Consider the following 121896-nt stretch of genomic DNA (forward strand, 5'->3'; position numbering starts at 1 on the left):
CCTGTAGGGGGAAAAACAACTCCTGGCTTATTCTATATATGCTTATTTTAGATTGCCATATATAAAATAAATTCAGATATTCTCACAGAGTTTCACTGAATTACTCTCATGAATTTTTATTACCTCTTCAATATTTAAAGACTGCATTCCTGTCTGTGGCATTCCTGATGTATTTAGGCAGTAGAAAAGAGCTTTCATCCACTGGCTTATAGCATATAGTTGTGAGAGCAGGTGGTCACTCATGCAACCAGTTTTCTCCAGGACCTCCTCAGCCCCCTGGGCTCCCAGAAAGTCTCTCTGGAGGCTTGGGGTGGTGCTTTCCTGAACATTATGGGCTGGAGGCAATAGTGGAAATGCAGAATTGCCGGGAATCGTGCAGAGGCACCTTCTGCAACTTGAGATACATGAAATGCTTGTAGGGACCCTGGCAGCCAAAGATGAGGTATACTGACAGCTCCATCAGCTGCATCTTTCGCTCCCAAATTCCCCACGAGAAGAACCAAACATTAGCCAGCCAGGGAAACCATTAATTCTTCACTGGGCCAGATTTTAATCCAAACAAGAGAAGAATTCAAGCATTTGTAAACTTTGTCCCTCGTTTGAAGAAAAGAGTTTTTTGCTAGAAATTCACTGATCTGTAGGGTATCTGCCCATGTTTATCATTCAGGACGTTAAGTGCTGCAAACTAACACATTGCAAAAGTGGGGAAAGATGTGATCTGTGGAATTACTTTGGTGGATTTGCTAGATGTGACTGCTAACGCATTTTTGGGATATTATAACATATGACGTTTTGAAAGCCATTATCTTCATTAATTAGGCTGAATAAAAACACCTTTGGGAGGGGGGCTCTGTAAAGCTTCCACACAATCAGCTAAGGCAGGCAGCATAGAAACAGGTCTTCCCATGGCCCTCCTGCTTTAAAACAGTCTGCTGCATGATCCCTGACCAGAGGAGGACTCCAACCTGCCTTCCAGGATCTTTCCTCAGATCCAAGAACCATCAGAAGCTGCTGTCCTCCTTTCCCTGAAGTTTATTGTGTTCCTTCAAACAGCTAGTGTTCTACACATATCTATAAACTGTTCTAAAGTTCTTGACTCAGCATTCCCCATCTATTGACCAACATGACAAAATCAGCTGAGGGCCAAAATAAATGTGGGTAGACTTCCTATGTTTCTAACTTTAATGAAGCTGTGGGGAACTGGATTTGAGTACAGGAACAGTGCTGGGAGGTGAGGTGCTTATCACCGGTATTTATTTTGCCCCCCCCCCCCCCGGCTGTGATTTGCCTTTGCTGAGAGAAATGCAGTGAGGTGAATATCAGCTTTGGGGAGGAGAAACAACTTCATTGGGGACATTCTGTGAGGGGAAACCAGAGTAAAACGCTCCTCTCCCAGCACCGCCGTTCCAAGAAAATGATTGAAAGAAATACCTGGAAAGATGCTGAACTCGACAGAACTCTCTCGTTCTATAAATGCACGAAGCAACAACACGGAGTCCCTGTAGTTCTCAGAAATCAAAAGGCCCACTTTGCAAAAGTATTCCTTTTAAAAATGAGCAACATAAGCCAATATCATTTCCCCTCCCACCTGACATGCTTTTGAACATATGAGGTTGCTACTTTCTGGGCCTGTACCTCTCAGACCTGCCACTTTGTGAGACATTAATTTTACAAAATGCGCTTTGGAAATTTGTTTAAGGGTAAGTCACTAAGCTTAGGACAAAACTCTATGTGATGGCAAGAAGTCAGTGATGGGGCAGTAGAGCAACTCTAGACATGTAGAATAAAACTCAGGTAATTCAAAACTTAGGGGTACCATTCAGATTTTAAGGTGGAAAGAAGGTTCAAAAGCCTGCCCTTGGTTTGTTAAACCAGGCCTTGGTTTGTTAATGTTTTTGTATTATATTGTTAAATCAACAAAGGACATAGGGCTTAATTTGCCATTGAACATACGCTTGGAGCTATAGAGTCTGAACCAATCCTCATTCCCTAATGAGCGTCTGTGTATGAGAAATGTGGGGCATAATTATTGTTCATACTTTTCAAGCGTAACCTTAAAGGATCCAGGGGGGATCCTTTAAAATTATGGGTGCCATTCAGATTATTATTATTATTATTATTATTATTATTATTATTATTATTATTATTTATATACTGTCCTATACCCGGAAGTGTCAGGGTGGAAAGAAGGTCCAAAATCCTGCCTTTGGCTCCATTAACAGTCAATGAGTTTGACAAGCTTTGGATTGTTAATTTTTTGTACTATATTGTTAAATAAACAAAGGACACAGGGCTTTATTATATATTATGCAGAACAAAGCTTAGTTTGCCAAAGGCCTGGTTATAGAGAAACATTTTTACCTTGCTCCTAAAGATATGTAACGAAGGTGCCAGGTGGGTCTCTCTGGGGAGAGCATTTCACCACAGAAAAGGCCCGTTCTCATGCTGTCCTCCTCTTGTGGAAGAGGCACATAATGTAGGACCTCAGATTATTATCACAGGGTCCAGGCTGGTTCATATGAGGAGAGGTGGTCCTTGAGGTATTGTGGTCCTGAGCTGTTTATCTCTTGGAAGGCTCCTAGCTGAAGAAAGCTGCTGTCAGGGCCGGCCCACCCTGAGGCAAGTTGAGGCAGCTGCCTTAGGCAGCAGGAACCACAAGGACAGCAGATCCCAGTGTAGATGTTTATTCCCTCTTTGTTCCTGATGTAGATCTTCATTCACCCCTTATTTCCTGGTGGAGAGGGGGGTCACCATTTTGTTGTTCACATCAGGTGCTAAAATATCTTGGACCAGCTGCTGTACAGACAATGCTTTCAGTCCTGCTATGGAAGCTACCATGGAAGCTAACCTCAATGATTTTTCCGCACATAAGCCTCAGCAGTGAAACAAGAAGAGTATTGAATGTATAGATGCCATTGTTATATGCTGAGGTGATATTTAGGAAAACATGGGTTGGAGGAGGTTATGCTTGGTTGTGGGGGGAGAAATCGCTTTCCCTTATAGATGAGAGGCCTGATTGTGGAGTTGAAATATGGGGCTAATTTACTAATCAGAAGAATTAGTTGAGGGGTGTCACTGGGGAGAGGGAGGGATGCTGCTAAGGGGGAGACAGCTCAATCCCTCACCCTGAATAGACGTCACCCTGAAGTCAGGCAATAAATAGACCAGGGACAGGCAAACCTTCTCTTGTCATTGTCCTTTTCATTCTCCCCAAAGTGCTACTGAGGGGGTGACTCCCAAAAAAATTTATGATGTTATTAATGTGAACCCTATGTTTAACATGTTGCAGTTCTATCCATACCCTGGAAAAGAACTACGATTCTTAAACTTTACGCTGCTTATGTTTATGTAACAGATAAGAGAGAAAGTCTTGCTTTGAACCAGCATTTTATTTTTTCACTTCCTGCAACAGCAGAATAGCACTGCAATACATAAAATGCAGAATTGGGAACTGCTGAAAATGCTACCAGTAATCCTACCAGTAATACTTAGCCTTCATAAATCAACGTAGCCTAAATAAGTCTCTCTCTCTCTCTCGCATATACACACCACACACACACACAAACATACACACAGTGCAGCTGGTCTTTCTGTTTCTCAAATTTTTCTATCTCCCACAGATGCTTTCCTGAAGGTCAACAAATAAATATGGCAGAAGCCATTTTCTCCAAAGCTTTTGATATCATTCATCAATGCCTATTGATTTAGGGAAACTGTTACACTTGGTGCTTTGTTCTTTCTGACAAGCAGCGCTGATCATTATTTGCACCCAGACTTGTGAAGCCTGCCAACACACCAGATTTTCCTTTCACCTTCTGTGTGTTTTCTGTAGGAAGCTGTCGAAAGGCAGCCAAAGCAGCAGAATGCAAGCAGTTGCGCGGGGGGGGGGGGGGACGGACTCTGCTGAGTGGTGCAGGGGGCCTGCCTCGCCTTCGATTTTTTAAAATAAAAAATCTTTAAAAAGCATACGCAGGCTACAAGTCGGAGCAAATAAAGAGCAAGTAGAGAAAGGCTGCCCAACCCTTTCCCCACTGATCACAAGATTCTGTTTAACACGTAATTTGAGTCTACGAAACTCTAAAGTGTGCATTCCCAGCTTTGTGTCTCATTTCAGTTTCTCCTTTTCCGTCCCAGTTCCTTCTCTGAAGCTCCCGTTTACACAGATTCACCCTTCTGCACCTGACACTACCTGTACAGCAATTTTTATTTTATTTTATTTTATTTTTGAAATGTGAATTCACTCAACAAAGAAACCAGAAGAAGTCCTGAAGATCCAGAATGCAGGATTCTGGATGACACAGAACTGGTGCAACAATTCTGGCTTAATAAACCATGGTTTATTCCTGATTTATTAAGCTAGGGATGAGTGTTCAGGCCCAGACACTCTCTCTTCCCCAACCATTAGGGTTACAACTATATGACTGCAATCTCAGTCCCTTTAAACCAGTTTCCTGTTACATGAAAAATAGTGGGCTGGGGTGTAGTTTCAATTGAATAACCAGGATCTGAAACGAGACTCAAATCACACTTTCAGATCCTGCTTAGTGAAACAACATTAAGCCACAGTTCCACATTTCAGACAGAACAGTGCCAGGAAGCAAAGTGAGGCAACTACCTCAGGGGGAGCAGGAGGGGAGAGAATCCCCCTAGACTAATGGGTGTTATCCCATTGCCAGTTACATTCAGCTGCTGGTCCAGTCGGCTACTGTGTATGGAAATGGACAGGCCTTGGGTAGACCTTGTATGCATATTTTGAAAATGCTTTTCTTAAAGCCTGTTTTTCAAAGCTAAAGGGCTGTGCTTTAAAAACGACTTTATCCCATTTTTGAATTCTCAGGGCAGCTGCTTTGGTTTGAACTCTATTTGCACATTTTACCTCAAAATGCTTTCAATTAAAAAATAATTGAGCAGAATTCTTCTGCATATTATTTTCCACCCATGTGGAATAATCTACCTTTAGTTATTCTGAGATGTGCTTAACAAGCACAAGGCTCTTAAAATAGCTGGGCTGGCTATGTATTGTAGGTGATTTGTGAGAACACAGGACATAGCGAAAGCTCTATTTTCATTTAATGCCATCTGTATTTAAAACAAGCTTCGTTACTACCCTTATTAAAAGAGTCAGGTTTTATCTTCGGATTATGCCATTGCAGTGAAATTATTTTTTCCTCCCAAAGATCATTGGTGAGTCACAATTCAAAGAAATGCCACACACCTCAAGTCCATCCAAAGAGGCCTCCATACACATCATTTCACACATGCACAACAGTTTATGTGTACATCTAAAATAGCAATATTTGCACACAACGAAGTGCTTGCCACTGCATATACCATACATGTGCACATGCAAGGAAGCTGGAGAGGAGAGGGGAGAGAAATCCATTGGAAATGAAGTGTCTTAGGTACTGATTGATCTGGAAGGTAAGAAAAGAGAAAAATTGTCTGCATAGTAATTAATGGTGCTTAGGAGATTGCAGTAAAAGTCCATGTCTGTGCCTCTAGAAACAAACTGTAGTGGAATATTAATCAGCAGAGGGCAAGGGACTGAAGAAACTCATTGTGGTTAATTGAATTAGTTATGCTTATCCATCTGACACCAAGGGATCTGGAGGTTTGCAAGCATCTAGCCATCAGTTGGTCCAGAAATGAGCTGAGACAGCTCCCTTTTTTCCTTTTCTTTTTGAAAATGCCTCTGCTTTTTCCAGTCCATAAGTGAATCATCCATATTGAGAAAAAACTGGATCCTGGGACTTATTAACAGTCCAGATTAACAAGCCACCAGGTCTGGGTGCTGCCTACTTGAGAACCCTTAAAGAATTCCAGTGATAATTGTTGATAATCTAGCAAAATGATACCACAGCACCAAAGACAGCCTCCATCCTGGAAGACAGGAAATCAGCCAACAGAATCCAAAGTTCCTGAAAAGGGCAGACCATGTTCCTGGCAATGCAGTAGAAATCACTCTTCAAGGGGAAATTGTTAAGCAGATTGCAGAACAAGCAACACAGAGGAAAAAGCCAGCCTACTCCCAAAAAGGGAACGGCTGCCTCACCAGCCTCTGGAGTTCTTTGAAAGCGTCAGTGGGTGATCTACCGGGCAGGGGTGATCTATTGGGCCTTCCAAATATTTTGCTTTTGCTTTTTATATATATAAACATTTCTGCTATGTACTACTCAGGGCAACTTACAGCCATTCACAATCACACCATCACGCCATTTGTCTTGCGGGTCCAGCCTCCACAGCATCTGGAGGACAACAAAGTGGCTTCTCCCATCTCTGTCTCGTTGCTAAGGCCTTCTCTCAGAAGACCCAGTTTTTCCATGGGAGGCCATGGCTCTCAGTTAACTCCCTTGGGCGTACAGGTGCATCACCACGTGCCAACATGCACCTGTCGAGAAGGACATATGGGAGATAACTCTCCCATGGAAATATGTAAAATCCATTCAAAGGCCCTCAGCACCATTATTTTCTCAATGGAAGAATGGAATAGCACACCCTCCAACTGTCACTGTTCATTAGGGACTGCCCCACCCTTGAGCAGCTGCCCCTATCCAAAGTAAGGTTCTCTCCTTGTCTCAAGTCTTGCCTTGGCTGGATGTCTTGGTTGTTCTAAAAGAGCGTGACTGGATTTATCAATCTATAGGATTCAACTCCCTCCACAAAGAGTACAAAGCACGTACTTCTGAGACATGTTTTTAACACTTGGGAACACATTGTAGGTTAGTTAGTTTTTTTAACATCCCTTTAACTGAAAGGTCCCTTGCCCTCTTGGCTTTTTAGCCAGTGGGAGGGTAACTACTATAAAAGGGAACACAGCATGGAGAAGGTAGGTGGAAAACTTCAACCAGTAATTGGGAGTGGGACTTAGTCAGTGATCAATGGTAAGATAATTGGGGTATTACAAGCATATGTTGGTGAATAGGGCATGTTTATTAGCTACTATCTAGACTTCTGACTTGGACAACACCTGCATGGCTTCAGCAATGTTGCAGTCTGTATGTTCCCCAAGTTACACAGCGAGCCATGATTCTGTGATGTATCCAGCAGAAAAGATGGAAAGCAAAGCTTCTAGATACAATGGCTACGTGCTCCCTCCAGTCAGAGCCAGCAGACCTCTGAATATCTGTGCCAAGAAAATCATGATGCTCTTGTGTTTGGCTTGTGTTTGCTGGTGCCCTGCAGGCATCTGCTTGGCCACTGGGAAACATGCTGGACTTCACTGGCCAGCAAGACTCTTCCTGCAGCCTTAGCCCAGCCCTGTTATACCAAGACTCATGCAGGGACCTGCCCAGGGTGCAGTCACATTTCTCTGGGGAAACCAACAGCCTCCTCTGCAGAAAGGGAGCCAGCAACCTTATCTCTCTCCCCAATCTCTTGCTGATCAGCTGTAAAGCGGCAGCCTTTCAACACCCCCCTTCTCTCTTTGTAAAAGAAAAAGCTCGATCTTCTTTTGGCCCCTGGGCAACGCAGCTCCAGGGACCATGCATTCGCTCCATAAGACGCACAGGCATTTCCCCATACTTTTTAGGAGGAAAAAAGTGTGTCTTATGGAGCAAAAATATGGTATATCCTGCACCTCAACTACTTAGAGCAGTGTTTTTTAAAAAAGGAAAGAAAACTCTTTTCTGAATCAAGTAAGGAATGAAAATTTAAAAGACAGTTAAACTGAAAATACAGTACTGCATAAATAGTTACACACTTTAAGGCCTTGATCCTAGTCACCTTTACTTGAGAGTAAGTTCCATTGAAATCAATAGGATCTACTTCTGAGTAGACAAGTATGGATTGCACTGTCACCATGAATTCAGTCCAGCTGATTACCATATAAGCAGATATACAACTGTAGTATTGATGACTTAAATTTCTGTGCCACTTTAAGGCTTGACAGATTCACAAGACTATTATTCCTGCAACAGTATTTGGTTCCCCCACTTAATTTTCTCAAAACAACTTGCTAGTATCTGGTACTAAACTATAAATATTGTGCTGCAGACACAAAAGGTTTGTGACCTTTAGATATTCTCCAGAATATGGCTTCTACCTATTTGTCATTGCTGCCTATTTGAACACTGTTTGGTTAATCTTATTTATAATCAGTCTTAACGCACATTAACACACAGCACAACTTCCAGTGGCAAATGAACAGTGGGCATTGTGCTTTTATTTTGTTTTTTTAAAAAAAAAAATATATACAGCATTCATGCTATTTTGGAATACCCCTTACGGGCCAACAGCCACCTCACTCAGAAGGACGCAACTCTTTATTTCTGTTAGAGTCACTTCTGAGTACCTGTAACTGTGATCCTACAGTGAAACTTACTTCTGAGTAAACATGTATCTGATTGCAGCTCAGTCGTGTGAATGCTCATTTAATCCTTCACTCACTTGTTTTAAATATTTTGAACACATTCTCCATTAGAAACAATTCCAGGGTGGCTTACAATAAAACACGATTCACATACACAAAACAGCACCATGAAACTTGACAGTGAATAAGAGTCACTCCCACAGAGGTACAGAAAAAAACCTGTGCCTTAATTCAGGGTCTTTAGACCAATTATATTCCATGTAATGCTGGAATTGTTTATAATGGGTCTGACACAGCTAAAGTTAATAACTGCTAATTCCCATATATCTTAATAAGAAAATTAAATACATGCCCAACAGCACAACCCCTATACGTACTTACTTACAACAACTTTCAAGGGAGTTTGGGGCGGCTGCTTCAATCTCTCAGTGGGGCTTAGAAGTGCTTTATATTGGCTGATATGTGTCCAACATTTACATCAATAGGATACATTTTAAAAAAAACCTCTGAAATAATGTTTCTCAAACATGAATATAAGCCCCTCCTAAAACCAGAAGTTCATCTAAGAGCTCTCCTAAGGGCTAAATGTAAAATGAAAATGCCAATCAAGTCTGTTCATTTAAAAACAAAACAAAAAGGCTATAGACTTTCATGTCTTTAGATAGTTCTGAGAGAAATATTAATGCAGCAGTAATATACACTACCAATCTAAAAATGACTGTGCAATTGCTACAGCATTTGAAAGTTACTCTTATTATAAATATTGAAACTTGACGTTGTATGAATATTGAAACGAGTAGGTCAGATTTTCCTCAGTAGTATTCTTATTTCCTTAATGGACAACTGACCTTTTTTAAAAAATATAAAAAGGTTGTATACTTTATTCCTGGACATGTGTGCTAGTTCACATAGAGGAGAACATTCCTGGGCTCAAAGTGATGGAGGTGATGTTTAAGTATCCTGTTCCTTGCATACTTACTTGTAAGTCCTGTCACATTCAACAGGAATTATTCCCAGGTAAGTGTGCATAATAAGATTGTCCTAATAAGCTCAGAAGTAAGCCCCATTGAATTTGATGGGCCTTACTCCCAGGAAAGCAGGTATAGGATTGCCGCCTTAATGAAGTGCACCACCTCCATTGAAATGAATGGAGGCTGCTCCAGAATACTCCTGAGCTCAATACCTCCTTCGTGTCAGTGGGGCTTTCTCAGGACCAGCATTGTGTCAAACTCTTTTCCTCCCTGATTCAATCTAAGGTATAACAGCTGGACAATTAACTATCAATGATTCAACTCTGCAAGTTTAAAATCCGGTTGTCAATATAATTTAGATGTTTTTGGTTCTCAGGCGACGATAATGTGAGCAAGAAAATCCATTTCCCAAAACAGAAAACCACCAAACTGTGACTTGCAGGAACAGAAACACAACAGAAAAACAGTAGCTTGAGACACCTTCCGACTTTGGTCATAGTAAAATCCAAACTGTGGCCAAACAGCAGTCTTCTGAGAGGACAGTTGTCCTTTTAATGCGCTCATGTCAGTTTCCCTTGGCACTTCTGGGCAGGCCTTGTAAGCCCAGCCTTTCACCCCACGGTCCACTGGACTGGAATGCCCCCTCTTCTCTCTGTTCCCAGTTCACTGCTGGTTTATGAACTTCTTGCAGGTTAGGATTAAATAATGGCAATAGGAATAATCGACAGCCACAACTAGTGTCTGTCCCAAGCCCAAGGCTTCCTTTTTAAAAGGCTCTTCCCAGGTGGGGTGAAGTCTAAAGTAGACAAGTGGGGGTGAGGGGGGAAATTCTGCCCAGCGAAATGTCCCCCTCGCAGTCGCCAGACTCGGTGGCGCCCTCTTGGTCGGGAGAGATCTGGGACGCACCGTCGAAAGGGCCTCCCCTGCCGCCGCCCCCCACGTTGGGGATCCTGTTCGCGTCGGTGTCGACGCCTTCCCTGCGGAAGAAGAAAGTGTCTTGGTTGCAAGAGATGAGCTCGTGGCTGAGGTTGGCCGTCTCCACCGGGGAGGCCGAGCACGGCCGGCTGCAGCCCAGGAGGCGGGAGAAGACCTTCCTGAAGTCGGCGTTGAAGGCGTAGATGATGGGGTTGAGGGAGGAGTTGGCCCAGCCGAACCAGACGAAGACGTCGAAGGTGGTGTCGCTGACGCAGGGCAGGCCGGCGCCGGGGTCGCCGGGGGGCCTGTCGCAGAAGGGCACCAAGCAGTTGAGGACGAAGAAAGGCAGCCAGCAGCAGACGAAAACCCCCATGATGACCGAGAGCGTCTTGAGGACCTTGGTCTCCTTGCGCAGCGACGACTTGAGGCCCGAATGGTGGTGCTGCTGGTGCAAAGGGTGCGCGCAGTCCAGGCGCCCGCCGCCGCCGCCGCTGCGGCAGCTCTCGGCGTGCTCGGCCGCCCTCTCCAGAGACGAGATCCGACGGATCTGCACCTGGGCAATCCGGTAGATCCGCGTGTAGGTGACGATCATGATGGCCACGGGAATGTAGAAGCTGATCAGCGAGGAGGAGATGGCGTAGGTCCGGTTCAGGCTGGAGTCGCACTGCTCCGACGGCGCCGCCGTGCCGTTGCTGCTGCCCAAGCCCTCGGCCCACGAGGAGACGCTCTCCAGGTCGGGGCTGGCGGTCCAGGGGGCGGCGGCAGGGGCGCGCGGGTCGTGGCCTTTGTGCCAGTTGAGCTGGACGGGGAGGAAGGAGATGAGGATGGAGAGCGCCCAGGCCACGCCGACCATGGCCAGAGCCACGCGGGGGGTCATCTTCCTCTCGTACCTGAAGGGGCTGGAGATGGCCCAGTACCTGTCGACGCTGATGACGCACAGGTTGAGGATGGAGGCGGTCGAGCACATGATGTCGAAGGCCACCCAGACGCTGCAGAAGGCGCCGAAGGGCCAGTAGCCCACCACCTCGGCCGCCGCCTTCCAGGGCATGACCAGCAGCGCCACCAGCAGATCCGAGACGGCTAAGGAGACTATGAAGATGTGCGTGACCTTGGCGCGCAGGTGCCGCGAGCCCACGATGGCGGCGCACACCAGCATGTTCCCCAGGAGGGTCCACACCACCAGCAGCGACAGCAGGCTGCCCGCCGCCACCATGTGCGCGCCGCCGGGACTGCCGGGAGGAGCTCCGGCCGCAGCGGGCTCCGTGGCGGCGGGAAGCAGCCCGCGCGTCCGCGGCGTCGTGGGGGCGCCTCCTTGCCCGCGCAGCGTGGCGTTCTTGCTCCAGGGCGCCTGCAGCATGGCCGGCGCCGCCGCTCTCCTCCTGCTCCTCCTCCGGGCGAAGGCGCCGCTTGGGTCTTCCAGCGCGCTCCGCTCGGCCCCATCGGTTCCCCCGGGCCGGCCCGTCCGTCAGCGCCGTCGAGCGCGCCGCCCGCCTGCCCGTGCCCCTTTCCGCCGGCGCGCCTGCTTGCCGCTGCCCGCTTCCCTCGCAGGTGCCCGGCGCTCCTCCTCTGCCGCTCGCATGCCGACGCCCTCGCGGAGCCTCCCCTTGGCCCGCCCTCGCCGGGCCCCGAGGCTCTTCGCACCGACGGCCGAGCGGGAGGGCTGGGCTGGGGTCGAGAGAGGCCGGCAACCCCTTCCCGGGCGCCGTCGGCGGCGCTGGGGCTGCTTCGGGGCTGGGAGACGAGCTGCCTCCCCACTCTCCCGGCCCCACGAGGCTCTCCCCTGCCGCGCGCTCTCCTGCCGGACGGCGCCTCCTCGGCCGGTCGGGGTTGCCGCGGTCGCCTCGCCCCCTCCCTACACGTCTTCGGAGTTCGCGGTGCGGTTCCGCCCGTCCACGGGCGAGCATGCGCAATCCTGGCGGGGGCGCTCGGGGGAAGACCAAAGACCCGAGGTTGGGGTGTGGGGTCGGGACTCGGAGTGAGAGGAACGCGGGCTGGACCCGGACTGCCTCCGCTCCAACTGGCTCAGTTCGACATCATCATCAATCCTTCAGTCTCTCTTTCTCTCTGCCAGAAGCATCTTTCACCTGACCGGGGGAAATGGGAGGCATCCCCCATTAAAGTCAACCGATTAAAGTCAGCTTGCACCGCCGCCGCCCCCGCCCCATACAGAAAATTGAAACACAGCACCATCTCAGTGCTAAAGAGAAGTTGCCTGGAATAACGCATCTCATGAAAACTCTCTGCACATGCCTTCTAGAAAGCTTAGCTGGCTGCCTGCCTGCCTGCTTGCTTGCTAGGATTATTATTTTTAATGATGCAGAAATAATAGGTTTGTTAGTACCTATTTAAGGAGCCATGAGATCCTTACCTGTTTTTGCTGCTAGAGACTAACAGGGCTATCTCTTGGGGTGGGGGGAATTGCCCACCATGCTCTGATCTACCTTATTCAGCCTAGGAAAGAGGTCTTGCTATAGCAAACATGTGCCCTAGAGTCTACTAAACCTTCTGCCTTCCATTCTCCATTCCCCGCTGACCCATCCTGTCCTTGGTCTGAGTCTGGGGGGAGGAGAGTACAAACTCCCCATGGCCAGCCTGAGCCTGTCATTGCAAGGTCAGGAGGGTTCTCTCTTTCAGCACATTGCGCTGCGCATCTGGCACTGAGAAAGGGTTCCAGGGCTGACCCATGGCCCGGATTAAGGCCACCCTCTCATGGCACGGAGGCAGTGACAGTCAATGTGGAAATGGGCTCTGACAAGTGCAAGTTCCTCTTGTGGTGACCACAGCATGGAGCAGACATATTTTGAGCTTTCTAAGGCTGCCAACAGTGGGCAGGAATCGAGAGACCAGCACAGAGGGGAAGCCATGGACTGGAGAAGCCGAGAAGGCACTGCAGAACTATTTCACATTTACCGTACTTTTTAAAAATCATCATGTCAAGGCAGAGCAGTCCTTTGATCCCAGATACACCAGTGGCCACTTATGCAATGTCACTATTATGCATGGAATATGATGCACATATACTCAGAATACAAGTGGCGTTCATTAAAGATTTCCCCTGACATACTTCCCGTGTACTGAAATAAACGAAACTTCTCCCATCACTCTATGCAGCTATGGAGAATTTGTCTGCAGAAGTTGGCAGGTTGTGTCCGAAGCCACAACTTGACCTCAGAAATCAGCATTTCATTAAAAAAAAAAGCTTGCCCTTTGAAAATAACTTCATGGTTGGAAAGATGTGGAGTCCAATGATGCAAGGTCGGGAGGATTTCATAGCCACAGGACCATGCTTCCGTCTGAGCAACATGTGAGTTGTGAAGCGGGGCATTATCCTGCAGAAGGCGGACCTTTGGTCAGTATACCACGCCTCTCGATTTTGATGACCTTCCACAATTTCTGCAGCAGTATGTCCCTGTATTGTGGTACCCTTTGCAGGAAATCCATCATCACTACTCCACACTGGTCCCAAAAGACCATGAGCATGACCTTGCCCACTGATGGTTGGACACGTGCCTTCTTTGGAGGTGGTGTGAGGCAGAGTGCTTCCATTGTTTGGGATTTAGTCTCTGGGTCATAATGATGGGACCCATGTTTCCTCTGAGTCTGGTGAAGAAGTCATCATGGTTTTCATGACACATGGCCAAAAGAACCCGTGAGCAAGTGACTCGTTCCTGCTTCTGGAAAGGCATCAGCAGCTGGGGAACTACTGTGCAAATGGTCATGGGTGATTTTTTATACAGAGCACACACTAATCTTGACATCTGCAGCTAGTTGGTGAACGGTTATGTGGTGATCCTCCAAAATGGCAGCCTCCACTTGCCAGATGGTGTCTTCATCAATGACGAACTGTGGTCGCCCAGGAATGGGAGCCATTCCACTGAAGTCTGACCACACTTGAAATGACGATGCCAGTGCTTGACTATGCAATGGGGCATCCTCTCCATAAGCCCCTTTCATTCATTGAATGTCTACTTTGGTGTGCTCCCTTTCAAGTACAGGAACTGGTTCCATTATCAGATGTTACTCCACATTAGCACCAGTAACAGAGAAACTGTTAGGAGTTAACTTCAGAGCTACAAATTACCATATTTTCTATGGAGAGATGTATACAGGTGCAATTTCATCCTCCTACGATAACCGGAAGTGGGTCAGGGGAAATCCTTAATGAGTGACCCTCGTAAAAGGAGTTCCATTACTCCAAGGTAAAGCTAAAGGGACCCCTGACCGTTAGGTCCAGTTGGGGACGACTCTGGGGTTGTGGCGCTCATCTCACTTTATTGGCCAAGGGAGCCGGTGTACAGCTTCCGGGTCAGGTGGCCAGCATGACTAAGACGCTTCTGGCGAACCAGAGCAGCGCACGGAAACGCCGTTTACCTTCCCGCCAGAGTGGTACCTATTTATCTACTTGCAATTTGACGTGCTTTCGAACTGCTAGGTTGGCAGGAGCAGAGATCAAGCAATGGGAGCTAACTCCGTTGCGGGGATTTGAACCGCCGACCTTCTGATTGGCAAGCCCTAGGCTCTGTGGTTTAGACCACAGCGCAAAATTGCAGCCTTAGTCAAGATCCTACGTGCTTCCAATGACAGCATTACAGACTACAGGGGACATAGCAGGCACACTTCAAGTCCGCTCCCAGCATCTATGGTAACATTGCCAACACATGCCAATCACAGAGTAGAAAGCTCATTTTGTCCCCACATTAACAATGCATGAACTGAACCAATCCATGCATGGTGACAGGGAACTCCCTCTGTTATGCCATCCCGTGCCAATACACACACACACACACACACACACACACACACACACACACAATAGCACCCTCTGCTTGAAGTACCCAACATGGTGGCCTCCATCCCCAACCATTGGTCCTAATGGCTGGCGTGTGTCAGGCTGTTGCATATCTACAAAGTCACCTTGCCCTTGTGCATCAGTATCAGACCTACAGTCTTCTTTCCAACCTCCCCAGGTGTGTAATTCATATATATGAATTACTTCATGCTCTGCCATGTTGCTGTCTGTTACAGGTATGAGTTACAGGTAGGTAGCCGTGTTGGTCTGCCATAGTCAAAACAAAATACAGTAAAATAAAAAATTCTTTCCAGTAGCACCTTAGAGACCAACTGAGTTTGTTCTTGGTATGAGCTTTCGTGTGCATGCACACTTCTTCAGATACACTAAAACAGAAGTCACCAGACCATTATATATAGTGAGAGAATGGGGAGGGGTATTACTCAGAAGGGTGGTGGGAATGGGTGATTGGCTGATAGGTGTGGAAAACCTGCTAAAGACTGTTAACGACTGCAATTGGTCTTGCAGGAAAAGGCAAGGGGTGAGATGGCTAAAGATAGCTTTGTCATGTATAATGAGATAAGAATCCAATGTCTTTGTTCAGACCAGGTTTCTCCATGGTTTTAAATTTGGTACATTAGTTGCAATTCAGCCACTTCTCTTTCCAGTCTATTTCTGAAATTTCTTTGTATTAAGACAGCTACTTTGAGATCTTGTATAGAATGTCCTGGGAGATTGAAGTGTTCTCCTACTGGTTTCTCTGTCTTGTGATTCTTGATATCAGATTTATGTCCATTTATCCTTTGGCGTAGGGTTTGGCCTATTTGTCCAGTATAGAGAACTGAAGGGCACTGTTGGCATTTGATGGCATACACAATGTTAGAAGATGAGCAATTAAATAGTCCTGAGATGGTACGTTTGATGTTGTTGGGGCCAGTAATGGTGTTTTCCGGGTGTATGTGGCAGCAAAGTTGGCATCTGGGTTTATTGCAGGCTCTGGTACCAGTGTCCATGTTGAGTCCTGTTGTTGTATTATTGTGGGTGAGGAGTTGTTTAAGATTGGGTGGCTGTTTGTAGGCGATGAAGGGTCTTCCTCCCAGAGCTTGAGAAAGAGAACTGTCATTGTCCAGGAGAGGTTGTAGATCTCTGATGATGTGTTGTACTGTTTTAACTTGGGAGCTGTATGTGATTACTGGTGGTGTTCTGTTATTTTCTTTTTGGGGTCTGTCTTGCAGCAAGTTCTCTCTGGGTATCAGTCTGGCTCTGTTGATCTGCTGTTACGTTATGGACACTGATGATCAGTGGTGCCAACTTGAATAAAACATTGGGGGGGGGCACCTTTCCCCCTGCCAGAAGGTTGCCAGAAGGACAGGTGAATGGATTGAAGCTGGAGCCGAGTAGGCACAGCCCAGGGTAAGGACCAGCAGAAAGACCACTCTGTGGCAGGGGGCTCATGGGGCACTGGGTCCAGGCTGAGGCCTCCAGAGGGGAGGGGAGGCGGGAGGACAACCTGGGAGAGAGGGAGGCAGGTGGGCAATTGGGTGTCTTATTTGCGCTGTCATGTGGCAGTGGGAAAGGAAGCTGGGGTGGTCGGGCACGGTCAGTTGGGGGGGGCAAAGGGATCGGGGCCCCTTAGTGTTGGTGCCTATGCTGAAGATGAAAACAAACCATTTTTATTTACACATACTGTCACAAGGGTGCCGTCAACAGCTCACTGGGCTAACTGCCTAGTGAAATCACAGACGCAGAGAGCTTCTTTCAGTTCTTTTGTTTAAATCAACAGAAATACACGGCCATGGGATTTTCTCCCTCAATCTTGAGCAGTTGCTCAGAGTGCCCGCACATCCTCCCCTGGGCCCTGGCAGTTCCTTCCTCGCTTCCAGACCCCTCCTGCTGTCTATGATGGCCAGAAATGGAAGCTTTCTGTCTCTCTTTGGCTCTCTGCTCTGAGACACAAAGGGGGAGCCTGGTTCTCAGAGAAGGAGGTGGCTCTAACAGGTTTTCAAGTGACATGGTGTCCTGTTTCTACCACTTCTGACTCCCGTCTCTGTTCAGCACCAGGGCATCTGCTAGCTTGTTCCTGTTCCTCAACCTCCATTATTTCCCAGCTCTTTTCTTCTTCTTCTTCTTCTTCTTCTTCTTCTTCTTCTTCTTCTTCTTCTTCTTCTTCTTCTTCTTCTTCTTCTTCTTCTTCTTCTTCTTCTTCTTGTGTGCCCTGTTTGCCACCACCACAAACCTGGGCCCATGCTATCTTCATCTGCCTCCTGTCCAGAAACCTCCTGGGGTGGCAGTCTCTACCCCTCCTCCTACTTTGGTCAGTCCCTGACACATACTGTACATTAGAAACACACACACACACACACACACACACACACACACGTACGAACCCTTCAGCTTTCAGGGCTCAGACACAGGACACGTGCATGAAATGCAGGAATATTAACAACCAGCAAGTTCTCTTTCTGCTCTCTTACCAGTTCAGCAGCCTCTTCTAAATTCTTAGCAGGAGGAAGAAGAAGAAGAAAGAGGAGGAGGAGGAAGAAGGAGGAGGAGGAGGAGGAGTTTGGATTTGATCTCCCGCTTTATCACTACCCGAAGGAGTCTCAAAGCGGCTCACATTCTCCTTTCCCTTCCTCCCCCACAACAAACACTCTGTGAGGTGAGCGGGGCTGAGAGACCAAGGTCACCCAGCAGCTGCATGTGGAGGAGAGGAGACCCAAACCCAGTTCCCCAGATTACGAGTCTACCACTCTTAACCACTACACCACACTGGAACCAGAATATCATTCAGACTGACCCTGCAAACTCCACCAATTCATTTCATGAGAAACTAGCATTTAATTAATGTCAGTCGTTTTATAAAAACCACATTGAACTGAATAACTGAATCAAGGGACTGTGCCATGGATTTCTTCTAGGGAAAATTATTCCTCCATCTCAAACTTCATATGAATGGATTAGTGCAGACAGGAAGGGTGTGGCTGCTTGGAGGATTTTCTCACTGGAGCATGAAGGAAGGTAACAGCGAAGGTGGAAATTGGCTCTGACGGGCAGGTGCAAGTGCCTGTATCCCAATATGCTTTAGGCTTTGAGGTAGGGCAACTGCTGGAAGAATAATTTCAACAATCTAATAAGCATGACAACAAATGACAGAACAGGGTTGGTCTGCTACTATTTTTCTTAAGACCATGAAACTGCATATCTCTGCATAGGTTTGAGACGTGGTGGTATGTCAGTATTATGAAGGAATTATTTAATTCTTATTCATGTTTAAGATAGGGGAACTGTATTTTGAAATCTTGTGCAGGGAATGGAGTTACCAATTCTAAAAAAAAACTGGGAAACACTGTTGCCCCGGGCACATGTTATTTATGGAAGAAAGCGACAGAAAGCACCAGAAACTGACATTTTATAATTAAGCTGCAGGCAAGACACAATCTCTCAGTGAAGTTAAAATTTTCATTCTGTTGTTTCAATACAACTGTACGTGTGCCTGGTGCTTTGCAGAGTATAAGATTATAAAAAGTTGCAAACTAAAATCTAATGCTTAGAAACAGTAAAAGAAGTGAAGGGGGGAGGTAAAAAAAAAAAGAACCATTTCACTGGAGAAAGTCATCACCTCACGAGGATGCAAGATTTGGGGTGGTTCAAAACCAATTTTGGAAAAGAGGTAACATCTCTTGATTATTTTGGTCAAACAGTACTGACTACGTAGAACTTGTGGCTAAGGGGTGCATGAGAGCAGCGGGGGGGGGCTTAACCCCCCCCAAAAAATATTTTATTCAAGTTGGCACTCCTGGGTGCAACCCCAGTGTCAAATAAGGACTGGCGCAGCTACTGTTGTGTAATTGTATCGGGACATCAATAATGATTTTGAGATGGTTGTAAAAAAATAAAAATGCCCAGATGGAATAAATGTTTTTAAAAGTTGGAATGGATGTTTACAGGTAAGGGCTTAAAAAAACAAGAAAGAGAGGAAACATTGGGTGGTTTCCATGCAGAAAACTTGAAGTCTGAAGTCATGCTGTTAATGAAGCAATATTGTTACTCCTGCTGTGTTAGTTAGTGATACTGGCAGCAGATTAAAAGAAAACACAGGAGAATATGCCTCTATTTGCAGCCCCTCGGGGATATCACTAGAATTAACAGCTACTTTTTTTTCACTTCTTGAAGCATAATTACGACTCTTCGGAAAGAATAATTCTGTTTTCTCCACTACATGGTTCTTTCTCAAGGGCAACTAATGCACCCCATTTTTTTCCAGAAAATTGAGACAACAATATATTATGGTGAGGCAGTAAAAGGCTGTAGATAGGGCTGGGGTTTTGTCTTTAGCTGTGGGGGTTACCGGGTGGCCTTTGACAAGTCAGAGTATTTCACTGCAAGCTACTATTTTTAACAGAGTTGTTTTCAAGGGTACTTAAATGAGGCAAGAGACATTAAAAGTTTGTGTACCTGAAAATGTACTGGTGGTGCATAAGCCATTTTCACAGCAAGGTATGACAATCTGATTCATAGTTTCACCTTCACAGATGGACAGGGGGAGGTTTCTTTCCCTCCCCCACCCCCAAATCATATGTTTCTTTCCTTTTATCTGCAAATTAGTATCCAGCACCGCTGGTTTTCGTATCATTGTAGCAAAGTTTCTATTCCTTATAACCTTTCCAGCACAGTCATTCACACCTGATTCTTAGCTCTTTCAAAAACTGTATTTGTTAAAGTAATACATAGGGAATTGGCATCGTCTATGGACTGTTTAAGGTTTCATTCCCATTTGTTCATATGTATGGTTTAAGTTATTGCAGGCATTTAAGGAGATAACTATATACAGGAAGATTCAATATTATATACAGTGGTACCTTGGTTCTCAAACTTAATCCGTTCCAGAAGTCCATTCCAAAACCAAAGCGTTCCAAAACCAAGGTGCGTTTTCCCATAGAAACTAATGCAAAATGGATTAATCCATTCCAGGCAATTAAAAACCCCGCCAATCCGGGTGGGTTTCCCCAGCCACTCTGGGTGGCTTCCAACAAGGATTAAAATACTTATATACTTGAGTATAAGCCTAGTTTTTCAGCACATTTTTTGTGCTGAAAAAGCTGCCCTCGGCTTATACTTGAGTGAGGCGGGCGGTGGGGGCCGCGATAAAGAAGCCCTTTCTCTCCGCTCGTGCCGCCACCCGCTCTCCCCAGTCAACCACTCCTTAAGAAGCGTACAAGAACGGTGGTTCTTTACTCTCCCCAGGCAGCTTGTTCCATTCCTGAACTGCTCACATAAATGCAAACTTGGCAAAGGAGGAAGAGGAAGGAGCAGCCCAAAGGGCTGCTTTCAGGCTGCTCGTTCCTCCTCCTCCTCCACAGCGGCAAAGGTGAACCGGCTTGTACTTGAGTCAATAAGCTTTCCCAGGTTTTTGTAGGAAAATTAGGTGCCTCAGTTTATATTCAGGTCGGCTTATACTTGGGTATATACAGTACATTAAAATGTCCCACATTAAAAACTTCTCTAAACAGGGCTGCCTTCAGATGTTTTCTAATTGTCAGGTAGTTCCAGTTACAGGTAGGTAGCTGTGTTGGTCTGCCATAGTCAAAACAATAAAATAAAATAAATAAAATAAAATAAAATAAAATAAAATAAAATATTCCTTCCAGTAGCACCTTAGAGACCAACTAAGTTTGTTCTTGGTATGAGCTTTCATGTGCATGCACACTTCTTCAGATACACTGAAACAGAAGTCACCATATATAAGAGTCTGGTGACTTCTGTTTCAGTGTATCTGAAGAAGTGTGCATGCACACAAAAGCTCATACCAAGAACAAACTTAGTTGGTCTCTAAGGTGCTACTGGAAGGAATTTTTTTTTTTGTCAGGTAGTTGTTTATCTCTTTGACATCTGATGGGAGGGTGTTCCACAGGGCAGGCGCCACTACCGAGAAGGCCCTCTGCCTGGTTCCCTGTAAATTGGCTTCTCACAGCGAGGGAACTGCCAGAAGGCCCTCGGCACTGGACCTCAGTGTCCGGGCAGAACGATGGGGGTGGAGACGCTCCTTCAGGTATACTGGGCCGAGGCCGTTTAGGGCTTTAAAGGTCAGCACCAACACTTTGAATTGTGCTCAGAAACGTACTGGAGGCCAATGTAGGTCTTTCAGGACCGGTGTTATGTGGTCTCAGCAGCTGCTCCCAGTCACCACTCTAGCTGCCGCATTCTGGATTAGTTGTAGTTTCCGGGTCACCTTCAAAGGTAGCCCCACGTAGAGCGCATTGCAGTAGTCCAAGCGGGAACTTAGGAAACAGCAATTTAACATGAATTTTACTATCTAACGAGACCATTGATCCATAAAATGAAAGCAATAAACAATGTACTGCAGTCACACAATCAATCAATCAATCAATCAATCAGTAGCTGAACTGGGTTCCACGCAATCATAAAAACAAAACAAAAAAGCAAAATAAATAGCATAAACAGACAGACCTCAGCGTAACACTCAAATTGGAAGTGTGGCACTCAAAACGGAGCACATTCGGCTTCCAAAAAAAGTTCGCAAATCGGAACACTTACCGGTTTGCAGTGTTTGGGTTCCAAGTTGTTGGGCTACCAAGGTGTTTGAGAACCAAGGTACCACTGTATATGGAGATGTTTCCTCGTTTGCTCTCTAATCAAATACGGTAGGTAGTATAGGCAGCCCCCCCCCCCGTCTGTGTGGGGGTTATGTTCCAAGGCACAACGTGTGTTGGTCAAATTGCGTATAATTGAAACCCACTGAAAGAGCTTGCAAGCACCCCGTTCATCCTCTGGTTCCACCCCACCTCCATTTTGCCCTTTTAGTGATGTTTCAGCGACATATTTATGACGTTTCTGGGTTGACACTATGCACAATCGTGCATGGTTGCGCACATATTGAATGCATGTAAACAGGGGCTGCCTGTAATGAGGAGTGTGTTTGTTTGGTTGGTTTCTTTTGGGGTAGCAGGGGTGGAGATGGGTTTGGGGAATGGAGGAAGGTGGCAGAAATATGCGAGGGGAATCTGGCAATTACTCTCTAGCTCAGATAGTAACCTGAGCTGAATAATTTTGGTGTCTGTCAAGCTTGCCTCTCATTCTGAGAGGGCATGCTATGGCTCAGAGTCATGTATGAGTCCAGGATCAAAAAACTCTTAATTTCTACATACTTGGGAGACTCTTTGTGCATGCAAGACTGCAGTGCATGCAAAACCGCAGTGGTTTGTAAACTAAAATAAATGTCCTCTCCAAAACGGTCCTGTGAGCTTCTAAAATGTTGAGGACTTAGAGATACGTAAGAACATTGTAGAACAACTCCTCTCCATCTCTGAACACTGGAGAACTTGGAAAGGAGGGGCATGAATTGGCACCTTAGGCATTGCCTAGGTAACATGTGAAGCCGCCCTTCAGCTTATATAATGTGGAGGGGGGGGGGTGCAGCGAATTGGAAAGCAACCTGTGAGGAGGAGGTGGGAGGTGTACCCAGCTGTAAATAAAGATGAGGAAGAGCAGCTGTCCCTCAGATGGGATATGAAGATGAAATCGGGGTTGGGTGGGTCTCACTCATGGGAATTACAGGGTCACTCAGAGCTGTAGCAAGTATATAAAGTCACCCAGAATACAATCATCAACTTGAGATACCCCTCCCATGTAGGATTCTTTCTCTCATGTTGCACAGCAGCCAGTATTCCTGCCCCCTCTTCCGAGAGAAGGAAACCTGCTTTTGAGAAACCAACCTCTCTCACTTCCCACAGCAGTTTCTTTGAATGCCAGCCTCACCTGACCCACACGTGACATAAGGTGGGGGTGGGGGGCTTCCCCAAGATGACTTCATAGGCAAAACAGGGAGCCCTAGCAGGCCAAGTCTGGCCTGTGGGGCAACAGGTTCCCTACCCCTGAGCTTTGCAATCTTATGGCATCTTAGCAAACTACACTTTTCTTTGGATAATATCTCTAATTTATCCACTCATTCTGTGTGTGTGTCTCTTTGCTCTTCACGAGCAGTTCCTCAGCAGATGAAGAGGATAAGACCTTCCAAGCAGAAATCGATCGAGGAGGTCCATGGTGACCAGAACACTAGCAGCTGTTCCTCTACAAGAAGGTGGAATCTTCTTTGCAAGAAAGAAGATTCCACCTAAACCTTAGGAAGAACTTCCTGACAGTGAGAGCTGTTCGGCAGTGGGATTTGCTACCAAGGAGTGTGGTGGAGTCTCCTTCTTTGGAGGTCTTTAAGCAGAGGCTTGACGGCCATCTGTCAGGAATGCTTTGATGGTGTTTCCTGCTTGGCAGGGGGTTGGACTGGATGGCCCTTGGGGGTCTCTTCCAATTCTATGATTCTATGGTTTTGCCAGCTTGCTTGTTCCATACAGGCTTCTGCACCTGTGCAAGGTCCAGGACAGGCAGTTTCACAGCAGGTGATAGTAAACCTAGAGGGAAGGCGGAGTTATGAGAGAGACTACACCTGTTACTTTTCTGTCTGCCATGCCAAAAAAATTGGGTAATTCTGAATCCCCCTACCCTAAAGGAATGGTTAATTAAATTTAAGGGAAATGGCAGAGATGGTGAAGATGACTAAATGTGTTCACATTAGAGAGAAAAGAATTCAAGGGTTTCTATCTACGTTAAATACCACCATCTAGTGGATAAGAAACATAATTTGTTATAAGCAAATAAGTGATTGGTGTGCTAGTACCAGTGCACTGTTTAACCTCAGGTAGCTGGCTAGCTTAGGGGGCTAAGCAAAGGCTGTGTGCATGCACAGATCTGTCATTTAACAGTGGGGAATAGGTCAGGAGAAACAGCTGCTACACCCTAACGTTTGCCATCTGAGACACTTGGCTTGCTGCTTAATGGTACAGCCGGTTCTGACAGCTCCAATCACATTCAAATTGTAAGGGCAACAAAGAGAGCCATTGTCAATTACTCTCCCACAGTTATTGAGTGCCTTCACCATGGACACTCCGCTCCTGAGTGATTTCCAGGTCTTGAAAAACTGTCTGTGCAAGCAGACCTTTGGAAGCCTTGGCTCTTGAAAATGTGGGTATATTTTTGTGCCTAAACTTTATTTGGCTTTAAAGCTTTAACAAGGTATTTCTTGGCACCTCTGGTTCAGTAGCCTGATGAGCAATACATCAAATGTAGCAGTGAACCAAAAGCTGTCACAGCATAACTTTGGGCTTCATGGGCATAGCTGTCAACTCCCCCCCCCCTTTTTAAGGGAAATTCCCTTATTCCGAATAGGATTCCTCGCAAGAAAAGGGAAAAGTTGACAGCTATGTTCATGGGTGGGGTGGGGAGGGAAAACCCAGGCCCCCAAATGGGGCATTTTGCCAGTTGTGCTCAGTTTTGGAGCTCCTTTTGGAGCTCTTTGCAATCCCTTTTTGTTTTAACCACTCTGAATTATTTAATATCATCTGCAAACTTCATACCCTAACTCTATCTTGTTTCTGCAAAAGTTAGAAAGCACAAGTTAAAAAGTGGTTGGAATGTGTCCTTGAAATCTGATAATGATGGAGGAGACGGTGTATGTGCAAGTATGTGCAGAAGCTAGTCTTCTGCACAAAGGGGAACATCCAAATTAATTGATTGGTCCACTTTCGCTTCTGGCTCATCCATGACAGGTATATGTCCCCATAAAGCTGCCCAGAAGGGAATGTGATCCTCAGGCTGAAAAGGATTCCCCACCTCTCTTGCAGATGACGCAGCTTATGGGGCAGAGCAATGCTACCCAAGCATCATCTTCTGAAAATGGCCTTCCAGGTAGGAACGGAACCATAGAAGCACAATGCCTCTCCTCCCAAACCAGCCTCTCCAAACAGGTGCCCTGGTTGACAGTAATCACAAACTGCTGAGGGATCCAGGAAAAATGGCAGGCTCCACCTTCCACTGTCCTAACATAGGTAGCGACCAAATTCGTTTGAAATGAGATGGAAATGGATCCAAAAAGCCAAGAGTAACTGGAGTTGCATGACCACAAACTGCTTGAGAATTTCCCCCAAAAGTTATGTTTGTGACCAACTTTGGATAGATCATTAAGGCCCAGTAAAGCCTTTTCCATACATGGACACAACAGCACCAAGACGAAAACTCTTCACAAGGAGGCCCAGCCAGTCAATTTATGCTTGCCCAGGAGGGGCAAGTATTAAGTGCCTCCATACACTTGTCCTTGGATTACGGCTACTGAAACACATCTAATAAAATCTGACTAAATGGTGAACGGAACACATTTATGGGTACAGTAATATACAAATAGATGGAGATGTTTATCCACGCAATCATCAACCCACAACAGGCCTCTGAGGGTTCCTTAGTGGAGAAGACACTGCAGCAAAGGTGGAGCAATGGGGATTATTTGCAGAAGTCCCACAATCTCTCACACCATATAAGTCTGGAGCTGGTTCCAGTTGGACCTGTTTAAAAAATCAACGAAGGGGTGACAGAAAAGGAAATTGCCCCCTGCCCACCAAAAAAAGACCATCTGCCCCTCCCATCAGGTACAAGGTGACAGGACTCTGGAAGTGGAAGTCAACTCTCCAGTTCACACACTCCTTGAAGCCCATTTAGGATTGCACAGTTAGGCATAGAGTGAAACACTTTTATGCCTTTGACTTTGCACAGTTGACCTTTCCCAGATTTATGCCCTTCAGCTGCAACCAAGACTGGAAATCTTTAGTACCTTTTCCTAATTGTTGGACCCCAGTTTAAGGCAGCATATTAGGACTTCAGCTATTGTTAGTCAAAGCTCATCATCTGAAGATCTCAGTGTTAGGGTAGAACAAGATGTTATTTCAGCAAAGCATGTTCAGAAATTTGGGTGGGAGGAAAGTGCACAAATTGGACATGGCTATAATTATTTCCTTTTTCTCGAAACTTCTTCTTTCCAGTCAGTCTTCTTCTACAGATTCAAAAGATGAATTCCTTCCCTTTGTTACACTTTGCACTGGGTATCCTTTCTACTAGAGGAGCCCCAAAATGTCTTCATGGTGAGCAATAACCCTGAAACAATGTATTTACAAGCAAACTGTCCCTTGTGCCTATCAAATGAATGAAAGAAAAATGTTAACCTAGTGACAACCAAATTGCCATAGATTTTTTTTTTTTTTTGGCCAAATGCTAGATATACAGGAATAGGAGTAGGCAACGTGATACAGAGAACGTGAGAACTTTCAGCATGTGCTTTCCTCTCTCCCATTTAAATCAATGGGACTTTTAAAATGGTGGGGACTTTGGTTGACTCATACCCAACATGAGTCTACAGTGCACCGTGAAGAAATGGACAGGATTCACCTAACCAGCCCCATTAGCACAAGCCCTACATAAAGACTTCCACACCTCTCTTCCTACAGCACTCCAAAAATTGGTTCTGGGGGTGTCAGGAGAACCCCTAGAGCAACCTGTGTGTGGTGGGGGGAGAAGGAGTTTCATTCTTTCTGGCAAGCTGGGATGGTTCAACAGGCAGAACAAATAGAAGAGCACAATCTTGCATGTCACCCAGTGTTTTAGGATTGCCATTTACACATCAACAAAATACAAGGACAAAAGTGATGTACACATGCTAATTTATATATACACATGCAAATTTTAAAACAATTAGTATAACTTAAATAAATATATCATCATCTGAGGGAATATTGTAATCAGGTGACCAGTGCCTGCTCAGTTTGCTGCCTGGGTGCTAAGGGCCACTGGCTGCTCCCTCTTCATTCCAAGAAGATCACCATGGCAACGGGAGGACCAATCCAGGCCCCATCCATGGATCAGAGAAGCAGCAGCTTCAAAGAGTTGCTTCAGCTCCTTCCTGCTAGACAGAACTCAGCTCCCATTGTCAGTTGCCCTGAGACTGCAGAAGCCAGGGGGAGTGGAGAAAGATAATATCCCCCCACCAATCCATTGGCCAAAGGATAAGAAGGGCCACCAACTGCTCTTCAAGCAACAGAAGACCAGCCTGGTCCCAACGGAAGTGTCTGCATATAGCTTGGCACTTACGGTAATTCTGGCCTTCAAAGCCCAATTTCCCTTATCCCTCCGTTCCACTTCCCATCTCTGCGCTTCCAGTGTCCTCCCAGTGGCTGTCTTTCATTTTTATTGATGTGAGTTTGAGAGACGATACTTTTATGGAAGGTTGGATCAAAATAAATAAATATGGGCTCCTTAATGGTTCCTTATCTTCAAACCCAACTGGGATCAGACAGCCCTTTGCATAGAGAATTGTCCTCTGTTAAGGAGGACACATGTCCTCCCTGGACTAGTATTTTAGCTTACAGGGCTAACACACTGCCACAATCTAATCTATCAACCAGACTTTACAACATCAGCTTTGTTTTGGCAAAATGAAAGTCTCAACTCTTAAGGAAATTAGCTTTCATTATTTAGTAAGTTCACACACAAATACAAAAATACATATAACAAGCACAAAGCAATTGTGGCATCCAGTATCTAGCCATGTCTGTCTTGTGAAATGTTAACATAACATTGTTCTCCTATTTTTCAAACATTAAATTAATTGTCTGCTCAACCGATCCAGACATTTTCCTAGTCCCACTGGTGCACACGCTCTCCCTCCATTGCAACCAGCAAAACTTAAATGTGATTAAATGTGGCTAGATTCATGGGAGTAGCCAGGATTTATGTTGTGGGGGGGAGGACACCCCCATGTCAGCATCCTCTGTCTGGCTCTGTCTAGCAGATTCAAAATGAAATGTCTCAACAACAGTTGTTTTAAATTACTTTCTTTTGACCCCAAGTGCTCAGAAAAATCTGTCAAAATCTTTCTACTATTTCTACTTTTAGTTAAGTATTTTTATTTATTTACTTGATTTGGGAGGCAGCTGGCCCCCCCCCCGGCTATGTCCATGGCTAGATGATGATGATGATGATTACAAATCTCTAAGAACTCATGTCTATATACATTGAGTTGGTAATGTGTTTTATTTTCTAACAGGGGAGAAAAATAGCCAGGGAAAGGTTCAGTCTTATTTTCATTGACTTCGCCATACGAGAGTAGAGACAATGTATTAAATGCTTGCCTAGATTGTTGTGGCAGGAGGGACTGATGAGGTATGAGGAGTTCCACCGTGGGTTGCTGCCCTATATCCTCTTTTTCATGGGTAGAGTCCTCATAGTGATCCATGGTTAAAAGTAGCAGTCAGCAAATGTGTCCTCTTTTTTGCTCTTCAAATTATGGCACTTGTCAATTGTCTGTATATTATTATCTTCTTCATTCAAACTGCACGCTCTACTTTGGCCAAACATTGGCTGCTGCATTCATGTTCTTTAGTCATCCATCCATCCTTCACTGTTTTCTTTTTTTTTAATGAAATTCATGTTTTGCAAATGACCTCAAAAAGGGAAGCAGCTGAGTGCATCCGATAGAAAATGGAAAAGGGCATTGCAAGGTTAACCACAGTGATCCAAGGTTCAAATCCAAAAATCATTTCTTCCAGTCCATTGTCATACTCAGGGCGGCAGCCAAAAGCTGGTGGAATCCAAAGCTATGAGTAAGAATGAAAGGAAAATAAATATAAATGTTAACATCCCCGTGACGTTATACAGGAAACAAATTTCAAGATTATTCATTCAAAATCTGACTCAAATTTCAGCTGTAGAATTTCACATTTTTTTTACTTTTGATTAAACTGATATGCTCATAGAATTCTGGTTGCCCTGTGCCAAGGACTTTTGCCTCAAAGTAATGCTGCCTAGCTTCCTCTCATTTTGCTTTTTAAAACTGGAGCAATTTGGATCTGCTCAAGATTTCACATGACTAAAGGGAAAGAGGTAATCATTATTCAGTGTTCGGCTCCAGGGTAAAATGTACCCCACCTCCAATATACCCAGGGAGGATTCTTCATAACTGTTTGATTTACTTTCTGCCTGTGCTGTGGAGCTAGTTTATGCAATACCAACTCTGAGGCTCCTTTTACATGACCTCACTTCAGCCAGGAGTACAGCTAGAAAAACTTGGTAGGTAAATGATTCAGAAGTGATACCTGCTAGGAGTCACATAGCACCAGTATACTCAAGGAGATAGCCAAGGGCAAACTGAAGAGCTGCAAACCACAGCAAGGGATACTGGTGTGGATATGACCATAACCACACCAAACTCCTCTCCCAAAATGTCAGACCCCGACTCAGACCACTTCTCAAGAATTATCAGGCCAATCCCAAAACAGTTTCTTCAGTTGGAAGCCTGAGGATCCATAATGCTTTTTCATTAAAAGAAAAATATGCTATGAACATGCTGTCATGATGATCAGTTTTTACTTTTCCCTTTCAGTTTTCAGTTGTGACTTTCCCTTTCATATAGCAGTTTACACATTGATTCTGGAGTAAGCACTGGCACATGAGCTGATCTAATCTAGTGCTGGTATGAGACTAGCCATTCCCTAATGCTGGATCCTATAAACCAGGGTGGGAACCACTTTTGGCCATAGGGCAAATCCCAAAGTGACCCAACTCTGCAAGGCTGCCCACATATGATGCCAAGTGCGAGAAAGGAGAATCAGGATAGGGCAGGTTAACATAAGTTCCCAACTGTTCCTCTGAAGCTGCTTGGAGATACTGAGTGGTCCTGGTCACTGCAAAAAGCAGCACCGCTTGCACTGAGCACCATAAGTTGCTTTCAGACTTCCTGTATTTTATTACCACTGATTAAAACCACATATTACATTAAAGCCCAGTTGAAAAAATTATATAAATCCAATGTATGTAATCAAGGAAAAGGCTTCCAAAAATTTCAATGTGACTTCTTCATTTGCGTTTGGCACTGAAGTGAAATGTGTAACCTGTGCTTGAGCACATCACATCCCATTTCAATATGATTTATCGGTGAGCTAATCAATACATTTTTCAACAAAGCCTTCCGCTTCCACAGGGATTAAACTTTATATAATTTGCTCGACTTGGTTTGATTGGTGTTTTCAAGGAAAATAGGCGCGCAGTGGGAGACAAGGTTAGCAGTGCTTCAACTGGTCTCTGCGGCTGGGCTTTCGATAGCACTTGGTGACTAGGTTCACCTCTTTGGTCATCTCTACAGATCAAACCGCTGCTAAACTAGCTTCCGTTTGTTTCTAGTCAGTTGGCAACACTGAAATAATTGCCATTATTTTTGCATAATAACTTACCGAAAGATTACATAGGAACAAAAATGCAGCAATGTTCTTCAGGATGTTTCTTTTGTTGTTGATAGAAGAATTTTTGCTATAAAGTGAGAACTCAGATGTGGAGGGAGTAACTGGGGTGTTGCCTTGACTTGTGTCTTCATGTAGAGCATCACTTCCACTGCTCTCAGGCAGACTATTATGTCCATTAAACATGTATGGTGAGTCTCCATTTTGAATGTCATACATTCCATTATATATTTCTTTGTAAGAAGGTGCAGGTGTAAGAGTATTTCCATTGGACACAGTTAGTATACGAATTGTTTTAATGTCATCATTAACCTTTTCATGCTCACGGTGTATGGATTCAATTATAAAGAGGTTCTGAATATATTTCTCAAATATAACAAGTATGGAAAAGGGCAGATTATACCATGTATATGCAGGGTGAGAATCAGCACAAATAATTGCAAGGATGGAACCCCAAGACAGGAGCCAGGATCCTGAGGCAGCTCCAACCAGTAAATCTGCATCAAGTTTCCTAGCTGGGTTTTTGGAAACATCCAATGATTTTTCTTCAAGTCGGTAAATCAGAAGAGCAACTATCCCAGCTGCACACATTATTGTCAGTACTGCAATACTATACAAATAAAACATAATAAGTGCTATTTCACTCTTTATTTTTGAACGCCCAATCTGAAACAAATAGACAACAACAATTGCTATTGTTGTGGTGAACACAATCAGTCCTAAAATGGCACCCAATGTTTTCCCTTGAAACTTGAATGTTATCTTGTGTTGGTTAAGGTGTTCAACTTTGCGTCCAATATTCTTCCATAGCACATAGAGCATTGTGGATGCCATAATGTGATACTCAATGTTGAAGGGGTACAGGTAATATATTCCTTGGGAAAATATGGAGCAGAGGGTTGTTGTGGTACAATTACACGGTGGCTCATGATCATCCAATTCTAAAAAGAAAGAGTGAGACCAAGACATGAGATGGCATCACATTATAAATACTAATTTTACCTAAACAAATTGTGAAATATCAGCCAAAGGGAGTTTGGTGCCTAAAGTAGCTGTCCAAAAGGGAATAGCTTTACAAAAGTGACAGCTACTTAGATAAAGCAAATGCAAAGTTTATAAAGACAGAACACAAAAATGGCAAAGATCAAGAAGAAGAAGAGTTTGGATTTGATATCCCGCTTTTCACTACCCGAAGGAGTCTGAAAGCGGCTCACATTCTCCTTACCCTTCCTCCCCCACAACAAACACTCTGTGAGGTGAGTGGGGCTGAGAGACTTCAGAGAAGTGTGACTAGCCCAAGGTCACCCAGCAGCTGCATGTGGAGGAGCAGAGACGCGAATCCGGTTCCCCAGATTACGAGTCCACCGCTCTTAACCACTACACCACACTGGCTCTCAGTGAGCTTAATCAAGCCATGATTAAGCTCACTGAGTTCAGTGAGAGACACATAAGCACATTTTTTGAACCAGTATTGAAATTTGAATGGTTACATGTTTTAAACATGATGGGTGCAGTACAGGTGTGTGTGTGGGGGGGGGGGGGTTATCGCTCATTCCTGTTAAAGGCTTTGACCCAGGAAGAGACAGTGAAATACTGGAAGCAAGCCACTGGCTGTGCAGGTGGTATCATCAGGAAAGGTTTGGTTTCTTGGACCATGGTCTTTTCTTCCTTGAGGAAGGACTTCTGGCAAGAGATGGGTTGCACCTCACAGCAACTGAGAAGAACATGTTTGCTAAGAGTCTCGCAAACCTGACCAGGAGAGCTTTAAACTCAATCCTGGGGGGGAGGGAGACTATATTACAGATGACAGGGAACACCTGATACTATGGATAACAGTGTCATTGATGCACAAGAAACTGAGGTGGTGCTACAGAAACCCACTAAAGGACACAAACTACAAGACTTTAAAACAGAATTGGGGGAGGGGCAGCCAATGTAAAGAAGAGAAATTAGGGGCTAGATGATCATAACCACAAGTGGAACAGTCATGGCAAACTGAAGAATTCAAGCCCAGAGTAAAGGCACAAGCAAAACTTGCAAAGGTCTATATTTTGCCCCCTTTCTATTATTCTTGGTCTCTAGATAATTAAAATACAGGACAGCAAAAAAATTATCTTACCTATTGTTATGTTTCCAAATCCAAGAGTGATTAACCTTTCCTTGTGTTCATTAAGTTGATGCTTTGATTCTGTTAACACACCATTTGTCCACAAAAGCAAATTTGTAAATACAGAATGGATCACTCCAAACCTAGAAAATAAATAAAGCAAATAAGTTATTGACAACAGTGTATAAAACATATCAGTGAAGTATTTTATTTTCCAGTATTTATTATTGGTGAACAAATAAAGAACACTACAGCCTATGTGTTTCACCAATCTTTTCCTGTTAACATGATGTAACATAGAAAATAGTATGCCTTCAAATTATACCTGTCCACCTATTACAGATTTGCACATCACTAAAAGTTGCATATAGGTGGCCTGTGAGAATTTAACAATGTGCTCATTACACCAATTCAGTTTAAGGTGCTGGTTTTAAAGTAATGACTTAAGGAAAATGTTATTTGAAGGACTAGCTGTGCCCACATGAGTGTACCCAGGACTTCCGACCCCCTCTCTAGCTCTCCATTTGGAAGGATCGCACTGGTGAGCACCAGCAGCAGAGCTTTCTCAGTGGTGGCCACAAATTTGTAGGCCTAGGTATTACCGTTTTTACGTTTTGAGAGCCACGTTGGAAGCTTTGTATTCTGAAATTTGGGAGATAAATAATTATGACCATAAATATAATAGATAGTTAATACTACTCATCTGGAGGGTCTTGGGCTCCTGGCCTTACAGAATCTGGCCTTCAAGCTAACACAGAAGAAGACCCTTAGGACTTTTAACCATTTAAAGCTATGTTCAAGCTCAGTGGATATCAGCCACTTTGTATTACAGGCAGACTACACTATAAGCTTAAACAAGTTTATCAGGCATTCCCTTTTCTCAGGGAATTCTAGTTCTGTGCTGCCTCCTTCACAGTTTAATCATTCAAAAAGGCTCCATGCAATCAAGGGGTAGTAACATGTGTTTTGTGTTTTTAACTTGTATTTTTATGCTGTGAACTGCCCTGAGATCTACGGATGAAAGGCAGTATACAAATTTAACAAATAATAACAAATAACAATACCATCTATTCTGCCTCTGGTGTTCATGCATTACACCCAGACGTTTACAGTGGGAGGTTCTATGTACATAGATCTTTGTACATATAGGTTTCCATGCATTCTCTAACTCTGACCACACAGGTTCTAGAGTACATAAAGGTCTAGGTGTGTTGACTTATTCTCCACAAACATTCATGCCTAATGCATGGACAATGGGGTTGGGATGAAGAAGTTGCAGGACATAACAAGTGGGGCCAGTGGTGCAGCCCCATTTCTTGATTACACCAAGCCTACTTTGCATGGTTCTCATCAGCAAACTACAATTCCCAGGACTCATGAGAGCAGCTATGACAATTAACTGGTATGAAGCTGAAATAACTTTGTAATATACAGTAACTATCCAAGGAGAGAGTTTTTTGTAGTCCTCATTCGGGGGGGCAGGGGAACTATCAAAGAGAGTTGGGAGAGAGATCCCGTCACTAATCCTTGTTTACTGTGTCTCCAATCAAAGCATGCCATTCTCTACATCAGGCTTCCTCAAACTCGGCCCTCCAGATGTTTTGAGACTACAATTCCCATCATCCTTGACCACTGGTCCTGCTAGTTAGGCACCATGGGAGCTGTAGGCCAAAAACATCTGGAGAGCCGAGTTTGAGGAAGCCTGCCCTCTACATGGTACATCTCCACCCACCCAACCAAAATTAAAATGTTATATAACCTGTTCAAGTCTTTGAGGACAGATGGAGCAGGAAATATACTAACTCACACTTCAATACTAGTTTTCAGAGATGTCAGCATGCCTGCTCACAGATGGCAGTTAAAGGACAGGGTTCAGTATTACGCCAGAGAAATAAATATAACCCTTTGTTGAGATAATAAGAAGGGATTTTGGTATTTCATAGGTGGGAAGGAATGCTTACCCTTAGCATTGCTATGCTGGTGATTAGAAGAAGACGGCAGAAGGCCTGTGAGTTTGTAACAACTATTCAGAAGAATACTGGTAGACAAAAGCACACCAGATCGCACTATTAGGGCCTGAGATTCTGCCTTTCAGCCTGAGCTGAAGTGCTGCTGTCTGAAAAGGTATCCTGTGAGCTTTGGAGAAGTGCTCAACATTCTGAAATGCACCACTCTTCCCCGGAACCTCATACCAATTGCAATTATTGGAAGGACAAATGGCCTCCATAATTTCTAGGGGAGAAGGAAATTACTACAACAGTTTCCATCTGTCACCAGAATTAGAGAACATTCTGACCCCTCATAGAGTTGTAAATAGCACAGTTTTTAAAAGGAAAATTTAGAACTGCCCAGTGGTGTATAACTATAATTTGTGCAGCAAGCACACACCGCTACAACCTATTTCTGTGTTGTCCTCCTAAGTGCTTGAACACTTTCTTGCTTACAGTGATACTCCATGACATTTAGAAGTGCCCACAGAGTGGCGAACATCCTCATAGCTGGGAATTGAGAGCACCAGTGCAGAAGAGTGTTATAGTAAGGCTTCCTGCATGAGGCAGCATGAATTACAACAAAGCTTTATTTGGAGTAAGGGATGTTTTTAAAAAGAAAAAGAACAAGAGAAACAAAGAACAGAAACGCAATCACGGTGCAACAGAATCAAGGCAAGTTCTTCAGGGGACCAAGGGAGACATGAAGCAGCAGCTTCTGTCTCCCTTGGAAGGACCACTTCAGGAAATGAGAATGGGCAACTGCTGGCATACAAATAATAGGTTTCTGGGGGTCCTTCCAACTGAGGATGCTGTAATTTTATTTTTAAAAAAATCAAAACAGAGATGTAAACTATTATTTTCTAAACATTAATATAAACATTTTCAGTACCAGTAGTTTCTCACTGATATTTCCCAGGTTAAAAATATAAAGAACATTATATTCATTTTACCTCTCCAACATTTTGAAGGATTGGATAATATCCTTTGCATGGCACCACAAGAAGTACACCTGAAAACATATATGAAAAAATAATTGAGTCATTTGGAAAAGTGGTACTATATTTGCTATGAACAAATAAGATATGCCAGGGATGAACACCAAAGAAAAATGTGCAAGAGATCACAAGAATCCAAATTTACTTGGGTGTAAAGCAGCTCACTGCAGCTAACCCAATGACAGGACATTTTACTTAAGCCCTATGCAGACGAACTGCTCACACATTCTTGTCAACATGTGAGTTGGGTCACATTATTCAAATTCTTTGCTATATAAAGACAATGTTTTTTTTAATCAATTCTACTCCTCCTAGCCACTTCAAATAGACAGTACCAAACTGAGGGTCAAGTACAAGGATGCATACATTTTAGGTTACCTCCTGAGTGTTCTGGTTATATATGCTGTATAACCAGATGTGTGCTCTGTAATTTATTTTGTTTGATCATGTTAAGGCTGAGAAAAACAAGCAACAAAAGACTGAGACTAAAGGGCCATGGGAAACATTAGAGTCACAAAAGGGGTTTGGGGGAAGACTGGAAGTCTTTGTTTAGTTTAGCTGTTCCAGACCCAAACCAGTAATAGGAGTGTTATTCTCCTTGCTTCAGGTTCTTAGATCATGCCCTTGACTGTGATGTTGCAGTATTCGCAAGAGGTGTATTATGTGGCAATTATATATGGTTGTATCTCTGCCCCCCCCCTTCCTCTGTGCAGCTCTACAGTATATACGGAGGGGCTTGGGTTACCTCTCTGCTTCAAGGTTGACTGCAGAAGGAAAGGATATTTGTGTTGCTCTCCACAAACTGCATATACAGAAGGGCAAGAAACAAACTGGCTCTCTGTCTGAAGCAGGAGACCATTACCCTACTCTATTTGTTGGGAAATCTGGCCACTTGCCATTTTCCGCTTCACTGCTGAATATTACTTTGTCAAATTAAAGGTTTCTGCATGTGTAAAACGTTTTGAATGCAAATTTACTAGTCACTGTCAAGCTAGCAAGTGCCTAGAACTAGGAAAATATAGTAGATGACCTTTCACCATAAATTTCATTCAAAAATAAATAAATTTCCCTGACAGGCTAGTATTTCACAGCTGTCTTTGTGCTGTTTGAAAGGGACTTATGTCCTTTGAAGGAAGAGAAGATTAGAAGGGCCAGTCAACTGAGCCAATGAGACAATGTCTTAGGCAGTGGTGGCAAAATAGTTATTAAATTGTCCCCCATTTAGAAAGAAGATTAATGCAGCATAATTACATGGCTTTAATTAAAGAGATTTATAACAGTTTTCATCTGAGGCAACATTTGAGACATAGCTAACATTCAGCGTGTATGTTCAATCCATTATTGCATTTTTATGTGTACATTTGTAAGTGCGGGAGATTTCTGTCCACGTACCCACCCTACATTGTATAATGTTGATTTGCTTGCACAAGAGGCACTGATAACCAAACATATTCCATTTAAAATGGCAGCCCCATGAACCTGAGAGCCTGTTGCATTTATCACGTTGAAAAGTAACCATGTTTAAGCCAGATTCTGATTGCGGAAAATTCTGAAACCTCCCTAGAATCAAACAGAGGGAACTGGAGGGAATCGTGGTCAAACAAACAAGGACACAGGAGCTTCCAGCTTCCTCTGCCTGCCGCTTCCTAATTCTTAATAGCTCTCGCCTGGCTTTTGCTGTTTGTCACATGGTGAATATTGAACAAGACTCGAAGGCGGTGGGGGTTTTTGCTTTGTTTTGGGACTGTGCTGCACTATCTGAAAAACACAAGCACACAGATAGGAATAATCAAAACCCAAATGGTTTTACCTGCAGCAGTGTATGTACTGCATGCGTGGCAGGAAAAATACCTTCCGTGACTGATAAGCAATCTGAATATCCAACAAAGTATCCAATTTTGAAAGAGTCCATAATTAAAGTAATCGCTGCAAACAAAGTAATTGCACCTGAAAGAAAATTAAAAATAGAACAAAATTTCATTATGAGGGCAACATCTTTGTATGCTACAGACAACAAATAAGAAGAAAAACACTAATAGGCGATTTGGGCCCAAATATTCAATCAGGACAAAATAATAATAGGATTTGAAAAAGAAGTATCAAAATTGCAAAAAGTACTATTACAAAATTTGAAAAAGAATATATCTAAAATATATAATTTATTATTAGAATGGGAGTTAAAGGATGAAGAAGTAAAAAGTTATGATAAAATGGGCATGTGATATAGGTTACACAATTCGGCTGGATCAATGGGAGAAATTATGGAAATGTGATATTAAATTTACGGCATGTTATACAATCAGAGAAAATTTGATGGAAATGATGTACCAATGGTACTTAACCCCAGTAAAATTGGCAAAAATTTACAAATCAAAATCAAACACCTGTTGGAGATGCAAGATAGAAATAGGAACTATGTATCACATGTGGTGGGAATGTCGACTTATTAAACAATTTTGGGACGAAATATATGAAGAAATTAAAAAGATGTTTAAAATATATTTTAGTAAAAAACCAGAGGCATTCCTTTTAGGAATAATTACAAAAGATATTCCTGGCAATCAAAGGAAAGTATTCCTCTATGCGACAACAGCCGCCAGGATGCTCATAGCAAAAAATTGGAAAGGGGGGGGGGGAGGAAATCCCATCAATAAAAGAATGGCAAATTAAACTTCGTGAATTATATTTACAGCATTCTTAAGGGGACAACCGGACCAAAAATTAGCAAAAGAGTGGGATTGTGTTAAATAATATATGAAAAAACACCAGTATGCAATGAATGGAGCTTTGCAGGGTTAATGAAATTGAAAAGGAGTTCTAATGGTGTAGAGGTAATTTATATCAGTCACAACAATTAAGAAGGAATAAAAATTCTGAGGTCTCAAAATAGAGGAAGGAAGTCAATATGTGTATGTATGTATGTATATGTGTGTGTGTGTGTGTGTGTAAGTATATGTACAGGTATTTTTTTTTTGTTTTTAGGTGTGGGCTTGTTTTTTCTTTTCTTGTTTTTCTCCTTCTTTTTCGCTCCTGTATGTTTTGCCTTATATTTGTTGGTATATTCGTTATGTATGTTTGCATTTTGTTGTTGTTGTAATTTGGTATTGCATATTCAAAAAGGGGGGGGATCAAAAAAGAAAAAGAAAAACACCAATAGGAAAATTAATGTGAAGATAGTGAAAATGTAAAGAAATAAACCTCTCACACTTGTGGACCCTGTGTTTTTAACATTTTATGACTTGTGGTTTTATTGTATGGTTTTATGTTTTTATTGCTATAAACTGCTTTGATTTTTTTAATGCTACAGCAGCATACAATTTTTTAAAATAAATAAGTAAACTCCATTTCCTGCTGCCTCATTAAACTCTGAACCATTAATGGGTAGTGGCACTGTGTGTAGGGAGTGGCCTTAATTCTGCTATTGTTACTTAGAGCAGCATTTCTTAGCCTGCAGGTGGGTTGCAAAGCCTGTGCAAGTGGGTTGTGGTTGCTTATGTACACAGGCAACTCCCCCTTTGCGCAGGGGTTGCGTTCCAAGGCACTGTGCAACTTGGTGGGGTGTGCTTAAGCCTGCCCCCTTCTGCTTCCGCCCCTGCTCCACCCTGCCCCCCATTCCGCACCCTTCCGGGCCCCAAAACTTGTGCGCTTTTGTGGTCACATGCCAAACACCTGCAAACTTGCCTTTAAACTCAAAATAATTTTTGCTTGCAATCATCAACTGGTATGACAAATACCTCTTACAGCTTTTGTTTTGTTGGCTTATTGTAATATTGTATTATTAGTACTAGCATTCAAACATTGGAAAGGCTCAAACTTTCCAGTTCAGCACTTGGGAACTGCCCTCTGGCAGCTGGTGGGAGATACAGTCACCATTTGCCACAAGGTGCTCGTTGGTGTTAGGTAATTTTTTGCTTGGGTGCATCAAGTAATGATTATAAAATAGGCAAACTTGCCATTAAAATGCATGAAACTGGGAAAGTACTAAGGTCCAAAATTAATGTGATAATAAATCAATGGGTCACCATACTATGTAAATTTGGACTTTTGGGCCACCAGGGGGGGGGGAGGTTTGGAACCGCTGGTTTATTACTCTATTTTTTAAAACTTATCAATCGCTCCAGTCTCTTAGGCTCAGGAGAGCTAGAAATTCAAGTAAACTACAATAAACACAGTGAAATTTACTTATCAGCAAACATGCATTATAAATATATTAATCAGGACTTGTACTTGCACTGGGGAATTTTAGGATGTGGGGAAAGACTTGTTGTGCCAGAAATACACCTCTGTACCACCAGCACAACTCTGCTGATGGAGAGCCCAAAACAGGGGTGAGAAACAAACAAACAAACATCACATCCTATATGCCTCCCAATAGTGATTTTGCCTTTGACACAACATTATGCCAATTTAAGAGGTGGCAGAAACAAAAAAATCCCACCCATTGACCTCAATGGAGCCCTACCCCCCCACAAAAAAACAGTTCCCCACTTCTCATCTTCCCTGCATATTTCCATCTCAATAGATCACACAAACTCTATACTCAACCATGGTACTCCAACATTATTATGTATTTAATTAATTAATTTCATAAAATTTCTACACTGCTTGATTAAGGTGTTTTTTTTTACAAAACAGTTTGCAAAAAGATAAAACAAGAAAAAAAAGAAAAAAATTATGAGAGCAAAAGTTTGAATACTAAAACAGATTAAAATTACCAAAATTCTAAAACTACTAAAACAGATTAAAATGTTAAGCACCAGCAGGGAGACATCTAGTTATAAAAGGAACAGCGAACAAATACAGGAAGGGCAGATTGCTAACACTTGTCAATGCCAAAAAGTTCTTATAGGCGCTCGGTCTCAAGACTCCAAACATAAACTTCCAACAAGCAACCCCCCCACCCCACTCTTAGAACTTGAAAACAAAGGCAAGGTATTCCTCCAGCTAATTGCTGTGAAAATCCCACAATCCACGTCATATTGTAAACTGCCCTGTGATCCTCAAATGAAAGGTGGTATAGACATTTCATAAATAACAGTAAGATAATAATATATGCCTTGGCTAAACACTCCTTTAACCGTAACAGCTAGGACCGGTGTCCGCCTTTGCCACACATTCACTACAGACACTTTAGGATTAGTTAAATTGACAGCCAATTTGTGCTCCCTGAACATCAAACAGAGGATTGGCTTGAATGGGTGCAAAGGAATGCAACATCCTGTGTTAACCTCCAGCCAGACCATCCAGAAGCAGAGCTCCCCTTTGTACTCAACAGACACATTCAGCACCCCTTACCTTGACCTCCGGGGTTGGGGAGTGAAAGAATTATTTCTACTCCCATCCAGCAGAGGTCAAGGTAAATAAGAAGGGTTGCTTTGGATCTCAGTGAAGTGGAAGCGAGATATTTCACGCCATCTTTACTCCTGAAATCATGGAGCTAAATGTAGGCTCGGGGAAAGAATATGGGCAGACTTGCCCTAGAGCTTAAGGCAGTCCAGCCCCTGCAATCACTGGGGTTGGTCATCCTCACTCTTACTCCACACCAAATCTACTGAGGAGAATCAGACTACATTTGGAAGATATGAGCCCTGGAGACTGGCTGAGCACTTCCAGCCAAACTCAGTCTTGGAGCTAGAGATTGTGAGGTTTGATCTCAGCTGGTTTCTCCTCAGCCATCCAAATCCCCTAGCCTGGCCAGCCATTGGCTAGGAGAGAGGGGTGGATAGTCCAAACTGCTGCCACTATTTTTCTGCAAGGACAGGGGGTCTCTAACAATGGGGACTCTTTCCTCTCCCTGCATTAGGATAACAATCCATTTTATTATTTGTTTACTACCTTTCCTCCAAGGAACTCAAGATGCTGTACCATACACCCTTTTGTCCCTGCAGCTCTGTGAGGTAGGTGAGGACGTGTCTCAGCATCACCCCAGCAAGCAACATGACCATGTGGGGACTTGAATCTGGGTCTCTCCAATCCTACTTAAACCCTCTGCTCACTTACACTCCATTGGCTACACACTCACTGAATGAAATAAGATGCCTAAGGGTTCGTATACAGTACAGGCATGCCTCGGGTTACGGCCGCTTCAGGTTGCACAATTTCGGGTTGCGCACCGAGCTGAAACCGGAAGTAACGGAACGGGTTACTTCCGGGTTTCGGTGCTTTGCGCATGCACAGAAGCGCCGAATTGTGTCACGCACGTGCGCAGACGCAGCGAATGTGCCTCCCACACAGAGCGTCCACTGTAGTTGTATTTTTCTGGGGACTATAAACACATGGCTGTACCATTTTGGGCACCCAGCATTATATTGTTAGCAACTGCAGTAAGAAATTTTAAAAAGGCATAAGTTTTGAAACAGGAATAACTTTCCCATATCACCTTTTGATTTTCAGCCATTAGTTTATAGCTTCTTTGTGTATGAGTCAATGCCTTAGAAGAAATTAGGACTTGCTTATGTAAGTATTAGCACACATCTGTGCATCGCCAGAAACCTGTCATTCCGTGCTAAAGGAAGAAATACTGTTAAGTAAAACTTGTTTGGCCTGCTCAACTTCCTGTACCTGTACCTCTCCAGCCCCCCCCCCCCCGCCCTCCCCAGGCTAATAGCAGCTTCCGAGTACTGCATAGGAGGAAAGGGTTAACCCCTTCCCCAGTGCTGATCTTCAAAGTAGCCCCAAGGAGCAACTGACTGTCATGGGAGATCCTAATTATGGTTTACCCCCAGATATTTATTTCTGCTGGCTTATTCTATTACATTTTACACCGCAGCAAGAATAACCTTCCTCAGGAAGCCTTTGCTTTCTTTCTGCTATGTTTTGCAATGGATTTCCTTATTTTACTTTTATAACTCTCACAATTTTTTTTGAAAGATAAAGTGGGTGCTTCCTGGGGTTAAGGACATGGGCTACACAGTCCTCACCTCACTTTCCTGGGAGTAAGACCCACTGAATTCAATAGGATGTATATTTGAGCAGACATAAGATAGGAATGTGCTAGTTCATCTTGACCTAAACACATTTACTCAACAATAAATATGATTCAAGCTGTCATGGAGAAAGAGAAATGCTTTTTAAAAATATGTTGACAAATTGAACTGGATGGGCCTTCCTGTGATCAAGACAGAGAGCAACCTGTATCTCTTTTCAGGCACTTATGTGCCTAGTTCTGCAAAATTCCTATCTTTCCAACATCCTGACCTAATAATTAAATATCTGTAATATATATCATGTGTGTGTGTGTGTAATTTACTTACTGTATATATACAGTAAGTAGTTCATTACAGTAAGTAAACCAGTACAAATATTTGCTATACAAATTAGCAAACACAGGACATAATAACCCTTGGAACTTACTTTTCATGCGTAGACTGCACTGCAAATTTGATATATACTCAAATGCTCTTTCCAAGCCTGTATTTTTTCCAGTTTAAAGCAATCCTAATATGACTGGAACATAGAATATTCTGCTGTTCTGCAATCCTGTGCATAATTACTGATTTACTTTGAGTTGATGCTGAACTCAATGTTAACTCGATTAGAACTAGGCTGCAAGCGTACAGTTCTATGCATACATTTGTGGAATAAGGCTGCAGTCCTATCCATACATACTTGAAAGTAAATACTGTTTAAATCAGTGGTGCTGACTTATGTTCCACTGGATATGGGCTGCATATCTAGTTCAGAATAAACATGCACAAGATGAAACTGTGGCAATTGCACCAAGACCAATGCATGCAAGGACTCTTGAGTTTTCTTTATTTTTTTAACTCTCCTAGAAGGAAAGTTATGAAGGAAAGTGTTCATTCACCTCTCAGTGGTTTTTAGCCAATGAGTGACATGAAATATTTGATGACTGATTTGTTTCTACATCGGGTTACAGGTATCCTGCCCTGGGGTCCTAAAGAGCTTTATTTCACCCTCTTCTTTATCTTGCTTTAGCATTGTTTTCTAGTCCTTGGGATATCCATAGTTCCCTCCCTCTCTTCACTAAGATCAGGTACTCTCTATAAATTATGTTCTACAAATACTACTACTAAACAATAAGGAGGGATGGGTGTGAGTCCCCTCCCCCATACGACAAATACAAAATGTGTAAACTTTGCAAAGAGGCTTAGGCACGATTCATGCTAATACATGCTATGCATGCATTATATACTTGCTATGCAGTCCAGGCATTCATACACTGGAAGCGGCAAACCTACAGAGAATGGCTGGTTGTGCACCATCCTGGCCTTTGCCTGGTCTGCCTTCCCAGACAGGAAGTGTGTGTTTTTCTGCATCAATTTTTTTGACCTGGCTGATATCTGCCTGCAGCTAAGAGTGTTTGTGTTGATTTGATTGTAGTGTGGGATATTGCTTGATTGCTGGCATAGGAAACACAACTGGATTGTGTTCCAGGGCCTACCTTACTATAACAACAGGCTCAGCTGCATGCTCCCCCCCCCAAAGGAGCAACACCATGGGATTTTACCCTTTGGGTTGTCCCACCGGGGCATGGGTGCCCCACATTGTCAGTCAATTATAGAACTGTAGGCCATGTACTGTGGGAGACCGGCCTCTGACCCTCACCCAGGCTAAGAGCCTGGAGGAGGGGAAGTTTGGTTTGGTAGGGTTCCCCCACAGTGAGAGGCAGGGGGAGACAGGTGTTGGGGGATTTACCATCTACTTCCCGACACATGTTTAGTCCCTGTTCCTTATTCCAGCCCACCAACTCATCTCAAAGTCACTGGTAGCAAATCGACTGAGCCCTCTGGTCTGGTGGTGCTGTTGCAAAATGTCAGATCAGTCCATAGTAAGACTATGAGCACCCACGACTTGACTGCAGATGAATGGGCTGATCTGGCCTGCTTTACAGAGATTTGGGGGAGTGACTGCACCCACTGTGCCCAACTGGGTTCTCAGTACTGCGCCAGCCTAGAATGGGGGGGTTGGGGTTTTAAGGGGGTGTTGCTGTTGTCCATGAGAGCAGGAAACCTTTAACATTGGGATGGATTTAAAAGGGTCTGCACCTGGTGTTGGGCCAGAGAGACAGATTGGGGAAGCTGCTGATCTACTGACCACCCTGTCGCCCAGCAGAATCCCTGACCAGGCTGGATGAAGCAGTCTCTGGGGTACTGATGGAGGATCCCATGATGATAGTTCTGGGTGTTATTTGCACCCAAGCCACCCCCATGGTAACTTCCTGCATCATTCTCCTCCCACACTTTGCAACAACTAAGCACCCTTTTCACTACACCCAGCCACCATCCTCTCCTGCCCTACAGAACCTTTCTTGACCCTGCTTTCATCTTCACCCCTTTCCCAAGCCTCCCACTCCCTCCTTCCATGCAACCACCTTTGTTTCCACATTGTCACCACCGCCCTTTCCTCCTCTATCTTAACTCTCCCTTACACAGAGATCAGTCCCATTTCCATGCCTTCTCCTCTCCTTTTCTGCAGCCCCTTTGTGCACACACCCCACTACAGTATCTTTAAGATTAATAGCACCATCTCTGGGGGACCGAGGCACTCACAAAATTTTCACTGTGGGTGCCCAGCTGGGTGACCCAACGTGGCACATGCATGGCGTCACACGGTGTGCCAAGGCCTGATAGGGTCCATTGCACCCTTCAAAAGGCCCGACAGGACTCGTCACAGTCACGGGAGGGTCCAACGGGGCCCATTGTGCCATATGACGCCATGTGCATGCTGTGGCGCACCATGTGACATCATGTGTGTGATGCACCAGGCACCCAAATGTGGGCTGGAACCCAGTGTGCCTGTGTCAGCATGTTTAGTTAGAGAAGGTTAAGTTCATTGGAAAAGTTGTACTTATGTGGCTGTTTACTCGCTAATAAAATATATATTTAAAATTGCTACATTGAATCTGGAACTCCATGTTGAAGACCATAGGATCAGGAATGAAATACATTGTGTGAAGGTACTATGGAATATTTGAGAGCTATACTGAGACAGCTGAAAAGAAGAAGGGTGTTTGAAGACAACAAGAGGGGACAAACACTGAAAAAGCTGGCTGTTTTAAACAAAAACAGAAATTTAATTAAAGTGGGGGTGGAGAGACATTGAGAGGAAAATGACAGTTTTAAACAACAACACATGTTTGAGTAATACTGTTCATTGCATACTTCACAGTTGGAGTTTAGTTGTCCAATCTATTGTTTAGTTGGGAGTTTTTCTAAGAAAATGCAGTGGTGGGGGGGTAAGTTAATTGTAGCAGCAATTTGCAGGGAGGGGTTATTAGTTGTTTTCCCATCCATGGGAGGATCTGGGGGTTCTGGTTTGTGTGTGTGTCAGGAATACTGCTGGTATAAACACTTAAATGGGATTTTGTTGTTGTTGTTCAAAATGCTCAAGGCGGCATACGTGTTCTCTCGCGCCCCCCCCCCCCTTTCCATTTTATCCTCACAACAAGCCTTTGAGTAGGTTAGGTTAAGGGACAGTGACCTGACCAAGGGCACCACATGAGTTTCAAGGCTGAGTGGGGATTTCAAATCTCTTTTGCTAAAAAAGGAAAAATAAGGGGGACAGTACTTATTATGAGGTACTAAGAAATAACCACAACAAATCATAGATTCATAGAGTTGGAATGGACACCAAGGGTCATCTAGTCCAACCCCCTGCGATGCAGGAATCTCAGCTAAAGCATCCATGGCAGATGACCATCCAACCATACATCCAAATGAATACACTGCATGATTTTTAACTAATTAAAATTTGAATTTACCCAAGCATGATCATCTGAGCAAAACTGTTGTAAATCTTAAATCACTTTTAATCCCCTCCATCTGAAACACCACACCTGGTCGTGCACTGAATGTAGTATTTCCAGCTTAAGTTCAACAGCTGAAAGACCTACAGTAACATGACTCATTTGCAACTCATGAAAGTTGTTCTTTGTATGGTTTAGGGTTGGCATTGGAGAAGAGCCGGGCACTTGTGCCCTTTACAGCTATGTGGCAGCCTTCAGGCAGGTATTAAACAGATGCTGCATGCACACCATGCCTTTAAAGAACATTTGCAACATATTTCCCCCCTCAAACAGTTCTGGGCGCTGTAGTTTATCCCTCACAGAGTTACAAATCCAAGCAACCTTTAGCAAACTACATTGTCCAGAATTCGGGGGGGGGGGGGGATGTGCTTCAAATATGCTTAGAGTAAGCCTTTTGTAGTATGGAACGACAATTACAGGGAAAACTTCACCTGTTGAAACTCTGTATTACTTGTGTGCGATCCCTGATTTATTTCGGGGCACCCCACCACCCCACCTGCAAAAGAATTTCCAAGTTTGCATGTGACACAAAGCGCATGCAAATAGCATCTCTTTCGGCGGTGCCGCAGAGCAGCCGGCCTGCCCACAGTATATGGGGCAGAGAAAATCCTGTTGGCCCCCTTGGCTAGAAGCCGGCGAAGTACCGCTTTAAAGGCCCGCAGACTTCAACTGAAAGAGCGCGCAGTGAATTCTCCGCGAACTCCGGAGCGCGCGCAAACGCCACAGCAAATAGCGGGACAGGCAAATAGCGGCTTGCGCGCGGGCTGCCAGAAACTCCTTCGACTGGAGATGGAGCCTCCCGTCCGCGCGAGGCGAGGACCGGGCCAACGTGCCTCGTGCCCGACCGAGGGATCCTCCGGGGCGCGCCGGGCTCCCACGTGCTGCTGGGCCCAGCGGCCGGCCTCGCGGCGCCACCTCGGCCTCCTCCGCGCCCCTCCTCCGGCCTCCGCCACCCCACCCCGCTCCGGGGCGCCCCACTCACACTTGAGCCAGCGCGCTCCGGCGTGCGTGTCCTTGTCCTGGATGAGCCTCTTGTGCGCGTAGCGGCGGCAGATGTACCAGGCCATCCAGAGGATCTGCAGGAGCATGAGGGTGATGAGGTACGAGAGGACGGCGCTCTGGGAGAAGCCCTTGGCGTGCACGGCCCACGCGAACATCAGCAGCAGCCCCGCCAGGAAGAGGTGCAAGCCGTACTGGCTGCTCAGGATCTCGGCGTTCTTCTCCGGCGTTTTCCGCAGCAGAGCCAAGCGCCCGCGGCCACCGCCGCCGCCGCCGCCTTTGGTCCCCTCGGGCGAGGGCGGAGGGTCCTCGGCCGCCTGCTCCAGCTCCCAGCCGTCCTCCTCGGCGCGGGCGCTTTTCTTGGCGCCGCTCTTCTTCTTGCCCTTCGCGGGGGATCTGCCGAGGCTGCCCTCCTGCCCTTCGACGGCCATGTCTGCCGGGCTGAGGCGGACGAAGCAGAGTCGAGGCTGCCCGACGAGGACGACGACGACGACGGGGTCGGGTCGCTGAGGGGAATGCCTCGCCACCTGTCAAGGCTCCCAGGCGTAGGAATGGCCGTCGGAGTTTCGCCAACTTCCTCGTCCTCGGCGGACCAGCTGCCCTTCTTGACTCTGCGCGCCCCTTCTTCCGCTGGCCGGGGTTGCTCTCGGTGGGCTGGAAGCGCTTGGAGAGACCCTCTGCTACTTTCCCTCAAGTCAACCGGCTCCGTTCCTCTCGGCGGCGGCTGCCTCGCGTCGACCCTCAGCGGCCTCTTCACCTGAGTCCCCGCTCTCGCGACTGAGGAGCCTTTATGCCTCGGCGTCGCCGTCGGGCTCCGGGGTCCTGATGTCACTGGGTGGGGCGGCCGACGCGGCCGGCTTTCGGGCTGGCGGCTCGAGCCCCGGGCAGTTCCCCGCCTGCTGCTGCCCCCCTCGGCTTGGCATGAGGCCGGATGAGAGCAGCGCCGCGGGGCATCCTGACCGTGACTAGCTGGACGGGAATCTGCGACGAGGGCGACGCTTCCGAAGGCAGAGCGCGCGCGGGAAACGAAGGGCATCTCCCGCCTCAGGAGCCTTTGCTTTGTGGAGGATGGGAAACGACCCCAGATACCCAACTCGGGGCAAGAAGCCGGTGTCTGTGTTACTGTGTGTTTGGGTGTATGGGGGGCGCTGGGGCAGTTTGTCCACCCTGCACTCAGCTCTCACCTGTGGCTCCTAGAACCTGTCAGCAAGCGACGGTAGCCACACCCCAGGAGCGGCTTGACTGGCCGGCTAAACCAGGTGAGGGGAGCCGGTGGGTCTCAAACTCTGGCATGTGAAAACAGGCTCCAGGTGAGGATCTGTTCCTTCAAATCAGCGGCACAGCAATGGGCACCCGCATGGCACGACCACAGTATGCCAACATCTTCATGGCAGATTTAGAACAACCTTTCCTAAACTCAAGCTCATACCAAGAACAAACTTAGTTGGTCTCTAAGGGGCTACTGGAAGGAATTTTTTATTTTATTTTGTTTAGGCTCCAGCAGATTAAGTGGAGGAGACCCAGAGCGGGTGCAACTAACGGTCAAGAAGGTGGTTTCTGCACCTGCTGCAGAGGGAAGTGAGGGGCAGTTGGGGCTCACCAACCTGGGAAGGTAGCGCACCCAGGAGAAGAAAATCTCTGGTCCTAAACCTCCACTGCCTTGCGGGATATCTTCAGGAGGAGAAAAGGCTAGGGAGTAAATCCAGAGTGGAGTCCTTAGGACTTGCAAGCCTCCTTCTGGCAACTTCTGCAGCCAAGCTGGTGCCAAATGTATTGCTCTGGTTTTCTTTGAGCCACATCAGCGAGACCAAGAGGGGGGTCTTGTCACCTGGGAAGATGACACTGATGATGACACTGGCCAGACTTGCATCCTGGGGAGGCGACTTCGGTGCTGCTAATGCAGCAGTTTGACTTCACCCCCGGAGGCCACTCCACTGTCTCGCAAGACAGACAGATGCCAGCAATGTCTGTTCGCTGCATGTGTCTAGATTAGAGGTAGGTCACAGCTAGGCACTATTGCACGCCTCAGCGCCTCTTCACATTACAGTACGAGCACAATCTAGCCTGAACTAAGTTCTAAGAAAGGAAGAGATATGCTGGGAGAGATTTCCATCCTGTCTCCAACCAGTGAGCTTTCTACAAGTGCATAAGCTAGCCTCAAGGAAGACAGCCCCCTGCCCCTGTTTTTTATGAGGTGGTTCCAAGATGCCCCCCAGAATTGAAGGACTGGCAGAAAGCCAATGAAGATGGAAGAAGCTCTGTGGTAAGCTCAATACGACAAGCTCAAAGATAGCACCATATAGAGGGCTGTGCAGAATTCCTGTGTGAATATTACCAAGACACGAGTGGGAGTGGCTAGGTCTGGCCTCTCCTGGGCAGTGTGCAAGTGGCATATCAGTCTAAATGAGAAGAAATCACTCCTGGCCTTGCCATTGTAGTTGCACATGCTGGAGCAGCATCCAGCATCCATTGTCAGCTGGTCATCCAGAAGCACTTCTGGGCCGTTGACCTGATTATGGAGCAAGGGTGCTAGTCCACTTCTCAACACTTAGGTTCTGTCTGGAATGCACCAGTTTGTTTGCCCACATCCAGTCTGATTTCTGCAGAACTTGCTTCCCTGGCATCAGACGGAAAGGTAAAATAGAGCTATACTCCAAATCTTTAGATAATCTCCACCAGCAGTTTCATGCAGATGGCAAATAACATAAAAGATATGTCACAGTAGAGAAGGAATGCAGCTCTAGTACTTTTTTCACAGCACCAACAATTACATAATCTGCCAGAGTGCTGCTCGCCAGCATTCTATGTTTGGGGGATTACAGGACAGGTTTGGCCCAGCCCACGAAACCTTCCTTTGTTAGATAGGCTAGGCTCAGACAGTGATTGACCCAAGGTCACCCAATCTCACCCAGAAATAACAAGAATATATCTACCACCATGCACTGCAACACCTTGCCCCCAAATGCTGCTTTGGGACACACAGCACTGATTCCGAAATTTATTGTGGAATCCAAGTCAGAACAAATAATTGGAGTCTAGCAAACCAAAGAAAGCATCTAGAAGCAATTGTATCAATTGCTGCAGCCATTCCTCTAATCCACAGGCAAGCTAGCACCACTAGTCATGGAAACATAAAAGCTGACCCTGTCAAGCTGTGAGAAATTATTTTGCTGCCTAAGGGTTTTCTTTAAATGAAAATTACTAGGCCTAAACTGAAGTGGGTAGTGATCTAGTCATGAAAAAGGAATAACTCCAACTCTCCCACCCACAGATCACCTTCCTCTTGTTCAAAACAAAGCACCAACATGTGGGTATGATCAGCCGAGTACAGGACCAGTGAAGAACACAGTTGACATGGAGGCCACATGGCATCATAACCTTGGCCTAAGTACTGAATTCCCCAAAACAATAAGCCTGGGGGGCAACGCCACTGAAAACACCAGGGGAGACTGTTAGATGACAAGGTGTATGGTACAACAACAGGATCTTAACAGGTAAACACCACACAAAACTAGAGGATTCGGACAGTGTACCTAGAAAGAGAAGCAACACCTGAGACTCCCCACTCACCCCTTGTCTATAGCCATTGTATTTTTTGACCTGGCATTCAGCAGTGCTCAGTATTGGAGATTGGGTAACTGGGATGAAAGTAAATACTACTATTGTATTATTATTAAATGTTATATTCCACCCTTCCTTCCAAAGGAGCCCAAGGTGGCAAACACATTAATGATAATGGTGATAACACAATATTTTTAAAAGAAAAATATTATAAAAAGCAGACAAAGCATTCTAAGATTATTTAAATCATTCTTTTAAAAGTTTGCTATCTGCCCAATTTATTTATTATTCAGATTATTTATTATTATGCACTACCAATTTTAAAATACATCAGATAAAAAAACAACACTGCTCATACCCACCCTACTAAAAGGTGGGTAGCAATTAACAACAAAATGCCTAAGTGGATAGGAATGTCTTCATCTTTCCATGGAGATGCCTGATCTTGTGTGTCCCCCCACCACATACACACCTCTTCCTTGGCAGGGACATACAAATAAGGGCCTCAGATGAAAAACACAGGTCCAGGTAGGTTCATGTGGGGAAAAGCAGTGCCTAAGGAAGCTAGTGATTAGGCAGGGCAGAAATACATCTGTATTATCCAAAAATCTCACTCTACTGTATATAATAAAGTATCTCAGCTGAGTACAGCAAATACAAACTTTATTGCCCTCCTGCCCACCATTTTGCACATTTTCCTGGACATAAGGGGGATTTCTAGAGCCAAGAGGATAGGGGCATACTTGAAATGATAGTGAGGCTGGAGCTCCTCAGTAATGACTGAGAAGGGGAATATCTAAAGGCAAACAGCATCTTTATGACAGTTCTGGTGGTTTTATGCTGCTGTTGTATTTGCATATAAAAAAATCGTTCTGCAGCTAGAAAACACAATACAGTAAAGTTATTTGGAGGTATGCACCTAAAATTATATTGATTATCTGATTTCCTTTATTTAAAAATTCAGTGAAGTTACAAACCATCTACCGTAGGCATAACCAATCAATTGAAGTTCAAATATCATACAAGTTTTCAAGGAGAGGGGATGCAAAATACATTATACAGTAATGCTATTTTTTTAAAGCAAGGTCTTTCAAACTTCTTGAATTCCTACTTAATGAAGAGATGTGTGACTTCTGAGGTGAATATGGATTTACCAAAGTAACTTGTAAGTATGTGGGAAGGATAGCGCAGATAAAATGAGACATCACATTATGTCCTCCCCAATCCAGGAAACAACTGAACAAAAATGACTACTTTCATTAAGCAACTAGAGGGAAAGTTTTGAAATATACATATGTGATCCATACATTCCCCCTTTGGCCTATTAATTACCATGGTTTGACATTTGTGAAACACCATTTTTGAAAAATATGATGCAGTCTTCCAGTAAGGAAAATTCTGCCGTAGTGCTTATCTTTGTGCAATAAAGCTGTAGGATTTATCATAAGCAGTCAGGTGCAACAACACTTCCTGTTTGCCCAGAGTGGACACGCAGGGGGGTGTTACTCCACAGCCAGGATGACTTCCTGTCACACCTGGTCTGGAGCTTCCTCTCTCTGCGTGTGACTGGGTAGGTGGGCTGGTCACGTGGCCATCTGCCTCTTCTTCCGTTTGATGCCATGCTCTCTTGATACTGATGTATTTTGCTGTCTTCTGGCTCTCAGCCACCAGGACATGGGCTCATTCCCATATGGGATGAACTCAAATCCTCTTCGGTAACTCTAAGCTAAACCCTGCCTTCAGGATCCAGCTGTGAACTGAATGTGAGTAAACTTCTTATTACTTTTAAAAGAAGCTACTTGTGTCTTTATTCTTTTTAGGAGGGATAAAAGAACCCAATCTGGACTAAACCAGATTGGATTGCTTAAGCAAAGGGATTCAAATGAATCTACCAACTAGCTTCCTGCTATATATTGGGGAATGCACTCTGCTGCTGACTCACAAGCGTGAGTTAGGAAGAATACTATTAAATCAATATATCCTCTCCTAGTATATTCTACAACATTCCCACAAAAGTATCTATTTTAAGGGTGTATGTCCTGTCCTATCCACATTGCTCATCTGTTTAAAGCAAATGAACCTAAAGCAGCAAACCACTGCCTGCTACCTCCCCTCATCTTGGCAACTCTGTCAGGAGTCAGTCTGCACCTGTATCCAATCACAGCACACTACCAGCAACTCAGAAAATAGTAGCATGGGACTATAGTTTTCTGGCCTCGTGTTGTGCACACTTTGGTGACAGGGACTATGAAGAAAGGGCATATTGCACAAAGAGTGGTCCTCACCCCCAAGCACTTCAAGTACTTTGCCTCAGCATTCCAGATGCAAGTAAAGGGACCCCTGACCATCAGGTCCAGTTGTGTCCGACTCTGGGGTTGCGGCGCTCATCTCGCTCTATAGGCCGAGGGAGCCGGCGTATGTCCGCAGACAGCTTCCGGGTCATGTGGCCAGCATGACAAAGCCACTTCTGGTGAACCAGAGCAGCGCACGGAAACGCCGTTTACCTTCCCGCCGGAGCGGTCCCTATTTATCTACTTGCACTTTGACATGCTTTCGAACTGCTAGGTGGGCAGGAGCTGGGACCGAGCAACGGGAGCTCACCCCGTGGCAGGGATTCGAACTGCTAACCTTCTGATCAGCAAGCCCTAGGCTCTGTGGTTTAACCCACAGCGCTACCTGGTCTCCCCCAGATGCAAGTACTCAACAGCAATGCCTGTTTCTTGCCTACAGCTGGGGATCAAAGGACAAAAGGTAAAGGTAAAGTGTGGGAATGTTCAGGGATGCAGGAGAGGATATATTGTTTGATTATATCCTTTCCAACTTGTGTTAACAAGTTCTACAATTTAGCAGGGTAACATCCCCCTTTTTAAACTTGCATAGTGGATGCGTTTGCTCAGGCTCACTAAAGCCTCTAAAATACGTTTTTTCCTTTTGGTAATTCCCCATTTAGTCCTTCATAAAAAGATAGACACAACACAGTCTTCTATAAAAGTATAAAAAGAGTTTACTCACACATTCTGTTCACAATTGGATCCCAGAAGGCAGACTTTAAGTTACAAAAGTAATACACACCTGGAAACTATCCCATAAGGAGACAGCCCCAGCCAAGAGAGCATCTTAGGCTAAGCAGATGTTGCTTCTTTGATGAATGTGGTCAGAGAGAGAGAGGTGGCTGACCAGTCCTGCTCTTTCGTTACCTGGGCAGGTGATGTCACACCCACCTCTAGTCACATGCAGAGGAACTCTGTCCCAGCCTAGGAGAAACAGGAAGTTTCCAACTGGCTGGTTCAGACATCCCCTTTTATGTCCACTCTAGGGGTGTTGTACTTGACTGCTCTTGTGTTTCACATCCCACATAAAGGACCCCTGACAGTTAAGTCCAGTTGCAGACAACTCTGGGGTTGTGGCACTCATCTCGCTTTACAAGCTGAAGGAGCCAGCATTTGTCCGCAGTTTTTCCGGGTCACGTGGCCAGCATGACTAAGCCACTTCTGGCGCAATGGAACACTGAAACCAGAGCAGCGCACAGAAACACTATTTACCTTCCCACCGGAGCAGCACCTATTTATCTACTTGCACTTTTTGGTGTGCTTTCAAACTGCTAGGTTGGCAGGAGCTGGGACCAAGCAACGGGACCTCACCCTGTCGCAGGGATTCAAATCGGCGACCTTCTGATCGGCAAGCCCAAGGAGTTCAGTGGTTTAGAGCACAGCTCCACCTGCAACCCTTCAAAGGACAAAGCACCTCACATATCTAAGCAACGGTGTGAGGGGACCTACACTATAAGGCAAGCATAGGAGCTACAAATGTCTCCTATTTCACCACCACCTTGCCAAATATGAAGATTGTGTATTGGCTAAACTGCATTGGTGGAACAAGCCTTCCTCCACAACAGCTGGCAAGCATGCTGCCTCCTTCTCTCTGTTGCTGAAAACCAACCATTACTATCGGAAGCTAAATATTCGAGACCGCCTCTGCCTTCTGTGATCTCAGCCTGGCTACCTGGAGCAGAAAAAGCAAGCACCACCCACAGACTCCTACCGCAACTCCAAAAGGGGAAGGGGAAATGATGTCTTTGGGACTGCTGTACTCTGCCTCGGCTGAAGGAGACTAGCCACTTAGGTGCTATTGCAATGCCTTCAAATGGCTTGTCACAGGATTCTCTCTCCTTTAACTTTCCACAGGCAAACATGGAGCACGTGCAGCAGCAGCAGCAGCAGCAGCAGCAGCAAAGACACGGTGCCATGCAGACCAGAACTGAGCCCTGTGTAATATGTGAAGCTGCCTCTGAAGATGGTTTGGAAACTTCAGCTGATGCAGAATCCAGCAGTCAGGTGGCTCACCAGTTGGAGCATATTACACCAATCCTGGCCTGACTGCACTGGCTGCCAATTACCGGTAGTTTCCGGGCCCAATTCAAAGCACTAGTTTTAACCCATAAAGCCTTGAATGGCCCAGGACCGCAATACCTCAAGGACTGCCTCTCTCCACATGAACCTACCCGGCCTCTGAGATAATAACGAGGCCCTTCTTCTGTTTGGAGGCTGGCAACATGAGAACAGGGCCTTCTCTGAGGTGGCTCCCTGTTTGTGGAATGCTCTCCCCAGCAAGGCTCACCTGGTCCCTTCATTACGTACCTTTTTTGACAGGCAAAAACATTCCTCTTCTCTCAGGCCCCTAGGCTAATGAAACAATCAATGGCCTTTTAAACTGAGGGGGTTGTTTTGTTATTATGTATTTTTGTGTTTTTATACTGTTGCAGTCATGAAATTAGAAGACGCCTGCTTCTTGGGAGGAAAGCAATGACAAACCTAGACAGCATCTTAAAAAGCAGAGACATCACCTTGCCGACAAAGGTCCGAATAGTTAAAGCTATGGTTTCCCCAGTAGTAATGTGCGGAAGTGAGAGCTGGACCATAAAGAAGGCTGATCGCCGAAAAATTGATGCTTTTGGATTATGGTGCTGGAGGAGACTCTTGAGAGTCCCATGGACTGCAAGAAGACCAAACCTATCCATTCTTAAAGAAATCAGCCCTGAGTGCTCACTAGAAGGACAGATCCTGAAGCTGAGGCTCCAGTACTTTGGCCATCGCATGAGAAGAGAAGACTCCCTAGAAAAGACCCTGATGTTGGGAAAGATGGAGGGCACAAGGAGAAGGGGACGACAGAGGATGAGATGGTTGGACAGTGTTCTCGAGGCTACTAACATGAGTTTGGCCAAACTGCGAGAGGCAGTGAAGGATAGGTGTGCCTGGCGTGCTCTGGTCCATGGGGTCACGAAGAGTCGGACACTACTGAACGACTGAACAACAACAACAACAAATACTGTTGTTCGACAAATTTGCCCCAGGGATCTTCCCCAGAGGGAGTCAATTGCTCTGTGAGAAGAAGGAGTCAGACACTGAGATCAGGCAAAACCTAATGTTGTTTATTCTCGAGTCAGCGCTGCACAGACAGCTCCCCAGCTCCTGCTGTAAAGAAGGAGGGCCGGTCCTGTTCACATCAGAGGCACTTTATACCCTATAGTCTGTCCGAATTTTCCCCCTACATTCTCCTATTGATTAGGAGACTCTAGTTTACAGACTTTCCAGACCCCCTATTTCATATTTTCCCCTTAATGGGAGCAGGTGGCGCTGTGGTCTAAACCACTGAGCCTAGGGCTTGCTGATCAGAAGGTTGGCGACGGGGTGAGCTCCCGTTGCTCTGTCCCAGCTCCTGCCAACCTAGCAATTTGAAAGCATACCAGTGCAAGTAGATAAATAGGTACCGCTGCAGCGTGAAGCTAAATGGCGTTTCTGTGCACTCTGGCTTCCATCACAGTGTTCCGTTGCTCCAGAAGCGATTTAGTCATGCTGGCCACATGACTCGGAAAGCTGTCTGTGGACAAATGCCAGCTCCCTTGGCCTGAAAAGCAAGATGAGCACCGCAACCCCAAGGTCACTTAACCATCCAGGGGTCCTTTACCTTACCTTACCTTATTTCCCCCTTGATATGTACCCCCTCCGTTACATACATCCCATGATCATGCTGATTAGCTCTAGCTCCATCAGGGGCTGTTTGACAAATATTCATAGCCTATTTAAGCATGTGCAATAGTTTTCTAAGTGTACTTCTCCACTTTCCCTCATGGTTCTGAGTCACCCACAAACTTTCCTAGTACGTTATAAGGCATTATATTTCGGCTACTCTCAGCGATTTCTTAACTTGACTTATTGCCACAAATTTCCTCTTTCTTTGCAATGCAAGGAGTTACAACAGCAAGGCCTGGTCTTTTCTGCTAAGCTTTTCTTACCCGTTCATCCCACAACTGTAAACCGCCCTGTGATCCTCAGATGAAGGGCACGATATAAATAATATAAAATAATAATAATAATAATAATAATAATAATAATAATAATAATACTCTACAGTAGTAACCAGTGTGATTCCAGCTGTTCCTCTGCAACCATGCTAACCTTTGCGCTGCAGTAGATTGCATGAGAACAATGGTTGCTCCACTGTCTGTTATGGAACCTTCCAAATCAAAGGAACCCAGGAGGGGCCTAGAGGTTTGTAACCCTGTCTATATTATTGTTTCAGAACTCACTATATCTCCTCCACTGATTAACACTTTCACTTTAACAGAACTTCAGTTATGTAACTGTAACTGGGTGTTAGTCGGAAACAATTCATTCCACGCATGCCTTGCTAATTTATGCTGAGTCTCTAAGTCGAAGGGCATTCTGTATCACCAGATCACAAATTGTGGGCCTTTGCCTGTAGTCTCACTCAGAGAGCTCTGTGGTGGTGGTGGGTGATTATTCAGTTTATATCCTTCATGGCAAAGTAGCCCAGGGTGGCAAACACACCAATAATTAAACAATAAAAAAACTTTGAAACATTCTCTCAACCAGTGAGGTTGGAAGGCCATCTGTCATGGATGCTTTAGCTGAGATTCCTGCATTGCAGGGGGTTGGACTAGATGACCCTTGGGTCCCTTGCAGCTCTATAATTCTATGATCTCAGGGTTGCCAGGAAGACTGTCTTTCAACCATAATTAAACAAAAACAGGCCTCCTCCCAAGACTTATCTGGGTGGATCTGCTGTCAATACTATCCTTTTTTCCCTTTTGGTGTGCTCAGTTAAAATGATTATTAGACACTCATGTGTAAATTGCATGAAGGTGTTTTGCATCTGGGTGCAGGGATTCCCAAATGCATTCAGTTACAGGATTCTTCCCACCTGCATTACAGTAGCTCATTGAGGGATCCCCCAGATGACCTGGTTACCGAGCATTCATCCTGATTTTCTTGCACAAAGCTCACGCGAAGGTTAGATTTATATCTAGTCTTCATTGAACATTTGTGATGTTTGTGCACTTATACAGCTAGAATTCATCCTGATTTGCATGCAGGGTGTTCATAGTAAGCCTGTGTCTGGTGGGCTATCCATTCTCTGTGTTCGTGACGTGACAGGATGGAGGCATTTCCCCCTTTGCCATGTGTGGACTGTCTGCCCCTACAGAGTTAACATGGTGTTGGTATCAGCATATTTCTGTGACCACTGTGTGCCGAAGGTGCTGCCAGGTGAGGTAACAACTGTCTCTAAAATTTGTTTTGCTTTGATTTTCTTCTCCACATTGATTTTGGGAGGATCCCAACTAAGTTAAAACAAAACAATACCTGTGTGTATGTAAGTGACCACCAGTAGGATTACAGAAACACGCTGTTCAACAAATAAAGGAACAGGTGGGGCTTTTTCTTTGTGAAGGATGGTTGAGTCTAACATACCATGAGAAGGTATTCAACAATGCCAATTGGCAACTGAAACTCAGCTAAGTCTTTTGTTCAGTGTGCAATAACACAAACCCAACTTTGGCTTTAAGTCATATGGTTCAGTTTATGTGGTTAAAACAACCCCCCCCCCAAAAAAAACTAATCATCTCTTTGAGGCATCAACTTAGTTCTTCATGGAACCTATAATCCAGATTATCACAAAGTACATTCTTCTCTTAGTCTAATCTCTGAAGGATTCTGCCTCAGTTGTTAAAAAGGTCAAAACAGCATTATAATTAAATGATTACACAATATGTGAAAGCTAGGTTCTGTGAAAAGCATGTTTCACTCCATGTATCACATTTCTTTAACCATAAAATTTCCTTTCACAAGCACTGAGCATCATGGGTCGGCAAACTAAGGCCCGTGGGCCAGATCAGGCCCAATTGCCTTCTAGATCCGGCCCGTGGACAGTCCAGGAATCACTGCATGTATTGCCAGCGCATGTGTTCTTTCCCTCTCCCTCCCTCACACGGCGGTGCTTTCCTCCTCCGGGACAGAGCAATCTTGTCCCACGCTGAGCGCCATCGATGGCAGGAGTCGGCTCACCCGCCTGCCCACCTCAGCAGGGCGGCACTGTGAAGCGGGCGTGTGACGCCGGCTGACTGCGTTTTCCTCCTGCTCCTCCTCCCTCTCCCTCAGTCCACCCTTCCTTCCTTCTCCGCGCACCTTTTCCATGCCACTTCCTCATGCGCTTTCTTCGTTGCCGCCTGCCTCCTTCATTCCTCCCATGGCGTTCAGATGGGTTGTTGCGGTGGCTGCGGCCGCAGCTTGTGGATTGGCGGGTGGCTCTGTCTTCTTCTCCGCGGTGCAGCAGCAGCAGGTGGTGGGTAAAAGCTCTGGCGACGCCCCAGTTCCCCAACCTCCGTCCGTGGCTCCTCTGCTGGGGCTGCTGCTTCTTTCTTCCCTGGCCAAATCAGCCTCCTACCCCGCCATGACGCCTGGCTAGCTGGAGAAACCCAACTGCGGCTATTGGGATGACAACTGGGAAAGGTAAAGCGAAGCATCTTCAGGCCTCTTTGCGGGCAGGCGGAAATTGTTCATTTTTTTTTTCAAAATATAGTCCAGCCCCCCACAAGGTCTGAAAAAGTTAGCCGTCCCCTGTAATATGTTTTATTATATTAAATCATATTAAAACCTCAAGGAGAGAAAAAAATCTAAATTTTCAAAACTGAGAAAGAACCAGTTTAGCAACGTGGTATGGCCACAATTAGAATACTGTGTAAAGTTGTGGTCACTCCATCATAAAATGGATACCTGAGAGCTGGAAAAGAAAACTACACTAAATTATGAGGGGCAGGCATGCGAACGTGAAATATTGGGGGGGGGCAGATAAACCACACCCCACATAATCACAAGATGCGGTGCGCGCACACCATTTGAGTGGCAGTGCTTATCAACTTTGGGGGACCTTTTTCAAGAGGAGATTTTGAGCATTGGGGGCTCTCAGTTTAGAATGAGGCAACCTGGACAGGTGGGAACAGAGACATGGCAGACGGTTGATTTCTGGATAGTACAGAGGAAGGGGACCGATAAGTTTTCTCCCTCACTTCTAATACTAAAACTCAGGATCATCTGATGAAATTGATTGGCAGTAGATGCAGATGTTCTTCTTCAGATTATAGCACATAGATAAACAAGTAGAATTCGTTAGCACAAGATGTAGTGATCGCAACTAGCTTAGATAGCTATAAAAGGCAATTACTTTCTTGGGTTCCACGATCACTGCAGATGGGGACAGCAGTCACAAAATTAGAAGACGCCTGCTTCTTGGGAGAAAAGCAATGACAAACCTAGACAGCATCTTAAAAAGCAAAGACATCACCTTGCCAACAAAGGTCCGTATAGTTAAAGCTATGGTTTTCCCAGTAGTACGGAAGTGAGAGCTGGACCATAAAGAAGGCTGATCACCAAAGAATTGATGTTTTTGAATTATGGTGCTGGAGGAGACTCTTGAGAGTCCCATGGACTGCAAGAAGATCAAACCTATCCATCCTTAAAGAAATCAGCCCTGAGTGCTCACTGGAAGGACAGATCCTGAAGTTGAGGCTCCAATACTTTGGCCACCTCATGAGAAGAGAAGACTCCCTAGAAAAGACCCTGATGTTGGGAAAGATGGAGGGCACAAGGAGAAGGGGACGACAGAGGATGAGATGGTTGGACAGTGTTCTCGAAGCGACTGGCATGAGTTTGGCCAAACTGTGGGAGGCAGTGAAGGATAGGCGTGCCTGGCATGCTCTGGTCCATGGGGTCACGAAGAGTCGGACACGACTGAACGACAACAACAGTGGTACCTTGGTTTACGAACTTAATCCGTTCGGGAAGTCCGTTCTTAAACCAAAGCGTTCTTAAACCAAGGCGTGCTTTCCCATAGCAGCAGGGGACTCAATTTACAAATGGAACACACTAAACAGGAAGCAAAATGTTCTTATTCCAAGGCAAAGTTCACAAACCAAAACACCTACTTCACAGTTTGCAGCGTTCTTAATCCAAGTTGTTCATAAACTAAACTGTTCTTAAACCAAGGTACCACTGTATACAAATTCATAGCAGATAAGCCTCTTGCAGAGCTATTGCCTATTGCTGAGCTATGTGCCTCTGAATACCAGCTGCTTGTGGGGGGGGGGTGGAGGCAAAACCAAAGAGGGCAATTGCCTTTAGACTCTGCTGATGGGCGTCCCAGAAATATCTAGCTGACCACTCTGGGAACCTGGATGTTGGACTAGAGAAAGCTTTAGTCTGATCCAATAGGGCACTTGTTCTATTATTCGTTGTAAGCCACCATGAGGTTTTATTACAATCAAGCAGTATATACTGTAAATTCTGTTAAATAAATAACATGATGAGACACTGAACAGCTACAGCTACATTAACCATGTGGAGGTGTCAGTTCATACAAAAAGTGCCTCTATAAGGTTTGAGCGTGATGCTTCCTCCTGAGCCGGGTGCTGGAGGCAGCAGTTTCACCCAAGCGCCTCATGGGGCCGGGGCTGATCCTCCTTCCTTTTCATCGTGATGTAGCACTGTATCACAATGTTGAAAACCTGATATTGCCCAGTCCTAATGTTGCGAGGTTTGGGGGAGCAGGTCAGCAAGGGTGGGGGTGAAGGGTAAGTGGACAGGGAGCAAAGTGTTTACCTACCTTGAACAACACTAGCTCAGACTGGTAGCTGTCAAGAGGTTCACAGCACCTCTTCTCTGAAAACTTCGAATGGACTTATTAGGCAGCTCAGTGTCGCAGTTTCAAGAGCTTGTGGAAGTTATACCAGCAGAGTATACTATTGAACCAGTCTCCCAACTATTCTATACAGTAAACTGTACTTGAGCGCTCATTTTATCTTGAATAAGTATCATCAGTACCGTAAGACTTTTAACAGGTTCAATGTGCTGCAACTTCAGGAAAATAGATAGGAATGTCTCCTAGACATGTTAACTTGCAAGTCCTCACTGAAATCAGCATGCACTTTGTTTAGGTCAGGCAACAAATGGACTTGCATCCAACTTCTTCATTTTAAGTGTTTCAAATGTGCCCATCTACAAGATGGGTACAGTACTGGAAAAGAATTACAGAACCACTCTGCATATAAAGTCAAAACAAAATTAAAAAATTCCTTCCAGTAGCACCTTAGAGACCAACTAAGTTTGTTCTTGGTATGGGCTTTCGTGTGCATGCACACTTCTTCAGATACACTGAAACAGAAGTCACCAGATACACTGAAGTCTTCAGATACACTGAAACAGAAGTCATAGTGAGAGAGTGGGGAGGGTTATTACTCAGAAGCGTGGTGGGAATGGGTGATTGGCTGATAGGTGTGGAAAACCTGTTGACGACTGTTAACGACAGCAATTGGTCTTACAGGAAAAAGCAATGGGTGAGATGGCTAAAGATAGCTTTGTCATGTATAATGAGATAAGAATCCAATAGTTCCAGTTACAGGTGGGTAGCCGTGTTGGTCTGCCATAGTCAAAACAAAATCGAAAATTCTTTCTAGTAGCACCTTAGAGACCAACTGAGTTTGTTCCTGGTATGAGCTTTCGTATGCATGCACACTTCTTCAGATACACTGAAACAGAAGTCACCAGATCCTTAAATATAGTGGGGGAGTGGGGAGGGGTATTACTCAGAAGGGTGGTGGGAATGGGTGATAGGCTGATAAGTGTGGAAAACCTGTTGACGACTCTAAACGGCTGCAATTAGTCTTGCAGGGAAAGGCAAGGGGTGAGATGGCTAAAGATAGCTTTGTTATGTATAATGAGATAAGAATCCAATGTCTTTGTTCAAACCAGGTTTCTCCATGGTTTTAAGTTTGGTGATTAGTTGCAATTCAGCCACTTCTCTTTCCAGTCTATTTCTGAAATTTCTTTGTATTAAGACAGCTACTTTGAGATCTTTTATAGAATGTCCTGGGAGATTGAAGTGTTCTCCTACTGGTTTCTCTGTCTTGTGATTCCTGATATCAGATTTATGTCCATTTATCCTTTGGCGTAGGGTTTGGCCTGTTTGTCCAATATAGAGAGCTGAAGGGCACTGTTGGCATTTGATTGCATACACAATGTTGGAAGATGAGCAATTAAATAGTCCTGAGATGGTGTGTTTGATGTTGTTGGGACCAGTAATGGTGTTATCCGGGTTTATGTGGCAGCAAAGTTGGCATCTGGGTTTATTGCAGGCTCTGGTACCAGTGTCCATGTTGAGTCCTGTTGTTGTATTATTGTGAGTGAGGAGCTGTTTGAGATTGGGTGGCTGTCTGTAGGCGATGAAGGGTCTTCCTCCCAGAGCTTGAGAAAGAGATCTGTCATTGTCTAGGAGAGGTTGTAGATCTCTGATGATGCGTTGTACTGTTTTAACTTGGGAGCTGTATGTGATGACTAGTGGTGTTCTGTTATTTTCTTTTTTGGGTCTGTCTTGCAGCAAGTTCTCTCTGGGTATCAGTCTGGCTCTGTCGATCTGTTGTTTAACTTCATCAGGTGGATATTTTAGTTCTAAAAAGGTTTGCTGTAGATCTCTTAGGTGAGAGTCTCTGTCTGTAGAGTTGGAACAGATGCGGCTGTAACGTAGGGCCTGGCTATATACAATGGATTGTTTGGTATGTTTGGGATGGTAGCTAGAAGCATGTAGATATGTTTGTCGGTCAGTTGGTTTACGGTATAAGGTGGTGTCTATGTGTCCATCCTGTATTTTTATAGTAGTGTCCAAAAAGTGTATTTCTTGCATAGATTGGTTCATAGTTAGGTTGATGGTGGGGTGAAAGTCATTGAATGTCTTGTGGAAGGTGTCCAGGGTCTGTTGACCATGTGGAGATTGAAGTGACCATCCTGGGAGATTGAAGTGTTCTCCTACTGGTTTCTCTGACTTGTGATTCCTGATATCAGATTTATGTCCATTTATCCTTTGGCGTGAGTAGTTGAGGCTCCAGTACTTTGGCCACCTCATGAGTAGAGAAGAATCCCTAGAAAAGACCCTGATGTTGGGAAAGATGGAGGGCACAAGGAGAAGGGGACGACAGAGGATGAGATGGTTGGACAGTGTTCTTGAAGCTACTAACATGAGTTTGGCCAAACTGCGAGAGGCAGTGAAGGATAGGCGTGCCTGGCGTACTCTGGTCCATGGGGTCACGAAGAGTCGGACACGACTGAACGACTGAACAACGAACATCCTTTGGCGTAGGGTTTGGCCTATTTGTCCAATATAGAGAGCTGAAGGGCACTGTTGGCATTTGATGACATACACAATGTTAGAAGATGAGCAATTAAATAGTCCTGAAACTATATATAAGGGTCTGGTGACTTCTGTTTCAATGTATCTGAAAAAGTGTGCATGCACACAAAAGCTCATACCGAAACTTAGTTGGTCTCCAAGGTGCTACTGGAAGGAATTTTTTATTTTTTATTTTGTTCTGCCTATGGCAGACCAACACGGCTACCTACCTGCATCTGCATATAAAGGTAAAGGGACCCCTGACCATCAGGTCCAGTCGTGGACGACTCTGGTGTTGCAGCGCTCCTCTTGCTTTATTGGCCGAGGGAGCCAGCGTACAGCTTCCAGGTCATGTGGCCAGGATGGCTAAGCCACTTTCTGGTGAACCAGAGCAGTGCACGGAAACGCCGTTTACCTTCCTGCCGGAGCTGTACCTATTTATCTACTTGCACTTTGACATGCTTTGGAACTGCTAGGTGGGCAGGAGCAGTGACCGAGCAACGGGAGCTCACCCCATTGCAGGGATTCAAACCGCCAACCTTCTGATTGGCAAGCCCTAGGCTCTGTGGTTTAACCCACAGTGCCACCCGCGTCCACTGCTTAAAGAGTTTCCAGTGCTGCTCAAGAGTTCCTCACTAATGCGTAGTCCTTCAACTTGCTTTAAACACAGGGATGGAGAACCTTTTCCAGCCTTTGCAGGGCAACATTCCAGGCTGTGCAATCTTCTGAGAGCCACATAACAGTGGCTGGCACGGTTAGGCATTATGTGAGTTCAAAGACACATTCCAGCCAAGCAAAAAGCTTGGAGGTGCAGAATGAGGCCAGTGAGGAGTATCACCCAGGGAGAGCCCCAAGGGCCAGATACAGAAGCCAGCAGGGCCACATCTGGCCCCTGGGCTGGAAGTTCTCTTACTCTTGGCTTTAACAGATTAGCCAACAAGCAACCTCATGAGCTAAGCAGTCTTTTTGCAGCTCCTCTCTAAATCCCGGTGCAGCTCTTCTTTAATAACGTGCCCTGAAGTTTACACTTAACCTTCTTCATACTGAACAGTCATATCATCTATTTCAAATACGTATAATTGTTGTTGGTTGTTGTTTTTTAAAAAAGTGATAGCAGCTTTGCAAGTCAACTACTTTTAGCCACAACAGCCATACATTATAATACTAAATTTAAACGAATTTCACTCAAATGTCAAATTTACACTAGCAAAAGTCTTACATAACTTAAGATTTTATAAACCCTGTTTTATGTAACCCCTTCATGGATTTCTTGATTAAATAGTAATTTTAACCTTTGTATGTTTAAAAGCAGGGCTGTAATTTTTTCTCAATTTTACTGTTTTATCTTTTGCAAACCACTTTGGGTTTGGTTTTTTTACAATCAAGCGGTGTATAAATTTTATGAAATAAATAAATAAATACATTGCTAAAGATAAACCTAATTTTGCTTTAACCAATAGGCCTCCAGATAGAATGTTATCAAAAGATGAAACATATTATATTGTTAAATAATACCATACCACTGCATAGTAAAAACTCTGTTTCCAGTTGGCCCTACTGCAGTTGCCATGTTTGGAGGAATCTCATAGGGCTTATCAGACCCTTATGTTCCCCATGTCACTTATTCCTTGGCACATGTGCAGACAGCTTGCCAGGCCATCACAGGGAATGGGAAGCACCTCTCAATCAAGGAACATGAACTGGGAGGACTGGAGGCGAAGCACACACCTGTTTTGCATTCTCTAGGATACGGCCTAGGATGCTCCAAGGGGAAATGGAAACAAAGTCTACAAGATACCTCTGCACAAGGCTGCACAAGGCTGTAGCACAAAAAGCAGAACATGTTTTGTCACATGATTAATAATAATAATAATCATTTATTATTTATACCCCGCCCATCTGGCTGGGTTTCCCCAGCCACTCTGGGCGGCTTCCAACAAAATATTAAAATACAATAGTCTGTTAAACATTAAAAGCTTCCCTAAACAGGGATGCCTTCAGATGTCTTCTAAAAGTCTGCTAGTTGTTTTTCTCTTTGACATTTGGTGGGAGGGAGTTCCACAGGGCGGGTGGTTAAATATATTATAGTTTTGATTTATTTATGTTTTTATATAATATTAAAAAATTCAAACAATCATTCAGCAATTTGGAGATTTACTATTTTCATTGCTCTCAAAGGTATCATTTTTATTTTTTTAAAGGGCAAAATGTGTCCCTATTATTAACTTCTTAAACATAATCAATTTTGATTTCCTGTGATACACTTTAATATAGGTTAAGTCAATAGCTATGCCAGCACAATAGCAAAACTGTGATTTTCTGTTGGCATTTCAATGAATCATATCCCCGGTGTTTAAGATCATAGTTCAAAGCAAAAGTGTCCCTATTAAACACAAAACAAGTTTAACAATTCATGTGGATCTCCCTTTTAAACACAAGGTGCTTGAGATCGGCTTGCAGGTCTTCATCCCAGGATCCCACTGTATCCAAGTACGTATGCCGGCAGGTCCACCATTTACTTTTCTAGTATACAATGAAAAATAGAAATTTATACATTTAAACCAAACTGTATCTTTACACATAACAAGTATCTCACACTCATTGTGAAACCAATTAATTTTCTAACTCTGCAAAGTCTAGAAATTTAAAATTTAAGAAAAATGAAATAAGCACAAAACCTCTCAGTAGTCATAAAAAGACAACTAAAGCTCTTTATAATACAAAAGCTGTTACTACTTATGATGGGCCAACTTAAGACAGGGGGTGGTATGCAATCTTAGACATACTCAAGAGTGGAACCATCAAAATCAATGGAGAGGTAACTTAAGTCCAATGATTTCAATGGGCTTACTCAAGAGTGTGAGTTGGATATCACCCAATCTTCTATCCTGCCTTGCAAAAAACAGCACCTTTCTGTTTTGTCTTTTTCCAACAAGGTGGACTGTATTTCATACAAGGTTTACTGGTATACCTTCTTGCAGTTTTACTAGTAAACACCTAGCAACCCATTTATTGAACATACACCCTTTCCCCATTTAGAAGACCAAGGTAACACAGAACATGTAAAATAGGGATGAGGAACCTGTGACCTTCTGGTGTTGTTGGACTAACCACTGGTTCTGATGGCTGGGGATGGTGAAAGCTGGAGTCCAACAACATGTAGAGGGTCACATGTTTCCCATGCATTAACTGAAACACAGAAACGCATTATTGCAACAATCACTATATAGAAGAAAGACATATTTCTTAAATTTAAAAAACTAAAATAAAAGTTTTATAATTAAGTTATTCAAATATATCACCCAGTACGGCTGTCTCATAACTGCAGAGCCATTGCCACAAATGGGCTGTAGCTCAGTGGCAGAACACATAACTTGCATACAAAAGGTCCTAAATTAAATCCTTGGATCTCTAGGCAGGGCTGGAATAATTTCTTAAATGCTCAGATTGATTTTTATGTCATTCCATCTGACTAGTCTAGTCCTGCAGGCATTCAAATCTTCTCCCATTCAGCTACAACTTCAGAGTCCTTGTTAAGAATGAAAATACAGCAAATACAGTGGAACCTCGGTTTTCAAACTTAATCCGTTCTGGAAGTCCGTCCAACTTCCGAAACGTTCAAAAACCGAGACTCAAAGGGCTGTTGGCAAAGTGAACGGAGGAAAATGAGGAACAAGCCTTGGAAGCCATTCAACCTCTGAGGTGCATTCAAAAATGGAAGCATTCACTTCCAGGTTTTCGGCGTTCGGCTTCCAAAACGTTCGGCGGCCGAGATGTTTGAAAACCAAGGTTCTACTGTACATCACATAACTCAAAAGAGGCAAGCTTAGATATGTATATCATTACAATGCCTTACCATAAAATATTTAGCCCAGAAGCGACACAAGCATCACAATACCCATGAACTGGACAAAGAGGACCACAGGTGTGAGGAAAGACCATATGGGCCATAAAGAAATGTTAAAACTGGGGAAAGAAAGAGAGAGGAGCATGTAGCATATGTTGCAGGCAGTACAGCATATTACAGTACAGGCAATTTGAGAACCAGCCTAATCCCAAAGTGAAACAGGTTTCACAGTATATTTGAACTGAGAGACCATAAGAACATTCCTTTACACATAGTCTCTAGAAGAAGAGGTGTACAATGTGCAGAAGATATATTTGAAACTTATGTCTCAGTGTCCAGAGTCTTCAAGGCAAAGTTTTGTTATGGCACGTAGGACCCTGGCACCCCCAGGAGTGGACTGGCTACCTCCCCCATTGGGGAGGACCAAGCAACTGTCTACCTGCTTCCATGCGCAGAAGTGGACCATTGTTTCCTGCGTAACTGAAGCAATTCTCAGCCAGCCACACAAGCAGCCATTGCATGTTTTCAGAAAAACAAATAAGTGTGTGGTCTGCTATTACTGCTATCTGGGGTCCATATGTAACACCTTTCCCTCATCATTTAACACACAGACTTTTTAGAAGCAATGCAAGCCTGGAAAACTAGTATCTCTTACCAACAAACTTACCAAACTGCTGCCGCAATAAAACTAGCAGTCGTTATAGGTACCAGTGCAGGGTAGATGGCATCATAGTCCTCGATTCCATGATACCACTCAAGATATATTATGCAATAAAAGGCGACAGACAAGCTGATAATCAATAAGCAAATGCCGAGTATAAACCACCAGCTGCAAGAGAAAGAGAAAATGTGCTTTAATAATGTTAAAAACAAAAATAAATTGAATTTAACATTGCCTCAGATCAGAATATGCTCCAAGCCAGGCCTCTCTTAAGATGCAGGAAGCAACATACCTTATCTGCCTTCTGCTATTGCATCCAAATTTTGCAGTACTCCAACTTCTAACTGGCTCCCTATTGAGAAGCGGTCCTCACTTTCTGTGTGTGGAATTCTTAGACACAGGGCTTCTTTAATCAACAAAGTTGGCAGGCAGCACTGATTGCTCAGTCATTGTAGGACAGGAGAGAAAGCAGAACAGGAGATGGGAAGGAAGGCTAGCTAGGGAATGGAAATTCTTAATAGGTTATCTGACTACTTTTTGCTAAGACACACTTGTCTGCTCATGCAGAACTAAAAAGAATGATGGGATTTATCCTGACAAGAGTGTAGGGGAGTCCTAAACAGAAAATGGCAAATTTCAATCACAAACCCTTTGAAGTACCGGTAAGCAAAGGGTGCCAGATGTGGAGAAGCTCTCCTAAAATATAAACTCCACCCATGTTAGATGTTAGGACACATTTCTACATAAAACAGTGCTGGTTTCAGCTGGGTGTCTTACTGTATAAATAGAAAGGTATATGGGATGGGGGTTGAAGCATAGAGGGTATCTGATCTGAGGAAGCTGCACCAAAATTACTCCATATTTCTTTTATCAGATCAGAAGAAGACAATGAGGAACTACCATTTTCACTCGCTGCAGTTCTCAGCAACTAAGATGGATCCCTCCTCCCCCTCACAGAAGTTTCAAGTGTTTTAAATTATATTTCTTACTGTTATGTTATACTGATTAGTCTACTATTATGTTTAGGGAGAATCCAACTGAGTTTGTACTGTAAATACCTTTGTGTAACTTCTACTTGTAAACCCTCCACCCAAAAAACCCACAACCTCTTTTCCTTACCTTTCTTGCTGAATAATCTCTTTAACAATTTTAAAAAATTCAATGTAGTATGTAGTAGCTATTGATGCCAATATCCAGAATGCAGAGTGAATGTTAAGTCTGGGAAGCGGCTTCTCCTTCTTCTCTATGGTGGTAGTTTCAACTGTAAATAAAACCACCATTATTTTGCATATGTCATTAAACGAGGCACCATCTTACACAAGAAAAACATGCACACCAGGTTTCTAAGTCATTCTTTGTTGCACTGCAAATACCTATAACCTCATCCCAGTGGGCCTTGAAATCTACATGACTTCTGAATGCTCTGCTCATTTTAATCAGCAGGGTGTTCTATTTATTCTGGTGCAGGCAAAGCAGGGTGTGCACTCAGTGGAATAATCTACATGGCTTGGGAACAAAAGTGGTAGTAGGTACCTCTAAGTCATGTGGCAGAGGGACCTACCTGTGGAAGGTAAATGTAAAGGGACCCCTGACTGTTAAGTCCAGTCGCGGACGACTCTGGGGTTGCGGCGCTCATCTCGCTTTACTGGCCGAGGGAGCCGGCGTTTGTCCACAGTTTTTCCGGGTCATGTGGCCAGCATGACTAAGCTGCTTCTGGCGAAACCAGAGCAGCGCATGGAAACGCCGTTTACCTTCCCGCCGGAGTGGTACCTATTTATCTACTTGCACTTTGACGTGCTTTCAAACTGCCAGGTTGGCAGGAGCAGGGACCGAGCAACGGGAGCTCACCCTGGTGTGGGGATTTGAACCGCTGACCTTCTGATCGGCAAGCCCTAGGCTCTGTTGTTTAGACCACAGGGCCACCTGCGTCCCTCTACCTGTGGAAAGGAAGGCGCAAAAAGGTGGGGGTTGAGTAACTTCTTCCTCCTTTCCCACACCCTTGCAGCCATTAATTTATCACAAGTTTCCACTTGTCATAACATATTGTTGACAATATACTTTGCTGGCTGCCTGAAATACAGCAGAAACTACTATATGACAAGAGGTTAAGCCAATACAGTATATTACCACATATTTTCAGTGTAATAAATCCTTAAATACATGGATGGCTTTGAACGTTCAGTAACCTCTAAGGTCTAAGGGGTTAACTGTAGTTTGTGGTACTCCTGGATCCAACAGGAGGCTCAGGAGGCTTTTGTGGCTAGGAGTACCACCCTGGCTTTAACTGGTCCAAAATGCAGTGACTAGATTGCTGGCTAGGGGTTCCATTTAGAACTCATATAACTTCTCTTTTAAAACAGCTGCATTAGTTGCCTGAAAGTTTCCAGGCTCAATTCAAGGGATTGATACCTGAAAATTTCAAATACCTGAAAAAACACCTCCTTCCCTACAAGACCCCCTAGGCATTAAGAGAAGCAGAGTGGGCCCTCTTGATAGTTCCACTGCCCTCAGAAGTATGGGGTAGTGGACCTGGGAGAGGACATTCTCTGGGCAGCCCCTAAGTTGTGGAATTCCCTCCCCACAGCTGGCATCTTCATTACACAGTATGCTGAAGGCACAGACCTGTCCTCTGGCCTTTGACTGTTGAGAGGACTGACCCAAGACATTTTGGCAACTGAGGAAGACCCCCCCAAATGGCTTCCCACTCCCTGTAAGGGAAGAAGGGATGAGTGGAGATCTACATCAGGAACAAGGGGGCCAGAAAAATCAACATCAGGGTCCGCTGCCCCTGGGGATCCTGCTGCCTTAGGTGGTTGTCTCACTTGGCCTCATGGGTGGGCCAGCCCTGATGGTTGAGATACGTATTTTAAAACCCACCCTATTCTTTTGACTTAACCTGTTGCCGTATTTTTTAATGGCTGACCCACCCTATGCTATGATGAAGGGTGAGTAATATATCAGAAAAAGGACAAAAGCCATTCACTTCCAGAGCTGGGCCTGGGCATGTGATTTCCTTTACCAGATCAGGGAACCCCTTCAGGAGGGGCTGCCTCCAGGCAGTCTTCAACACTTCCACTCAGCACTGACTCCTTGCCACGGTGAGTCATCCATTGCCCCTTTAGCAATGATAGCTAGCCAAACCTCACCTTTCATCCCCTGCTTGGAGCTGGGAGATAAAAGCAAAGGTATCCCTTGTGAACACATTGAGCTATGAAGCTACGGAGGATGATCCTCCACCCAAGGAACAGGAGATAAAACTGAAGCTCTTGGCATAGCGAGCAGCAGAAGTGACCTGAGAAGTGTCTCCACTGCCCAGCGCAGAAGCAAGTCCTCTGAAGGGGACGCTGGAACGGGGTGGTAGGTGGCAGGGGCATTTCAAGCAGGAGCTCCAGCCGCAGCTCAACGCTGGGTAGTAGGCAATGGCATTGGCATCACTCTGCCCTTTGCCAAACAATCCTAGCTTTCCTCTTTGGCTCTGATGGCAATGGCCGGTGCTGGGTGGCAGAGTGCTGGTCCTCCAAGACGTACCCTCGGCGCACCAGCGGACCGACACCTTGGCTGCCTCGGAGTGGTGGGTGGCAGCAGTGCTGCAAGGGCCACCGCCACTGACCACCACACAAACCAGCCCCTCACCCCCCATGGAGCCAGAAATGAAGGCAGGCTATGCCTAGCGAGGCTAAAACCCCTCTTCCAAGGGCCTCGATGCATTTCATGCGCAGGTCCTGCTCCGTGGCCTTATGCACACTTCAGTGCACCTACTTGACCTCCCCAAAAGCCCTCTGTGGCTTGGGCCCAAGCTGCCTGAAATACTGCATGCCCTCAGAGGAACCTGCCAAGGCCCTGGGTGGGGGAAAGGGAGAGCGCCTCCTCAGGGATGGCTGCTCCCACCCAGGCAACTTTGGAACTCCCTGCCTGGAGAAGCTGGATGGCTCCCTCCTTGGCCGTCGCCTTATCCCAACAAGTTTTGGGGAACTGGCTGCTTTTATCAAAAGTCGCTTGCGCCCTGCCATTTTTATCATTGCAGTTATTTGCATGGTTTTAACAGCACACCCACACCCACATATATAGTCGGCGTAGCTATAACTGTTTTTGGTTTTTTTGTAATGATAGCTAGTTCCCCACCCTGGGTTCCTGTCAGGGAAAATGGCGGGGTATGAATTATAAATGCATAGTAGTAGCCTAATAATTTCAGGTGCTTAGCTCGCGCACAAGCACATTCACCCCGGGGCAAGTGCCGCGGCTCAAAGCGAGATTTACTTCCGAGTAGGCACGCGTGGGGAAAGGGAGAGCCCAGCGCCCATTATTCCTTCCGCGCTTTATTTTGCTCCACTTTCCGGCTTATCAAGGCCGGCCCGAAAGCGGCCTCCCGGGCGGCCTTCCTTCTCTCCTTCCTTCGCTCGTAAGCGGGGAGACCTACCGGCCTCGCCCGGGCCCGGCTGCGGTTGCTGCTCCTGCTCCTGCTGCCCCGCGAGATGCCGCCTCAGCCTCAGCCGCGGATCCCGCTCCTCCTCTTGCTCCTCCATCTTGGGGGCCGCGGAAGTGACCCGAGCCGAGCAGGAAGGGAGGCTGGATCGCAGCGGCGGGGACCGGGCGGGGGGAGCGGCGGCGGCCTGCTTTGCCCGGGATCCACCCGCTCCTCCGCCATCCCTCCGGCCGGCCGAGAGAGATTCCCTCGGGAAGCCGGGGCCCCGCAGCCGCGGGAAATCGGGTCCTTCGCGCCCTCGGTGGAGTCAGAAAACACTTAATCCCTCAGGAAAAAAACCACAACCCCACAAATATTCCCCTCAGAGCGGTTCACGCGAAGGTGGAAAAGTGAAAAATCCACATCGCCGTTTCGGAACGTGCAAAAGTTAAAAGGCTGAAACGGATCGAAGCTATCTAAGAATCTTATCTTTCTAAGCTAAAGCTGCTGCTTCGTGGCCTTCAGTTCCAGGCAGCGTTTTTTTAATATATAATTTTTATAGTTTTCTGTTTTACAATTTAAAATACTCATTTTGCGTTCTTAAGATATCAATGACTTCCCTTCTTTTCTTTCCATGGTTCATTTTACATATAATAAATCCCTGCATATTTTACAAAAACTATACCATTCGGTATTCCATTATTGCATGCATCAAAACTTACTTACACTGTTGAATTTATCTTAATGTTTTCAGCTATACACAGCTATTTCCCATATATTCAATACACGTTTTCCAATCTTCTTTAAACGTACGTTCTTCGTGTTCTCTTATTCTATATGTTAAGTCTGCAAGTTGTGCATATTCTGTCAACTTAAGTTGCCATTCTTCTTTGGTTGGGACCTCGCTCGTTTTCCTTTTTTGGGCTAACAAAACACGGGCCACAGTAGTAGCATACATAAATAACCTTTTTTGACACCCTGGGAATTTCAGTCAGAATAATCCCCAAGAGGAAGGACTCTGGTTTGGGGGGGGGGGGAGTACTTTTAAACAATTTTTTCAATTCATTATGGATCATTTCCCAATACTCTTCTACCCTTTTTACAAGTCCACCACATATGAAAGAACATTCCCTCCACCTCTTTGCATCTCTGGAGAGGCAGCATTTTATCATTGCGCCAACCCTGCGAGGTAGACTAGGCTGTGGGGAGAGCGACAGGTCTGAGATCGCACAGGAAGTTCAATGGGTGAGTGGGAATTTGAACTTGGGTCTCTCCGGGCCCAGCCTGACATTGACCACTATGCTATACTTGGCCAAACACTTTCTTTAAAACTCTATATTTCCACCAGGAAGTAATGGGTTTATTGGGGCCTCGGTTTGCATGGACTGGGCCCTGGGGCGCCCTCGGATCTCTGCCGCAGTCACTTGAATTTTGATTTCCCAGTGCTGGGGAAAGAGAGTTTGTTATCGGCAACTTTGGAAGTTTTTGGTGATTGGTCAGTTTTGCCTCGGTCAGTCTTGTATGCGTTAGGTCCAAGTCCAGTACAACTCCTGAGTGATTGACATACACATATTGGATACTGGCAGTTGCTTTGTATATACGTGTGGATACTGGTCTGTAATGGGCGGTGAAGATTGGGGGGGGGGGGAGCACTGCTTCCTGTCGTCTCAGAACATATTCAATAAACAGACCAAGTGACTGAAAATGATGTTTTAGATTTAACCCCTCTAAGTTGCCTGTTATGCTCCAGTTGCTTTTTCTCCAACCTCTAGCCATCCCTTTAAGGTGAGAAAGCGAGATCTCCAATGCTGGGCCAGTTCCAACCTAGCAGCTGTTGGATAATTAGTTCCTTACAGAACACATTTGGAGCACAAATTTTTAAGGAAATTTAAATCATTGGCCGCTCACTGGTCCTAGATCCCAAACTGTGTCTTCTCTCAATCTTTTCAGGAAGGAATGATGACTTTGCTTTAAAACCTTGGGGGGGGGGGGGGGGAATACAGCTGCCACATTTGCTGCCGCCACCAACACTTATCTTCTTAAATAACCTTCCTCTTATTTTCAGAGTCACCTGTCCATAGAATACAGATTTCAGAAACTGCTTGCTTTATTTATTTATTTTTAAATTTTGATGCAACTGTGCATGTAGTTCATCTTGTCTTACCGTGGCTAAGAAACAGAAATAACACTCAGCATTTATATAGCATTTCAGAGGGTCCAAAGTACTCCACACATGCTATGCTGTTCTGCCTATAGTTATGTAAAGATAACTGCCATTGCTTGAAGAAGTTTGGGTCAGTATACTGTATGTGGCAGGCTTCCTCAACCTCAGCCCTCCAGATGTTTTAGGCCCACAACTCCCATGATCCCTAGCTAGCAGGACCAGTGGTCAGGGATGATGGGAATTGTAGTCTCAAAACATCTGGAGGGCCGAGCAGGGGCGGAGCAAGGGGCGGGGGGGGGGGAAGGTAGGCATGGGGGCGCTGGAGGGATCCCTGCACCACGACGCCATATAAGCTTAAGACGGCCCTGTGTTCACTTCATAAAATCTGGCCCTCTTTGAAAAATGTTTGGACACCCCTGTTCTAAACCAACTCTGTGTGAATTGACTAGGTAGACAGGTGGCCCTTTCCAACTGATAGAAAAAAACTTGCATGCCTTTCACAAAAAGATAATCTGTTTTGAAAGACAAAGGCCACCCCTGATAAGAGGCTCTATAGTGATGATTATTACATTTGCTCCAGCATCTGTACATTTTGATGCAGAAGCAATGACAAGAGTTCAGTAGGTGCCAAGAAGTCAAATTTTGGATGGGATCGGAAGTGGTGCCAAGTCCAAGGCAGGCAAGCATGAACTTCTAAGCACAGCAAACACACGAAGAGCCAGAAATGGACAGATTAATCCAAGGCATACCAGAAATCAGGTTCTGTAAGAAGGGGATGGGGTTAGAGGATGCACATAGTTTGGCCCTGCAAGTCAGAGGATTCTCTTAAGATGTATCATGTGGTTTACATGGTTGCCTCCTCTCCATTTTCTCTTTACAACAACCCCGTGAGATAAGTTGAGCTGAGAGACATTGATCACCTCAAGGTCACCCAATGAGCTTCATGGCTGAGTGGGGATTCGAACTGATTCCCCCAGGTCATAGTCCAGCACACTAACCATTGCACCACACTGGCTCTCAGTTATATTTTGGGTAGACTTCAAAGGAACTGGGCCTTTAGACAGGAAGCTTAGTCTTCCTCACACCTCAAAAGAGTTCAGGCCAGCTCCACAAGGCCAACCTTGGCCCACTCCCTGGGGCACATCTAGAAGGGCTAGCCGATTCAGAACGAAACATGTGTAATATCTACCTAGCTCATAGGGAAGAATAGCATTCATCAGAAGCAGTAGCTTTGCTTGGAGAGCCTCATCTACCTGCCTCCCCTCTCCCTATCCAGAGTATTCACAGTTCACATCTACTGTGGAAAGTTCACTCACCCATGTCTTTCCTCCTAAATGGTTCTCATGGTCGTGGTTGCTGCTTCTCTGTGGAAGGTGGAGTCCATTTGTTTGCGCACCTGGCTGGAGAAAGGTAGCTCAGACTACAGCTGGTTTTTTTAAAAGGGGAGATGTAAATGCATCATTCCTGATTAGCTGCAGAACAAGTGGAGGGGCAGGCAGGGTATTTATTTATTTCTCACATTTACACCCCACCTTTTTATCCAAGGAGCTCAAGGTAGTGTAAATGGTAATCATAAAATGGAAGAATGGTATAGAGAGGTGTGGGATATAGCTATTAATTATAAATTTACAAGTGCTATTAAGGTAAGATGAGGAATACGCAGGAGAAATTATTTTGAGGAGGTATGGAAGTTGTTTGTAGAATTTGTACTGTTAAAATGGAAAGGGATCAAACCATTGCAAGAGGTGTTGAAATTTTGGGAGGTTGCATAGTTACAACAGAATGGTCTCTGGGGTGGAGTGCACATTTTTATTTATTTTTATTTATTATTATGACTTTGTCCAAAACAACAACAACAACAACTCACTAACCGTCACAGCACACTGGTAAGCTGAGGTCACACAGCTCACACTTTCAAACCAAGGGAGACCGGCAACTCATAACTGCTGCCTCCTGCATTGTTTTTGCAGCGTTAGCAGCACCAAAGTGACCTCTCTAAGGTGTAAGCGTAGGTAACGTTTCTGGAGGTCCTGGGCTGCCCAGACAACAGGACCCCACTCTTGTCCTTGCTGATGTGGTCCAAAGGAAAGCAGAGCAATGCATGTGGCACCAGCTTGGCTGTAGGAGTTGCCAGAAGGAGGCACACAAGACGCCACCCAAACAACTTTGGGACTCCTCTCAAGATTTGTGTAGGGTTTACTCCTTGGCCTTTTCTTCTTCTTCCAAAGATGTCCCTCAAGGTAACGGGTAAGCAGACAATATGGTGGACAATATTTGGGAGAAATGGCATCTGAACTGTCAGAAATAAAAGAATGGGTGAATTATGTCAATGCCATAGGAAAAGGCAACTGCAGACGCACCCCTGGTCTAACTCAGAATGTAAAAGTGAAGGACTAATACCAGTCAATGCTGCAAGATGAAGACTGAATGGCAGATACAGACCACCCAAGGAAGTCACCACCAGCACTCGCCTCCAAAAGGCATACATTCTGCAAAACATAAAACAGAAAGGTTGTTAGAAATTGGTAAATTTCAAAAAAATAATTGATGGGCCATGTCCAGCCTTGTCTGAAGGAATCTCATGGGGCCTGCTCCTTCATTTCCCCCTCCCTCAGAAGAAAGGGGAGGAAACAAACCCTTGGGATCACTGGTAGTCTCTTCTCTAGACAAATGTGTGGAGGACAAGGACGATGGAGTTGGGTACGTTTAGCCTGGAAAAGAGGAGACTGAGAGGAGATATGAGAGCCATCTTCAAATATCTCAAGGGCTGTCACATGGAAGATGGAGCAAACTTGTTTCCCTCTCATCTGGCGTGTAGGACTCGAACCAATGGCTTCATGTTACAAGAAAGGAGATTCCAACTAAACACCAGGAAGAATTTTCTGATGGTAAGAGCCCTTCAACAGTGGAACGGACTCCCTTGGGAAGTGGTGGACTTCCATTCCTTGGATGTTTTTAAGAAGAGACTGGATGGCCATTTGTCATGGATGCTTTAGTTGAGATTCCTGCATTGCAGGGGGTTGGACCCTCGTTGACCCTTCCAGCTCTACAATTCTATGACTCTACCTCCACTGTCAGATGCAATTTGCTTCTGAATGCCACTTGCTGTACATTGCAGGTGGGCAGAGTTTTCCTGCCCAGCGTACAGTCTTCTCCCAGGCACCTAATCAGGCGCTGTAAGGACAGGATCCTGGAGTAAAAGAGCCATTGGCCTGATCCAGCAGTATCATGTTCTCCCTAGCCTTCTCCTCAGGGAAAACAATGATTGAGCTTACACATTTTCCCCACCTCTTGCAGGAAAGCCAATTGCACGACTCATTGGCAACACACCAAAGGGTCCAGAAATCAAATCCTGTGTGGGATTGTTGAAAGACCTAGGTGTGCTATCTTCAGCCCTAGCAGGATCAAGGGATGGCAAGGCAGCAGTCTCCAAATGTGTGAAGGGCTGTCATGAAGAAGATGGAACTATCATGCAGCTCCAGAGGGCAAGACTAGGACCAATGGATGGGAATTGCAGGGAAGCAGATTAAGCTAAGCATTTGAACAACATTCCTGCTGGTAAGAGCTGTCTGGCCGTGAACAGATTTCCTTGGGAGGTGACGGGCACTTCGTCACTGGAAGTATTTAAGCAGAGGCTGGACAACCATCTGTCTGGGATTCTATAGCTGCACTACAGAACCTGCATTAAGCAGGAGGCTGGACTCAGTGACTTTCCAACTCTATGATTCTAAGAATGGTAAGATGTAACAGACCATGTCTCACCAACCATCTTCTCTGAAGCAACTGGACCAGAGGACCAGAGTTGCGCATATTTCCTTGTGTTATGCATCTTGGAGATAAGTGATTAGTAATTAATTATGAACTTGGGGACAGCTAGTTAATGGTAGCTCATTAAGACATCAAAAATACATTTTGCCTTATCTGTGGGCATTTTTCTTTTCACTTAAAACATTTGAACACACAGAGGCAGGAGCTTATCAGTACACCATCTGTTGAAATGCAACCAGATGCTACAATCCAACCTAAGTTGGACATTAAACAACCTGTTGCGTTCAAGTGAGAATTCTCATGTGTATATTAAATTACTTTGCAACCCTGAACTGACCCTTTAAGGAGTAGACAGTAAATAATGGTGTGCTTGAGGCAAGGAATGTGCTAGCTATAAACATGTATGCATTTGAACTGGATGAGAGGAGGGGTAAAGGCAAAGCAACTGAAAAGCTAAAGAGCTTGGGGAATTTGAAAAGGGAGCATTGTGCAATATTGCGATCTAGCCCACACTATTTCTTTACAAACTCTGACTACAAATAAGATCAGTGCAAAGTTTCTAGGAAATCTTCATAGAATCATAGAATTCTAAAGTTGGAAAGGACCCTGAGTGTTATCTAGTCCGACCCCCTGCAATGCAGTAAATAGAAGTTTCTACATTTAGGCAGAAAGAACCAGCTGAATAAATATAGAATGGGGGACACCTGGCTTGCAAGCCGTATATGTGAAAAGGATTTGGGGGTCTTGATGGACCACAAGCTTCACCTGAGCCAACAGTGTGATGCAGCAGCAAAGAAAGCTAATGCTATTCTAGGCTGCATCAACAGAAGTATAGTGTCCAGGTCAAGGGAAGTGAAAGTACCACTCTCTTCTGCCTAGACCACACTTGGAATACTGTGCCCAATTCTGGGCACCACAATTTAAGAAGGATGTTTACAAGCTAGAACGTGTCCAGAGGAGGGTGACCAAGATGATCAAGGGTCTGGAAACCATGCCTTATGAGGAGCTCTTGAAGTAGCTGGGTATGTTTAGTGTGGAAAAGAGAAGACTGAGAGGAGACATGATAGACATAGGGCTGTCCCATGGAAGACAGAGCAAGCTCCAAAGAGCAATGTTGGTTTCCAGGCATTCCTCATTCCTGCCTAAGGCCTGGAATTATTACACTGCAGAAGTGTGTTAAAACTCCCAAATTTCACATCTGAGACTAAAAAAAACAAAAACCTTCTTGTTGATAAGAGGAAGGTAAATGAGGAAAGGAAAGTCTTTCATGCTTTTGTAAAAGTTTCCAAATATCCCTCATGGCATTTTTTTTTTGCTGAGTAAAAAAGCCTGAGGAATAATTGTGCAATCTGTGAAAAATATTGCTGAATGGTGAAAGGATTGCCTTTCATCACAATAACCATTCACCTACCTTTCAAGAATTGCTCACCTCAGTTGCCTTTAGCATGTCTTTTTTTAAAAGAAGAAGAAGAAGAAGAAGACATGCAAAGCATTGCTGCTGCTGCTGCTGCTATTGTTGTTGTTACAATATAGAAATAAAAATTTTAAATACTATATGGGAAAATGCAATTTAAGATAGACCAAAACCTTTCCATCTAATCCCAATAATGGGGCTCTTCCGGAGTCCAGACCCTTAGTTCTCAGGGTAAGGTGTAACGGTGTAAAGACATTGATTCTATTCCTCCAAGGAGCTCAGCAAACTCTTCCACTTTAGGGCTCTTCCACTTTATCCTCACAAAAGCTTGGTGGAGAAATAGTGACCAGCCCAAGGTCTACCAAGGCTAGTGTGGATTTGGGCTTAGGATTCACTGGTCCAACCTAAACACTTTGACTCACAGATTAGCTGTTAGTTGCCAGAGGCAATGCATTTTCCCGACACTTCCCAGTCCAATTCTGGTTGTTTCCTAAGTGAGGCAGGAAAGCCATCTTGAATATAATATGCATTGAACAGAAGAACCTAAAATATTTTTACTAGAATGTTGTTGTTTTTTACAGTTGGAGTCAGCATTGCTTCTAGATACCAGTTGCTGGGAAGAGTGCCCTTGCGCTCGGATCCTGCTGGCTTTGATTTTATCTGTGCATGGTCAGGCTATCGGTTGCCACTCCACCAGTGGCTGAGATGTGGGGTGTTCCCAAACTGCATTCCTGATCCTTCAGAGAGAGAGAAAGATCCCATTTGGGGCAGGTAACTTGCCTATTTCCCAGACATGGGGACCATTCACTGACAGAGCCTCTGTCTTTCTAGGATTCAAGCACAGTTTATCTAAACCACCACTGTATTCAGACACCCATGCAGAGCTTTTACAGCTTCTCTTGATAGACATGGCATGGAGAAATAGAGCTGCATGTGTTGTCGGTGTACTCACAACACTTTGCTCCGAAACTCCTAATGACCACTCCCTATGGTTTCATTTAGATGTTAAATAGTACTGAAGAGATAACAGTATCCTGTGGAACCCCAGAATACAAGTGCCAAGGGTTGGTTTCTCTCATGGTTCATCAGCATGACCAAGGTTGATTCAGCTCAGCAACTGGGTCTGAGCCCGGATCTAAATAATGAATCTCATCCAGCAATACCTGCTCCACAACCACCCCTGGCACCACCTTTGCCGAGAAAGGGGTGTTGGCAAGTGATCTATACTCCTTACACTCTGCTGGGTCCAGAGTGGACCCAACTTTCCAAGTATTTACTTAGCACAAATCAAACGTCGGCTCCTTCTCTATTTTTATCAGTAGCATAATCAAGTGTGTGTTTTATGGTGGAAGACAAGGAAACTCTAACAGAAGTAGGTTGTCTTTTTAATGGATTCACCTGAGAGGTGAAGCTCGTTGTTTAAGGAAGTGGCAGTGAAAAATGAATGAAAGGGTAACCTGGGTACATAATTCAAATATATATTTGGTTACATATAATTACTTGCCATTTTATAACACTGTCGAGCGTTCAAAACACTTTGACGTACATGATGTTAGTAAACCTTTATGGAGGCAATTCAATAGGGAGTCAGAAGAAGGATATATTTTGAACCAAGTGCAAATAAGCGGAAAGTGTTTCTGTAGAGGTAAAGGGCATCCCCTTTACCCTCCTCACGCTCTTGAATCCTCCTCTGATCTCCAGGGGCAGCTTTTCCCAGGGAAAGAGGAGCTATAGCACACTCTGCACCATTTCTCTGATGAAAATAGGGGTGTCCTGTTTCATCAGCATCACCCTATTTTTATTATTTATACCTTGCCCATCTGACTGGGTGGCTTCCAGCATATACAAAAGCATAATAGAGCATTAAACATTAAAAACTTCCCTAAACAGGACTGCCTTCAGGTGTCTTCTAAAGGTTACTTCTTTCCTTGGCTCGGGGCTTGCATAACTCTATACTTTTCGACATTTCTCCAATGAAAATAGGGGTGATGTAAGGAAAAGTGTTTGGCCAAACTCATGTTAGTAGTTCTCGAAGCTACTAACATGAGTTTGGCCAAACTGCGGGAGGCAGTGAAGGATAGGCGTGCCTGGCATGCTCTGGTCCATGGGGTCACAAAGAGTCGGACATGACTGAACGAATGAACAACAAAGGAAAAGTGAGGCACTCCGGGATCAAATTTGAAACCAGGACAGCTTCTGTTAATCTGGGAGTGTCCCTGGAAAATAGGGACACTTGGAGGGTCTGCTATAGTTGGAAGGGTAGTGGAAACGTCCCAGTGTGCAGCACCACAGCACATGTCACCAGGTTGTGTCCAGCTATTATTGTCCCACTGTTCTATTGATAACATCATTTATACTTTTCTATTTGCTAGTGGTGGGATGCCTGGGTTTCAAGCAAAACATGGCAAACCCAAAATAAAGTACTGGTTACTACACATACCCAAGTGACTCTCTAGGTATGTAGAAGTGTATTAGTCTGTAAATAAACAGCGCTTTTTAAAAAACCAAAACGGAACGGAACAAAACTGGCACAAGAAGGACATCTAAGCTACTAGGATTTTCAGATTGTGGCAATCGATGAGCCCTGGAATGTTATTGGAGGAAAAAATTAACTCTTTATATCCTGAGAGAGATACTGGGGATTTAATAAGGGAGTATTAAGAGGAACCATTTTCAACATAAGAATCTGCAGCAGGATGATTTTAGCGCCAAGCCATGCCATGGCGTGATGTGGTACAAGTCTTCTCCTTTCACTTCAACCTCCATTCAGAGCCAAACACTCCTGATTAAACAGTTCTCCCTTTTCAAGTCTTGTCATAGTCCAAACTTTCAATGATGCGCCAAGGGATGTCTGTCTACGTTGCTACCACAGCTGGATCCCATGAATTTGGGTGAACTTCCAGATCTAAGGGAGTTCCCCTTTGCTTCTTGCAATGCTCCAAGGTGCTTACTACACACCCACACCCGTTTTCCTGTTTTTAACTGCATTGTGCCGCAATGCTAAATAGGATTGGGGGTGGGATGTGCTTCATTTCCCTCCACTCATAATCCATGAATGCACACCCCAGGCCTTATTGTGAATCCCCAAGGAAGATGCTGTACCCCTCTTGGGAGACATGGACATCATCCCAGTACAGATGCATGAAGTTTTTTTGTCTCCAGCTGCTACGTAACTAACATATTTTCAGCATCAAGTGCCTGTTCATCTTTTGCTTCCGCTCTTCTGTCTGTTTGTGTCTCTGAATTTCTAAACCCTCTTTTGTAACATATCTAATGCTGGAGATAACAGCTCCCACCACTGCAAAACCAGCTGCATAGGTTTTCTCTCGGATGCTGGATTCTGTGTAACCATAACAGCCTACAGAAAGTATCAGTCCTCATCCCCTCAGTAACCTTAATTTCTCTACCACATTTGCAAGCCTACCAGGCTGTAGATGCTCAGGTGCCTGAACCTGTTATAATCCATGAATAACATTATGCAGAAATTCATCTAAACCTTGTTCACAACTGAAGAATTGCCCTTGCATCTGAACAAGAGTATTTTGGGAAAACAGAGCTCCTAAATTCTTAAAAGATAAACGCAGCTGTTTCTTCTTGCCTCCTTTCTTCCCAAGTCCTCCAATTGCCTCAGGACAATGTCTGTCTTATGTTCCTCACATATTTGAGAAGTCTCAGCCATCTCCTCCATTCTTTCTTGGACATCACAGCTGGTGTTATGACTCTGCCAGACATCCCATAGTAGGCTGAGAACCACAGAGTCCCACACAACGTGGCAGCATAGGAAGTGCCCCCAGGTTCTGTCTTGTGGGGTTTTTCCCTTCCCCGGTCTCCATACTTGCCTCTGCTGCCAGCTCATTTGCAGGTGCTGTTCATGATGCCAAAAGACAGGTGCAAGTTTCCTTGAAGCTCACAATCTGAGAAGGGAGGCTGGAAGCCTACACAAACACCTTGGTTAAAACGAGTCTTATCATAACTGAGCAAAGGAGTAACTCTTCTCCAGAATGCTTGTATTGCAAAGCAAGACAACTAAGGGTGGATATATTTGGCTCTTAAGCACTTGAAAAAGGTACAGAAATACCTGTATTAGAACAGAAAATGGCAGTGGAGGGTGGGAGGAATGATTGAAAGGAAGGACAAAATACCCAGTGGTGTGGGCAACACGTGCAATAGCAATGACCATTAATGTCTGAAGCACCGGGAATGTCCAGAAGCCAAAAGGAGATACTGAAAAATCAGACCCGACTCATTTGCAATATGGGACCCCTCTCTGGAAGCACCCTTAGGGGATAGTGTCTTCACGTAGAAACAAAGCAAAACTAAACAATGGCCAAATGCCTGATAGCAGCTGATCTGGATTTCCTCTCATCATACTCTGCTGGATGCCTCAAGTCAATTGGACTTGCACCCAACCATTGTTTAATGGCCTCCCCACCTGGCACAGGCTTCAGTGTGGAGCATCCTTGCTAAGGAGTGACAAGTTTGGGAGCTGCCATACTAATGAATGATCAGACTTGGGCTGCAGACTTCTAGGGACTGCTACTTGCTTGAAGACTCCAGCAGTTTGACGAAGCCTGTTTTTTAAAGTGTCATGCTTGAATCAGAAACTTTTCGGAGATCTTTATTCAATGTCAACGTAAACAGAATATCCAGACTAAAACGCATTTTCTCCACATGTAAGATTAAGCTGGTTTGACTGTCTTAACACGAGCAAGGAGAGAAGCTTCTCAGCGGACGTCTTCTTCCCCGGCTGAATGTTAAACCTGAATATAAAGTAACACTTCCTGCTAATGTATTAAGGGGAAACTTAATCTGCTCTCCTTGGCCAACAGAGCAGAAAAGAAATTTAGACTTGTTCTATGCGTGTAGGATTCCAACCCCCAACCCCCACCCCGAAAGCTTAATTGGGAGAAGGGCTAAATTTTGAATATATTGATTGTGAGATCTGGTAACCTGTGACTGCAGGTCAATGTACAGAACAATATAGCCTTTACAAACTTTCTGTGAATAAGTTTAATATTTGCTCTCTGGTTTCCTTGTTACAGAACACAGTTGCAGCTTTCAAGTATCTGAGGGAAACAATGCGCTGGTTCTGTGTCTCCAGTAGTCACCAGGTATATTCCACTGGAGACGCTGTTGTTCAGGCGCAATGAGAAAATAGCAGGAGGCGAGACGATCAGTTTTCAGTGGGAGGAAAGAGAGGAGAAATGAAACAGACCAGTAATGCAGAAGCAGTGCCAAAGCAGAGCACAAAGAAAGAGATGATCAATGTTCAATAACCGCAATAGTTAAAAATATGCACATTTGTATTGAGGAGACATATGCTCATCTGTGGGAAAGGAAATCAGTATGATATATAAAAAGAATGTCATTCTGTTGGTGCTGAGTTGGGTTCCTAGCCTGCCAGCTTGACAAGTTAGTTTATACCAACAACAATTTGTGAAGTTGCTAGGGAATCAGAAAGGTTTTTTCCCCCACCTAGGTTTTGATACCTTGCTGTAGAACTTGTAGAGGCTTGTAGAAGCTTCTTTGTTGATAACTTTAGGGGGTTACAATTAGCTCTGCTACACCCCAAAACCTATAGTTTGACCTATGGTTTGTGGATGCAGATGCCATGGTTCATGAGAAAGGCTCTCTAGGAAGATTGTCAGTGGCTGTTTAGGAAAATGGGATGCGGGTGATGCTGTGGTCTAAACCAGAGCCAGGGCTGGGAGGACAGGGCTGGCGTGTGTTCTGGGGGCGTGGTGCGCCGTCCGTAGGGACGTGGCGTGCGTTCTGGGGGCGTGGTGCGCAGCGCGGGTGGGGGGCAGCCGAGATGGAACCCTACCGGGATCGTGCTGCCCGGGGCGCCCCGCCCTCTACGCCCCGCCCTTCCTACACCAGTGCACAGAGCCTAGGGCTTGCTGATCAGAAGGTCGGCGGTTCAAATCCCCGCGACAGGGTGAGCTCCCGTTGTTCGGTCCCAGCTCCTGCCCACCTAGCAGTTCGAAAGCACGTCAAAGTGCCGCTGCAGTGGGAAGGTAAACGGCGTTTCCGTGTGCTGCTCTGGTTCACCAGAAGCGGCTTAGTCATGCTGGCCACATGACCCAGAAACTGTCTGCAGACAAATGCCAGCTCCCTTGGCCTATAGAGCGAGATGAGCGCCGCAACCCCAGAGTCATTCGACTGGACCTAACGGTCAAGGGTACCTTTACCTTTATTTAGGAAAATGGCTTCCACACCATGACTCACACCAACCTGTTTTCTCCAGCTATATTTCCCCCCTGTTCCAAATCGTACTGTGCCACGCACGTGGAAACTGACATCAATAATGACTTTTCTTTGGAGTATTACAGGGACTAGGGACTGTATAAATCTGTGTATTGTTTAAAGCAAAGTCTCAGCTGAAATTGAAACATGCTATCTGGGACCACTGCAATATGGTTCAAACAATCCAGCTTCATGGGGAGCAGGGATTCATAAAGATATCACATTTTCCACCACTGTAAGATGAAAATAAAGGTTCTGGACAGCTTTCTGGGTTTAGGTGTGGAAATACTTGCTAACGAGACCCTTCACTATTAGGTGCACAGCTAGTGTGAATTATTTCTTTACAAAAACACACACACTTCAGAGTAAACTTTCTTTCACTGGGTACATTGCAGTAGTGTGTTTTTTAAAAAATAATAATGAGTTGTATCTAAAAGTTCTATTCTGTGATTAGAAGAGAACCATTTATGGCGCATTCTGAGCTTTAGCCAGCCTGACTTCCCCCCTTGCAACTGTTGGCTACTTGTGTATACATCTCCTTTGTGATTTCCCCTTTCTCATACATGCCCTTCTTAACTCTCAGCTCATCTGCAAGCTCCTTATGCAGCCACATTGGTTTCCTTAGATGCCTCCCACTTTTCTTTCTTGTTGGTATTGTCTGCATTTGGGCCTTCAATATTTCTCCTTTTTAGAAACTCCCATCCTTCTTGGACTCCCTTCTCTTTGAGTATTTCTGACCACGGGATCACACCCAGTAGCTCCTTAGTGTGATCATAACCAATAACTTAAACTTTTATAAATAGCAATAGAAAGAGTGTCATTATATATTTTTTAAAAACCACATTTTTTCCTAAAAGTAACTTTTTAATCAGTACAAACTGTATGTGAAATAAAAGGAAATCCACAATCAAATACAGGCAAGGTTTGCTGCCATATACATCTGAAAAATCTCTTTACATCTGATAACAAAACTGGGGACATACTAAAAATTCTTATTTTAGAACTAAAAAGCTATTTTATAAGCTTAACCTTTTCCTTTAAAACTCTAAACTTAGGATTGCTGCTGACTTTCTTATTGAACAGGGCCAGAATTTCTCCTTCAGCCTTATGGTGATGATTGCCTGCCACTGCATAATACTGTGATAAAACCTGCATGAGAAAAAAAGAAAAGACAAAAAGAAGTTACATTCAAACCTTTCACGCCATTATCAGCTTAGGCGTATTTTCTGGAATATGAAGCATCTAACTCCAAAGCAAGTCCCATCAAGTTCTGTCGTATTTCAATTGTGCTTAAAGCCTGCAATGGCTAAATTTAGGCCGACAGTTTTTGAAACTGCCATAGCTGTTGGTTACACGACCAAGTCTTTGGTTGCATTACAGGAGTTTCCCTAAAAACTGGCTTAGCTGCTGAGTTATAGAATGCTTAGGACCATCCCACCTGCCCAGAACATATATATTTTAAATGCAATCAGCACACAAGGCCTTTGGACAAAAGCTGCTAAATGCTGTTGGTGGAACAGCAGAAATTCATTAGAGAAGAGAGGGGGCAGCACTACAGTCTAGTAACTGCTCATTTAAATTGGAATTTGGCAAATGGTTGTGCTCACAGAAGCACACGTTTTTTAAAAGTAGGGCACAATCCAAGATACGTTCTCCTACACAAAACCTCACTGAATACAGTAAGTTGGGCAAGGCCGGGCGCTGGAGTTAGGCAGCAGCCTGAGGGGAGGCAGTGGGGTGGGCAGCCATTCTGGAGCCTGCTCCACTTCCTCAGAGAAGCCTCAGAGTTGGCCCTTCTCGGATCAGGCCTTTCCCTTCCTGTCCTCAAGCCTTGCAGTATTTTCTTGCTGGCAGTAAGGGTCCTGCGTTGCGTGTGGAGTGCCCCTGACCATATGCAGAGTGCTTTCTCCCCAGAGCAAGACGTGTGTGTTTCTTTAAAAGGCTTCAAGGGCCAAATGGATAGAGCATGTGCAAAGTTCTTTTTGCCTTCTGATCCCTGCATTGCAGGGGGTTGGATCAGATGACCCTTATTTCCAACTCTGTGATTCTACGACAGGGAACTGTTCCATGAACAGTACATTTTTTTCTTTATTTTTAAAATAGGCAAATTATGAAATAATTTGGAAATAAGGAAGACACACTGTGAACCGCCCTGAGATCTACGGATGAAGGGCGGTATACAAATATTTATTCCAGTGATACTTGTGCAGGGGAACTTTGCCCTGGCTTGTTCTCTGGGTTTCAGAAGATGCTCCAATATACCTTCTTCCTTAGTTTTTTCATCGGCAGTTCATTGTCAGGTGCTTTCCTTAGAACAGCTTTTATAGTTCCCTTCCAACTGAATTTACCTGTAAAAAATTGTAAAAAGACAAGGAAGAGAGAATAAAATAAATTGTCCCCATGCATTTTGGCCAGGTCACTATGGAAACCTAACACCACTTTCAAATGTTTACTTGGTCAGGTTAGCAGTGCCCTGCTGCACTGAGATGATTTTGGAAACTGAAATATTGCCAAGCACAGGAGTGCAGGATTATGTGAACAAGGGAGAACGGGTTATAAATCCATCAATAAGGAAGTATTACTCTGCAAGCAATAAGGATTTTGTTTGTTTGTTTGTTTTAACACAAATAAGCCCTCACTGCCCACACACTTTCATATTTGAAATCAGGTCCCTATGCCTCTCTAGCTCAGAGGAGAAACACATCTGGCTGGTCCCAACCCAGAAAACCGCCAGCTGCATCCACTTGGAGAAATGACCAACTTTTTCCAGTGGTTATTTTTAAAAAAAATATCATCTGTAAATATAAACAGCCAAACTCACTATAATAACCTACATACATTTTCTACCCAATGTGATCTACTACAAACATTTAGAGGCTTAGGGAGGAATTTGACGTCAGACTCTTCTGATTGCTCTGTCAGTGCAAGAATTCTTGCTTGCCAGATAGGATTCTTCCCCCTCTTCTCCCACTGCTCTAGGGCTTGTCTGACCCTCCAGAGTGGATTTGGGGGAGGCGCAGGGGGCTCAAGGATGGGGAGTAGCCCTTGCACAGGCTTCCACTAGCACACCAGGTTAACTCCGGGCCCAACTATTTCTATAAACTTGAAAACTGTGACAGTGTTTTTTCTCTGGCCAACCAATGTTGGCATTTCGGCAAAATGTGGGCTGCAAGCTGGAGAGGATTTCCTCTGTTCAGGAAAAGAAGATTTAAAAAGAAAAGAAACAAAATGAATTGAGACTTGGTCTGGCTGTTCCTAACAGATTAAATAGCCATATAGGGTCAGATCCAGAGCTTGCATGTACCAGCATCTGCTTATCTAGCAGAACATTCCCTGCCACCTTGCAGACCCCAGTGTCCTCCCAGTCCCCTCAAGCCTTCTCAATGTTGGGAATCTTCAGAAAGGGCCTGGCTGTGGTAATAGTGGGAGATGGAAATTGGCAAAAATTAGTCAGAGGCAGGTGGGACCCAGGTGGCGCTGTGGGTTGAACCACAGAGTCTAGGGCTTGCTGATCAGAAGGTCGGCGGTTCGAATCCCTGCCACGGGGTGAGCTCCCGTTGCTCAGTCCCTGCTCCTGCCCACCTAGCAGTTCGAAAGCACATCAAAGTGCAAGTAGATAAATAGGGACCGCTCCAGCGGGAAGGTAAACGGCGTTTCCGTGCGCTGCTCTGGTTCGCCAGAAGCGGCTTTGTCATGCTGGCCACATGACCCAGAAGCTGTCTGCGGACAAACGCCGGCTCCCTTGGCCTATAAAGCGAGATGAGCGCCGCAACCCCAGAGTCGGACACGACTGGACCTGATGGTCAGGGGTCCCTTTACCTTTACCTTTAGTCAGAGGCAGTCTTGTTCTAGCAGGGCTGCGGTGAGAATGAGAGGGCAGGAAAGACTCATTGTACAAGTGGACTTGTATGTTGGTATGCTGTTTTGCCCTAAACAGCCTTGGCCCACTATACCTGAAGGAGCATCTCTACCCCCATCGTTCAGCCCGGACACTGAGATCCAGATCTGAGGGCCTTCTGGTGGTTTCCTCACAGCGAGAAGTGAAGCTACAGGGAACCAGGCAGAGGGCCTTCTTGGTAGTTGCTCCCATCCTGTGGAATGCCCTCACATCAGATGTCAAAGAGAAAAACAACTACCAGAGTTTTAGAAGACATCTGAAGGCAGCCCTGTTTAGGGAAGCTTTTAATGTTTGATGGACTACTGTGTATTTTAATATTTTGTTGGAAGCCGCCCAGAGTGGCTGGGGAAACCCAGTCAGATGGGTGGGGTATAAATATTATATTATGATGTTGTTGTTGTTGTTGTTGTTGTTGTTGTTGTTGTTGTTGTTGTTAACTATATAACCTTTAGAAGACATCTGAAGGCAGCCCTATATAGGGAAGATTTTTCAATGTGTATTTTTTAAAATGTTTTTATATATGTTGCAAGCCACCCAGAGTGGTTGTGGCAACCCAATCAGATGGGCGGGGGGCAAATAAAATAATAATAATAATAATAATAATAATAATAATAATAATTGCCACCCAGGAAATTATAAGCCCCTGTCCTCCTTGGACACTAATATCCTGTGTTATCTAAGCCTGGTACTCACTAACCCACTTTCAAGACAAGGGAGCTATAACCTTATAAATGTTAAAACTCTCCCTTATACTTTAACAATGATTCTAATAATTATATTGACTTAAGTTGCTTCGTCATTGCTGCCATCAACAAACAGATCTAGCTCACAGTTGCAAACTGCTAAACATCCAAGTGAAGGTTACCTTGAAGCTGATCCTCATTTTCTTCCGTTTCTGAATTGTTCATTCTTTTTTGTGCGATGGGAGATTCATCAACATCTGGGGTGGGATTTACAGGGAGAGAAACAGTCAAAATAAGCATCAGGAAGTCCAGTAAAAGAATCAATAGGGAACCCACCAAAATTGGAATAGTGGTTAATTCTAAAATCTGCTCTGCCTGACATTTCATAAAAACCTCCTACAAGGAAAAAACAGCAAAGGATTGACGTTCTCAGATGAGATGGATAGAAAACAGGATGTCTCTAAGGCTGTCACTCTCACCCTGATTTCAAATCCAAGCACTGAAATTTATCCTGATTTATATACATCCTACATACTACAAACTGTCTTTTTTTCCCAAACTGCACCTCACACCTAGAAGCAAGAACTGCAAGTCTGATACCTTCAGAGACGTTACGCTTGCGTTTCTTCACATTTGCTTTGGTCCCTGCCTCTTTTGTATTGACACCCTTTCCATTCATTTCCAGCTCAGCTGAAACATCCGCTTGCTGCTGCTTTGTCAACTTCAAGCCATTCCTTTTGGAAATATTTCCATTCTCATTCTCCCTTTCTTCTTTCTTAGACTTTTTACTTTTTTTGAGATCTAGGCCCTCTGGCTGAACTTGCAACCTTAATTCTTTTGCCTTTTTCATATTTTTCCTCTCCTCCTTTTGTTCCCTTTTATTCTTGTTCTTTGCAGGTTTCTCCATTTTTACTTGGCTATCTTCCGATGGTGTTGGCATAGCTTCACTGTTTGCAGACTGGTTTTCAGCTGTCTCCTGTTGGGAAGATGCAGAAGGCTTATACATCACTATGATGAGACCCCCTAGTCAAAAAGTTGGGGCAGGGGGGACTTCAGCAGTTTACTCCAGGAAGCAATCCTGCCCACTTGTCATATCTGGCCCTGATAAGGATCTGACCCATAGAGCCGAAATGGTTCTCCATCCCTGCTTTAAGCAAAACACAGAATTGCTTTTTGGTGCAATGAGAAGGTATACTCACAAGTACCACCGGCAAAAAATAATCAATATGTTTCTAGGATGTGGGATTTGCAATGGGCTTTTTTGAATGCATGGAGGGAGGTGGTGAAAAATCCATCCCTCTACTTCTGGGCTATTCCCTCCACCCCCTGGACCCTCATCCCAAATAACCAACTCTTTCTTGCTTTGTCTTAGGCTACCTCATCTATATCCTGCAAAGCAGAAAGCTGCAGAAGATTTTGGGAAGACACTTTCCCAGGAGTTTGAAGTTCCTAACTTCAGTTCACACAAGCCCTTAAAGACAAGCATTACTGTCATCTGTGTGGACATTAAACTAAGAAATGCATATGCAGCACATTTCTCTATTGCAAAGGGGGAACTCTGCACATGGAGGGGAAAGAGAAGCCTACAAGGTTATTAAAAGCAATTATTTATTAAGCAAGTAAGTACAACTAGCAATCCATTGAGGAGGCAATCCTAAGTCCCACTGATATTGTGGCAAGACTGGACTCAGCTGGTTATTAGAAAAGAAAGACTGGCTACCAGCTCAGCCACAGTTTGTGGACCTTTGACTATGAAGCATTGCTTCCATTAAACAGTTTCCAGTTAGCTTACCTTTCTGGTAGCTTGTGAAAAAATGTCCCACACCTGGTCCTGCAGTGCAGTGCTATGTATTTTCAAACTGTTAGACATCCAGTTCTGTTTAGGTAGAAAAGAGCAGAATTTCTATTTATGCATTGATCAGTCAGCAAGACACTTTTGCAGTATTCAGATCGGCCAAAGGGCCACATGATGGGATGGCATGGACAAATGGAACCCAGTAATCATGCCCCTTTCTGCAGAATCTAATTACAGGCAGAAGCCAAGTTATACATGCGAAACATCCTCTGCTGCATTCAATAACAGTCACAGGTAGAACTATAATGCACATTAGAATCACAACCTGGTAGTGGCAGAATAGTTCCAAGCGCAGTTGACACGAGCCCAAGTCATGTATTATTTCAGTATGTGGGGCTCACACATGGCAGGTGGAGTGGAGGGCAATGCCACCTCTACCTCTGGCAGGCTGTGTGCCTATGAGTTACAGGTTGGTAACACACACACACACACACACACCTTGGCAGGTATGCACACTCAGTTCATGGATTTCAAGGGGCAGAACCAGGAGGTGCAGCCCCATTCCACTTCCCATGTGTTTGCTGGCCAGGTTGAGGAAATATGTGAACAGGGCTATGGAAAGGCAGCAAAGACCATGCAGTCAAGGACAGGCACCAATTTCCTGACAGGAGAGTGGAATTTGCTGCCAAGGAGTGTGGTGGAGTCTCCTCCTTTGGAGGTCTTTAAACGGAGGCTTGACAGCCATCTGTCAGGAATGCTTTGATGGTGTTTCCTGCTTGGCAGGGGGTTGGACTGGATGGCCCTTGTGGTCTCTTCCAACTCTATGATTCTATGATCCTAAGCCCCTGAAGCTTGTAGCTATCTCAATTCACAGTTAATGTTTCAACTGTATTAAGCGCCTCTCTTTGGAAATGTCTGCATTTAGGGCGGCCTTTCAATTAGCTTTAAAGTACATGTTTGCAAACTTCTCTGCTTTGCGCTCCCCAAAACTTTTTGCCTCGCTTAACCTCTACTGCAGCCCTTGAATGCATGTGCTGCTCTCCCACTCACTTCAAAGCACCGTGCTGTTTATCACTGCATTTCGTGAATGCACAGCTGCAGCAACAAGAATGGACGGTGAGAGCAACAGTGGGAACGTGAGGGAAAGGGGCCATCAAGAAATGCCCACCCTGCCAATAAAGGGCATTGTTTCAGGACTACTAAGTTTGCCAAGTCAACTTGCCTGCAGCAGAACCCCTGAGCCTGGAGGATTCTGGTGACGCTTTCTAGAGAAGGGGTAGCCAACATGGTGCCCTCCCATCAGCCCCAGCTACAGTGGCCAAGGGTCAGGGATGATGGGAGCGGGAGTCCAACAACATCCTGGAGGACGCCACGCTGGCTTCCTTGGTTCCAGAGAATAGTTTTCTTGTGACAGGAGCATCACGTATTGCGGCTGCCCTGCGTGAACTGAGAGCGCAATACACAACACATAACCTTGTGAGAAATATCATTAGCTGTGGGCAAGCAGCCCGTGAGGCTCAAAAAATTAATATTTCCGGTAATACAATTTTACCACTTATCTGCATAATATGTGATAAGATTAGGGTGCCCATATGCAAAGGAGGGCATGGTTCCAGCATTGTTAACTGTTGTGTAGAACAGGAAATTTCAGAAGGTGTAGAAATTCCCTTACCATCTAGCAGGCGGGCAGGCAGGCATACTGACATACTGATGTTTATGGTACAGCAGCAGCTAAGTTATATTGTGGCACTTGGAAGGATAAGGCAAACAGCCACCCAAGTGATTGTCATCTGTATGCACACTTCATGTGTCCAGGGCAGCTGTCTACCAGCTCCACCTGGTACGCAGGCTGAGACCCTACCTGCCTGCAGACTGTCTCGCCAGAGTGGTGCATGCTCTAGTTATCTCTCGCTTGGATTACTGCAATGCGCTCTTTGTGGGGCTACCTTTGAAGGTGACTTGGAAACTACAACTAATCCAGAATGTGGCAGCTAGACTGGTGACTGGGAGCGGCCACCGAGACCACATAACACTGGTCTTGAAAGACCTACATTGGCTCCCAGTACATTTCCGAGCACAATTCAAAGTGTTGGTGCTGACCTTTAAAGCCCTAAATGGCCTCGGTCCAGTATACCTGAAGGAGTGTCTGCTCCCCTGTCATTCTGCCCAGACACTGAGGTCCAGCTCCGAGGGACTTCTGGCAGTTCCCTCGCTGCGAGAAACCAAGTTACAGGGAACCAGGCAGAGGGCTTTCTCGGTAGTGGCACCTGCCCTGTGGAACACCCTCCCACCTGATGTCAAAGAGAAAAACAACTACCAGACTTTTAGAAGACATCTGAAAGCAGCCCTGTTTAGGGAAGCTTTTAATGTTTAATAGATTATTGTATTTTAACATTCTGTTGGAAGCCGCCCAGAGTGGCTGGGGAAACCCAGCCAGATGGGCGGGGTATAGATAATAAATTATTATTATTATTAGAAACATGTCTGTCATTCTCATGAAGGAACCTCATTTTAAAAATAAATAAAAAAATCCTACAGCGTAATATATTTGTCTATTCAGAAACAAGTCCTACTGAGATCACTGGGGCTTGCTCACAAGTAAGCAGGTACAGAATTGCAGTCTGAGCAGTTTACTTTTTTCATGTATTTTAATCTCTGTTGGAAGCTGCCCAGAGTGGCTGGGGAAACCCAGCCAGATGGGCAGGGTACAAATAATAAATTATTATTATTACTTCTAAGCATACCTGAAACTTGCCCTTTTTTCTTGGAATGTTGTCATAGGTATACATCTGCTCCAAAATATCTCGAACTTTGGGGTCAATGTTGGTTTCCTTTATCGCTTGATGAATCTTCTACAAAAGGAAAGTGGGAATGATGGCATCTGAGACACAACATACTTAAATCACAAGTCTGATGCACTGAAATCAGATGTATGCTATACACATAACATATTTAAATCTGTTCCCTGTCCATTTCTCCTGTTTGCATCAGGGTCTGGAGGTTTGGGAAATGTGATATTGCTTCTGGGGTGTTTATGTTCACTGCAGATAAAAACATTGGCCCACACGGAGCCTGAAACATTGGCCCACACGGATTGCCCATGACAATCAATACATTGACATTTTACAACTACATTTTGGCTAGATAACACATGAAGCAGGAGTAAGACACTGTCTCATGATGTTTATGCTGCAAAGTACCACAAGGATCTAGTTTCCATTTCCACCCACCCCGCAATACTATTTAACATCTACATGAAACCACTTGGTAAGGTAGCTGGAGTGAAGGGTTATTAAGTACGCAGATGACACAGCATTATTTATCGTTCTCATCAAATCTGGGTGGGGGGCTGGAAACTCTTAAGACAGGCAACTCAAGTGAGGAATGGGATGTGCAAGGGCTAATAAAGTGAAGCTCAGTCAGGACAGGATTATGGTGGTGACCCCCAAGAGAACACACAATCTTTTCCAAATGGAGTTGTGTTTAGTCAAGGCTCAAGTCTGCAGTTGGAAGGTGTTTTCAACATAGTCTCACGTATGGACACATGTGGCTAAGAATGCATTTTGCCAACTTGGGCTGGTATGAAACGTATCGCTTCTTGCTGGAATAGCAACCATCAATTAAGAAAATTCAAATGCTTCAGAACGTGGCAGCCAACAAAGTGCTGGTTTTGGTTAAAAGCTCTGAATGGCCTGTGACTTTAGTATCTGAAGGACTGCACCAGCCCATGAGCTGAGTTTGTCAGCCAAGGCCCTCTTCTGTCAGATGGGCAGGAACAGGGCTTTCCTTTGACTAGGAAATGCCCTCCCAAACCCAACAAGCTGGCATCTACTCTTGCATTCGGTGTGTGCCTGCTGCAAGGTGTCCTGTTCCCCAATCATTTGATGGGTAAAGTTAGACAATCATATGTAGTGTTAGTGGGTTTTCTTGTCCAATTTTTAAATGTATTATTGTATTGTTTTGATCTGAGGTATAAATTGCCTCAGAGACCACTGGTTGAAAGGGAAACAATCAGTACTGTACACAGCTTTCCCTATAAATTAAATGTCATATTACCATGCTTATGTGTGCACTTGTTTTTACCTGAATCCATTCCTGCTGTTTGACATCTCCTTTGTGAGCTTTGGCTTCATAACCCTTGCCACCATATTTCTGGTCTTCACTTAGGCACTTCACATGACATTTATAATCCTCACCCCTTAAATATTAAGAACAGCGTAAGTAAAAAAAAACCAACCATTATAGCACAGCACTTGCAGCACAGTAGGAAGATTTCAGCTCTGGATATATTAAACAGCCTTAATACCCAGAGAAGCCATTGGTCAAGCTAATCCAGAAAGAACTATGACTGGCAGAAGCTGACCTGCAATTCTATATAGAGCTAAGCACGCCTAATCCTTATATGGGATTATGCCAATGTAACTCCGCACAAGATTAGGCTGCACATAAAATTAAGTCACACTCAGGGCATCAATTCAGTAACTCATGTGCTTTCAAACAAGGTTGGGCATGTGCGCAGCTTCTTCTTTAAACAAAAAGGTTTTATTTACAGGCAAAACTGTGTCAGAAGAATGTCGGGTCAGCATTAAGGTCAATGTCATCATTTGGAGACAATCTTGGCTTCAGTAGTTCTTATTATTCTAGTGGTACCACTGTTCACTTTTTACACAGATTTTCAATTAACAGCACTACTTAGAATTAAAATCCAAGCAGAATCCACCATTTGTCAAGTTGTGCAGCAATAGCACAAAAGCTTGCATATCCACATAGAACCCTGTAATGTCATCCGTTTATCCCACATCAGTGTGACTGAGAAAATTGCATAAATTAACCCTGCAGTGCAGTTCACAGTTATATCCTGCTGCAGGCAGGGGATGCCGAGAGAGTAGTTTCCAGCATTTTGCAATACAGTCCAATATAGGCAAGAGAACAGTTCAGTTTGGCTTCCAGTCATACATCCCCCATCTCTCTCAGGTTGCAGGAAAGGTCAATTTACTTGCCACCTCAGACTTCCTCCCAGGCCAAATCAAGCATTCAGCAACAACTCACGAAAGTCTCTGCTTCCCTGGAATGGGAATGCATCTAGACAGCCAAACGTTCTTCAGCCATTTCTTGTACAATCAAAGGCTACTGCCGTCACCCTTTGAGATTTCTTGGTGATCTTGTTACTGTAAATCAGATTTTATTGTGCTACTCTTATTTTCTTTAAACGATTCTATTTATGATGATTTTACTAATTTTTAGTGCATTAGCTGCCTTCAACTTTTAAAGAAGACATTTTTGGCAGTTCTCCCTCCCTCCCTTGCATTTTTTACTATCCTACTCAGAAGTGGAAAATTATCCAACCAGTGGGCTGGACCCATCAGTCCACCACCCTCCATATATTAACTTATGACAGGTGGGCAGGACTGTCACCATAATGTCAGGTGACTGACACCTCTCAACATTCAAAGGGGATTTGTTCTTCTAAGCCAAGGCTTGTGCCCACTTGTTCTTGTAACACCAAACCAGTTTCATTACAGATTTGTGCACTGGGCTCCTTGGGAGGAAGGGCAGGGTATACACAATAACAGTGAGTTGTCACCACCAAATAATGAAACAAGACTCTAATAACTTACCAGAAATCTTTACCACAATCCATGCAAGAAAGGCATTGGCAATTGCGGCATACAATTACATGCTTTTCAACCTGTCCCTTTTTCACAGACTCTCCACATGCGTTACATGTGAAAACCACCATTTCTTCCAAGATAGCGGTATCTTTCTTCAGAGACTGTTAGAATTGATCCTCTTCCAACAAATTCTAGAAATTAATTAAAAATAGTCTTTTTAAAAAGGCAGGACTAAGTTGATACAATAAAAATATATTTAAACACCCTGCTGAGCTTTAAAGACAAAACTATTAAGTTAACACTGCATTTGTTGTTGTTGTTTAGTTGTTTCCGACTCTTCGTGACCCCATGGACCAGAGCATGCCAGGCACTCCTGTCTTCCACTGCCTCCCGCAGTTTGGTCAGACTCATGTTGGTAGCTTTGAGAACACTGTCCAACCATCTCATCCTCTGTCGTCCCCTTCTCCTTGTGCCCTCCATCTTTCCCAACATCAGGGTCTTTTCCAGGGAGTCTTCTCTTCTCATGAGGTGGCCAAAGTACTGGACCCTCAACTTTAGGATCTGTCCTTCTAGTGAGCACTCAGGGCTGATTTCCTTCAGAATGGATAGGTTTGATCTTCTTGCAGTCCGTGGGACTCTCAAGAGTCTCCCCCAGCACCGTAATTCAAAAGCATCAATTCTTCGGCAATCAGCCTTCTTTATGGTCCAGCTCTCACTTCCATACATCACTACTGGGAAAACCATAGCTTTAACTATACGGACCTTTGTCGGCAAGGTGATGTCTCTGCTTTTAAGATGCTGTCTAGGTTTGTCATTGCTTTCCTCCCAAGAAGCAGGCGTCTTCTAATTTCGTGACTGCTGTCACCATCTGCAGTGATCTTGGAACCCAAGAAAGTAAAATCTCTCACTGTCTCCATTTCTTCTGTTTATAACACTGCATAAATAGCACCATACATCCAGGTCCATTACATGTATGTGTGTGTGTGTAATGTATTTATACCTCACCTTTTCCCCCCAGACAGGGGACTCAAGAATGCTTACAGGTAAAATTAAGTACACCTATAAACATGAGGGGAGGGGGAATTATTAAAAATCAATTAAACATTGATTAGAATTAAAACTATATACCGGTGTGTGTGTGTGTGTGTGTGATTAAATGTTTTTAATGTTTAATGTTTTACCATTTTTTGTGTGCTGTAAGCCACCCAGAGTGGCTGGGAAAACCACATGGCCAGTGAATGAATGAATGAAAATAGTAGTAGTAGTACCGGTAGTAGTAGTAGTAATAATAATGCATTTATAACCCACTTCCCCCCCCCCCCACAGGCGACTCAAGGAGGCTTACAGATAAAAATAAGTACATCAAAACATGAGGGGTGGGGGAACTATTAAAAATCAATTAAACATTGATTAGAATTAAAACTATATACCGGTGTTTGTGTGTGTGTATTACATACTGTAGTTATATGTATAGATAGTTATACATAAGTTATGCATGTAGCTATATAGCCTGTTAAAATAGAACATAAAAGTTCATACAGGATATAATCCGTTTACCCGGACTCGCCGCCGACGCCACTTTTGTCAGGGAGCGCAACTTACCACCGTTTCCCGGAGGAGCGTTGCCGCGCAGGAGACACGTGTTCGCCGCGTTCACACACTCGCCGTTCTAGCCGCGGATCTAGAAACCGGAAAGGTGTCCTGTGGGCCGAGACGGGCTCAGCGGCGGAACTCACCGGCTAAGGGTGGCTGGTGGTCGTCGACGGGAGGCGCTTCCTCAGCCACCCGCCCGGATCGCTCCCCTCGGGCTGCAGCTACGCCTCCGGAGCGCCACTCTCCGCTCCGTCGCGCACCCGTGACGACACCGCCGGCGACTCCTTTGAACGTCTCAAGCCTAGAGAGAGAAACGTTGAGAGTAACACTGCCAACGCTCGCAAGGGCGGCAGAGCGGCGCGCTCTAGCCCTCAGCATCTCTATGGGCAAGGAGGTCGCGCGTGCAAGCGTAGACTTACAGCGTGTAGACTCACACGCGAAGATCAACTTCCGGGTTGATATCGGAAACTTTTAAAGGAGACGCACAGAGGATCTTAGCGCCGCAGCTGTGATTATTAGCAAAGAGTCATTAGGGCTGATTTTACATTTAAAATGGGCGTAGGGGTGGAGAAAGAGTCAAAGCCCGCCCCTAAACATTTATTTTAAATCGCATTTCGTATCCCTGAGTTGACAGCATGGAGGGAGAGACAGCAGCTTAGGTCCGGTCTGCAACTAAGGCCGCCAGTTGCTGATCAGGCAGGCGAGGCTGAAATCCTGAGAAATACAGCAAAGGAACAACGAGGAGGTCCCGTTACGTTCTAGGACGTCCTTCTATTGCCAGCCATTGCTAAAACCCCGCAGGCTGGGTGAGAGAGCAGCAACACCCCTGCAGTGCAGGCCCAGTATGAAGGGGGCAGGCTTGGGGACCAGGAGGGGGCCGGGCTGTTTTTTTCACTCCCCAAAAAATCCACTGCCGGCGAGAACCCGAATCCAGCCCTGGATGCTGCCATGATGTGACCCGCTTACATTGCTCCGCACTGCAGCGCGGGGCGCTTTACTCGCCCGCAGACTTTGCATGGATGCAGCCCCAACGAACTGTAGGAAAAGTCACCTCTCGCTCAACCCACCCAAAAATAAAAAAGAAATGCATTTCACTCGAACAGCAGAGAACACGGATTTCTCTCTTTGCTCCGACCTTTGGGTGGATTTTTATAGATAAAAAAAATCTCCGTTGCTAATGGGCAGCTTTCACTCCTGCTCAGCCGGAGAAGGTCCTTGTTAAAAATAGGCTAGGGAGCTTAAAAGTACTTCCTCCATTTAAACACGCCAGCATTTATTTCATGATAGGCCCTCAGATATCGCCTAGGCGTTGCGGGTTTTTTTGCATGAGGAAGGTCCCGGACTCAACCCGCGCTGGTGGCGCCTCCAGGTAGGGATGGGGGGAGAGGAGAGACAGCCGCTGCCTGAAACCCTGCAGACAGGACCGAGCCAGAGGGACTTCGGATGTTCCCCTGCTCCACGGTGGAAGGACCAGAGAGAGAGAGAGAGAGAGGAAATCCCTTTCCGACAAAGCAGCCGCTGGATCGAGGAATGCCAGAGTCTGCCTTGCTCCAGGGTCTGCATGCGGGAGTCTATGCAAGAGTTTGCACAAGCGGCCGACGTGACGCGACAGGAAGCTGCTGCTGCAAGACGAAGCTCCCTCCTGCCCTGCCTAAAATGCCTGGCAGGATTTTGCCTTGAGGAGGAAGAGAAGAGCCGGCGAGGAGCCGCAAGCAAGGGACGATTCTTCTCGCCCGCTGCCGGGGAAGGGCCGCCGAGGTCTGGTATTCAATGCAGCTGCCCGCTGCTGCCCACCGCTCAAGTCTCGACTGTGCAGGAGGTTTGCCCAGCCAGCAGGAAGGGAAGTGCATTTAGGGTGGCACCTGAAAGCCCACCTTTGCACTCCAGGGATTCACTGCTGGGCAAGTGCCAAGTGCGGGCTGCGCTTTGCCTTGCTTGGCATGCCCATGCTCAGGTGCCAGGGAAAGCTTCCTTCGTCTGGGCGCTGGCATTAAAATGCTCACAAGCGATGAACAAAACAGCCTCTGCCACAGCAGCGGCATAAAGTCTTAACAAATGTGACCGGGAAGTGGAAGAGTCGTGGAGAGCTGCTGTTAATGCGCAGGAGCAGATGCGAGGAAAATAGGTGCCAGTCTGTCTTACCTGCTGGCCTGGCTGGACTTCGTGCAGCCTTAAACCGGTGCGTGTTTACCGGGCAGCGAGACCTGCTAGGTGCAGTGAAACAAATGTTCAGCTAAGCCTGCAGAGAACTGAAGGATGCCTCCCTTCTCTAGCATCCTCCACACCCCTCTCCCATCACTCACAATGTACAGGGCGCATTTTTAGCTGTTGTATATTCAGGTGAACTCTCGTTTGCCAATTTCAGTTTTTAAACACCTTGGCATCTCGGGCAGAGACACTGTGGGCAGTGTTAGAAACTCGGGTATATAAGCTCAACACCAAATGGGCTCCTTAAAGCAAGGTTGCAGTTGCCAAAATGGAATGTCCAGTAAGTTGCCCCCCCCCAAATGATGGACTGAGTATCATTGATTATCAGTTAAATATCTGGGTGGTTCAGATGACAACCTTGAGCTCAGTTAAGAGCCTCGAGAACTGAAAGAAGAAAAGTCACTTGATCCAGGGACAGTCCACGTGTATATTGGCTTATTCCTACCTCACAGGAGGAGACCTGAAGGCAGCTGCAAATGTCCACCTTCCTCCTGAAATGTTAGCCATGCGTTATACCATGGGTAGGCAACCTAAGGCCCGGGACCAGATCTGGCCCAGTCGCCTTTAAATCCAACCCGCGGACAGTCCAGGAATCAGTTATTACATGAGTAGAATGTGTCCTTTTATTTAAAATGCATCTCTAGTTGAGGTGTGCTGCCCCACACTCACTGACTTCCCTGTATGGGGAAACAGGAGACTCCTCTGTTGAAACAGTGCTTCTCATCTGTGATTGTGATTATGCTTAAAATAGATATTTAAAATTTTGATTAATTGGGAGTATCTTTTTAGTTGAGTAAAAGACTCTTCAAATCTGACCATTTTGCTGATTAAATATTGCCGCTCTTGTTGCTGCTCCTTGATGCAGGACTGTCCCCTTGGCTTCCCCATCTTCCAGAAGCATGGCAAACTATGCTTTGGCAATGTGCTCACGTGGCTTATTCTGCAGTATTATTACTTCCAGGCTCACCGGGATTGTTCCTGTCCTCCCTTATTGCATCTTGCATGGATGATAGGAACAAGGCCTTGCTCTCGAACATCTGCTCACTTCTGTTTAATTTAGTGGCACTTTATTTCCTTGTAAGTGCTGAAAATGTCACCCTTGGGTGCAGTCTCCCTGCCTTGTGCCTAATGCCACCATCCCACAGGATCAGTGCTGGTAAGGGAAGGGATTTGATATGGCTGTTAATCTCTCTCTAAGCATTTGTCAGAGGCATGCCCAAGTGGACAGCATTTTGTAAAACAGGAAACCATTTAAAATTTTGGATTAAGAAATCGTTTTATAACATACGCCATTTTGTAAAACGTTACTTCATTGTCGCCAGTGCACTGTACACACAAAGTTCTGCTTCATGAGATGCTATGTATTTTTAAATTTTATTTTAGGTAATTAAGGCATATCCTAGCATGGATGCTGTTGTGAGCCACAGCTGTCACCTTCTCCAGCAGCTACATGAGCAACGCATTCAAGGCCTTCTCTGTGACTGCATGTTGGTGGTCAAAGGTGTTTGTTTCAAAGCACATAAAAATGTGTTAGCTGCTTTCAGCCAGTACTTCAGGTATGTTAATGAAAACCCTTCAGTGAAAGCAATTAACAGTGAAGTTTAGGCCACAAACTCTGGCATACTTACCCAGAAGCCTCAGTGGGATTTGCTTCTGATTACAAATGTATAGGAGTGTTATTTTCCTTATAAAGTAGTTGTGCTGATACACACAGGTCTAGGAAACAAGTGAAAAGCGTAGACATGGAAATTGGGCCAGACATCAATGCTCGGCACATATGGTGTCACTGGTTAATACACATGGAGATTTCTCACAATCCCAATGAGGCTTGTGATAGCCCCAAACACTTCTGACACACTCCTCTCTGTGTGTGTCACTGTATGTGAGAACTGACGATGGATGGATGGATTGACTAGATTCTGAAAATACTTACAGTACAACAGGGGTGCCAACTTAAATAAAATATGGGGGGGGCAAGTAAACCCTGTCCCACATAATCAATCACAAGATGTGACACACCCACACACACACCATTTGAATGGCAATGCCCATCAACTTTGGGGGGGCAGCCCTCTCAAATATTTTATTAGGGGGCAAAGACCCCCCCCCCCAGCCCCTAGAAGTTGGCTCCTACGGAATCCAGAATGTTTGTGTGTTGTAGCCTAAATTACTATTTTATTTATATATTTTTGCTATGAGGACTGGCAGTTTTAAATATTTGTATGCATTTGAAAGAGTTGTGCTTTTTCTCTCTCCTAGGACCCTGTTCCAAAATTCCTCAGGTCATAAGAATGATGTGTTGTACTTGGATATTAAAAATGTCGGCGGCATTGGCCAGATCTTGGACTACATGTATACATCTCATCTTGAACTCAGTCAGGACAATGTGCAAACGTTATTGGATATTGCACAGTGTCTGCAGGTGCAGAATGTCTTGAACATGTGCCGCACCTTTTTAAAAAGCCACACGGGGGTAGAGCAGCCAGCCGGTGTGCCTTGCAGCAGTGCCTTCTCATTGCAAAACGCTTTGGCTGAAGATACAAACGGTGAGAGTTATGGCGCTAATTTACTGCCTGCAGGTTCATCGACTGTGGAGCCGTGTAAAGTCTTGAATAACTATAACCCACATGGGCCGCAGCCTGTTTCACCTCACGTCTCACCTGGTGATGGAACCAAAGAGAAACGGGGTTCCGTGGATGCTAATTGCACAGATCTCTCACTTAAGCAGCCAAATTGTCACTACAAACTCCGTAACTTTTATAGCAAACAGTTCTACAAGCAAACCACTTGTCCCGGCAACAAGAGATCACCAGAGCCATCTTTTGATTTCAGTCCCTCCGCAGAGCAAAGCACGGCCAAGGAGGCACCATCCTGCACTGTCGGTCCTTCTGAATGTGTTTTGGAATCATCTGATCACTTACCAGCAAACTTCCTGGTTCAGCCCTTAAATGAGTGTCCCGAGGATCAAGAGTCGGAAGGCGCGTCTTTACAGCCGGTCAAAGAGATGAGGCTTAAAAAGGCCGTGCATCTTAAGAAACTGAATTTTCTAAGGTCTCAAAAGTCCCCCGAACAATCTTCTGTGCTTAAAATTGCTGGTGGCGAGTTTGCAAGGGAAAGTGAGGTGGAGAGCCAGAGTAGCACACAAAGGGCAAATACCAATGCTCTTGAAGGAAAAGAAGTCAAACGTCTAGTGAGTTCAGAATGCCTGGAGGGAAATGTTGAACTTGAGGCATCTCAGGAAGCTTCTGAGGCAGGCGGCCAGTTACAGACTTCCCTGCCGGAGAGGCAGTATCCTTGTGGATTGTGTGGGAAAGCTTTTAAACACCCGAGCAACCTGGAGCTGCACATAAGGTCTCATACAGGTACAGTCACTGAACATTTATCTAGGCTAACTATTAATTAGAATCTAGTCTTCGCAGCTAAAAGGGCACAGGGCACCTGCTACTCTGCTAAGGCCAGCCCATCAGGTGCGCTTTCTGTGGAAAAGCAGGCTGTATATTTATTCTTTGCCATATAGTTATGGGTGTCCCTTATAAAAGCAATGTGATGGCTAGTCTGTGTCTGATATTTATGTTTATTAACACCCGCAAAAGAAAAGATAGTTTGCAAAATAAAAATTAAAAATGCTGCTTCCTATATTTTCCTTTTCCCGTTCTGCCTGTGTGATCTGACTCTGTCACTTTTACAGTGAGGCTAAAATGCTTATGGAACCAGGTCATCCCACCAGATTGGGGGGGGGGCTGTTTTTAGGATTTGGGAGGCTGCTGAAGATTATAGTTCTGTGCCCACTTAGTTGTAAGTCCCATTAAACGCAGTAGCAGTTACTTCTGAGTAAACATGTACAGGGTCATTGTAAGATTTTCAGTGGCTGCTCATGAGCAACCAGCCTGACCCCGAGGTTTCTGAAACTAGGTTTCTTTATTGTGCAGCTATAAAAATAGACGTCCAGCTCATCCTTCGGCAGAGTCCGGGAATGACCCCTTCCGGTTCTTTGCCCAGCATAAAAGCCGCGGGATGCGGAACCCCCGCCTACCCCCTCTGCATCCTTCCCCCCTGCGCAAGTGGGGAGACGGAAGAGGTGCCTCCCCTCCGGTCCCTGCTTGGTGCGCGGGCTCTCCTTCCCTGTCCGAGCCCTGACTCCTACTTCCCGGTCGCATCTCTCCCTCCCCACTAGAGGGATCACTGCCTTCCTCAATGGAGGAAGATGAATTGCTCAGCAGTTGAGGCGGGGGCTCGCGATACCGATAAAGCCCTGGCAACTCCTTGCCTTGAGGCAAAGGCAGCCCCCTGACAGTCATGTTGTAAGTCATCTCACCTCCTGCCACACCTGACTAAAACACAACAGTATTGAGCTTCCTTAGGGTTTTCCCGAGAAATGATGCAAGCAGAAACAATGTAAGATAGGAATACCAGCCATTACCTAAATAATGGTGAGGCACTATTTGCAAGGTACATAATACCGTATTTTTTGCTCCATAAGACGCACTTTTTTCCTCCTGAAAAGTAAGGGGAAATACCTGTGCGTCTTATGGAGCGAATGGTGGTCCCTGGAGCTGAATTGCCCAGGGGCCAAAAGCAGATTGTGCTTTTTATTTTACAAAGAGAAAGGGGAGTGTTGAAAGGACCCCGCTCAGCAGCTGATCAGCAAGAGATCTGGAGAGAGATAAGAGTCCCTGCTCCCTTTCAGCCACGCCCTCCTTTGTTGAATGTGCTGCAGAGGGAGGTTGTTTGTTTCCCCAGGACATGTGACTGGTTGATTAGATTATCTGTCTGCAAACAGTAGAAATGGCTCCCTTTCCTTAAGATTTTTTCAGAAATGTGAGTTAAACCCCATAAAAATGGGGCTTTTCCTCTTTGCTTTCCCCCCTTTGCAAAAGGAGCTTTGCTTTTCCCCCTTTACAAAAAAAGCTGCAAAACCTTTAGCTGATCCTAAAAAAAACAAAAAACCAGGGCTTTTCCCTTTGCAAAAAAGCTTTGCAAAAAAGCTGCAAAACCTTTAGCTGATCCTAAAAAAGGCCTTTTGCCTTTGCAAAAACAGCTGCAAAACTTTTAGCTGATCCTGAAAAAAAAACCAAAAAAAAACACACCCAGGGCTTTTAGAGGAGGAAAACAAGAAAAATATTTTTTCCCTTGTTTCCTCCTCTAAAAATGAGGTGCGCCCTATGGTCCGGTGCGTCCAATGGAGCGAAAAATACGGTATTTTAAAGATGGTATGCTCAAGCTAGGGTAAGCACTCAGGGCCTGTTGATTTCAAAAGAAAAGTTAAGCCTGTGCTTATTCCACCCCCCCCCCCAGGTGAGTGGAATTTAAAGCTGGTTGGATTTGTGCCCAGTGCATATGAAATTGCTTAGGGCTTTCAAACAATTAGTTGATTAGAAGGTGACTGCTAAAGCAATCCAGTAAAATAATTTATCTGTGGGTTAAACCACAGAGCCTAGGGCTTGCTGATCAGAAGGTTGGCCGTTCGAATCCCCACGACGGGGTGAGCTCCCATTGTTCAGTCCCAGCTCCTGCCCACCTAGCAGTTCGAAAGCACGTCAAAGTGCAAGTAGATAAATAGGTACCACACCGGCAGGAAGATTAACGGCGTTTCTGTGCACTGCTCTGGTTCTCTAGAAGCGGCTTAGTCATGCTGGCCACATGACCCGGAAGCTGTACGTCAGCTCCCTCGGCCAGTAACGCGAGATGAGCGCTGCAATCCCAGAGTCGTCCGCGACTCGACCTAGTGGTCAGGGGTCCCTTTTCCTTTACCCTTCTGGAAGTGGGAGCAACAAACCATGATCCTTGGCTTAGCATTACATCCCAAGCCAGTGATAATAGTTTATCTGCTCCAAGCAAACCTTGGTTGGTAAGCCAACAAGAAACCTTGGCTTCATTAAACCACAATCCCTGGTTGGGATATAGAACACTAAGCCAAGGATTATGGTTTGCAAATAATTACCCAAAGCCACCTGCACATTCCTGGGTAACCATTAATTGTGGCTTACCATGATGTGCAAATGAAAATATATTTCAGAAAGTGCATAAATTTTGCATTGCGTCATTTCTTTTAAAACATAAATAAGTAAAGTGAACCAGAAATCCCTGATTCTTGTTTGGCTGAGAAATGCCAGAATTCTTACCTGTCAGTTGATCAAAGAGTTAAAAAGCGAAATGACTACTTGGTGTTTGTGGAAGGAAATGGCTGTAAAATGACTTCAAGATGCTTCCTTCATTCTGATTTATTGTGGAAGCTTGAAGCTCCTGTGCAAAACACACAAAGCTCTCCTGCTCAGAAGAGATTCCCAATCACATCTATTAAGGAGACACTGTTCTGTGATGTGTGTCAGCCTGAGACAAACCACCTTCATTATTAAGTGGAGAGATATTATTATTATTATTTTATTTTTGATTTTCAGCTTTATACATGTCAATAATTTACAAGGCATCTTAACATGCAGAAATAATCACAGTGGTGCCCCGCTAGATGAAAATAATTCGTTCTACGAATTTTTTTGTCTAGCGGTTTTTTTGTCTAGCGAAGCGGCAATGACAGCCGCGCTCGCTAAACGTAAAAAAAAAAGACGAACTTTTTCCGTCTTGCGAAGCAGCCCCATTGACTTTTTCGTCTTGCGGGGCAGCTTCTGCTAGACGAATGCCGTTCGTCTAGCGAGGCATTCGTCTAGTGGGGCACCACTGTAGTACTGTTGAGCAAAGAATCAACAAGGCATTAATTGGGAAGCAGAAATTCTAGAGCTGTTCTTCAAGCTTTTGTGAAAATCCTGTGCTCAGGCGTTTATGCATTATAGTCACTGTGTTTATGGTTTGTAGACAGAAAATGTTACGATTTCCCCTCCAGGAAAAAAAATTAAGCTTAATGTAAAATATAGCTTGCTGGCAACTGTTCCAAAAAATTTTTTTATTTGCCAGCTTCAAACTTCTGTACAGCACAAAACATTATTGCTTCTTCTTTTAGGTGAGAAGCCATTTGAATGTAACGTTTGTGGCAAATGTTTTTCACAGGTAGGTATTTTGAGTCTGCTTTTGTTGACATGCCACCCACCAAGTTGACGGTCACTCACTGACTCCCATTGCAATATGTGCAGTCCTGTAGGAACTATGGAGAAGAATGTTTTCCATCTCTTTAATACTTAAAAAATCAACATGTTTTTCTGCTCCCCATCCCCATCCTCCTTGAGCTTAATGTTGAGATGTTTTTGAGAGCATTAGTCATCCAAGATATTCAGGTCTGGAAAAAAACATTAGGTCCATGAAATCCAGCTCCAGCTAATTTCTCAGTCATAAATATGATCCTGTTATTATTTTTCTGAGCGGGATTCAGATTCGATCATACGATTGGACTCGGGGCTCTGAGGCCTGGTACAATGATACCGCTGTCCCCTTGCTCTAGAGTTGACCCTTCCCCTATAGCAAAATTACAACAAGGAGGTATACAAGTCCCAGCAAGGGGCTTTTCATGCAGGTAAGAGATTAAGAAACCTCTTCTCGCCCATAACTTCAAACAAAAGCACAATAATGCTCTGGTGTGTGTGTGTGGGGGGGGAGTCAGGGAGTTTACCCCTCTGGCGTACGCACAATACATGTTGGAAACTTTCGGCTCAAGAAAATTGCCAGCCTCTAGTCTTTGGATCATCAACTGATGGCACGGTGTCTGCAAAAGCCTTCATTGGTGCCCCAGGGAAGGGGGTACAGATTCTGAGCTTTACTTAAAAAAAAAAGGAAGTCTCTAGTCCTCCTAGAAAGTAAGTTCTGAAACAAAACATGTAGGTTAGGGTTGCCATATTTCAAAAAGTAAAAACCAGGACACCCCAAAAGTTGTTGAGGAAGGTTTTAGGGAAACCCCCATAATTGTTGAGCTTTTTTAAGCAAACCCCAAAGTTATTGAGCAGATATATATATATAAATAGATATATATATATATATATATATACACACACACACACACACATACATATAAACACACACTCTGTATATTCTGGCGTATAAGACTACTTTTTAATCCAGGAAAATCTTCTCAAAAGTCGGGGGTCGTCTTATACGCCGGGGGAGAATCTGCGTCCGAGTATATCTCAAACTCTATATTTTAACTGGAAAAGTTGGGGGTCATGTTATACGCCCAGTCGTCTTATACACCGGAAAATACGGCGCACACACACACATACAAAAATCCAAAAACAAATACCAACCACAATTTTTAGATTGCTTTTCCTAAGATCCAGGACAAAGCGCGAGCTTTCGGAAATTCCCCCTGGACATCAATTCTGCCGTTGAAATCCCATTAATGTCTGGGAAAATCCGAACATATGGAAGCCCTAGTGTAGGTACCCTTCTAAGTGATTTCTGTGAAATAAACCAGCCTGGCTGCTCCTGCCTGCCAGTGTTTTTGTCCAGTGACTAAAGGCAGAGCAGTGATTGATATGTGAGTTGGTTTGACACCAGGCAATAGGAATTCCAGGCTTCCTAAACTGCTCTTTGTTTCCCCTCCATTCATTGAACTTGTCAATATTGCAAGCATGGGAATCTCCGTAGTTTATCCTTCCTTCCTTTCCGGCAACCACAATTAATATTAATGTGGCTTGAGATATGGTAGTTCCTAGAAGTTATTTTCTGCAAATACTACACAGGTGGTGCAGGTGTGTGTTAAAAATAATCTTTCTCCTCCAAAAAGGCAAATGTGAAAACATTGCAAAGAAACTTAGGCACTCATTCAGAATTTGCAGTTTACTTAACTTGAGCTACAACTGTCTACATGTCTACTCAGAAGTAAGTCTTTGTGATTAATGGGGCTTGTTCCCAGAGAAAAAAGGGAACAGGGTGGCAGGATTTGGCTTATGGTTGACAATGAGGAAGGAGGGAAGAGTTATTCTGCCTTTAACAGCTGTATGGAATATTCAACAGGTTCAGCAATTTCTTGTATGGAAACAGAATTTCGGGCAAAGCTTCGCCATGACTGTACTTCTTCTGTTTTTGTGTTATGCCTCCATGGCAGCCAATTTGTGACTGGGGAGCCCCTAGCATTCTCTCAAAATTCAACATGTGCCGCTGGACCAAACATTTGGCGACCCCCAGTGTAGTCTAAATAGCAGCACTGATCCTACTAGCAGGAGACTTCGTTTTTGAAGTGTTGCATAGTTCAGTAAAGTGCAGTCCTCATTTCCAGTCGTAAACTTTTACCAATATCACCTATGCGATTAGTTCGGCTGCTGAAAGTGTTTCTTCTCTTTGTAGGCGGGTAATCTTCAAACGCATTTACGGCGGCACTCTGGTGAAAAACCTTACATCTGTGAAATCTGTGGGAAAAGGTTTGCCTTTCGTTTTTTTTTTTTTAAATGTGTATTTATTTTTTCCGTTACAAAATAAATAATTTTTTTTCGTTACATGCATAAATCATAAAACAGGACCGAAAACGGGTCTTTAGAGGAGGGTAAAATGCTAAACGTATTATTTTACAGGACAGTACATAACAATGGGCAGGGACGCGGGTGGCGCTGTGGGTTAAACCACAGAGCCTAGGGCTTGCTGATCAGAAGGTTGGCGGTTCGAATCCCCGTGACGGGGTGAGCTCCCGTTGCTCGGTCCCAGCTCCTGCCAACTTAGCAGTTTGAAAGCATGTCAAGTGCAAGTAAATAGGTATCGCTCCAGCGGGAAGGTAAACGGGGTTTCCATGCGCTGCTCTGCTTCTCCAGAAGTGACTTAGTCATGCTGGCCACATGACCCAGAAACTGTACGCCGGCTCCCTTGGCCAGTAAAGCGAGATGAGCGCCGCAACTGGACCTAGTGGTCAGGGGTCCCTTTACCTTTTACATAATAATGAGGTAGTTACATTAAACCAGTTCAATGAATTCTTCAATAAATCAACTTGGAAAATATAGAATAATAGGAATGAGCTCATGAGTAGTGCCACACTGAGCTGTCGATTTACGTTAAGAAGTTCTGCACCATATTGCAATATATGTTGCAGGTATTTCTCATCCGTGTGTTGTTTTATTTGTACGTATATCTAATAAAATTATGTCATGCAGTGTAAAAATCATCTTTTCCCCCCTCTCCCCTTGCAAATTTTGTGACATTTCCATTACAGCTGTTTGCCAGACTATATTCCATGCCAATGATGAAAAAATAAATATTCATTAATTGTAAGGTTTTCCAGGTTCTGGCTACTACCGTTCTAGCTGCTGTTAATAGATGTGTTATTAATTCTTTACTTCTTAATTGGTCCATATCATTCATGTATGTGTGTGTGTGGGGGAGAGAGAGAGAGAGATATTATTATTATTATTATTATTATTATTATTAATTAAATTTGTATACTGTCCTATACCCACAGGTCTAAGGGCAATTCAGTGGGATTGTCTGAGCTGTAACCTGAGAGATCTCTTTTAAAACTTTCTTCTTTTTTTTTATAAGAATTTATTGGTTTTACAACAAACAACATACAAATATAACACCCACATTAACCCACCCCCAACTAGAAATAAACAAATACACAAATACCAATAATTCTTCTTCTTATACTGTAAAAAAAAAAATTTCTTGGTCGAATCTTGGTACAGACTTCCCCTGCCTTTTCACCTTCGGTTCCAATCCCGAATATTACTTTCATAACATCTTATACCATCTTAATCTTAAAAATCCAAATATCTAAAAATTAAAATCAAAAGCTTCCTTTTAACAAATCTTGTTTCATAATAAACAATATTTTCCCATTCTTAACTTAACATAGATCAGATCATGTTATAGCTTAATATTAATTCCATACAAGATTCTGGTTCTTATCCACTTATTTTCAAAATAAATCATAACAAATATCTTCATTCACTGTAACTGCTGTTAGTAACAAAAATTTAGAATACCTCTTTTCTTTCTCTAAAAACTTAAAGTCTTGACACACCGGTTTCAGGTTACCATAAAGCAATCTTTTCCTTTATACCTTAATATCATTCACCCTATCCCCCTTCTGTCCATTTTCTTTGGTCGTCTTGCTCCAGAGCTGCTCCTCGAAGTGTCCTTTTTCTTTACATAACCACAGATCCAGACTAAGTCCAAAGTAGTCCTTGCATAGAACATCAGGGTGCGCACCTTTTCCCCCAGCCTCTCCGGTTCATCATCACATTCTTCTTCTATTTGTAGATATAAACATAAAGTTCTCACCTTCACTCCCAAGCTCTCACCTCGGGAGTTAGTTATAACAATTTTCTCCGTCCTGGGTCTGCCACCCCCAAGGGACGATCCATTACTCCGGAGTAGCCATACCTTTTCATCCTGTTGTTCAATCAGTCCCTTCAGTTCTGTGCCAAGGCTCTCCTCCAATGCAGCCATTTCCTGTACAGTCTCCTCTGTGGGATATAACTTTTTTGACATATGACAGTTCAATATCTCCAATTTTCGGTTGAGCAGTTCCAGTCTCAATAAAATAGTCCTTTCTTCATGGGTCATTTCACAGTTCGTAACCAGGTCAAAAACAAAGCCGAGCATGGCAGAAGCAGGCATAGGTGTCAAGTTACAGTTTCGGTTCTCAGACTTCTCCATCTTGCCAGTAACTTTCCATTCAGTCAAAATCTTTCACGGCCATTTTCCCCGAATCCAGGGTGCAAGAACCAAAAATTTTAAAAAGAGATACTGTCCACCAGTTTAGTCCCCAAAGGGGAAAACCATAAGTCTCACTTATCAAATTTTAAATACTTTGTTGCCATCGCTGTAACAGCAGTCTCTTAAGCTGGTTATTTTCTATCTCGCGAAGGGAAAGAGGCAGGCTCCCTTTCCAAATGTCCCCCAGGTCGTCAACAAGGCACAAAAACAAGTCCGATCCAGTACTCACGACACCGGGATTCTTAAACTCCAACTTTGACAGGTAGAACGTTAACGCACATCGCGGGGGCAACCGCCGCTTCGCGTCCCGGTTGGGGCTTGTCCCCTGAAGCCCGGCTCCGTTTTTCCCTTCACCCCCACTCCCCCTTTACAGGGGGAGCGAGGGAAGGGGACGGAGCCATAGTGGGCATAGCCGGGGAGCCCAGGGTGCGGGACGCTCTTCCCGCACCCTATCGGAGCCCCGCTTAGCGGTAGCGGGGCTCCAACCCCCGGGACGGGCTGGGTCGCCTCGCAGCCGAGGCAACCCACGACCGCTCCGCCATTGCGTCGCCGCCGGAAGTCCTCTTTTAAAACTTTCATTCAAAATTGTTCTGTTTGTGGACGTGTGGTAAAAAGTTTCTATAACTGTGGAGCTCATGAATTACTATTGCGCGGCCAGGCGGAGTCCTCCAAACCCCGGGCAGCCCCTGAGGGAAATTACGACACGTGACAACGTTCTATGGGATTAAATTGGCCACAACTTTATTGATATTCAGATGTAGGAAGACCTTGGCTCAGGCATTGGGCGTTTATCCTTCCCAGCCCCCCAGCCGGGGTTCTGGGTAATTTCAGGGTTATCCAGCATGAGTGGGGAGTGGGCTAACTCTGGAGAACATATGCTCAAGCAGATAGCCCGCCCCCCCAATTTGCCGTCGCTGGAGGGGGAGGGCAGTGACGACCTCTGGGCGTATGGTCAATGCCTCCCCCTGAGACCCCTTTAATGAGCACCCGATTTGATGAGGGGAATGTCCATTACAATACAGAGATGCATTCAGATGTCCTGTTCCCAGCCTGCCAAACTGTGCAACTCTTGTCTGCCTTTGATGGCGGCTTCCTCATTGTCTTAAACCTTTTCAAATGGATGTGGTGGTTTCAAACGACGATTGCAAAACAGGGTTGAATTGTGGCTTTTGATCCTGGTTTGGGAGGGAATTGCTCAGAATGCAGTTTTCTAGTCACAGGAATGGGTTTGAGGAAATCGGGAGGTCTTCTGTTGAGGTCGGAGTGGGAGTTGAGGTAAAGAAGTTCTCGGGCTCATTGGCAGTTTTGATTCATCTGAACACATTGGGAATGTGATGTCTGAATGCGGCCACTGTTATATTACTGCATTAACTGCTCCAGAATTTGGTGAACCTAAATATACACATGGAGACTGGGGTTCTGCATCTCCTCTTCTCCTTTTTCATTTTTAACAATATCGTTAAAACCCTACGGTATTGTTATTGCTTCATTCTGTTTAGCGAGACTGAAAGACGGTCAACTTATGACTGAGTTGAAATGTTATGCAGCCTAAATGATTCGCTAGAGAAGCAGCAGCCCACAGTAGCACCGTTTTAACATTTATATCTGCAGGAGATTTCTGGAAGCATCTGACATGAGATGGTGCTTTATATTTCACAACTGCATCTGTCCAGCACTTTTAGCTTTGAGTATAATCGAGGGCTGAATGTAGCAGCTTCCACTGTGACACTTAGCTCCAATTTGGTCAACTTTGAGCGAGACAAAGCACTGATGTTGTGCTCACAGCACTGCAGGAATGCGGTTGTTTGATCCATCACCTCCTGGTGGGAATCGCAGGTGTGGCCCTTTCCATTTGTGGCATCATGAGAGCCAGAAAAGGACAGACCATGTGGAGGTGCTAAATCGATGTTGCGCTGTGGAACAAGCCCTCCTAGGAAGCCACATACTTGTGCAGATAATTGCACCGACACTTCCAGTTTCAGAATAAGAAGCACAGCTGTGAAATGGCGTATAAGGTTTATAACCAAACTGAAGCGACCTTTTAAACTCCTGTTCCAGGTTTGCTGCATCCGGAGATGTCCAGCGCCACATCATTATTCACACTGGAGAAAAGCCTCACCTGTGTGATATTTGTGGTCGAGGTGAGTTGGAGCATATCCTCGAGGTGGAATCGTTGGGGCTGGGCCACAGTTCAGCAGTGGAACATCTGCTTTGCATGCAGATTGTGCCTGATTCAGTTACTGGCTTCTCCAGGTGGGTGCTGGGAAAGTTTCCTCCCTGGAGCCTGAACAGCCACTTCTAACCTGTGTAGATAAGGCATGAGCTAGATGGAAGAATGGCCTGTCTTACAAAGGAATAATAACAAGTAATAATAATAAAAAACTTTTATTTATATCCCGCCATCCCCAGCCAAAGTCGGGCTCAGGGTGGCTAACATCAGATACATAACATTGGTATAAAATCAAACAATAATTAAATTACCTCCGAAAAACGTCTCAAAATCAGATTAAAGTCTAATTAGATGGCTTTCCACAGGGTTAGGGTTGGGAACAGTAAGTGCTCCACTGAACTGAAATTTCAGCCTTCATGACATAGGAAAACAGCCAAGTGAACAGCTATTTTGGTGGAGGAGGGTCAAGATATTAACAGATATGCATGAAATTTCATATATGAATATATAATCCCTAGTATAGTAAGATAAGACCTTCGGCATTTAAAAAAAATTCAAAAAAATATTGTTCCTTGATAATTTGTCACCCCCTCCATTATGGAACCCGGGGCGGACTGCCCCCCGCCTTTGCTACGCCCCTGCCTCTAGAGGCAACCACTGATCAACGTATGTCAGAATGATGCGCCATCGCGCATGCAGCGCCAAACCTAGAAGTGACCCGGAAATGTCATTAAGAAGAGCATCTAACATTCTCCTTTCCCTTCCCCCACCCCCAACAAACACTCTGTGAGGTGAGTGAGGCTGAGAGACTTCAGAGAAGTGTGACTAGCCCAAGGTCACCCACCAGCTGCATGTGGAGGAGCGGAGAAGCGAACCCGGTTCACCAGAATACTAGTCTACCGCTCTTAACCACTACACCACACTGGCAGCTAAACACGTCGCTAAAAGGGCAGAACGGAGCAGGGCGCACAGAGGCCCGGATTACAACATTGTTGTCAGCTATATACCATGTGGCATAGGTTCCCCTACTTGGTGTCTCTCTCCTCAGCCCAAGCAAACCCCACCCACAACTTGAATCATGGTCCTGCTAGCATGCAGCAGTTGGCAATCTTGTGCCATGACTGGTAGGAGCAGACCTGTCATGCCAAGGGGCTGGTGACTTGCCAGATGTCCAAGAGCTGCATCGGCGTCATGGAGCCATTTTGTTCCTTGCACTCTGTGAGCAACCGTCTTTGTCCTGTGTCTCTGTCCTTCTAGGATTTAGTAACTTCAGCAATTTAAAGGAACACAAGAAGAACCACAGAGTCGAGAAGGTGTTCACCTGCGATGAGTGTGGAAAATCATTTAACATGCCCAGAAAGTTAGTAAAGCACAGGATCAGGCACACTGGAGAGAAACCGTACAGCTGCTCCGCTTGTGGTAAGTCTGTGCTTAAATTTATATATAGGAGTATCATTTATTTGTGTAGCCAAAGCCATTACAAAAAAAATGCATAAAACAGAATAAAATACATTGCACAGTTAAAATAATAATTTAAGCCAGCCTTTCTCAACCTTGGGTCCCCAGATGTTTTTTGGCCTACAACTCCCATGATCCCTAGGGAGCAGGACCAGTGGTCAGGGATGATGGGAGTTGTAGGCCAAAAACATCTGGGGACCCAAGGTTGAGAAAGGCTGGTTTAAACCAAGCATTCTGTCCGGTAAGAGTTTGCTCCCCTGAAAAATTAAATTTTGTCACCCCCACAAATCACCACTCTAAAGATAAAACAAGCCACTTTTTCAAAAGTGTAACGGGACATGCTTAATTTGGAAAAAATAAAATAAATGGTTACACGTGCTTATTTCTTGCTCTTGTGGGTTTTCTGAACACTGAAATAAGGACAACTGATTACAGCAGTTCCTCTTCATAAGACTTTGCTTTGGCAATGTTTTGTTCTCGTGGACTTTCCCACCTAAAATGATAGCCTCTTCACTTTGGCTTAAACAATAAAAATAATTCCACCCACAATAGGAATTAGGGCCGCATGCAAGCTTAGCTTCTGCATTAGCAGACAGGTGAGTTTTAGTGTTGTGCAACAGAGGACTCCAACCAAACTCTGGTGTTATTGGAAACTCATTGTGCAATAGACGGTGCACTCTGTTGTGCAACAAAGCTACCAGTAGCTTGCTTACGCATTCTCTTGTGCAACAGCATTCCGCACAGAACATTTCACCAGTGGAAGAAATTTACCGCATTCTCTACGGCACGCGTGCCAGTGAGCACGCAAAGCCCTCTCTGGTGGCACGTGCACCATTGACCCATTTGAGTAGAGGCGGCTGCCACTGAAGAGCCCTGCCCCCTCCGCCGCTGTTTACCGCCGGTGTGGCCGCCCGGCTCCCCAAACAGACTGCACAGGGCCGGCCCCTGCCCCCTGCAGCTGCCCCTGCCCCAGCTGCCAGGCTGAGTCGGGAAGCGCCACTGACCGCTGTGCACCATCTTCACTGAGAGGCAGCAAGCCAGAGAGCAGGGCTGCACCGTGCCCGGGAACCTGCCTGGCGCACAACCCGTCCTTCAAAGCGGTGCATCCAGCTTCTGGGGCTCCGGCGGAGCGCCACCTGGCCCCGCGCCACCTGGCCCCTTGCCTGAGCCATGTCTTGCCTCCACCTGGGAAGCGGGACGCCTCAAAAGCTAAGCCGGCCCGCGCAGGGTAACTTTGGGCAGCGTGCTTAGAGCGGGGTTCTTAGCTTCACTGGCGGGGACCGCAGCAAACGGTCGCTGCTCCTACGAGAAGTCTCCCCCCCAAAACCCCTCCCCAAAACATCAACTCTGGGGAACCCCACCACCCACCCACCCAAAAAAATGCTCAACAACTCTGGGCACTTTGTGTTGGCACTTTGCGATAAATAAGGGGGTTTTGGGCTGCGGTTTGGGCACTCGGTCTCGAAAAGGTTCGCCACCACTGCTGTATACAGCAGCTATTGCCATTTAACCAATACAGTCGCTATAGGTTGGAGTGATTGCTCAGAAAGATGAATCTCCTTAGCAGACATGCGTCTACAGGTCATTGAACCCTGGAATGATCCTAGAGGTGTAGTCAGCTTGCCTGGAGCACAAATATCAAGGAAAAGGATAGGGTACATGTCTGCGGTGGCAACAGTGACGGTAGGGTCAGTGAGAATCCACACATCATTCTTGTAGGTGTTACGCACTTTTAAGCAGGAAGTATTATTGATCCTGGTGAACTCTTCACTTCTGTATTGTTTTACTGAGGAAGGAAAGTTCTCAGTACAGTCATCTCTTCTTGTGAACGCTTCATGTTGCATTTTTTGGGTTAAGAACGCGGCAAACCCAGAAGTGTTTACTTCCGGGTTTTGCCGGACGCACGTGCGCAGAAGCGTTCTTCGCAGTTTGCGCATGCACAGAAGCGCTCTATCGTGCTTCACGCATGTGCAAAAGCGCCGCTCCGGTTGCGGACTTTTTGGGGTGCGAACGGCACCCCGGAATGGATCGTGTTCGCAACCACAGGTACCACCGTATATAGTTCGTATTCTTATTTTGTATTTTTTCAGTTGTGAACCACCCTGGGGTCTTCGGATGAAAGGTGGTATACAAATTTTAATAATGATGATGATGATAATAATAATAATAATAATAATAATAATAATAATAATAATATATTCCTGAGTGACTTTAACTTAGTGCTGTGTTGAATACATCCCACGGTTATCTAATAGTAATATCTGTTATTGAAAGATATACGATACATTATTTCAACTAAGGAATAATTCATGGGCAAAATAATTAAATGCTCCACTACGTGTAAAATTGATGGACAGTGCAGCCTTAATTTTTTTAAAAAGCTGGTTTCTATAACCTATTGCATATGCCATCAATTGTGAATAACACCCCCCCCAAAAAACCAAGGTCTGTTCTACCCTCTATACTCCTGATGGTCTGTGTTTGTACGTTCTCTTCGAGCGGTATGTATATACAGTATTTATCTTGCTGGTTGAAAACATGCATTTGGGTTATAAAACTGATTTTGTACCTCTTTATAACATATAGTATACTCGTTGCTGATGAAGCCAATTTGGCGAAACAAGGACTGTAATCCGGATAACCTTGTCAGACTACTTTATCAGCCGGTCACGATTTTTGCGTGGTTGGTTTGTATGCCATCAATTGGACACATTTAACAGCACATGGGACCCAGATAACAGCAAACTCCAATAAATACAAACTGTAATTACATTTTAGACACGATAATTACCCATTTGTAACACATGCACAAGACAGCGTTCCACATACACAGCTGATACCCGTTGGAAGAAACCGTTTCCAAATAACCTTTCTTGTTTCATAGGGAAATGCTTTGTGGGCTCTGGCGACTTACGGAGACACATCCGGACTCACACCGGGGAAAAGCCGTATAACTGTGACACCTGCAATAAAGGCTTCAGTCGCTCTGCCGTCTTGCGCCGGCACAAAAAAATCCATTGCAAAGTTGGTAACAGTGGTCCAAATACACTGGATGACTTTCCCCAGACAGTAGAAATATCTGAACTTGAGAAGTCCCAGAGCTCAGACTCATTTCCCCAAGAAATATCCGTAACTTTATTGCCAGTGTCAGTGAAGTTTCCCGCCCACCCAAACGGAGATTCGGCCACTGAATTTGACAGCCCTGGGGCAACATTCCGCAAGGCGCGACCCACCGTGCAACAGGATGAGTGCGCGAACCCACAGAAATTGAGCTTGGATCCTGTTAAACTCTGCAAATCTCAGCAAAGACCTAATCGGATATGCTGTTATAAAGGCGTGGATCTCCCCCCTGAGGACGAACCTCTGCAATCTGGAGGCAGTTCCATGACTCAGACTTGCATGACTACGCTGGGCAGCGGTTGCAGCAGTGAGCCGAGTAGTCGTGCGTCGTCTGCAGAATACAGAAACAACGAAGGGCCGTTTTTCTCCAGCGTGACCCTCTGGGGTTTGGCTATGAAGACACTACAGAACGACAGTGAGCTGGGCCAGTGACATGTTCGCCTTGGGGTTTGTTGTCTTAATAAATGAATAAAAACAAGCATTCGTACCGTGCACTGAACTATTCAAAGTGCTTCCTGTACAATGCTTTATAACCCTCACAACAGTCATATAATATAAGGTCAAATCCCATTATCCTTCTTGGAGTTCCTTCATGGAGTTAACCTGGGACAGCTCAGTCCATAGAGCAGGCGCCAGCAAACTTTTTCAGGGGCCGGTCCACTGTTCCTCAGACCTTGTGGGGGGCCGGACTATTTTTTGCGGGGGGGGGGGGAATGATGCAAGAGCACCACGGGCCCCGGTGGCTGCTTACCTGTGTCTTGCGAGCAGCAGGGACTGGCGGCAGCGGAACGATGAGCGGCACGCAAAAGGGCTCCTGAGAGGGGCTGCTTAAAATGGCGGCCACTCGAGCGCTGCTGCTGCTGCTGGCACCAACAAAGCACAGCCCCCTTCCTCCTCTAGGCAGGGCAGGGAGAAGGCAGGAGGGAGGGAGGGAGGGAGTAGGTGCCGCCACCGCCATGTGAGGGAGAGGGAAAGAACCCACATGCGCTGGCGATCCACGTGGCAATTCCCGAACCGTCCATGGGCCGGATCCAGAAGGCAATTGGGCCTGATCCAGCTCGTGGGCCTTAGTTTGCCTTCCCATGCTGTAGAGCATGAGACTCTTAATCTCAGGGTTGTGGGTTCAATCTCTGCATTGGGCAAAAAGATCCCTTAATTGCAGGGGGTTGGACTAGATGACTTTCAGGTTCCCTTCCAACTCTACAATTCTGTAAACTATAAACTAAA

The 121896-nt window shown here is 44.9% G+C and overlaps 5 protein-coding genes across 6 annotated transcripts; 1 reads left to right on the forward strand and 4 right to left on the reverse strand.

Annotated features, from left to right (window-relative positions):
* Positions 1 to 9526: 9526 nt before the first annotated feature.
* On the reverse strand, positions 9527 to 11415 carry DRD5 (dopamine receptor D5). The gene has a single exon (XM_033161069.1). It carries the CDS (start codon positions 11405 to 11407, stop codon positions 10076 to 10078), a length of 1332 nt encoding a protein of 443 aa, XP_033016960.1. The 5' UTR covers positions 11408 to 11415; the 3' UTR covers positions 9527 to 10075.
* Positions 11416 to 28192: 16777 nt separating this feature from the next.
* OTOP1 (otopetrin 1) lies at positions 28193 to 47209 on the reverse strand. The gene is made up of 6 exons (XM_033161206.1): positions 46952 to 47209; positions 37012 to 37148; positions 35157 to 35215; positions 32228 to 32358; positions 30103 to 31049; positions 28193 to 28470 (listed from the first exon to the last, which is right to left on the reverse strand). Exons 1-6 carry the CDS (start codon positions 47124 to 47126, stop codon positions 28300 to 28302), a joined length of 1620 nt encoding a protein of 539 aa, XP_033017097.1. The 5' UTR covers positions 47127 to 47209; the 3' UTR covers positions 28193 to 28299.
* A 19058-nt stretch (positions 47210 to 66267) lies between these two features.
* On the reverse strand, positions 66268 to 73244 carry TMEM128 (transmembrane protein 128). Its single transcript, XM_033160726.1, has 5 exons — positions 72967 to 73244; positions 69669 to 69810; positions 68556 to 68717; positions 67898 to 68007; positions 66268 to 66564 (listed from the first exon to the last, which is right to left on the reverse strand). The coding sequence occupies exons 1-4, from the start codon at positions 73070 to 73072 to the stop codon at positions 67908 to 67910; spliced, it is 510 nt and encodes a 169-aa protein (XP_033016617.1). The 5' UTR covers positions 73073 to 73244; the 3' UTR covers positions 66268 to 66564; positions 67898 to 67907.
* A 14142-nt stretch (positions 73245 to 87386) lies between these two features.
* On the reverse strand, positions 87387 to 100327 carry LYAR (Ly1 antibody reactive). Of its 2 annotated transcripts, none has more exons than XM_033160509.1 (9): positions 100268 to 100327; positions 98538 to 98722; positions 97003 to 97117; positions 95664 to 95771; positions 92917 to 93000; positions 91725 to 92100; positions 91307 to 91381; positions 88806 to 88891; positions 87387 to 87692 (listed from the first exon to the last, which is right to left on the reverse strand). In XM_033160509.1, the coding sequence occupies exons 2-9, from the start codon at positions 98657 to 98659 to the stop codon at positions 87555 to 87557; spliced, it is 1104 nt and encodes a 367-aa protein (XP_033016400.1). In that variant the 5' UTR covers positions 98660 to 98722; positions 100268 to 100327; the 3' UTR covers positions 87387 to 87554. The 2 variants fall into 2 exon arrangements, with proteins under 2 accessions (XP_033016400.1, XP_033016399.1); XM_033160508.1 differs by having other exon boundaries at positions 100134 to 100305.
* Positions 100328 to 101868: 1541 nt separating this feature from the next.
* On the forward strand, positions 101869 to 121242 carry ZBTB49 (zinc finger and BTB domain containing 49). Its single transcript, XM_033160836.1, has 8 exons — positions 101869 to 101882; positions 103716 to 103888; positions 104592 to 105694; positions 109288 to 109334; positions 111561 to 111634; positions 115980 to 116062; positions 117349 to 117510; positions 120434 to 121242. The coding sequence occupies exons 2-8, from the start codon at positions 103737 to 103739 to the stop codon at positions 121099 to 121101; spliced, it is 2289 nt and encodes a 762-aa protein (XP_033016727.1). The 5' UTR covers positions 101869 to 101882; positions 103716 to 103736; the 3' UTR covers positions 121102 to 121242.
* The last annotated feature ends 654 nt before the right edge of the window (positions 121243 to 121896 follow it).

Source organism: Lacerta agilis, chromosome 9, assembly GCF_009819535.1.
Source record: "Lacerta agilis isolate rLacAgi1 chromosome 9, rLacAgi1.pri, whole genome shotgun sequence".
NCBI lineage: Eukaryota > Metazoa > Chordata > Lepidosauria > Squamata > Lacertidae > Lacerta > Lacerta agilis.

Excerpts from the sequence above, each read along its gene's own strand:
- LYAR (XM_033160509.1), bottom strand. The coding sequence starts at position 98,659 with ATGGTGGTTTTCACATGTAACGCATGTGGAGAGTCTGTGAAAAAGGGA. Across the intron at positions 97,118-98,537 it reads GATTGTGGTAAAGATTTCTG|GGGTGAGGATTATAAATGTC; the intron begins GTAAGTTATTAG and ends TTAATATTTAAG. Across the intron at positions 93,001-95,663 it reads GAAAAAAGGGCAAGTTTCAG|AACTGGATGTCTAACAGTTT; the intron begins GTATGCTTAGAA and ends CTACCTAAACAG.
- ZBTB49 (XM_033160836.1), top strand. The coding sequence starts at position 103,737 with ATGGATGCTGTTGTGAGCCACAGCTGTCACCTTCTCCAGCAGCTACAT. Across the intron at positions 109,335-111,560 it reads GTGGCAAATGTTTTTCACAG|GCGGGTAATCTTCAAACGCA; the intron begins GTAGGTATTTTG and ends TTCTCTTTGTAG. Across the intron at positions 111,635-115,979 it reads TGTGAAATCTGTGGGAAAAG|GTTTGCTGCATCCGGAGATG; the intron begins GTTTGCCTTTCG and ends CTCCTGTTCCAG.
- DRD5 (XM_033161069.1), bottom strand. The coding sequence starts at position 11,407 with ATGGTGGCGGCGGGCAGCCTGCTGTCGCTGCTGGTGGTGTGGACCCTC.
- OTOP1 (XM_033161206.1), bottom strand. The coding sequence starts at position 47,126 with ATGTTCGCGTGGGCCGTGCACGCCAAGGGCTTCTCCCAGAGCGCCGTC. Across the intron at positions 37,149-46,951 it reads CGGAGCGCGCTGGCTCAAGT|GTGCAATTACTTTGTTTGCA; the intron begins GTGAGTGGGGCG and ends ATTTTCTTTCAG. Across the intron at positions 32,359-35,156 it reads TCCTTCAAAATGTTGGAGAG|GTTTGGAGTGATCCATTCTG; the intron begins GTAAAATGAATA and ends TTTATTTTCTAG.
- TMEM128 (XM_033160726.1), bottom strand. The coding sequence starts at position 73,072 with ATGGAGGAGCAAGAGGAGGAGCGGGATCCGCGGCTGAGGCTGAGGCGG. Across the intron at positions 68,718-69,668 it reads GAGATTATTCAGCAAGAAAG|CTGGTGGTTTATACTCGGCA; the intron begins GTAAGGAAAAGA and ends TTTCTCTTGCAG. Across the intron at positions 68,008-68,555 it reads TTTATTGCGGCAGCAGTTTG|TTTTAACATTTCTTTATGGC; the intron begins GTAAGTTTGTTG and ends TTCTTTCCCCAG.